General features: G+C 36.5%; 7 protein-coding genes, 1 long non-coding RNA gene and 1 pseudogene across 11 annotated transcripts; 3 read left to right on the top strand and 6 right to left on the bottom strand.

Annotated features, from left to right (window-relative positions):
* Positions 1-1,135: 1,135 nt before the first annotated feature.
* Positions 1,136-2,579, bottom strand: LOC105281525. The gene is made up of 2 exons (XM_026972890.1): positions 1,976-2,579; positions 1,136-1,889 (listed from the first exon to the last, which is right to left on the bottom strand). The coding sequence occupies exons 1-2, from the start codon at positions 2,115-2,117 to the stop codon at positions 1,642-1,644; spliced, it is 390 nt and encodes a 129-aa protein (XP_026828691.1). The 5' UTR covers positions 2,118-2,579; the 3' UTR covers positions 1,136-1,641.
* Positions 2,580-5,181: 2,602 nt separating this feature from the next.
* Positions 5,182-8,336, bottom strand: LOC105281526. Of its 2 annotated transcripts, none has more exons than XM_020032347.2 (3): positions 8,132-8,336; positions 7,813-8,046; positions 5,182-7,743 (listed from the first exon to the last, which is right to left on the bottom strand). In XM_020032347.2, exons 1-3 carry the CDS (start codon positions 8,301-8,303, stop codon positions 7,727-7,729), a joined length of 423 nt encoding a protein of 140 aa, XP_019887906.1. In that variant the 5' UTR covers positions 8,304-8,336; the 3' UTR covers positions 5,182-7,726. The 2 variants fall into 2 exon arrangements, with proteins under 2 accessions (XP_019887906.1, XP_019887905.1); XM_020032346.2 differs by having other exon boundaries at positions 5,182-7,094.
* Positions 8,337-12,516: 4,180 nt separating this feature from the next.
* On the bottom strand, positions 12,517-14,076 carry LOC109610641. Its single transcript, XM_020032348.2, has 3 exons — positions 13,585-14,076; positions 13,014-13,185; positions 12,517-12,951 (listed from the first exon to the last, which is right to left on the bottom strand). Exons 1-3 carry the CDS (start codon positions 13,726-13,728, stop codon positions 12,635-12,637), a joined length of 633 nt encoding a protein of 210 aa, XP_019887907.1. The 5' UTR covers positions 13,729-14,076; the 3' UTR covers positions 12,517-12,634.
* A 1,234-nt stretch (positions 14,077-15,310) lies between these two features.
* On the top strand, positions 15,311-18,383 carry LOC113562775 (leucine-rich repeat extensin-like protein 3). The gene is made up of 2 exons (XM_026973180.1): positions 15,311-17,254; positions 18,131-18,383. The coding sequence occupies exons 1-2, from the start codon at positions 17,084-17,086 to the stop codon at positions 18,317-18,319; spliced, it is 360 nt and encodes a 119-aa protein (XP_026828981.1). The 5' UTR covers positions 15,311-17,083; the 3' UTR covers positions 18,320-18,383.
* A 5,457-nt stretch (positions 18,384-23,840) lies between these two features.
* Positions 23,841-25,376, top strand: LOC105284299 (40S ribosomal protein S17). 2 transcript variants are annotated; one of them, XM_011347693.1, is made up of 3 exons: positions 23,841-23,912; positions 24,262-24,413; positions 24,812-25,376. In XM_011347693.1, exons 1-3 carry the CDS (start codon positions 23,856-23,858, stop codon positions 25,047-25,049), a joined length of 447 nt encoding a protein of 148 aa, XP_011345995.1. In that variant the 5' UTR covers positions 23,841-23,855; the 3' UTR covers positions 25,050-25,376. The 2 variants fall into 2 exon arrangements, with proteins under 2 accessions (XP_011345995.1, XP_011345996.1); XM_011347694.3 differs by having other exon boundaries at positions 23,871-23,974.
* A 20,203-nt stretch (positions 25,377-45,579) lies between these two features.
* On the top strand, positions 45,580-107,892 carry LOC105284976 (protein Skeletor, isoforms B/C). Of its 2 annotated transcripts, XM_026972903.1 has the most exons (12): positions 45,580-45,905; positions 49,309-49,494; positions 75,518-75,743; positions 77,450-77,561; positions 100,711-100,949; positions 102,050-102,230; positions 102,703-102,723; positions 102,804-103,164; positions 104,086-104,409; positions 105,270-105,393; positions 105,539-105,833; positions 105,968-107,892. In XM_026972903.1, exons 2-12 carry the CDS (start codon positions 49,428-49,430, stop codon positions 106,115-106,117), a joined length of 2,100 nt encoding a protein of 699 aa, XP_026828704.1. In that variant the 5' UTR covers positions 45,580-45,905; positions 49,309-49,427; the 3' UTR covers positions 106,118-107,892. The 2 variants fall into 2 exon arrangements, with proteins under 2 accessions (XP_026828704.1, XP_026828705.1); XM_026972904.1 differs by lacking the exons at positions 45,580-45,905; positions 102,703-102,723 and having other exon boundaries at positions 48,522-49,494.
* On the bottom strand, positions 81,075-89,453 carry LOC105284300. Its single transcript, XR_894850.3, has 2 exons — positions 86,093-89,453; positions 81,075-84,541 (listed from the first exon to the last, which is right to left on the bottom strand). It is a non-coding gene; the product is annotated as an uncharacterized LOC105284300 (long non-coding RNA).
* Positions 107,893-113,716: 5,824 nt separating the features above from the next.
* Positions 113,717-117,218, bottom strand: LOC105284975 (nuclear pore complex protein Nup107). The gene is made up of 7 exons (XM_011348870.3): positions 116,838-117,218; positions 116,242-116,726; positions 115,890-116,097; positions 114,938-115,791; positions 114,511-114,828; positions 114,153-114,404; positions 113,717-114,039 (listed from the first exon to the last, which is right to left on the bottom strand). Exons 1-7 carry the CDS (start codon positions 117,058-117,060, stop codon positions 113,938-113,940), a joined length of 2,442 nt encoding a protein of 813 aa, XP_011347172.1. The 5' UTR covers positions 117,061-117,218; the 3' UTR covers positions 113,717-113,937.
* A 1,255-nt stretch (positions 117,219-118,473) lies between these two features.
* Positions 118,474-119,865, bottom strand: LOC113562774 (annotated as a pseudogene).
* Between the last annotated feature and the right edge of the window lie 3,409 nt (positions 119,866-123,274).

The following is a 123,274-nucleotide window of genomic DNA, read 5'->3' as shown; positions in this document are numbered from 1 at the left end:
CTTCAAGTTTTGCGCCACAGTTCTTGTTTCGTGAACACTATCATAATAGGACTTTGTCCAACTTCTTGGTTAAAAGAAACTAGTGTACACGAGTCAATTTATAGTTCCAAAAACTTGATTCTACGACTTTGTCCAATTTCTTGCATCGTGTATACAAGGCTTTGACGCGAACAAACCTTATATAATAAGAGAAGCGTAATCGTTACCCCCTCCATGCTTCCCATGGTCGCCATGTTGGGCCCGCAGCTGTCTATTTGTATACAACATAGCTTATGTATCTGGTCCACTTGGTTATTCTCAATAGAAATAGTACAGGTTATGAGCTCCGGGAAGTTAGCCGGGCAACTTTTACTTTTTTATTCAAATGTATTTAATCGCGGACACTGGCCAATGTCTGATGGACGGACGAATTTTTCATACATTAACTGCATGCCAACAATTTTGTTAGATTCAATGCAGAAATTTTACTTTTTTAATTTTTTTACGAATCGTTTGTTGGTTGTTTGTCAGTTATTGTTGGCCTAATTAAAATTTTTGTTGGCTAATACTTTTTTTTTAAAGAAAATTTTGTGGGAAGTTAGCCGGACGAAAATTAATTTTTTATCATTTTCGGCTCAATCGATGCGCAATCGTTTGTTGGTTTATTTGTCTTGAAAAAAATTGTATGCACTCCGTGAAACGGTGGAGTAGTGCAAGGTCCGTAGATGAACAGAAGACAATAGAGAAGGTCTTCGCATGGGCGCCATTTTGGATCCACGAAGTGAGACAAATATATATTGTTTGTCACTCTAATTTACTGCACCAATACATTTAAGTGCACCACTACATTTAATGCAAACAACATCTGTACGATAGTGGCCGCCATTTTGGGATCAATGTTGTTAAGTGAGTGGGAAGACCTTCTCCATCGCCTTCTTCATCTACGGACCTTGGAGTAGTGTTCCTCATCTGCGCAGATCAGATGCGCAGCCGTATGTAACACCATAGATAATAGAGATATGGACTGCGCCATCCATAGCTGTATCGTATGGTCAGGAAAAATGAGAAGGAGAGGACGTAAAGACGGCCAATCTCTCTCTCTTTCTAAGCGTTGAATAGAAAGAGAGAGAGATTGGTCGTCTTCATGTCCTCTCTTTCTTTTTTCACGACCACTTTTACATATGGATGGCGCAGTCCATGGTGGAAGGAAAAGGAGGTGTGCTCTTGCGTATCTTTCCTTAATAACCAATGAGCATGTAGGGCCAAACGGGAGACATCTTGATTTATTTATCATTAAAACTTAATTTAATAACAAAATAAATTCTTCAAAATTGCTCTTTTTCTATTAGCCAATAGAATTAAATCGCAATTTTTATCAATTTAATTTCCAGAAGGTTTAATAATATTGTGGATATAAGATAGGTTTATTTAAACACAATGTCAATAAATATCGCAATAAATATTTTATTTGAATAACGTAATATTCAGTATGAAAGTGAATATTTAATAACACAATAGACTTATCATACAATATGAATAACTTGTACAAGACATATCTCTGCTTCATTTTCCATTGAAATGTCCATCAAACTGGTTTTGGATTCTCTGAAGCTATTTGTTAAAAAATAAAGTAGTACTGGTAAATATAACTTATTGCAATCTTCACATAAGAAAATGCTTTACATAATATAATACATACCTGTTCTGTGTGTTTTCACTAATATTTATTATATTTTCTTGATTTGGCATTTCCTTTAGCATTTCTTTTTCTTTAGGTTCCAAATTTTCAGTTGGAAGTGCATGATCATATAATTTGCGTACTTTCTGTGGCGAGTAATTTTCACAGTTTGCTAAATAAGCTGGCTTTGATTTGTAACAGCTCGGTGTAAAATGAACAGAGCATATGCGACCTAAAATAATTTTTTTAGTAAAGTACAAAATGCCTTTATATTAGATTAAAATGTATATATATTTATATATATTGAAAATGACGTACCGTTTTTGGGGTCAACTTTTTCTTTACACACTTGCATCCATTTTATTGCAGTTTCCTCATCTTTCGGGAATGAGAACAATTTAATATTTGTGCCTTTTGCATTTTCGCTTCTATTTTTGCAACTACGACCCAGATAGCACATGGTATTCTGAGAATATTCTGAGAATATTCTAAAAATGTCACGTCCTATATACGTAGGATATACTCCATATATATTATAATATGCTCAGAATATACTCAGAATATTCCCATGTCCGCAGGAACATTGTTCTCAAGATATCCTCAGAATATCGTCAATGATATTTTTAGAATATTCTCTGAATATTTTGTGCTGTATGGGTATATAAAAAAATTAATTTTTACCTATTTATCAATTAATATATTCTTACTATATTTACTCCTGATCTTTGCTATTTGATATATATGTATACTATATACATTTTGTTAATTAAAATTTCCACTTCACACGGGATTTGAACCTGCGTCGTTGAGCTCCACAGTCCTCGTTCTAGTCCACTACGCTATTGAGTATATTTAATAAGCGCGTTTTAAATTCTGCTCTTAATATGTTAAAGAACACTTATGTACGAACTTAAAAATTCAAAAATATACATACAAATAAAATATTCTTAAACTTCATTCTATGTCTAATAAAATATTTAGAAAAGAACTAAAGATTACCTCTAAATTCGTCGATAATTCTTAGAGAACCAACCAAAAACCATGCGGTATTAGGCGACAGTCAAGAAAACCGGTACCGGCAATATCGGAAATGACGTAAAATGCTCTACTATCTGCATAAATCGAAAGTATATTCTGAGAATATACGAGAATATACGAAAAATAATATACTGTAAAAGATATTAGTATATTGTGAGAATATACAAAAAATAATATACTATAAGAGATATTGTAGGGATGTTCTCAGTATATTATGTTCAGTACGGACATTCACAGTATGTGTATAGAATATTCGAATTATATCATGTGCTATCTGGGGGACACTGCATATAGGCATTGTAAACGAATATTTGCAAACACACAATAGTGTCTAATCTCTATGGGTGCGTTCGTTTACGCAGTGGCTGCCGCAGATGTTCGTTTACTCTGCCTGCGAAAGCAACTGCAGCGCAGTTTGTCATTCGTTTGTGCAGAGATATATCCCATCTGCGCAGCTACTTCAGAGGTACTGCTCTGGATGCTCTGCTTGCAGTGTTGCATAAACAAACGTAAAACTGCTTCCATTTAGGCTGGTATATAAGATCCGACTATGAATACCGGCCTTAAAACGCTTCCATATTGAACTTGGGCTGTGTTCCGATTTTCAGTACTGGTAGTGAATAGAAACCTCATAATCTCACAACATTTCGTATATTAATTAAACAACATTAATTAACCAACATTAATTATGATTTTTTCAAGATGTTTGGAAATTGTTTACAGTATTTCTTAAATGATTTAGAAGTGAAAATTATTAATTGAATAATATAATTGAATTATTCTGACATAATATTTGAGACGTGTTTCACTATTGCGTTATTGATGCTGTATTAAGAGCTCTCCATGTTATAGAGATGTTTATTATTTGTTTATGAACAGACCGTTTACGAAATGTTGTGAGATTATGAGGGTCTCTAGCAGTGAATAATGGAACGCAGCCTTGGTTCTATATGAATGGGATCTGCCTTGAAAATGAGTTATTTTATAAAAATAAAGAACGAGAAAGGTGAAGAACAAGCTCTGCAAATTGATCCTACAAAATTATAATTAAAATTAAATTAAATAGACTAATATATATAATATACAAAAAGTTAAAGGTAGAACATTTCATTTACCACTTCCTTTACAACAGACTTTAAATAAATTATGTTCTAAACTGATCCAATAAACCTAAATCACGAATTTATTTTACTTCGAAATGTTCCAACTAAATCAAAAATTATTTGGAAAATCAGAACGCAGCCCAAGTTCAATATGGAAGCGTTTTAAAATTATAATTAAATTATTTACTATCTGACCATAAATCAGAATCTAAGCTACTATCACTGTCGATCAGTTCCATTACCGTATGATATGAATAATTATTCAATATCACGTCCATTATTATTCTAAAAATTAAATTTTTAAATTAAATGTGCTTCAGATATTTAAAAAACAAGTAATAACTAACCTTTAAACAAAAGGGTAAATATCTTAAAAATTACTGCTGCAAAATTGCTAAAATTTACTTAACGATATGTACCGAGCCGCTTTACCGAAACGCAACCGAAAGTCCCATTTGAAGCGCTCCAAAACACTCCGCACCAATCCGCACACGCGCAGCCGTTCACGCAGGAGTGCGTTCGGCAAATTATGTCACGTGATCAGCAGATGAGATACGCAGTGGATGCACTAACTACTGCGTAAACGAATGCAGCCTATGTCTATGTGTAACACATCGGTTGCGGTCCGAAATACGCTTACAGTGCTGAAAAGCTATAGTTTATGTCACGTATACTATAGCTTTTCAGCACTGTGAGCGCATTTCGGACAAGGTCCGTAGATGAATGGTGGACGGTATAGAGAAGGTCTTCGCACTTACTTATTAGCATTGGCCCCAAAATGGCGGCCACTACCTTGCAGCTGTTTCTTTGCCGGAGCTATCAGTTTAAGAAGAGGTTAAGAGTAGATAAGAATTGTTCATGAAAGTTAATATGAGTGAAATAAGATGGAAAAATAATAAAATAACAGTGTTTGGAAAATAAGATGAATATAATGAATTATTTATAAACGTTATTATAATTTATTACAATGGTTTAAAACAACGTAACTGTTAAAATTCACAAAGTATTATAATTTATCACATAATATTATCACATAGTTGTATTACAATTATGTATAATGTATCATATTATATTATATTATGTATTATAAAAATAAACAAAACATAAAATATAAGTAAGTATTAACTAAAATTGTTTTCAAACATACAATACATATTATTAAGTGATATAATAATTATATAATTATTATATAACTTAATGTTATATAATAATTATATTATATAATAAGTTATATAATAATAACTTAAAAAATAAATACGTTAAACAAGTTCAATAAGTTATTATCATAATTCTTGACAATATTCGCATTGAGAATTAATATAATGCTTGTCTAAATGCACTTTTTGAACCAAAAGATTTATATTTTGATTGTTTAATTATTTTTTTATGGTTATTAACGTGAATAATTTGACGAATATGGATATAACGACAGACAATATTATGAAATGCATTACAAGATTTACAAGATGGTATGGTGGAATGTACCCAAGTATTAATCATACATAATAAGTGCTTAAATAATTGAGGATGTAGCATACACCGATGCAAATGCTCTTAAAGATGTGCTTCAACTGCAGTTATGTATTTGAAAAGTGGAGTAGACGGATTTTCTAAAAATCCAAAGGACAGAGTTCTAGTATAAATCGAAAATCGATTGCTATCATTTGCAGTAAGTGTCATTGCACATGATCGACAAACATATTGTTTGCGGAGGACATAACCCAATAAGCAAATTGTTAACAATATGTCAGCAGATCGGAAACAAATTTATTCAGAATGATACCGCAGATACGGTGCCATCTGTGTCCGCATTAAGCTTTTGTTTTGTTGCCAAATCCTGCTGACATAATAAAACAGCAGATTGGCGGCAGAAATAGTGCAAATGTGCGCTGCAGATTGGTTATGCCTACAGATTTTGTTATGTTTCTGTTGCTATGTTGCTAACAGTATAGAAAAGACAAAACCTGCGTCAAATCTGTAGCGTTTCTACTAACAAAATCTGTAGCAGACTCTGATGATATTTGTTTTCGACAGAGTTGGCTATTGAGGAAGATATGGCACTTCCAATAACATTATTCATGACATTACATTCAATTGCATTATCTATTGGTGTAACATTAGTATAATCTTGTTCATATTCAAATTGTGAATTCATACATATGTCAGGTGAAATACTTATATCTTCATCTTTTTTAGTAGGTGTTTTTAGAGTACTGAAAAAATCAACGTAATGTTCATCATTATCAGAATTATAGTTTTTTTTCGTTTTAGAAGTATCAATAAATTGACAAGTAATAATGAGACGAAGACATCTTTTCACTTGTAAAGCTGTTGGGTTAACATTTCCATGTCTTCGCAATGTAGAAAATAAGTTTTCCAAGGCATCTTGATTTAAGCGAGAAGTAAAAAAGTAATAATAATTATCTTTAAAAAGTTTATCTATAAGCCACATTGAATTTAAAGCTGATATCTTGATACCAGTTTGAACTGGCTTCTATGCTCCTCCAATTACACTATGCTCCATTAGATACAAGAAATTATCAATAATTGCTATTTTCTTGTGTTTATTTCCTTGCGTGATTGCGTCAGTTTGATATCTACTATTCATAACATTAAACCAAGATCTGACTGTTCTTAAAAACCAAGCTGTAGTTAAAGCATCTTGTTCTATAAATTGTAGTTGCACTAAAGTCTCTAAAGCGGCTGCTGTTCTCTCAGAAAATATATGAGCTGCAACTGCAACATTCATTTTATTGAAATTTGAAGGTTTCAAGACATTTGCAGTGATATTTGGCGCAAGTTTTAATTGATAACGTCTTTGAATCTCCTCCAATTGTTCGAGATAGCGATATCGAACTTCATTACAAGGTAATCCTTCAGACTGTACAAACATTGAAGCTACTTCTATAATCAAATTATTCATTAGAGCTGATCGTAAATTTTTTAGCAAGCGAGGAACATCTGGAAATAGATATAAAGATTCATCCGATCGTATGGGGTGAGTTATAAAGGGTGTGTTATTATCTTTACCTACGTTGAAACCTAATTTTCGCCAAACAGCTTGGTTTTTGGATCCCATATCTGAGACAAAACCATGTACTTTGTAACCTATGTTTTCTACATTACTGATTATTTCTAAAATTAAATTATACATCTCTTCTGCATCTGAAGTTTTCGTTGTCAAATTCCATGCAATAGTTTGTTTCCAATTTTCATTTAGTCCTCTCAGCATAAACACAACACACATGAACTTAATGTATTTTTATCTTTACATGTTGTTTGACCGATGAAAGATCCTAAAACCACGTATGTCAAAAAATATCAAAATTCATATCAAACATAGGCGAAAATGCAATGAAATAGAAACATTTAGAAATGTAATTGAATAGCAGAAAGAAAAGAATTTTTTGGATTGGTAGTGCGGAAAATGGTTTGGAAGCATAAGTATTTATTACAATTACAAAAGATAGTATTAATGATAATATGTATTAAAATAAGAAGGTGCCTTTTTGATATTACTATCTCAATTAACGATACAATAAATTAGTGCATTCCATTGCTGTAAAGACAAATTAACTTGCTGCAATATTTATTTCATTTTATTAATCACAGTCGATCTTTCTCATATTCCACCGAGATTGGTCAATTTCATAAAGCTAAAATGGAATGCACTTATTTATTGTATCGTTAATTGAGATAGTAATATCAAAAAGGCACCTTCTTATTTTAATACACATTATCATTAATACTATCTTTTGTAATTGTAATAAATACTAAAACTATTAATTATTTTATTCATTTTGTACATGAAAATTATTTTCAGGAATTGCATACTTCCTTATCATGTTGTTATCATACTGCAGAGGTTCCAAAAAATTCTAGTATTATATATTGACTGTATAGAAACAGTCAAATCACCATAATCATGTTACAGATCATCGATTACTATGACAATCAGTTTTATTAGCGTATTTAATTACAACAATTTATTTCTATTTTAATGCTTTGTATTACCTGTGCTGACATCATACTCCAATGTTTTTTGAATATCCATCTCATCCATTAAAAGTACACAATCCGATTGATGCGAAGACTTATGAGTTTTTCTTTTTTTTTCCATTAAGGAAATTATGTTTGTTAGCATGCCAGGGCTAAAATCTAAATGATTTATATGTCTACATACTGTCGCATAGGATGGCAATGGTAATCTTAAGTCTTTCTTTAAATATAAATATGCTTTCCACCCAACTGTAAATAACAAAATATAAGAGTCATTCATTATTTGATGTCATTATTTATGAATTAACAATTACTCATGAACTATTCCAATTACCAGCAAATCTTATTTGTGTAGCCAATTTTAAACATTCTGGGGACCATTTTGATCGTGGGTGGATTAACCCTGATATAAATTTGTTGGTAATAGGTATAAGTTTAGTGAAAACGAAACTAGGATGTTTGGGCATGCGCAGTGAGTATGAGAATGCATCTTCGCGCGCTTGCATGTTTTTTGTTTAACCGTTCGCTCGCTGCCTGCGTAATGCGTGCGTCTGAGAAGTTCAGTTGTAATAAGCGTTTCTATAATAAAGTCTTATATATATTCACTTATATTCAGCAGTTTCCATTAGGTTATGGGCCCAGCGCGTGTGCAAATATAAGTGCAATATTAAAAATCGAGCTGAGCGGAAAAGTGTGCGGAAAAGCCGACGAGTTAACCTCAAACAAAGGATCGCGCAATCGACATGGAGACCGCGAACGCGAATTATCACATGGAAAAGCTTGTGGGTCGCGAAAACTATGCATCATGGAAATTTGCGATGCAGGCTTATCTCGAGAGTGAAGATCTCTGGGGTTGTGTGACAGGCGCACAAACGCACGTAACGGATGTCAAGAAAATGACGAAGGCGAGGGCGAAAATCATATTAAGCGTGGAAAAACAGAATTACAGCCATCTGCAGGACACGGCCACCCCCAAGGAAGCATGGGATAAACTGAGAAGCGTGTTCGAAGATACAGGCCTAACCAGAAAAGTAGGCTTATTCAAAAAACTCACGTCAGTCAAGCTTGCCGATTGTACCACAGTAGAAGAATACGTAAATCAGAACGTTACCACAGCACACAAATTGAGAGAACTACAATTTGACGTCAAGGACGAAATGATCGCAGCTCTGTTGCTCTCCAGTTTACCGGAGGAGTACAAACCGATGATCATGGGTTTAGAGAGCTCGGGTGTAGCACCCACAGCAGATGCAGTTAAAGTGAAAATTTTGCAAGAAGTACAAGTTGCAAACGAAGCCGGAAGTTCTAATCAAGAAGCGGCTTTTTATTTAAAAACCTGTAAAGGACACAATAAAGACACTAAGACAAAGAAATGTTACATTTGTAAGAAGCCGGGACACTTCGCAGCAAAATGTCGATACAGAGACAAGAAAAAGGAAGCTGACAAAGAAGAAGCTGCATTCATGGTGACGAAGCAAGGACCCAAAAGCACAGATTGGTACTTGGATTCCTGTGCGTCTTCGCATATGACGCATGATCTAGGCGCATTAAAGGAAAAGCGAAAAATGGAATCCACGGTGCTTACGGCCAGCAGCGGAATATTGCAGGTACAGTCCGAGGGTGACATACAAATTAACCTGCAAATAAACAACCAGCGGCGGAAAATAAGCGTCAAGGACGTCTTATACGTACCTGAATTGGCGGTGAACTTGTTATCCATCAGCAAGATCGTTGAGCGAGGCTACAAGGTCGTATTTAACAAAAACAAGTGCGAGGTGAAAGATTCGAATGGTCGTACAACAGCCCAAGCAGACTTATAAGGAGGTGTTTATCGGCTACGGACAGCGCAGGAGCAGGCGTGTGTGGTGCAAGAGGCAGACAAAGCAGACCTTTGGCACCGGAGACTCGGCCATCTCAACCGACACGGAATGAACTTGTTAAAAGAGAAGCTAGCTACGGATATCGAAGATTGTATAATATGTAAGGACAAATGCGAGACTTGTATACTTGGTAAAAGTAGTAAGCTACCGTTCAAAGGAAAAGGTAAGCGAGTTGATGGTTTATTGCATTTAGTCCATTCCGATTTGTGTGGCCCGATGCCAGTAAACTCTATAGGAGGCGCGTGATATATTTTAACGTTTATAGACGACTACAGTAGAAAGAAATTCGTGTATTTTTTTAAAACGAAAAGCGAAACTGTGCGAGTGTTTGAAAAGTTTAAAGCGCGTGTAGAAAACGAGTTAGAATGTAAGATTAAAGTTTTAAGAACAGATAATGGAAAAGAGTATGTCAATCAGCAATTTTGACAGGTTTTGGAGAGATGCGGCGTGATACACCAGACTACCGCACCCTATACTGTCGAACAGAACGGGGTAGCAGAAAGGGCTAACCGAACAATCGTCGAAATGGCGAGAACGATGCTTTTGGACGCAGGACTTTCAAAGCGATATTGGGCGGAGGCAGCATCAACTGCGACGTATATATTAAATAGATGCCCCACGACACCATTGACGGACAAAACGCCAGAAGAATTGTGGACGGGCAAAAGGCCTGACTTGAGGCATTGCGTGTTTTTGGATGCAAAGCCTTAGTTCATATTCCCAAGGAACACAAGGACAAATGGGATCCCAAAGCGAGGAATCTGCTCTTCATGGGATATGACGAACACAGAAGAAATTATCGTTTAATAGATCCGAAAACGTTTAAAACGACAACGAGCCGGAATGTGGTTTCTTTGAAAGTGCAGAACAAAAAGTCAAGACGAAAAATGCGATCCACTACGCCCCTTTAGACGAAACAGACGAGAGGGACTTAAAGCATAATGAAGATACGCCCGCAGTACAGAAGATTACAGAAGACCCTGATTCTGATGAGTTCGAATCAGCGGAGTCTGACGATACTATAGAACCGGGAACAGACAAGAATCCCGAGGAACGGGGAACAGAGAAACACACAGACTCGAAATCCCAACCGCGCAGAACTCAAAGGACTCAAAAGCCAAAGAAGTGGGATGACTATGTTTCTTATTACACGATTCAAGATACAAATGAACCAGCCACAGTGGAAGAAGCTTTCCAAGGATCTGAAAAGGAACAATGGTCACAGGTAATAAAACGCGAATATGAAACCTTAAAAAAGAATGCTACTTGAATATACGTACCTGCACCTGAACACCAAAACATATTGACGACAAAATGGGTGCTTAAAAGAAAAACAGGCCTCAATGGCGAACTTCAACATAAAGCTAGGTTAGTGGTGAGAGGTTGTACACAACGCGAAGGTATAGACTACCAAGAAACTTACTCACCAGTTGTAAAGTATTCAAGTATTCGATATTTACTCTCGTTAGCCGCGAAGGAGAAATTATATATTACATACATGGATGTCACAACAGCCTATTTACACAGTGACTTAGAAGATGAGATATATGTGGAACCACCTAAGGAAATCCCAGAAAGTCATCAACGAGGAGGCGAATGGAAACTCCAAAAAGCTATGTACGGCTTAAAGAGTGGTCGCGTTTGGAACGAGAAGCTGGATTTTACGTTAAAACAACACGGATTGGAAAGGTCTAAAGCAGATCCATGTATTTACTTTCGGAATAAAGGAGGTAAAATATTAGTAGTAGCCATTTATGTGGACGACTTATTGATATTGACGAATGATAAGTCGGAAGAACGAAGCTTGAAGAAAACACTTAAGAAGAATTTTGAGATGAAAGATTTGGGAAGACCAAAACAGTTTTTGGGTATGACTGTTGAGCAAAATTCAGATTACGGTGTAGTTCGAATTAATCAGACGGAGTACATTGAACGAATGCTTCATAAATTCCACATGGAGGACTGTAATCCTGTCAGCACTCCGGCGAACCCAAACTCGAGGTTAGTTTCGAGGAACCCGGACGAGAATCTGGAAGAAGAAGGAACGGATGCAGAAGACCCCCGTATAAGGAGGCGGTCGGTAGTCTGCTGTATGTGAGCCAGATCTCTCGCCCTGATATAACATTTGCTGTTAACCAAGTAAGTCGTTTTTGCGATAATCCCGGTGTACAGCATTGGAATGCGGTGAAGCGTATATTTAGGTACCTTCGTAGTACGATTGAGTATAAGTTACAATATTCATCGCGTGGTAACTCTGAAATAATCGGATATAGTGACGCTGATTGAACGAATAATCCGGAAAATAGAAAGTCTATTACAGGTTCAATGTTCCTTATGAACGGAGGAGCGATTTCGTGGAGCAGCAAAAGACAAGCGATAGTAGCTCTTTCGACCGTAGAAGCGGAGTATATAGCATTAGCTACAACAAGCCAAGAAGCATTATGGTTACAAAAGCTCGTACACGAAATCGAGCCTAAAAGATACAAAAGGTTATTAAAATATTTTGCAATAATAATGGAGCGATTAATTTAAGCAAAAATGCATGTGTGAGTCAGCGATCGAAACATATTGATACGCGATATTATTTTTTGAAAGAAAATGTAGAGAATAAGAAGATTGTAGTTGAACATGTGTGTACCGATGACATGACAGCTGATTTATTTACTAAGGCGCTCCATAAACCAAAGTTTGTGTATCATACGAAAGCGTTGGGTTTAATTTAAAAGAGTTTTGTTTTCAAGGAGGCGTGTTGGTAATAGGTATAAATTTAGTAAAAACGAAACTAGGATGTTTGGACATGCGCAGTAAGTATGAGAATGCGTCTTCGCGCGCTTGCATGTTTTTTGTTTAACCGTTCGCTCGCTGCCTGCGTAATGCGTGCGTCTGAGAAGTTCAGTTGTAATAAGCGTTTCTATAATAAAGTCTTATATATATTCACTTATATCCAGCAGTTTCCATCAAAATTGTTTAAACAGTGGTATTTTTTCTAATTTATTTGACAATGTTGCATGTTCCGTTTTCAATGTTTTGTACGCTTTCATGTATTTCTTAGCTTTTACTCTGAACAGCTTTTCTTTTTCCAGTTTTGATATAAGTATATTATTTTGTTGTGCATGAGCTAATTCTTTCCTTAAGTATTTAATTTCATTGGCTTGTCTGATTGTTCCATTTTCATCAGAATAGTATGCAGTTTGTATTGCGACACTATTTTCCTCACATTGAATGCCTGTTTCTATAGAAACAGGCTCACAATAATTATGCTGAACATTTGTCTCTACAAAACAGATTATGATTAAGATGTTTGACATAAATGATAAGATAATATTTACCACTTACCATCAATTAGATTTTCTTCACGCAAAAGAATTGAAGAAGATTCAATTTCATCTTGTAAATTTAATTCAATAACACTTTCCTCACTTGTAAAAATAGTAGGAATAGCATTCGGTTTTAATTTGCGCCATTTATCCTGTCGTCCTTTTTCAAATTCTGAGTCGTCAAAATGATACTACAAAAATATATTTATTGCCTACTTATTCTATTTGCCACTGCAAATATTTAACTACAATTTTAAAACCTAGTACACCAACATACTAAGCCTTGATACTTATTATATCTTAATTAGTTCAGCTACAGGGATAATTCGTCGATACACCTGGCCAGTTTTATTGAAATTAAGGTATCAATCGCTTCGACTATAGATTATGGTCCTTCTGAAGTGAATAGAAAGAATATTATACAGATCTTACAAAATATTCAAAGATGATGGCACTTTTGTTGGCATAAGCTCCGAATATTTTGTAAGAACCATCTAATATTCTTTCTATTCACTTGAAAAGGACCAAATTTATGGTCGAAACGTTATAATATCTTAATTTAATTATAATTTATATCAGATTATAAATACCTCACATAATCTTGCATTCTCTTTTGGCTGTAGACCACATTGTTTAGTCCAAATGTTCTTACGTTGTATATCTTTCGGAAATCTAAAAAGGCGGAATCCCTGTTCTGAACGATTTTTACACTTCTTTGCACAACAACTTGGCATATTTAATATCTGTTTGCACTAACTGTAGTGCACACTACATTACAGTCAATTAAAGTGAGAAACAAAATATATCTGTCTCACTCCGTGGACCCAAAATGGCGGTCGTGCGAAGACCTTCCCTACCGTGCGTCGTCTGCTCATCTACGGACCTTGCATTTCGGACCGCAGCCATCTTTATACGTCTATGGAATTTTCGCCTTGCTTTTAATTGATTCCTTTGACTATAGAAAATTTCTATAGTCTATAAAGATTAATTCATAGGCCGACCGCCGTATAGTTAGCAGACAAATATGATAAATCTTTTTTTTTTATTGCAATAATTTGGGAATCGTTTGGGAAAGTTTAGGAAACTACTTTTAGAGTTTAGGAAATAATAGTTTTTTTAATAATTAATGAAAATTAGTTGAGCGTATAGTTAGCAGACATCATTCCAAATGTCGTTTTGTTCCTTTTCGCTTCTTTCAACGCCAAATCATTTGGGAAATACGCCTGTAATGTTTTTAGAGTTTGGGAAATAATTGCATCTCAAAATAAAGTTTCATGTCATCAACCAGACGTGAAGCCAAAAATCTAAGGATTTTTTGGCCATAACCTATATAATGGAAAATGTTCATAATCTTCGATATATCTCATTGTTTTCTAATGTTTTCTATTGCAATCATTTGGGAATCGTTTGGGCAAGTTGGGAAGGCACTTTCACAGTTTGGGAAGCAATAATTTTTATAATTAAGGGCAAGCTGGAGTGACCAGGGAATTTCTTCGCGATGGTGCTGCCATTTGCACAAATATTTGCTTTTTATAAAAATTTGGCAAGTTGTACGCACAAAATTTCACCCGTCCACCCTCGGGATAAAATAAAGGAATATAATGAAGCTTTTCGAAGTGACTTTAGAAGCGTAATAAAAAAGATATATTGATAATAGATCAAACTTTGATCTATTATCAATATATCTTTTTTATAAAGGCCCAGACACAATGAGAGGAATAAGGAACACAGAATAGAACATAAGGAATAAACAAAATTTCGACCAATAGAAAACCATGCATGCATCACCAGTTCATGCATGCATGGCTTTTCATTGGTCGAAATTTTGTTTATTCCTTATGTTCTATTCTGTGTTCCTTATTCCTCTCATTGTGTCTGGGGCTTTACGCTTCTAAAGTCACTTCACAAAGTTTCATTATATTCCTTTATTTTATCCCGAGCATGGATAACCGCAATTTTCTGCGTACAACTTGTCAAATTTTTATATTAAGCATTTTTTGTGCAAATGGCAGCACCATCGCGAAGAAGTTCACTATAGCGATGGTAATTGCAGTTTTGAAAATTCTCTTTATTGCTTGTGCAGAATAAAAAATCCTTTTCCACAAATGAAGTATAGATAGAAAGAAAGCCCGCTCTACAGGACTTTATATTCAAAATGGAAAAAAGTTAAAAACTTGCATTTGTCTTTTCTAACTTTTTTCCATTTTGAATATAAAGTCCTGTAGAGCGGACTTTCTTTCTATCTATACTTCATTTGTGGAAAAGGATTTTTTATTCTGCACAAGCAATAAAGAGAATTTTCGAAACTGCAATTACCATCGCTATAGTGAAAAAATAGTTCACTAGCAACTCCAGCATCCCCTTAAGGGGATGCTGGAGCTGCTAGTGAACTTTTTCGTGAAAGTGCTGCCACTTCGATGGAACTAAAATATCAGTGGCTGACAGAATTGATATTACCGACATGTCGGGAAGACGTGAATGCTTCAAAACTCTGAAGCATTTGGAACGTCAACTGGACTGTAAGAAGTCTTTCAATATTTAGGGTGCGTTCCGAGTCGCGCATATGCGCGCATTTATCTATAATAATGTATTATATATCACAACAAACTTACTTTTTTACAATATATATCAAATATGCATATGAACATTCCAATAAGAGTTTTTTCATACAATCATTATATTTTGTAGCTTCTCGTATATGAAACTTTTATAGGATATCTATAAAACAAAAAATCAAATTCACCAAAACATCGCTACTATTTGTATCAAAATCTAGAGCCAGATTACTTATAAGTTAATAAAATGATGTGAAATGATTGTGAATGTGTCAAAATACTTTGAATTATTTTTAATAACGCAGAATCTTCGTCGATTTTGAATAAATGTGATGGGAGTATATAAAAATATAAACTAAATAAATCTGAAAATGACACTAATTAGTATTTATTAAAATTAAATATAGTCTGGAAAATAATACATGTTGCAATCAAGCTTGCTACATAACATTCAACAAGCATAATGATGTATTTTTAAATAATTATGTATTATTTAATCAACACTGATGCAACTGGTCTTGTAACTGAGCATACCGCATTTGTAACGAGCGTTCTCCTTCTGTTTGTCTGTCACGTCTTCCATGAGTGCATTTATTCGTCTTCGAATCGCCACCTCTTCCTGTATTTGCAACAATTTAAATGTTGACAAATCCAAATACTTGCTCTATGTGTTCTCCAAGTTCATGCAGCTGTTTTGTGAGAACTTGTGTTATGTATAATATATAAAATATCTAAAATATTTTTAAATAAGAGTAAGAAAGAAGGCAATGTTTTTATTACATATTAGAAGAAAAAAGAAACATTCTGAACTAGTATAGCAATGGAACACCGTTCTCTTGAGTAGGTTTAGCAGCGCCAAGTATTTCGAATAAGTTACTTACTAATAACATCCTTCAGTGACATTAAATATTTAGAAAATTTAAAATATTTATAAAAATTTAGAAATAGAATGGGCCTCTCCAACGCCCATTCCCGTGAGAACGCAACCAATTTATTTTTTCGTCTCTCCGATTGATCATAGGAGGCATGTGAGCAATAACGCATTTGTTGCAAGAAGCGTTCGCGCGAATAACGCACGCATCGAGCAACAATGTTTTACTCAACATTTATGACATCATTGATTATGAGGTCATTGCCACGTATGTGATGCCTTTGAAAATGTGATGTGTAAACATTTTTAGGTCGGGAAAAGCGTCAGTTCCTTACTTTGTAAAATAGTAAGAAAATGACGTCTCATGCGCTTCGCGTCATTGCAATATTTTTCCTCGCATGAATCTTTTCCCAACGCTATAGCAGTAGCAAAGGCGGCAGCATAAATACCACAACTCGTATAATCCGGTTGTGTTTGCACCTTTTCAAAAATTATATCGCTCACGTTTATTTGTGGGAAACGTTTGCGAATATAATACCACCGCCACCACCATCGCAACTACCACCGCTGACGGAGCAACAAACAACGACGACGGCGATAGTACCACCGCCACCACCATCGCAACCACCACCGCCGACGGGGCAACAAACAACGACGACGGCGATGGTACCATCGCCACCACCGTCGCAATCACCACCGCCAACGGGGCAACAAACAACGACGACGACGGTGACGATACCACCGCCGACGGGGCAACAAACAACGGATCATCCACCGTCACGGGATGCAGGAAAAGGAAGAGGAAGAGGAAGAGGGGCGCCCGTATCGCATAAAGTAAGTACTTTTTCTATAATTATATTTGGTTAGGTTCGGTTTTGTTCGTTCGCGCACGCATGTTTCTTCATTCATTCGCTTGCTCGCTCGTTCGTTCGCTTTCTCTCTCTCTCTTGCTTCTTTGCTCGTTGACATATTCGCTCGCTCGCTCATTCCTTCGTTCACTCATTCCTTACTTTTTTCTGTTACACGCAAATCGCTTACGTTACGCATCACACGCATGCACACGCGCGCGCACACATACGCATGCACGCATGCACGCACGCAATTTTTCGCCAGTAATAATTAACTGTAAACAAATTATATTAATCGACCAACTGGCTATATGTTATTTTTATTCAAATAAACACAACGTTTCGATCGTGATTCCGATCCTTTTCAAGCGCTAATCAAGTCAGAAATATGAAATTGTTGTATGTCAGATTGTACAAACCATGGAGTAGTCAAATTAAATTTAAAATGTATAAAAACATAAAAAGTAGTCAGTTATAAATAAAATGTATGTTAACTGTCAGACTTGTCAAAAGAATGAAAACGAATGAAAAGAAAGGAAACGTGGAAACAAAATAAGTACTTTTTTTGTTTACACGTTTTCTTTCCATTCTTTTGACAAGTCTTACAGTTAACATACATTTCAATTATAATTGACTACTTTTTATGTTTTTATACATTTTAAATTTAATTTGAGTACTTCATGGTTTGTACAATCTAACATACAACAATTTCATATTTCTGACTGAACTAGCGCTTGAAAAGTTTCGGAATCACGATCAAAACGTTGTGTTTATTAATAAATTCACATTTGAATAAAAATTACATACAGCGAGTTGGTCGATTAATATAATTTGTTTACAGTTAAAAAATGTATTTTTTCAGCAAGTGAAAAATATCATTCGTCGGGTGCTGCAAGTGGAGAGGAGGAGAATGGGGTATACACTACCCCCACCACCGCCGCCTCCCACACCGTATGCACCGTACGCGCCACCGCCGCCCACACCGTATGCACCGTACGCACCGCCGCCGCCCACACCGTATGCACCGTACCCATATCCATATAGATATTAAAAATTGTCTTTAAAAATATGCCTTCTCCATTCCATTCTATATAATAAATATCATATAAAAAATATATTGATGTATTTAATTTTTTATTACATGTGCACAATTTCCCAATAAATTCCCAGACATCCTTTTACCTGTATTAGATTGCTTAGAAAAAAATAATCAAAAACGTACAATATTGAAAAGTTACCTCATATTTGATTGCTCGTTCTGGTTCCTTCGCTCGTCTCTCTCTCTCTCTCTCTCCCCTCTCCCTCCCTCCCTCCCTCCCTCCCTCCCTCCCTCCCTCCTCACGCAGTCATTCAGTTTCTTTCTAATCAGTCGTTTACTATATTGTTGTTTCATGCCTTTGACATGTTTGATTTCCTCATGTTCGCGCTTCTCTGTTTTGACACTGATTATCCGAATATTCTTTCATGTTCCTTTTACTTTTTACGTCGTTTACATTTTCGCAAACGTAAGAAGAACTGTATATTATATATATATATAATTTTTATTCATTGATTATTCACAGATATAATGCCCAATCACTTCTATATATTTTATTTCTTTGCCGTATAAGTTACGTATGAATCCACAAAATAAATGTAATGAATATTATAAAATCTATATCACACACACACACACACACACACACGCGCGCGCGCGCGCGCACACACACACACACACACACACACACACATGTATATGTATACATTTTATTTTATAATATACATGAAGTATTATTGTTGTGTCCGGGGTGGCTCTGTGTTTTGGAACCACCCGGTGTTACGAGCTGATCGCAATCAGCTTCGCGCTCCGAAGACGCCCCGGACGCAACATTCTATACGTATAAGTTATTTTATATTAATAAATATGCCTATGATAATGTAACATAAAATAATAATATAATATAACATATATTCTTTACATGTATACAATAAACATAATTTTTTAACAATTAGTTGTAAAAAAACATACATATATTCATATAATACATATACATATATTTAAATTATGTTTATGTAGTACATGTTAAGAACATTTAGTACATGTAAAGAATACATATTATATTATGTTATTATATTATTATATTATTATATTATAGTTATATTTATTAATATAAAAGAAAACTATAACTTATATTTTTAATACTTTATATCTACTATAAAATAAAAATGTGTATATGTATATATACATATAATATATTCATATTATATACATTTATTTAATACATTCATAAGTAAGTTATATGGCAAAGAAATAAAATAAATAGGCGTGAATGGACATTATCTACGAGCAACCAATGCATAAAAATTTTATATAAACATACAATATACATTTATTTCTATGTTTGCAAAAATGCAAAGAATGTAAAGAATACAAGCAGTATGAAAGAAAGAATATCATAACGGGTAATCATAAATATAGTGAAGGAGAGGAGCGAGAACGTGAAATGAAATATTCCAAAAGCATAAAACAACGATCGACTGATTAGAAAGAAACTGAATGACTGCGTGAGTGAATGAGAGACAGAAAGAGCGAGCGATGAAATGCAAGTAAGCACCAAAACTCTTGTAGAGGTTTACTCTCAAGATTTGGAAGAACAATCCCGGTAAAAAATTTTTTATAGATCATCATATAAAACTATACGTAATTATGTATCAAATATGTCCATATATGTCCATACATACTTCCTTTCTCTTGTATAATTTCTGATCACATATATGTAGAACAAGTAATAAGAAAAATAATTGAAAAATAAGTAGAAAAGTAATTTGCGCATTGTCTTTTTGTAAAATTGTGATTTTGTATAATTGTGAGATAATATTTTATACATCATCATATATAATCGTATATAACATGTTTCTATATACAGGGTGGCCCATTTTAATTTATACAGTCAATTTTTTAAAAAACTTAAAGAGATACGAAAAAATGTTTCAGACAGACATGTCACGATTTCGAGGGGGACATAAGATGATACCATTGGTTTGACCTTGAATAGTCGTTTGAAGGTCACGCGAAGATCACCTTCAATTTCTTAAATTGAAACCCCAACTTTTTATTGCAGATTCTTATTCTCCATCGAAAAGTAAGTAACTTTTGTCTGAAACATTTTTCCGAAATATAAATCGTATATAACATGTTTCTATATATAGAAACATGTTATATACGATTATATATGATGATGTATAAAATATTATCTATATATACAAAAGATATTTATTGTTCGACAATTCTGGCAAGTGTAATACAAAAGCACGACATTTCGACCCCAATTCGGGCCCTTCTCAAATGCAAATATAAATAAATCCGTAAAATATATATATAAATATGTTATATACGATTATATATGATGATGATAAAATATTATCTCACAATTATACAAAATAACAATTTTACAAAAAGACAATGCGCAAATTACTTTTCTACTTATTTTTCAATTATTTTTCTTATTATTTGTTCTACATATATGATAAATTATACAAGAGAAAGGAAGTATGTATGGATAAATTTGATACATAATTTTATATGTTTCTATATAATTACGTACAGTTTTATATGATGATATATAAAAAATTTTTTACCGGGTATTGATTTATGAATTGCAACAATTCATAATTCGGGCCCCTAAAAATCATAATCCGGCCCTGGCGAGGCGCGAAGAAGCCAAAACGAGCAATCGAGCGAACATGCGATCAAGTGAAAGTAGACACATATGTGTGGCGACATGTATGTATAATACTTTTACACACATGACAGACGAAGATAATGCTGCCGTGCTAACAGATTGTGGCGCCATCTCTCGTAAGATCCGGCACCTACTTTTGTACGAATTACTGTTCTTTTTTATCATCTCCATCTGTATTTGAGGTTATAAAATTTACATTACTAATATCTTTTTTTCTAGGCTTTTAATCTTAGTTCTAATTACATAATATTTGTCTTAAATGTTGTCCCTAGAGGACGACAGTCTTATTTGGCATATATATTTGTAGATTTTCTTGTATTCAGTCAATATTGTTGTCAGGTGACAGTTCTACATGTCAAGACAAATGCTATTTTTACTTTTTTTCGTTTTTCCTATAAAGTTGAGTGTCGCCCTCGTCATTTTTCTGCGTACTTTAATCGTGTGGAAGAATTTTGCAATTTTGTAAAGCAAATTCAAAGATGTTCGTAATATAAAATATCGGTTAATATAAAATGTCCCTAGCCACTCCAGCATCCCCTTAAGGGGATGCTGGAGTGGCTAGGGAACTGCTTCGTGATGGTAATTGCAGTTTCGAAAATTCTCTTTATTGCTTGTGCAGGGGCGTATCCCGTTTGCACACGGAACGATTGCACACCGCACAATTACACACGCAATATTGCACACGTTGTATTGCACACTGTTCTATTGGACACAGCACGATTGTACACCGCACGATTGGCCACCGTACGATTGCGCACGCAAATTGCACGATTGGATACCACACTATTGGACACCGCATGGATAAACTTCCGAAAAGCTCCCACACCCGATTTACATATCCTTTGGTGAAAATGCTTGAAATGACTCAAAATGAATACCCTTAAATGGATTTTTACCGACAAGAAGAATAAAGACTTAAAAAGTTGAAACTAATATTACTCCTTTGCAAGACGAAGCAACCCAACCCTGTTTTTTATTTTGCAAAGTACATGCGTGGATACAGTGTGCCCGATATGTCTTTATTTTCCGTACCGTACAAGAAACATCCGAGATACACAATAAACACATTAGAAGTTCATGTAGAAATATATAATGATGCATAGAAAACTGTACATCTACAGAAATCCAGCTGAAAATATTCAATCATTACATATTACTTTATTTGAACTTTTTATGCCTTTATCCTTTTTGTCGGTAAAAATCCATTTAAGGGTATTCATTTTGAGTTATTTCAAGCATTTTCACCAAAGGATATGTAAAACGGGTGTGGGAGCTTTTCGGAAGTTTATTCGTGCAGTGTCCAATCGTGCGGTGTCCAATCGTGCAATGTGCGTGCGCAATCGTGCGGTGGCCAATCGTGCGGTGTACAATCGTGTTGTGTCCAAAGGTCTGTTCTTTTCAGCTGCACTGCTGAACTAGTGCAATACGTTAAAGTGAGACAAGTATATTTTTTCTCACTCTAACTTATTGCACCAGTTCAGCAGTGCAACTGAAAAGAACAAACCTCAATAGAACAGTGGTGCAATACAACGTGTGCAATCGTGCGGTGTGCAATCGTTCCGTGTGCAAACGGGATACGCCCGCTGTGTGGAAAGAATGTGAAGAAGCTGAAAAAAGTGCAAATGTAAGACAATTTTTATATTATTAAAAGATACAGTACCCTAATAGTTTTATTATCTGTATTAGCGGTTGTATAAGTCTATTTCATCTTTAATCGCTTGCGCAGAGCACCTTGCGCACAACATCTAAAGTAACTTTAATGTCTCACTTCCATCCACAGATGTCTATACTAAACTAAATTGCTAATTCAGGCTTCGGACTTGCGTCGCATGAGCTTTCCGGTTGTATGAGAGAAAATGGCGGCGGTGATGTGTGTGTGAAGCGTATCAGTGGTGTGTGAGTCTTACAGCGCGGTATGTGAGTCAGCGCGGTGTGTATCGATGCGACCATAAAATTGTATTTAAAGTGTAAAATAAAAAATGCCAGCATCTTGTTGCATCAAACAGTGTCGCAACAAAAAAAGATGGTGTTAGTCTATTTAGGTAAGTTTCATATTTATAATAAATATATAAATGTCATGAAAAATAAATAATAATATTTATAGCATCAAATTTTCCTAGCTTAAAATTTGGGTCTTTAATGTTTTGAAGCCATTTCTTCAAATGGTCTTCTCTGTTGAGTGGAAATCTGAAAAATTAAAAATCACATTTTTATCATAATCTATAAAATTGCATTAATCGCTATTTATTTTTCATGACATATTTATATATTTATTATAAATATGAAACTTATCTAAACAGACTAACACCATCTTTTTCTTGTTGCGACATAAACATTATTTTCGTAATTTACGCAATTTGTTACATTGAAACACAATAATTACTACAAAACTTTGTTGAATATCGCAGTAACAATTGTAAATATGGTGGCGGCAGCGGCCATTTTGTCTCATACACCGGAAACTCTACCTGACGCAAGATATCCTTTCCAATATTGGAATGTTAGCAATCTAGTTTAGTATAGACATCTGTGTTTCCATCGGAGACGTTTTCTCTCACTTCCACTTACAGGGACTGGCCATAATAGTCCTGTTACGGAGATAATTGTGCATTCTTTACTTTGAACGGGATTGGTGCGCCCAAAAACATGGCCGCTCGGGATGCGCAAGCAAATCTGCGTGGCTAAATCGAAAACGGGTGCTTGTCCCTACTTAGTATCCCTAGAATACAGAGTCTGGACATCTCACCCAAAACCCCTCAAAATGGCGTACATTTGTGTGGATACGTGAAGCAGTGTGGACGTGAAGCAGCAGTGTGACGTAAAAAAAGACACTTTGATTGGCTCCACCATTGTGAGGGTCAACCAATGGAAAGATGTCCACGAGATGTCCAGACTCTGTATTCCAGGGATACTATCTCTATTGTATGTCAGTATACTGTGCTTCCGGTATATGCATAAAATATATGAGTATATGAGTAAATATGGTGTGTATATATATGGATATATTTTCATTTTAATTCACAAAAATTGTAATAATTCGTGATAATTCGTCAAAAATTAAAGTGCACTCGCTTTACAAAATGTTTTCTAACCTCAGCAGTGTATAGTAATTGATGAAAAATCACTTATAATGTGATTTTTTATTTAGGTTATGTCCACCTTTAGCAATACAATCCATAAATATTTTTAACACAAACTGCGATTGTATATTAGTCTGTGTTGTATATTAGAATAGTTAATACTATTAATATTATCCTTTCACGATTTACAGAGTCGTGTTAGAACGAAGACGGTCAAAAAGGCCGCGAAGCTTATTATCGAGAAATATTATCCACGTCTCACGTTAGATTTTCATACAAACAAGAGAATATGCGAAGAAATCGCTATCATCCCCAGTAAATCTTTGCGCAATAAAATTGCTGGGTAAGCATGTCAAAATATGCAACATATTTTCAATTTTCTTCGCTTGTGTTACTATATTTTTCCAATTATTCGATAATAAAATTTATTATTTATTATCCTTATTTCATAACTAAAATAAATCTTAAACCTTATAATTACTTTAGCTGTAATTACTCTTAGTTTTAAGTGCATTACTTTTATAATAAGTTAAATAAAATATATTATAATTATGTAATATTTGTTTTTTTTTGCATAGTTTTGTATGATATATGTATAATACTGAAAACTTGCTATGTTATGCTATGTATGTTGGTGAACTTGTATTAAGTTTTATTTTTAAAGTTTTATATGTGCTTTATCTTTAAAACTTAGTTAAACTTAATAATAATAAGAGAATTTTATTGTAATTTTGTTATTAGATTTATCACTCACTTGATGAAGAGACTTAGACATAGTCAGGTACGTGGAATCTCCATTAAGTTGCAAGAAGAAGAGAGGGAACGCAGGGACAACTATGTTCCTGAAGTCTCTGCACTGGAGCATGATATTATCGAAGTTGATCCAGAGACTAAGGAGATGTTAAAAATGCTAGAGTTCCACAATATCAATGGATTGCAACTTACGCAGCCTGTTCCACAATTTAACAGGCGTTCTTAAAAATTATGTAAATAACAAAACAAATGTGTGAAATGCAATCTGTTATACATTGTGCACTTTGATTATATATATGATTATATGTATAGCAGCGCGCAAATCACGATAGATGTGTTCTGTTGGATGGCGCACAATAAAAGCCTTAATAATATTAGATAGAATGTATTGGCAAGCCAATCCTCATTGCCGTAATGCGAGTTGTAGGCATAACATTCCTTTTCATTTGTTGCACAAAACGCATTATTAGAGAATCCAATCATGCCAGCGAATCCTCCAATACAAACTGATGGATCTCGTACTTTTGAAATAAAATTACAGATTTACACATAATAGTTGTATGCTTTTTTCTATTCTAGCATTAATAATTAATTTTTTCAGGATATTTGCACATCATTAAAGAAGTGTTTTTTAATTTATACATGTAGAATTGAATTGTATTTGTTTTTTTCTTATTTTTTGGTTTTATTGATTTGATATATTTTAAAGAAATTGAGCCTCATTTACTTTTCTCTCTCTATCTCTCTCTTTCTTTTTCGAGAGGGAATTCGTCAGCTATAGAGGCGAAAGATGGAGAAAACTGTTACAAAAATTATGGCGAATATTTCGAAAAGTGACATGTCTATTATTTTTTTATAATAAACTTCTTCAAGATAGCACCGAATTAATTTGCATATCTAATATCAATAGACGCAGAAAAGTATTAGACAATATTATAAAGTATTAGAAAATTGTAGCGAATATTTCGAAAATCGTCATGTGTATTATTTTTATAATAAATGCTCAATCTCTTCCAAAAAGTACCGAATTTATTTACACATCTAATGTCAAGTACGCAAATTAATTAGTGCTTTTTTAAAGAAATGAGCATTTGTTTACTTTTTATTTTTTGAGAAGGGACTCGTCAGCTGCCGAATAGATGGAGAAAAGTATTAGAAAATAATGGCGAATATTAAAATTATAAAAATTGCCATGTTTATTATTTTCTTTTGTAATAAATGCTCAATTTCTTGAAAAAAGCACTGAATTCGCATATTTAATAAATAATTATCGACGTACAGTCGTGATTCTATGATTTATAGATCTGTGCCGTACAAATCAAATTGATACAACGATCTCGTCGCACGCATGCACGACATCGAATCATTACTATTGCCTTTAGTAGCCTCGTGTCAACTTATGGCGCCGAGTTTCATTTCTGTTTGCCATTCCTCGGGACGCTCCAGCAAAATTTAAATTTCCGCGATAGAGTCAATCGCGTGCAGCGGAGCGTGGCCGCCGGCCGCGCCGTTGTCGCCGCTGCAACACCAAAATTCGATTAAAGTTCTCGCGCATGGGCCGAAGGAAATGCCGTTTTCTCGAATTTCCCGGAGTCTGTCAGGTGGCACCACGACACACGAGAGAGAGGAGCCAGTGCTCTTTGTAGGTTATCGAAAGCACGTCACAGGCCTAGACACTTGCCCCGTTGAACGTAGACAGCAACAATTGACCGACACTGACCAACCACCAATCGGCAGTCCTTTTTGCCCGTGCTCTCCCGTGACGTTTAGTGAGTGCTTTGAGCTGTGGCAGGCGGTGAGATGGCTGTCTCTCTCTCTTTCTTACTCTGTTCTTTCTTCTCCCGCCCTTCTCTTTACTTTCTCTCAGTTTTCTGTTCCTCTGGTGTTTCGTTCGACAAGTTCAACGGATCGGGAGCGTCGTCACCCGGGAGCGAACGTGCCTCGTTTCCCCGATGCCGCGACGAAGGGCGCGAAAAGGGCCGCTTTCGCGCGACATCGGCGATGAATCGTACTACGCGAACGGGACGACGTTTCGCGATCGCGGAGCTGATTTCCTTCTAGATGTTCGGCTGAAATAGATGTTTTCGACTGTCACACTCTCGAACAACACACGTCGTCTGGATCCGCGTGCGATGCGCACATAATTCGCCGCGGTTCCATATTCCAAAGTAACACGTACACACACACAGTACACATGCAACTGCAACACTCACACATGCGACTGCTTCTGGTTGATGGCTGTATTCGATGTTCCTTAGCGCTGTTCCATATAGCGTAGCTGTCTCACCTGCCTTGGACTGTCTAACGTTCTCGTTTCCTGCTTCCATCGGGAACGCTCGCTACCCGCGAGGCGTTTGTCGACGGGTTCCCAAACACTTGGATTCCCCGATCTGTGCGACAAGTTCAGGGGAAAATTATCCTCTTTGTTGCCACGCTCTTCCGTTGTGATGTTTATAGGTAGTAACTTTACGTGCCGTTTACGCGCCAAGCATTGTCACATACCGCATATCACACGTTTCACACATGTCACACGTTTCACACATGTCACACGTTCCGTTTGGAGCATCCTAGTTTCATTCAATTCTAGGATCACTTTCGACACACTGAAAGATCATATCAGAGTTTGTCGGATATAAGATACAGCTTTTATAAATTACATTTCAAGTATCCTTGCGATGGCTTTAAATCAAGAATCTGATGATGACATTATCTTAAGAAGAGCTTCCGATAATCCGTTTTTAGCGATTCTTGTCAGTTCATCTGTTCTCGGTGGTAAATGTATTTATCTTTGCGCCATCGCGCGATGCTATTATAGACTTCGAAGAGCTCGATATAATAACGGTTTGATTGTTCGAGGAAATGAATTTACGATAAATATTGTATAAACAATTTCCCAAAGTAAATCTCGACTCCTAACGACGAACACAAATGTGTCAAAGTTATTATCCAAGTAGCAAAGTGACGTCAGAAGATGACATAATTGTGACGTCATTATCTCGTCATCTTCCGATGTCACTTTACTACTTGGGTAAGAAAGCTGCGCTGACGCGAGATAAAGAAAGAGGAAATAATTACCAACGCGCGAGAAATGAGCCGACGTTTATTTCTATCAGTGTCGGACGTGGATAAGGCTCCATCAATTCCCGCGGATCTGGGGGTTGCGTTTAGGACAGTTCTGAGAGCAATTTATAACGATTACCCCTTTAACGGCGCTTTGCGCATTCTCGGATATGCCGTTCGAAACCGCGCTACTCCGTACATATCATCGCGCAGTTGAAATCGTTACGTGCACATCATAAACGGTTCCAGTAGCGACATTAAAAGTCGACATAATGACATCATTATATTTGGTAGGTGCAAAAGTGTCTGAACTTGACATTACAAATTATTGCGCTCCATCGGTCTTTTGCCTACGGAACACAATAAAAAATAATTACACATTAAATGATTAAAGAGATTTAAGATGAGAAATATCATTTTGTCTAATACGTTTGAGAATTAATTAATACTGACATTAAAGCTAATACAATATCGTATCAGCTATCGATTAAAAATAAATAAATAAATAATTTATTATAAAAATTACTAAATTTAGTTTTAACTTTTGGGAAATTTGTGCGCCACGTTAAATCTAAAAATATATAATTGAAATAAGCTACATGCCATCTTTTTATATTATAAGTACGGAGAACTTTTTTTTTAGCTACATTAAAACTTTACTGCGCGTAATAAAAGCATGATCGAAGAGCGAGTCGCGAGTCTCCGCGCCCGCGCAAATTGGCCATATGGTTATTTCAATTTTAATGTGATATCGCGGGAATCGCTATTATTGGCAATTAAGCGAGCGTCGATGGTGTCGCTATACCACGTCAGTTTTTCCGTTCATACGCGAAATGCTTTTTTCGGTCACTAGGGGTACCGAACCTACGCTACGAACGAAATTAAGCCATATGGCTACATCGTAGGGGCGTGCTGAAGCCGATGCGCCGCGCAACTGGTTGATTTATCGGTGCTTTCGCGTAGCGAAAACTAGCGAGAGGGACGAATTGGATTACGGCGCGTGCACAAATTGCTTTATTCAAATGCAATTTAAGGTCGCGCGTCTTCCGCAGACTGCAAAGAAGGCTAGCTACGTAAACGAGGGCGGCGTGTTTTATTCCTCTTCGTTCATTTCTTTTTTCTTCGCGCGAGATCGTTCGCGCGTATAACGCGGTCGGATGTAGGGACCAGCAATTTTGTACGAGCGAGTTACGAATAATCGTCTAACGATATTCTTTATGCAAATTTTCTTGCGATAATGCGTAAAACGAAGCTGTTTTAACTTGCTACAGTTCTAATGAAAGCAATTCTTTTGATCTCATTGCAATAAAAGTGTTTTAATATCTATAAAGATATAAAAAAGTATTCAAATTGTTTCGAGAAGTTTGAAATTATAGTATAGTAATATCCACGATCCATAAGTGATTTTCTTTAACTTCTCTCAAGTTATTTTTAAAGAGCTGCTTTTGGGTTATTTTATTATATCGGGTGGTTTGCAACATACAAATTTGATTATACATATCTATAGGGTATCCCCAGGTACCCGTTAATGATAGATTCCTAAGTTCATTTGGAGACAAACATCCTAATATCAAAATGTCAAGGCTGCTAGTTGTTACCATTGCATGCTAGTTGTTAAATGGGAAAGATATAAAGTTCACCAATCAGCTTGTCAAAATTTCGCGCGCTCGGGAACATCACCTTTTAAAAGGGCCCTTCCACAATACCTTACTCAATTCGATAGAAACAATAACACTCGAAATTATTATTCACTTTACTTCTCACTATTCGCAAAACCGACGAGTATCGGGATGATAATAGTTTCTAAATTATCATACGGAAATGCGATGCGCGTCAAACAATCAAAGCATTCGTGCAATCGAAGCGTGCAATGAATAAATGACGTTTCTCATATGATGAGAGAAAATCAATACAATCGGTACGAAATATGATTTTCTGCATGAAACATCGATAAAGAAAAAATCAATAAGAAAAGAAAATATTAATATATTTGAAAACTATCATCATCCTGATATTTGTCGATCTTGCGAACAGTGTATAAAAAATAAAGTAAATAATAACTTCGAGTGTTATTATTTCTATCAAATTGAGTGAAGTATTATAGAGCGCTCCTTTTGATATGCGATGTTCCTCAGCGCGCAAAATTTTGACAAAAGCTGAGATAGGTGACTTTAAACTTTTCCCATTTAAAAACTATAGCAGCCTCGACATTTTGATATTAGAATGTTTGTCTCTAAATGAACTTAGAAATCTATCATTAATGGGTTATATAGTAAATCGATTCCCAGAGACAGCACAAAAATTCAAAAGACATCGCAAAGACGTCCTTTAGACATCAATGACATCTTTGCGATGTCTTTTGGATTTTTGTGCTGTCTGGGAACTGACTTACCGTGTAACTCATTAATGATAGATTTCTAAGTTCATTTAGAGACAAACATTCTAATATCAAAATGTCGAGGCTGCTATAGTTCAAAAGTTTCAAAAAGTAAATTAAGGAATCCATTATATTATTTATAATGGATTTATTATTATAATATATATTTATAATAGTAAATCTACCGATTAGCGAACCCACCTCCTATCACCTTGTCCTTGACATATATTATAGAGGTCACTCTCTTGAGTGACCTTCAAAAGGTTTTAGCCATCGGTCGTTGTTTACTAAAAAGTTATTAACAAAAGAAGTTTAATGATTTTGCACGAATTTTCAGCCGTCCACAACAAGCAAAAGGTTATATTTTCCGAAACTGGAGCCCCGGACACATACGCTCGGTTTCAGCCCACTTCGCGGGAGGGCGAGGGGCAGGGGCTTCGCCCCCCGCCCCCCGCCAGAACCAGTGTAACAGATTTTACCGTACAGATTTTGATCACCTGGTACACGGCACGGATTCCAGCGGGGGGGGGGGGGCGAAGCCCCCCGCCCTCCCGCGAAGCCGGCTGAAAACGAGCTGTCCGAGACTACAGTTTCGGAAAATATAACCTAACCAGGTTAGGTTAGGTTAGTTTAGGTTAGGTTAAAGCAGAAAATACTTTGTATTTAACTGTTTATGCTTTTGGTTAAAGTGAAGAATACTTTGTACTTATATTAAAAGAAACTATTCTATATATTAACGATTCACTGCTTTAAATGACTTTCCTTCCTTCGTTCATATACATATTCGTCTTTCATATCTTTCAATATTCAAAATAACTACTATATTTGCAAAATTTCTTTTGTTAATAACTTATTCATAAACAACGATCAACGACTAAAACCTAGTACGGGTTATTCGGGAAGGTGACCTTTGTAATATATGTCAATATTATGTTCTTGGTTCGCGTAGACAGCTGAAAATTCGTGCAAAATTATTAAACTTCTTTTGTTAATAACTTTTTAGTAAACAACGACCGACGGTTAAAACTTGCACAATGTTACTCAGGAGGGTGACCTCTATAATATATGTCAAGGACAAGGTGATAGGAGGTGGGTTCGCTAATCGGTAGATTTACCCTGCTTTTTGCCGGACTTTTAGTATGAGACGTAGCATCCAATTTCCTAACTCTGGTTACGAGCTTCGAAAATAAAAATTATAATTATTTAATGCATATAATATAAATATATAATATTATATAAATATATAATATAAATATATTATATATTTATATTATATGCATTAAATAATTATAATTTTTATTTTCGAAGCTCGTAACCAGAGTTAGGAAATTGGATGCTACGTCTCATACTAAAAGTCCGGCAAAAAGCAGATTTTTTGCAATTCAAACAGTTAATTAAGGAAATTATTATAAATACAATATATATATTTATATATATACAATATATTTTTTATTAGTTTCTGCAGCAATATTATAAATATTGCTAAGATATAAATATATTAGAAATTCTATTCACAGATTAAGTTGCACCTGGAGCAATGTTGCTAAATGTCTGGATCCACAATTGACCGCGTTGTGATTTCACGCTTTCTAATTGGCTTCTTCTTCTTTGCGATTTTCATGTCCAGAATCCAATAAAACTTTACGCAGAGAGAGCATAATGAATGAACCATACTTATGGTCAAAATGCATAGCGGCGGCTCGCCAGTAGTTAACGTCGTAGTTAGCTTCAAATGTCAGTCTGCCTCTATCACGAGGTCGAGTAATATACAAAGACAAAAACCGGAAGACCAGCGACATTGCTACAAGCCATATTATATTGCTACATAAGGAGGAAAGTGAAGTTTATATGCGCAGCAAAACAATTTTTAGATTCAACACATTTCACATGTCCTAAATGGTCCATTAAAATTTTTGTGTTAATTTAATATAATCCGAATGTGTTGAACAATAACATCAATATTATGTAGATATATAAAATGTAGATTACATAAAATTAGTAGAAAAATGACAATATTTGAAAGCAAAACTTTTCGGAAAAATGTACATATTTATAATGTTAAATTTTACTTAAAGAAAATTATTTGTACCATTCGCACAATCTTGCACTGTGCATTATCGTAGCGTTAATATTTGAGAAAGATGGATTTAACATATGGTGAATGTAAAGTAAAATTCTTATTACATATATAATATATATTATTTTAACATTTGGATTGATTATAATAAATTATATAAATTTGACATATAAAATTCAAGTAATGACAATTTGTTAAATTTACAAATGTATATGTTGCAGTTTTAACATAAAAATTTTAACGAGGAGCGTTCTTAACAGAAATGCAAAATGTTTTTTGCTGTATGCAGGTGACTTTAAAATACACAAAAAACTTCTTATGAATCTTCTCTTGATCTAGAAAGGATTTTTTTTAAATATCGTACACGTCATCTACTACAGACTTCTAAATCTTAACACACATGGTAAATATTTCCACATGGTCACGATTTAGTGAAACTTCGATTTAACTCTCACATACGGAGAACAAGAGAATAATAATTTCACTTTGCTACGACTCTTACTCGCGGGCTTCAATTAAAAATAACAAATCTTTTCTATCATAAATCACAAAACAATGATGCTGCATTGCATTGATGTTCTATATAATAGTACGTATCGAGAACATCGACACGCATTTCGCGACATTGCGTGACTCCGGAAGAAAACGGAGCGAGAGACAATTCGCTTTGGAACCCAACTACAGATTAATTCACGACACGTACATTTCGGTTCATTCGTATTCCGCGGTCGCCGAATCCACATTTCGGTATCGATATAGCCCATAGGGGGAAAGGTAGAGGGAAATGATTTCTAAACCGCGACTCGAGGCATCGCACATGGCGAGGGCGATATTTCATAACTGCACTCTTGAATCACACAGTATCGCACAGTCGCGTGGTTACGGGTAAACAATAAATTCATTTCGATCAGCGTTGACATCAGCTTCATTCGGGTTTACGACGAGGCTGTGCAACGGCAGCGGATGAAATGGATAGGAGAACGAAACCCGGGGATTTATTGCACTCGCGAACTCTTCTTTATCTCGTTTCTAAAGCTTCCGCGTACCGGATTGGGAATATCGTGTTACTCCTTACATCGTAACATCCTTGGGATCCGCTCTCCTGCCGTCTCGTGATATTCTTCCCTCTCACATTTTTCCCTCTCCCTCTCGACATTTTCTTTGTTTTATCTAGAAAACGGCGGCTTCCTGAAACCATTTATTGTTCTAAATCGTCGTTATACAGGGTGTCCCAGAATTGTGTATGAAGCGCTCGTGAGCGGGTAGAACGCATCGAACTGAGAAGAAAAGTCCTTTACCGTTTTGAAATTTTCGCAATAGTTAACGAGTTATTAATTATTAAAAATCGCTATATTAGTCCGGCCTACCGCCGAATGCAAGCGCGCGGCGAGATGCGACCGCCTAGAGATCGAGGTTGCTAGGCGAGCGGAAAATTGTTTATTACAAGTGGCAATGGCTAGGCAAGAGCGACTTGTAATAAACAATTCTCCGCTCGCCTAGCAACCTCGATCTCTAGGCGGTCGCATCTCACCGCGCGCTTGCATTCGGCGGGAGGCCGGACTAATATAGCGATTTTTAATAATTAATAACTCGTTAACTATTGTGAAAATTTCAAAACGGCAAAGGACTTTTCTTCTCAGTTCGATGCGTTCTACCCGCTCACGAGAGTTTCATACACAATTCTGGGACACCCTGTATATATAGTATATGTCTCTCCAAAGACGGTATTATGGCGTTTTTCTTTGAACAATGGTGCTCCAACGAATTCTTCAATCCGATTTTTATCTCTACTCTGCTTCTAATTATTTCTTCTTCAGCTGTTAAATATAACGAGATGATTTGTTGATGTAAATTTTGTACTGTGTTGCTTCATTTCGTATGCTGTTTATAGTAACAGTTATAGCCGCGTGATATTTAATTCTATCAATGCGCGAGGTATTCTCAGATCGATGAGGAGTAGGAGAAAAAGATGCAGTCTTCGCAATGGTACGGCGTGTATTGAGTCAATGGAAATTGATTCGCGAAATCGAACTTATGGTGCCTTCGTCGTTATTGGATTTACCGTGGTGGAAATGGTTAATAAAACTGTACTCTAAGTGGAACGAAGGATCTAATAACTAGCTCGCGAAGCAGAATAGACTGCACGGTGAATGGAAGAAAGGCATCATATTACGTCAAGGTAGCGACCGGGAAGTCTCCCTTATAATGTCGGATTGTTATGCGAGGCAGGCTTAAGCTATATGTATAACGCCTGTGATCGATGTAATAATAGAGCTATTAAATTTGCTGCTTGAATATCATTCAGGTATAAGATATTTAAGATCTGTCGTTAATCGGTTCCTTTTTCTTTTTTTTCTAGATACATGTCATACGTACATCACTTGTCGAACATGTTTCAAACTGTTAGTGTCCCGTTTCTCCAAATTACTCATATTCTGTCGAAGTTCCAAGTATATGCAAAAGATTTCATCTTTTTTCAGCGCTCTAATATTATTATTTAAACTTTGAATAAATTCCCGCTTTTAAAAATTTTTCAAGAATCGTCATCAAAGTTTATAAAACGTCATGTGTCATGATTGAATACGAATTAACGATAAACATAATAACTTTGAAAAACAATAGTGAACGCGATGCAAAGCTATATATAAATATATGCTTTCCGTATTCAGCAAAACATTTTGAACTTGGGCTGGAAAGTTTTTTCTTACGCGGCGTATTCACAACTTGGTACCTTCGCATTACCAGTTGTTCCAATCCATACAGTACTTTTTAATTGGATAGTACTCTCGAGATATGAAATATGAGATGAGATATGAAAAAGCGTTTTTGCAAAGGCATTTTTAAAATTTGAATTTTAAAATTCAAAATTTAGAGATGATAGAAAATCGTGAAAAATAAGAGTAAATATATTGATGACTAAAGTGTATTTCATATATTATGCATCTAAAAAGCGAAAACGTGCTAAAAATGATTAAAATGTTTGCATATACCTAATATTTCTTATTCATGTATTCATGTATTCAGAATTCGTGCTATATCTGATGTTTTTGTTATACGTAACGTGCGTCGTCGATAAAACATCGATACTACTAATTTCGTTATCATTTCGAATCGAAATGTAAGGCGAGAGCCTTCGAAAGTTGCGTCCTACTTCTAATGTTACGGAGGGATGGAGAGGGAGAGTTGGGTGGGTATCTAACAGAAAGTAACGGGCAAGATAAGGACCGGGCGAGGTGGAAAAGGAAAGGGCGGCTGGAGGGAGGAGGGAGGAAAAAACTCCACCGCGGAGAAAACCGAATCAATAAACCTACGATCTTCTCTCCAGCCGCCTACCTTGCACCTAGTTATGTAACACAAACTACATTAACGAGCCGCTCGTATCTCGCGAGTCGCGATCATTAATTAATTGGGTGGCATCTTCGAGGGAGCGTTTGCGAGTTTTAGGTGTACGATCCATGGCTGTGGAAAACATGCTTTGTGTGTCCTTATACGAGTTATATTATATGTTTACGCGAGTTCGAATATTATTATTATATATTAAATCTTATTATTATTTTTATTATCTGTTGTCCCCCTTTTCATATTCTCTTTTCATATTCTCAATTTGAAGGGTTTATTAATAATAAATGAATGGATGTATACATGTCTCGTAAATAATAATTTATACGCATTTCGAAAAAATTTTTTCATATACCTTGATGCTTGATACCTCGAAATTTTGTAATATTTTGATCAGAATGTCGTTTGCAACGTATCACGAAATTTCGATTTTCGTGGATCGCTCGAATCCTTAGAGACATCGGCGTTCTGTTATCTCTACTTACGGATCTTGTTAACTTTATATATACATATATATAGCTTTTGCTCTGGGGCAAAGTAATTATTTCGAAGTATTCGCGAAGTTGTTTTCTCAGATAAATCTGCAAAGAAGAATTGCGCAAGGCAATTTAACATCGACGCTTTAATTAATATTTGCAGAGACTTTCCCAACCAAAAAGGTATTATTGGAAACATGCTTCGCTTTCAAAGTATACTGGTCTTTCTACTGACTTCTAATGTGCAGCCTGAGAAACAGTCTTCCTATACACAAATTACAAAGAATCAATCTTCTTTTCAAGAGAGCGAAGTTAATTATACTATTAAGAATACTTATTATGAATCTGAATGAAAACTCTCTTAAAATGATTCAATTCGTAGATTTACAGCCAATATAAAATATTACGTATACATGCAATATTTTACGGCTGCATTTCGCGATAATTGTCTACGAATCTCGAGTCTTGATTCCGAAATAATTATTATCGATACCGATAAATCCCGAGTTCGTTTGCAATGTCTTAATGGCGGAGAACTGCGCTCATTTATGGTAAAATCGAAGGAAGGGATCCAAGCATAAGAATGAAAAGCACAATGGTGTCTGCCTTGATCGATCAGGACGTTCATTGTTTTTTATCTCTTAATTATCTTTCTAATACAGCTTACGTATACAGGGTGTCCCAGAATTGTGTATGAAGTTCTCGTGAGCGGGTAGAATGCATCGAACTGAGAAGAAAAGTCCTTTGCCGTTTTGAAATTTTCGCAATAGTTAACGAGTTATTAATTACTAAAAATCGCTATATTAGTCCAGCCTACCGCCGAATGCAAGCGCGCGGCGAGATGCGACCGCCTAGAGATCGAGGTTGCTAGGCGAGCGGAGAATTGTTTATTACAAGTCGCTCTTGCCTAGCCATTGTCACTTGTAATAAACAATTTTCCGCTCGCCTAGCAACCTCGATCTCTAGGCGGTCGCATCTCGCCGCGCGCTTGCATTCGGCGGTAGGCTGGACTAATATAGCGATTTTTAGTAATTAATAACTCGTTAACTATTGCGAAAATTTCAAAACGGTAAAGAACTTTTCTTCTCAGTTCGATGCGTTCTACCCGCTCACGAACGCTTCATACACAATTCTGGGACACTCTGTATATACATATAGATACGTACATGTCGTATGTTTATTTGCCTCCATTTGCGTATACATATACCAACATTATTCTCGAGTAGATTGTAACGAAAGATAATTAACGATAGTGGCGTGCATTTATGTTTAGAATGGTGTCAACTAGTTTCCATCTCATATTTATTTACATCGCAATACGAAGTTTAAGCGAAAACTTGGATAATGTAAAACAAAACAATTATTTATTATTTATAAAAAAAGAAAACGTTGTGTGTGTGTGTGTGTGTGTGTGTGTGCGCGCGCGCGCGCTGTACTTCGATGATATGATATAATATAATGGCTGTATAATATAATGTTAATTTTCATGAAATATTTAGTGTTGGTTTAATACGCTGAATATATTGGGTTAACCGAAAAGTTTGTGCCGATGTTTTTAGCAAAATTTAAGTATTTAATTTAAATTTTTAAGTAATACAATTTAAGTATTTAAGTAAGTTAAATCTTTGTGTTAAGAATTAATAGTATTAAAATATTAATACTATATTAGAGATTTATTATTTGTATAAATTTAAATTTAAAAATATTAATTTTTTTCGGATCAACCCAATATGTAGCAAGTTTCTCGCTCATTTTTTATAATTATTGCAAAATTGGTCATTTCAAAGAGTTTTTATCGACAAATATTTTAAGAGTTTCTTATATTACGCAAGTATAAATTAAAATTTAAGAGTTTCTTTTATTACGTAAGTAATTTCTCTCTAAATTCGGATTTATAAACACGGCCAATGTGGATTTTCCTTTCAAGTTATGTACTGGCTTAAATTTCGCCTGCTTTTTACTCGAGATAGGCTGTTCGGCTGTTAGCGCTACGTCATCAATAGTCAGAGTCTATTGTATAAATCCAGTGGTCACGTGCCAGCGACTAGCTCAAAAGAACTCCCCTGGGAAGATATTAAACTTCCGATATAATGCTCCTTCCCAGGGTAGCAGGGACGAAGCTTGTTAAACAAGAACACGGGAATTACATTTAAGTATTCTGTTTTATTATTGTGATTAATGCAAAATGTATCGAGTTGTAACATATTCGTTATTAAAAAGACTAAAAAAAACGGGACGAATATACATGTTACAATCCAATATTTTGCGTTAATTACAATAATAAAATAAAATACTTATGACATTGTGCATGTTTCTTAAATTCATAAAATCACGCTTACGTTCACCCTTCATTTCGTAATAACATGCTGCTGACGATTGACAGTTCAATGGCGATAGCCCCGAACATGACGGACACGAAGGGGACGTTGTATGGACCATTATTATGGTACTTTAACCGTGACTTTTTGTAGTATAATGATTTTCTTTATACCTGTTCTTTTCTCTCATTGTCAGTGAAATTTCATGTATGATGTGCATCATGATACTGAAAATTTACATTTCCAATAATTTTTTTCTTTGTGACTTTATTCTAAATTGAATTTAGCTAATTAATTATGACTTGTAATTGCCTAATAATGTTTCTGTTAAAGAAAAGTCGATTTGATACTATTTCGAAAGCTATCTTAATTCCAGGTAACTTTTAATTCGCGAATGATGGATATATAGACAAACAACGTGTGCACGCAAATATTTTTCTGTTCAAATATTATTCCCTTTAAATCCTAGAGGGACGATTTTGAACATATTTCGCTTCGCGCCGAGATCAACGCTCACACATATCGCATGCACAAGCCAAAAAAACCGAGAAATAGAGAAAGAGAGAGAGAGAGAGAGAGAGAGGGGGGAAGAAATACTCGAAATTCATCGTGAGAGCATGAAGGGTGTCTCATTTCCCTTGCAAAATATCATTTTAGAGATCCGGCATCATCGCGTATGTCACGCGCGTTGCAAAAAAATCAGTAACAGGCGAAATTGAGATACGACTGTAGCATGACACACAGAAGAGGATCTCCTCGCTGCAGAGGTCGAGGATAAATAAGACAAAGGACTCGAGGGGATTTTTTCGAGGAAGCTCGCGTGTACAGGCCGAGCGCGCACAAAGCCACGACTCGAGCTTTTTTAATTGTGTCTTACCGCACCTGCTCCTACCGTGAAACCTTCCCTTCGTTCCCTTCTCTCCATCGCATTCTCGATCTGCGATCCGTGACCCCATTATTTTCGTCCTTTGCGAACTTTTGCTACTCTCGTACCTTCGGTAGGACACTCAACATTTTGTTTTCAGAAAAATTTTGAGATAATCATGATTAGCGTGTACAAAAATCATAAAAAATACCTGATATTGTACTGATAATTGTATACTTGTAACTGAATATTGTACTGATCTTTCTTAAAATACTATGATTAGACATACAATGAATTTTAAAGCATTATTGTTCTCGTGAGGAATTATATAGTTTAAGATAGATATGTTAGGTTTTGATTAATCAAATGCAATAAAATGAGAACTCTTCAAATATCGCGGCTATTATAATATAATATTAAGTGCGCCGATTAACTGTTTTGAAGAAATTGAGTCTTTATTAGAAAACAAATAATAAACATGTCAGCCTTTAAAATGTTCGCCGTCATTTTCCTAATTCGATTTTATTTTCTAACAAATTCCCTCTCAAAAAAAAGAAAGTAAATAAGTAAATAAATCTCAATTTCTTCAAAAAAGGCACCGAATTAATTGCCACAATAGTGTATTAAATAATTGAAAAAACGGTATATTTAAATCTTACTTTATTTCATGTTTAACACACAATAAAGCGCGAGCTGATGAGAAAGAAAGGAGGGTGATCTTTAAGAGTATCGTGTATTAGAGTGGAGGGTGGAAATGAAGAACGGGCTTCTTGAAACACCCTGTGTACGCGATACACAGATCAGTATAGAATCGCCGAAAGAATCGCAGTCGGAGTGGAATCGACTAATTTGAAATTCAGTCCGGTATCTCCGGTGCTCGTCGCACGAACGAGCTTGACGCCTATTGTCGAGCGGAAGCGGACGACGGCGGAGAAAGGGGGGAGGAGGCGCGTTAAAACGCGGAAACGCAGATTCGCCAGGGGTGGGTACATTATTACCTTTTTTCGGTGCGGAACCAGTAACGACTCGAGCGAGATGACGATACGATATATTTCTCGTCGTGGAAACGAGTTTACGGAGAAACGGAGCCACAAGCAAAACGCGTGGAGAAGGTGCCGCGAATTTATCGACGTACACGCGCGTTCGTGCGTACAGCTCCGTTCCGAGGACGCGCGGGGAAATCCGGGACAGGGTGGACTTTCAAAGCTCCCGAGCTGCGAAGAAACCCGATACGACTTAATACGATTCTGTAACTCTCGCGCGCGAACATTCGCGCGGATATTTATTAACAGCGCGTCGTTACAGTCGGCGGAGATTTCCCCCTTTGGAGAATCGGTTACGAGTCTCGTTCAACCAAAGTTATCGGAAACGCACGAACAATAATGCGCGTTACGTGCGGAATATTATCTCATGAGAAATTGTCTTCTGATAAAATCCTGCAGTTCTTCAAATGCACGCAGCTTGCAGATTTGCTTTATTGGCCGACAAGTGACGAAGTGACGAAGTATTCGGATGGAATGTAGAAGAAGAAAACTAATCATTTTCTATTTTTTATAAGATTTTTTTATATTTAGGATTATTTACTTTTTTATAAGTATGCAAATTAATTGCGCTCCTTTTTTGAAGAAATTGAGCTTTTATTTACTTTCTTCTTTTCGAAAGGGGATTCGTCAGCTGCCCGATAGATGGAGAAAAGTATTAGAAAATGATGGCGAATATTTCGAAGATTGACATGTGTATTATTTTTTGTAATAAAAGCTCAATTTCTTCAAAAAAAGCACCGAATTAATTTGCGCACCTAATAAATTGTTGATTCATACTTATTATCTTGATGAATCGAAGAATTAAATCGGGATTTTTCATATGTAATGAGAAACTCATATTCAATTTGCACGAAATTATTACGTAGTTTTTATAAGACTAAAAAGGAGATCACCAAGGGGAAAGGGTATTATGACATTACCCATACAGCACAAAAGTTTGCAGCAACATTGCTGCAATATTGCAATATTGCACATTGCAGTGCAATGTTACAGAAATATTGTATAGTCATGAATTTGCAATATAGTTTAAACACGTTACAGCAACATTGTAAAATATTGTGAAAATAACATGTACTTTTATTGTGTGTTTGTGTGTCACTTACAATTAGAGTAAGTATTCAAAAATGTTTATTATTATAATAATTTTAATACACATAGGATTGAAAGCATTTTTATATTAATTATATATATATATATATAAATTTTTCTATTACCTCCAAACCCTAAGATTAAAATAAAATAAACTTATGCGTTATTATACATACAGGTTGGCATGTTAATCTTAATACATTAAGTGGTTTTTAAACTTTTCATAAAAGATCCATGTGTTCTAGAATGGTTTTACTTCGTGTTAAAGCTATTATGCCAACTTGTGTATAATCTAAAATAACGTAAAATAATGTGTGTATTTATATTAATGTTAGTCATGATTATTATAACAATCAAGTAAATGTGCCAATATATCGTTGGACTGGATCTTTTGTGCCTAATAATATTTTTTACATGAATTTATGTACAGTCTTCGCTTAGACTTCGCTTAAACTACGATTCAACTTGAGACTGCGTTTTAAGACCGTTTACTATCGGTCTTGAAACGCAGTCTCAAGTTGAAGCTAGAAGAAATCACTTAATTAAATTTAATTACGTGATTGCATAGTTTGTTAAGCGAAAAATATACATACATTAACGCGAAATATATTATTAGGCACAAAAGATCCAGCTCAACCATATATTGGCACATTTCCACAGTAGTTTGCATGTATATTTTACTGCAATATTGCTACAACGTTTTGTAGCAATATTTCTGAAAGCGGACATTTTACCGTTGCTGCAATCTTACAGTACTCTTGCAACAACATTTCGCAATGGTTCTGCAATGTTGCAATCTTGCCGAAAAATGTTGCTGCAATATTGCGGCAATCTTACCGTGCTGTATGGGTAGTAATATAAACCTTTGCACAGTGTGCTGATATATCTCGCTGGTATAATAATAATATCGAGGAAAAAAATTGCTCATACAGCTTAATATTGATTGATTGAGGTCGCTCTGATCGTGAGCGCAAATTCCGAAACAATTTGCTAGTTATGAGGTAAAAATTCGAACAAAACGCCAATGAAGAGACATGAAAATACAAAGGGAAGGAGATACCAGGGAAAGGATGGAGAGATGAACGAGGATTGAGAGAGAGAAAACCTTCAAAGCTTCCCTCGTACGAATCGGTGAGGCGAAGCAGCAAAACGGAAATATATACGTTACCCAAAGTATTACGGAGCAAGAAGTTCATTTCTCATTGAAATACCGTCATATTTCCAGCCCTGGTCGCGTAACGTGCGCGCGCGCGCGCAGCTCGCCGAATCCACGATTCGATGCCATTTCGCTGTCGCTAAAAAGCGAATGTGAAAAATGGCACATTTTTAAGAAAGATGAGTCCGATGCCTGCGTAGATCATGCTTCGGAAGAGCATTTACCCCCCGAATCGCGTCTCACGCGAGAAATATCGTTCTTAAAAATTAGCATCTCGATGAGACAATAATTATTAACTTAAGTTTGACATCAGTGGAGCGTTTCCTTAGGTTGACGTAATTAAAGCCTCCTAGATGTTTCGATCGTAATTAAATATCTAATTAAACGCGCATCCCCCTGTCAGGCGTCTGAAAAGCAATCGCGCATGCACGGACGCTTGCGTATGGACATATTCTCCTCTGCTACTGCATCTGTATATCCGTCTTGCCTATCGCTCTGGGGTGTAATGAAATGTTTAATTAAATTGTACAATAACGGCCAGCGCGATACGCTATATCTGATATTAGCAAACCTGCCAATGTGCGATTGTTTAACGCGGCTGCGAAAAGTCCGACAGATATCTAGATACTGTTTCCCTTTCTCCCTGTCTCTATCTCTCTCTATCAGTATATCATTAAATTTATGAAGACCTACTTTCGTGACACCAAATATCTTTTCAGTTTCGCGCTTTTATCTTAAGGAGACTAGTCCTTTCATTTAGGATTGAACAGAACTTTCAGAGTGATACCTTTGATTTGTTAAAAAGCGAATATAACTGATTTTATGTTTCTCGATTATTGAAAAAGAAGTTCTTGTACGGTTTTGATTTTAATTTATGATTATCAAAGTCAAGTTTGCCCATCGACATGAGCTTTATTCACAATAGTTGCATGACTCTCTCGGTAGGAAATCTTTCAAATATTTTCCGAAAAGTATTATTTTTTTATGTCGTCGCGAGTGCAACGTTCATCGCTCGAGAGCAATCGCGCGCGAGAACAGTCATCAACAAATCATCCCTTGGCGCTTGTAGTGCTTTTTGGGCACGCCATACGTACCAGAAGTGACAAACTGCCGTCTGCCTTTTCGCGAAAGTTTTTCTATTTTGATTTCTTCTCTCTCATATTTATGATCCATTTGTGGCACTAACTCGTTTGTCTTTTCGAAGCTGACGTTTATATACATATATAAATCATACTAACAGTGACATGCATGCCAGGCATCATGCTTCCTGTGAGCCTTTGAGTACAACATTCACGAGTGCTGTTTGATCCGTCGAAAGCAATAATTTCATCCGTTCACATGCAACGGCCGAATGCACTTAAAAACGCGTAAACATGGGCGATCGAAAAAGCTGTCGCTGGCCACTTGGAATGTGCTAGCATTTTGTACGTATATTCTCATCGAAAGGCTCGAGCGTATCCCTGTTTTTGCAAACTGTAATGCAAATTAGAAATATTTTACAGCATGATATTCATTATTTTCTCCATAAAATTCCTCGAGTGCATATAAGGCATATATTCGATGTAGACATGTATTCGGGAGTAAAATGCCGGAACTAAATTTTTGCGGACAGATTAAAAATATCTGTCATTCGAAACTCGGGAAAGCTTATTATTTCTCTACCGTTCTATGGTTCTACATGTTGTGTTGAAAACCTAGAGCACATTCTACTCACTCTTTTGAATTGTTCCGAACACAATGATATATCCGAATTCCTATCATTAAGCATATGCGTGTGAATGCGTAGTTATTAGAGCTTATTAGATTCAAATCTTGCAGTTTTACCCGGTAAATGCAAATTTTGCAGTTTTTATCCGGTAAAAGGAAAAAGTTTTTGCGCCCGTTTTCGCATGGATAGATATTTTCCTGTTCTCTTATCCGAGATACGCTAGCTATTCAGCGTAAGCTCATGTGGAAGCTTGACAGAAACGCCAGGTAAATAAAGCAAGATATATATACAAAGAAAGATAAAGTAGCGGGAAGATATCGCGTTGAGTTCCCGAAGGAGACGCGACTTACTGCAGATTTCGTCTTTGAATCACGCTGTTGTCTGAGTTCCAGTTCACGTTCCGTACGCTGCGCGTCGAAAGGACTATGCGAAAGAAGCGGTAGAACGTCTACTTTGTGCAAGAAAGCTAGGGAAACTCGTCTGTTTAGACGCGCAGATTCCTCTCTACAAACGCGGTCGCGAATCTCGAAATTCAGTCCGGCAGGGGGATGCACTCACGCCACGCACTAAACGTAAAAAAAGGGGGCGGAAGGAAGAGTAAGAGCGCTCGATCGGCGGTAACACAAGAAAACGCAAGCTGCAAGCATATCTGCAAAGGGTACCCTTTGGCCTCCGCGCGTGTCCCTCGCACACGGGGGGGGGAAGCTCCTTTCGTCTCCCTGGGCTTGCGGTCCGCTGCTGCTAGTCCGAATTTCGCCGGTGCCCTGTATCGCATTAGGTGGGAGCCCTGTCGGCCAGCGAAGTTAGAGAGGGCGGAATGAGAGGAGGGAACGGCGAGGGGCAACGGGGGTGGGCGAAAGCTCGCGAGGGTTGCTGTTGGATGGTAACGGCGACGGTAATGACGCCGACGAGCGATGGCGAGAGAGAAGCACAGGGGCGGAAGGAGTGGAAGCGAGGGGGGAGAAGGGAAGAGGTGAATGGAGGACACGGGAAGCGAGGAGAGCGCACCACAAGCTCGAAAGTTGGGAAAAAGCCAAGGAAGGGTTGTGCTTGGTGCGCGGGCCAGTCGGAGGGCGCAAGCTCCGGGTCTTCCCTCCCACTCGGCCGCGCGATAGGTGGAGCTTTCCTACCCGCCAATACATGTCCCGGGAAATGCGAGAGACTCGCTCTCGAGCGGCGTGAGTAGAGCCGAGCCGCCGTTACCGCCGCCACCGCCACCGCCGCCACCGCCGCCGCACCGTCAGTCCTTCCACATCCACACGAAAACGCGCGTCCCACGGTGGTGGGCTCCGTGGTGTGTGGTGGCACCTCGGCGCCGGCTCCGCTGCTGCTGCTGCTGCCTGCTACCGCACCGTGCGTGGCTGATCAGATCAGGAGGGTTGTTGGGGCCTCGCTGTTGAGAGGATCACGCGCGCGCGATAAGGGGCCGCGGACACCACTCGCGGAGGCGCGAGCGCGAGAGCGTGGGCCCGCGGTGGTGCAAGGTGCCGCGCGCGACAAGGCCGAAGGGTGTTTTCGGATCCACCAAGTGCCGGGATACGTAAGGATGTACCGAGGGGGTCACGAATTTCCAGGTGAATGAGAATCGACGCTCTCTTTCTCAATGAGAGCGGGTGTTCACGTTCGTGTGCTATGTGCGTGCAAGGAGATGTCTGTGGATGCGTGCAAAAATGGTTTCGCTAATGTGGACCAATGTGCACGGGAAGGTCGGTTACATGGCGACACGAAGGGGTTGAGTCCCCGTTACGCGGATCTAGTACGCAAGTTCTGGTACATCACGGTTCGTGATGAAATCATCAGCGATGATTTCTTAAGGATTGTCACGGCGAACAATATAATATTACATATATTTAGTTGACGATAAAGAGAAATTCCGCGTAATGGTATCTTTTCTGAAAAAGATAGGTTGATCAAAATGGACGTTCTTGCTGTAATTTCTTAAGGAGAATTATTTTGATAATATCGAGGAGTGATCGCGGATATGGTATTTCAAATGATAAAATAAAGTATATGTTAATTTGCAGTTTTGTTTGGTAGCATGTCTAAAGTTGCGCAATTTCGCTTGAGTTTGCAAAAGCTTTGCATCTAAAAATTACGCATCTCGTAATCTCATAAAACTCATGCATTACATTGAAGAATTATAATTCCCTGCAATTTAATCTTATTATTTTCTTTAATCTTTTCTTTATTAATAGTACATATTACCTTTAAAGTATGATTAATGTTATATACACGAACAAATAAATATCATAATATCAATTATTATTTAAATAAATTAGAAGATCATTGCGAGAGGGGGAAAGAGGGGGGAGAGAGAGAGAGAGAATCTAGATAATCGAAAATTTTTTTCTTTGTAGAGGAAAGCCCTTTGCTGATCGATGAAGATACGAATTCTCAGCAATGAATTATTGATCTGTGTATGTATGTACTCTCACTTAATTATTCAATCATAATTATATGTTGAAACACATAGACAGATGCATTAATTAATGCGTACAGTTTCTCGAAGCATCCGAGTAAGCTGCTTAAATGTGCGGAATTCTGTAGGAATGTGTGGTTTTATCGATTATGGTGTACCTCCAAATTTCTTGAGTTTATTGATTGCTCGATATTTCATATTCACATGACTATAAGAAAAGTAACATCGTAATAGTTATATGGATAGTTGAGTGACTTTATATGTGCTTATATATTTCACAATTCTATTAATTACATCATACACGAAATTATTTAAAATCGACTAAAATAGAAGGAAACAATATTTTCAAACTTTGAAAAAATATTCAAATTGAGCTTATTAATAATGCAATAGTGTCACGTTATTTCTAAATATAAAGAATATATTTCTCACACACACACACACACACACACACACACACACCACACACACACACACACACACAACACACACACACACACACACACACACACACACACACACACACACATATTGTAATATATGTTAATAAAATTCTTCAAAAGCGGTTACACAGAATAACATTACGATTTATTTTAATAATAATCTCGTTCATAATTGGTTTCATTTATAATTGTTCCAAATAGACTCAGCTCCGATTTATCGAGATAAAATTTTGTTTATTGTATATAATAGACAGAAATTACATTCGTGATAAGCTCTGCCAAAATATCGAGCAGATATATAGACCCGATATGCGTGTGCTTTCAAGCGAAAAGAGATTATGCCCATAACGATACATAGCAGAAGCTGTATGATACGATACGCGCCGGTATTCATTTTCTCTCGATAGAAACACGACGCGCAATACACGTGAAAATATCTGGACAAACTCAATAAAGAGAAAACAGAAAAAAAAGATAGATTAAGTTTGATTAAAATATTGCAACTTATGACAGAACATGAAATTGCGATGATAAAAAAATGTGTTCACGAAGAATAACGGTTTGTAAAGTTTGATAAATAATTTATTATAATTCGAGTAAGTGTATTATCGAGTAAGTCGAAAATTTTGCGGGTTTCACTTTATGTGTAACTATTTCTATATGACTTCTATATTATGAATTTTATACGACAGTATCACATTTACATTTTCAATTATTTATTGATGTGAATGAATCTAGTATCGTTATGCACTTGTAGATGCAGCCTTCTTGATTTCTACTTCATGCAACAATTTATTGCAATGTTTATTCCATAGGAACGTCTAACGTTTTCATGAATTATATTCAGCGCGCTTTCACTTTATTAAAATTCGAAAGATTATTGTTGTGAGGCAATGCAGAAGGCACTCCGTGCATAAATTACGCTTGGATGGCGCCAATTGCATCTTAATCGTTGTATGATTACGTTACGCTTAACTCTCTCTTCTACAATTTTAGTACCCAACGTATACTGTTCTAGACAAGTAAATTTAGGTAATGAGACTTTCCAAACACTTGAGCGCGAGTTCTTGTTGGCTAGATGCATTAATATATAAATTCTTGTTTGCTGAAGCATACAGTAATGTACAAAATACGTTATGCGATTGACTTTAACGGAAAACGGTGCTTTTTATTGCACTTAAAAATATCTTACGAACATTGACTAATTTGTCCTACGCATATTATATCTTTAACAATAAATTATCCGTGAATAAGTTTCTTTCTCTCTCACTTTCTATCTCTTTCTCTTTCTTTATTTTATAAAATTTTATTTTATTAAATTTCTTCAATTTAATAAATGAAGAAAAACAAATAAATGTTCATTTTATTATTATTATTAAATTACATTAGCTTATTTATTAACTCTGTTGATATATTAAATTCCCAAGATATCAATATGTAAATAAACAGTGAAAATCTTCTTTTATCAGAAGCTGAATTCTCGTATAAGATTTTCCGACTTGTGCGTCAGAAGCTTGATCTTTGGATAACGGTAGCTTGTGTGGCTTCTGAGCCGCGCGAAAGGAGTGCCGCACCATCGATGTCGAGTTCTCACTCACGATCGTGACGGTCGTCAGTCGGCTTTCAACTGGTCAATCGTTATCATCAAGTTTATCCGATCTCTCGTCAATCGCTCCTCGTGCGTATTGTATCGTCACTGAAAATTCCGTACTGCTTCATTACAGGCAACATTTTTTTTTCTTCGAGTACCTTAAACATTTCTGCCGTATTAATTATTCGATAATACAAATAGGCATTTTTTTCAGCGTTGTATTGCAACAAGTCAAACCATTCTCTTGCTCAGTTTTCACCATCGACCTATTTTGTCAAGTTCTTTCGGGAGATTCAATTGCACGGTAAATTTTTCCAAATTACTCCAACTCTACAAATCAAAGTTTTCAGTTAGGCCCGTCCTCCCTGCACATTTATCACTAGTAAATGTAAAATCTCGATTGTATTGTCCATAATACAATCTCGTAACCACGAGAAGTTAAAAATCGCCAGGCTGTGAATGAAGGGGCTCTGCCGGTGAGGAAAATCGACGGGAGACTTCACAGTGTTCTTTTCGAATTGCAGATCGAATATAAGTGCGCGCATGTGGTTCGTGTGTGTGTACATGTGCCATCGTCGCCGCCGTCCGCAGCAGTAACGGAAAAGGAGAAGACTTGACCTGCAACGGCCGGAATCACCGAAAAATGGACGTGACGCCGCAGCGAGTCATCTCCGGCTTGTTTTTGTTCACCCTTGCCACATTACACCTCGGTAAGTGGCCTTGATTATTAATAGCCGACGATCAAACACAACATGATCATGTCCGGTCGTGGCACACGTGTTACGCAACTTTGGAGAAATCATTTCGCGTTCTGAATGAGACCAGAGGAGAAAATGGCACGTGGTATTACTTCGATCGTCTCTGTGTAGCGTTTTATTGAGTTTTTTATTGAACGTATCTGCAAGAGAAAAAGGAAAAAGCAATAATTATTCATCAGCTTTTCACGGGCTAGTTTTTTCAGTAGCATCATTATTGGGAGCACCAGAATTTGAGGAAATTCATTTTGAGAAATGATTCAATACTCTATTATTATTATTATTATTATTATTATTATTAAATTTATTAAATTAGATTATAATATATATTTGTTATTAAAAACACTAAATAAATGGGATATGTTACATAAAATATATGTTAATATGTGTTAATACATGTTAATATAAAATATATGTTACAATCCAACATTTTATACATATTTATTTGGACATTATTATGATTATATTACATTATGTTATATTACATGTACTTATCTTGATAACATGTCTAACGTTATTTAACATTATTATGTTATAACACAGCAAGTATTCGCAATGCGTGCGCGATTACGCATTGAAACTTGTCTCCCGCATGCACATAAAAACTTACGTATTTATCCAGCTTATATGATAATAGGCGGGCATTGTGTACTCTGAGCTGTATTACGTTAATGTAAAATGTGTACAAATTCCGGACGAGCCGAGACTCGCATGCACTAAGTACATCGCGTTACAGAGAAGCGATGTAGAGAAGCGATGCGAGCAGTTATCTGCAGTTATTGTTATTACGCCGCGCCCATTATTTTGCTGCAACATTCGCATTTCGCGTCCCGTTATTACACAAAGTGATACAAATTACGTGGCCTTCCGCTTTATGGTGCAATTCTACGGCGGGACACACCTTGTAAAATTGTTCTCCGAGTTTGCGACCTCTTAAGAATATGCACATAGCAATTACGCACGTTTCGCAAAATGTATTTATGCGATTGTTTTTAATCCTCGCGCAGATACGTCATTCCGCAATCATCATTTGGCCATGAACTAAGTATTCATTATCGTATAATAACTATTACTGTTTATAAATTATTAAAGATTTTCAATTATTACTGCATGAAAAGTCTGGTAAAATTAGCTACGTAATTTAATACCCTGTGATATTTTTAATTTTTATCAATAGTTTTTCTAAAATTAAATGACTCGAACGTACGATAGCACGATATTTTACAGGTTTCATAGGAAATCTGCAAAAGTTCACTTTCCAGATATGAAACGTTGAAATAAAATTCAACTTTCAGAAAATTCGATAAGACAAGTTGAATTTTCGGGAAATAACAATATGGTAACGCCAACTGACAAGGTTTATCTCCGAATCCTGTCAACTGGCGAAGGCCACCGCGTCACAATGAATTCCTTCTACGTACTTCTACATCGTCCCCCCCCGGGTTTTAGAGAACGTAAAGTATTTTTGCGGATATTCCCATCTAATTTCTTCTTTTCTCACACTTGTCCGCCGCGTTCTCCTTAAGACATTATACGTAAAGATCTGATTAAAAACGTGAGAACATACATTTTCAGATCTCTATTATACATACATGCGCGAATCGTATTATCCGCGCATTTTATTTCAGATCCTCGAGTATCGGTGAGAGAAGGAGCGTTTCTCCTTTCAAATGAAACGCTACGCATGAAGAGGTGAGAACGATTTTATTTCTCACATTTCTCGGCGTTCGATCGCGATGACTCCTCGCTAATCGGCGGAAACAATGTTGCGATGTCGTCGGCAACATTTGTCGCAGCCGCGGATGTAATTCGAAAAGTTTCAGTAATTTGGAACGTAAATTACGAGGGAGAAACGAGGACGCGGCTCTGTCCGATGTGATGCGACGCGCGAGTAGAGTACGGCGGCAAACGTGTCGCCGTAGTTGCATAATGGTCTACGGTGTGCTCGCACCAAGATACGAAGCCCTGGCCTGGTTTTTGCTAGGGGACTTTTACTCGGCATCACTGTCTTTCTCTTTCTGCGGCTGTCTCTTTCTATTGATGCTGGGTCACTTTCCGTCTCGCTACCCGCTGCTTGCTCGTTTCCTCTCAAACGCCGGTCTCATCGACCGAATTCGCCTTCAAACCGGCTCGCCAACATCGACCGAACCGAAGGGTCTCGCCGAAACTGTTGGATAATCCATTTCGGTGATTTCACGACAGGCAGAAAAGTATGAATAAGTCGGCGTTATCATATTGTTACTTCCGGAAACTCAATTTGTCTTAGCGACTCCGAAGGTTGAGTTTTATTTGGACGTTTCATACTTGGAAAGTGAAATCTGCAAGACAAAATCTCTTATTTAATTCTGTTTTATTGTTTTAAATCTTACCTCTTTAATCCCTCTTTAAATTTTATAATTTTATGTGGATATCTTTTAAAAATGGCGATATTTTTTTTATGTATAATTTTAAATGTAATTCTTTGTAAAAATGTTTTTCACGAGTTAAACTGTACATAGCTGTTAATCTTAAATGTCGATTTTTTTATATTAATTAATGTTTGATATAAAATTAATAATTTATATTTTCTTTTTACACTTATTTTACACTACTGACAAGTGTGGTAATTGTTATTTTATGAGTGACAATGACAGAATGTTGCAGCATTGCAATTATATTTTTATTTACTGCTTATATATTGAATATTGTCTGATGAACAATTAATCGATTACGATGCAAATAGACTCCTCACGCTAAATCTAAATTACATTTAAGAGAAATCTTCCTCGCAGTGAATCACTTTCTAATCAAGTTCTATGAGTCTCTCCCACCTCTTGGCCTTGTATCTCATTTTATCTTTATTTGCGGAACATTCTTTAATGTACACGTGTAATGTAACATCAAACAACAAATTCTTTCGTATTACATTTACAATTACTTTCCCGTTCTAAAACTGTCGCCAACTCTATGTTCTGGAAATGTTTTAAAGATAATATATTTTGAGATAATGTACTTTTTATATAGAAACTTTTCTTAATTTCAGTGCCGCATTTTTCCTCACATTTCTATATATCAGCTTATGACATATATTCGTCCCGTTTTTTAGTGTTTTTAATAATATGGGTTGTAATGTATTCGTTTGTTTAGTGTTTTTAATAATGAATATATTAGCTGTACAAATTACTTCGGTGCCTTTATTTTTAATCAATTATAATTCCGCTTTAAATTGAAATGTCTTTCCGCTTTTAGTGAGGTCGAAACCCACTAAAGGCAGATAACCAGTTTTAAATGTGCAAAAAATAGTAAATTGTAAAATTGTATTATTTTTCTAAAAAACGAAACATTTTACTCTTCTGCTTAAACAAATCCAAAATCTCAAACGATGAAAAGAATATAATTGTACCTACCTATCACGACTGACTCGTAATTCCTATTTGGCCCGGATTCCGTACCACGAAGTCTCACTCGTCATTATATGGCAAGGAGTTAAGAAGAAATCAGATCATTTCTAGTTATCTCAGCGATTCTGGCGCTGTTTTTGGCGAATTAATTGCCTACATCGAGCTCTTTGTTCAATGTAAAAACTAACGGAAGTACTGGGATGCTGCCGATTTGGGTAAGTGATAGCTGAACGCCACTCTCCTGTAATTGTATCGAGTATTAGGAAAATATCGGTAAGATTGTAATCTGTTATTGTCCCGACAGATGACACGAAATAATTCTGTTCTCTAGGAGATCGTTCTAGATAACTGAATTTGCGACCGCGTGTCATAACTCTTCTTTAATCGGAACGATCAGATCATAGAAATTTCAGAGCAACGTGCTTTTTATCGATGAATACGATGGTAATGGCATCACCGATGCAAATAATATCTGATCCGAACTGATTTTACCTCCCCAGACTTTTTTCTGTGAGGACTTTTTTCTTTGAGATTTCAAAGATGTCTCCATCCGCGTACGAGCGCGGACACACACACACAAAACAAACAAAACAAAGATATAAATCCGTACGACCTCCACGCGATACACCCTTGGGTAACGCTAATGTCGGCGAAATTGTAAACTTCAAGCTTTATAACTCGAAAAGTACTTACCGAAAAAATACTGAATTATATATTGGTAAGCTTTCGAGGTAAGCTACAAGAATGTAATGAAAAATGAGGGTTGTTATTTAAGAAATTAAAGATGACCTTCACGTGATCTTTAAATGACCATCCAAGTTTAAATTAATGACACTATTGTATGTTCCCCTCAAAGCCATAAAACGTTTATACGAAACATTTTCTTCTAAAATCTTGTGATTTATTTGCCTAATTCTAATTAAAATGGGACACTCTGTACACACCCGCGCACATATACACGCACATAGAGAGGGAAAGAGAGAGGGGGGGGGGAGAGGGAGCGCTTGCCAAAGCTGATAACCATAGACATAATAAGAATAGACCGAGCGTGAAGTACAAAGATCAGGTAGAAAGAGATAGAAAGTAGTAGTGCCGTGTATCTCTCTTTCTGTAATACTCTTGTTTTGTTAGAAAAGGAAAGCTACACAACACCTGCTTTCTATCCTTTTCTACGTGATTTTCACTATCAAGTAGAGAATACGTTCGGTCTATTCTTACTATATTTATGCTGACAACATAATCTTATACAACACAATGGTGTCGGACAAGCAGCATATTAGACATTGCATTCTGTTTGCTTTTCAATTGAAAACGAATGTTGCCGAGGCTGCAAATATGATTTGCTCAGCTTTAGGAAAACTGATATAAAACATGAAACTTTAAAATGTGGTACCTATAAAAGTGGAATGCGGCAAGTATCTTGTAGCATGATAACTCTCGGCCACACATTGCAAAAAGGACGAAGGATATTTATTCTTACATTTACATACTTCCATTTATTCGTTCGACTGAGAAATTTTCCCTCATGCGACTTATTCACCGAATCTAGCCTCTTCGGATTATCATCTATTCTGATCACTACAATACCAAGTCGCTGATATACAGCGTATTTTAAACGCATAGAAGAAGTCCGAAAATGCATTAATGACTTCATCCAGTCAAAGGCTATCTTCTTTTCAAGAAGGGATTTCGTCAGTTGGACTCGAAAGATAGACGAAAGTTATCGAAAATGATGGCGAATATTTCGAAGAGTAAAATATATTTTTTTCTAATTGACGTTTAATTTCTTTAAAAAAGGATCGAATTTATTTGTATACCTAATATGATACAAGCCATATTATTATTAGATGCTTGCAAAAGTTTGTAAGATCACAAATATATATAGGAGAACGACGAATTGAAAGCATTACTCAACGAAAATTTGTTCGCAACATTCACAAACAGTTTATAGGCAGTTTGGAGTTAATGAATCAATTAACATTCCGCCATTTGAAAACAATAGGAAAAATTCAGAAGGAAGGAAGATGACTTCAATATTATATGAACTTTTGCACCTAAAAAACAAGATGAATATGTTACTACCTAATATTTCATATTTTTATATTTTATATTGATCAAAAACAGAGAGAAGAATCTCTCAGACAAAAAACAAAGTACGATCAATACACAGAACGTTTACTATACACGATGGCAACGTACAGGTTGCCATTGTAACAGAGAGACAAAGTCACGTACAAAATAGTTCTTCTGAGAGTCTTTGCGTAGGAAGACAATTTTGATATTAAGCGTCGCGTTCAGAGCACTCGCGAGATGAGCGAAGTGCTCGATGATAAAAATTCTTGCTGACGATCGGCTGCGTTTACTTCAAAGGCACTACGCCGGGTCCCGGATGTCGAGTCGGCGTACACTGACATCGGCGAGTTTCGGAGAGGCGGGCGCGTGTAACCGCCTCCAATAAAGGCCGGGTTAGAGCCGCTCGATCGCCGCACTCGACAAATCTCGAATCGGACAATACCCTCGTGGTGCAAGTACGGCGAATCCATGTCTAATCTATGCTCCCGTTCATCCGGAAAACCTACGAGGTCTCTCGGGTATAAGCACACGCCCGCATGGTGCTGGTCGGACGATGTGGTAATATCGCGAATACCCAGTTGTATTTGTCGATTATACTCGTCTGAGTATCATCCGAATGCTGGCTAGGGGGTGGCTGGAAAGGGAAAGTGGAAGGCGGGAGATACACATCTCTTCCCCCTTTTTACTTTCCTTTATCTTCTTTTCCGGAGATTACTTTCGGGTCAGCGAGTCGGTCCCGATCGCGTTCGTTCCGCGCTCTTACAGATTACGGGGTACTTGTTGGTGCGTGACGCGGGGCGCATCCCAGCTCTGTGAAGTTGGCACCCCGAAATGAGAATTTTAAAACACTTGAAATGGCATTCGATTGTCCACCATTTGTCCACATTTGTCTATATACATAATCGTGTTTTGTCCACCTTGCAAAAAAGTAAGAATAAAAAAAAGAATTGAAGAAATTTTATCACGTGCACTCTCCTAAGTGCGTTGTTTTTTTAAATTATATGTATATAGATTCCGATTGTCCACCATTTTCCGATTGTCCACATTTGTTCATAAATAATTATTTATTACCGGCCTTTAAAAGGAATGATTAACAAACAAAGAAAAATCCAGCACATTTTGTCACACGTCTCTAAGTGCATTAACAAAAAAATTATATTCGATTGTCTACACTTTCTTATTATTAGTAACCGATATTTTTTCTTACTTTTTTTGCAAGGTGGACAAATGGTGGACAATCGGAATCTATATATAATTTTAAAAAACAACGCACTTAGGAGAGTGCACGTGAAATTTCTTTAATTTTTTTATTCTTCCTGTTGTTAGCAAGGTGGATAAAACACGATTACGTATGGACAAATGTAGACAATCGAATGCCATATCAAATGTTTTAAAATTCTCATTTTGGGGTGCTAACTTCACAGAGCTGCGCATCCCGAGGGCGAGCACGACTCTACTTCCGCTAAACTGCGAATCTCCCGAGCACCATGCCGTGCATGTTGCCCGTCTCTCGGATCTCCGCAATCAACGACGAGACGGGGGGAAGAGGACATTGCGAATCGCGATGCCAACAATATTTCACGAGAGATCGACCGTTTATCTCTCGACACATCGGCTAGCATTTCACGGATACTCGTTCTGCCGTTTTCGTCGTGCCGTTCCAGGATGTGTCAGAAGCCACGGTTTTCAGAGCAAAATCATAGACAATTGGAGAACGATTCTTACTTGATCCGTAGTTTTCACGTCTCGATTGTGTTGAGCGAAAGCTGCTTTGATGATTATACAGTGTGACTTCTTGTAAATGTCTAATATCTGTAACAATAGCAGGAAATGTATTTCATGAAAAATATATTTCATGAGAGGAAAATGCAGAATTCAGTTAATGTCCTAGGATTACAACTTAAATTTTCATTATAACTCGATTTTTATTTTGTTTTATGATTCATTCATACAAAATATCTTCGTGTTTTACTTAAGTACAAACATATTTCGTATGAAACTTGTAACTTAAGTATGTTCGATGTATCGAGTTGTACATACTCAAGAAGCTATTAGATTGATCGGAAAGTCTGTACTGATTTTTGTTTCGCGAAATTTAAACATAAAATTGATTAACAATTAAAAGTAGCTCACGTACAGTATAATTATGTATATGTCTAGTTTATAGATTACACACATTAGGAGAAGATAAAAATAAAACGAAGTCCATGCCGGTTGTTTTAATAATTTAATTTAATAAAATCTTTTTGCATTAATATACGTTTTTTTAAATTCAAATTTTGCTAAATGAATTGCCATGGATTTTCGGAGTTAACCCAATATAAAGCTTCGTATTAATACATTGTCCTGCTATGTATGTGTCAGCTTACAGTCTAATCTCTAAAGCAAGCAAAAAGCTTGCATCCTGAAAAGATTCGTTAAAAGCTCACGCGAGCGCGACATTAATTTCTGATGTTATCATTATTGGAAATTAATTTGCTGATGAGGGACACTTTTTGGGGCGCTCTTGGCCGCAACGCGCGATTCATGCGCGGCAAAGCAGATTGCGAGATTGCGAACGGCCATTGCGCACGTGAGTAATCGAACTATTCTCTTTTATTTTACTCTCCGTTATTTTACAGTCTTATGGGATTATCGTGCTTCAACTTACGCTCCGCGGTGTTCAGTACGTCCGACGCGTCACGGTGTTAGTATTCATAGTAGTAACATCCGTAGTAAAACGCGTAATGGTACACGCGAGGGGTTGCGCAAGCGCGCGGACATCCGCGCGGGTGTACTGGCTGCTGCCGGGGATTGAAGGTGTGCACACATCGACGTAATTGTCTGCGCTTTTTTCCGCGATGCAAGTTTTAATGACTGGCTGCTAATGAGAATGGGGTCCAACGAATAACGGAGTACATCCATCCATTACGAAAAATCATTGCACTCCATCTAGTCATTGATTCCCAGTACGGTGTTGCTTCTTCGTTCTCTACATTTCTTCACTTGCAACTTCTGTTCGCATCGATGTATGATGAATGGTGTGTTATGTAAACTATTGTATTAGGTGCGCAAATTAATTCGGTGCTCTTTTTGAGAAAATTTAGTTTTTATTTATTTTTTTTTTTGAAAGCAGATTTGTTAGTTGCATAATGGAGATAGATGGAGAAAATTATGGCGAATATATTCTAATATTAAAAAATGATGGATATTTCAAAGATTGATATTATTTTTTTGTCGCAATTTTTTCTAAAAAGCACTGAATTACTTTGCGTATCTAACAGTATCTGAATACAATCGACGATTATCGATAACTTTTGTTATTCGTTGATTGTTCGTTGGTATTCGGTGGCTATCATAGACATAATAAGAATAAACCGAGCGTGTTTTCTACTTGGCAATGAATATCAGATAGAAAGCAAGTGTAGTGTAACTTTCTCTCTGTAATAAAAAAAAGAGTGGGTGTAAGAAAGAGTGGAGAGTGAGCACTCTTATATTTATGGTAATAATTACATAAGTATTCATATCATAAAATGTTAAATGTTGATTGTCTTAAAATATCAGATATATTCTAATATTGAATTAACCGGAATTAATACAAAGTTTTACATTATCGGAAAGTCCGTACGGATCTTTTTGGCAGGGTTCAGGTGCAAAACTTTGTATTAATCCTTAATGCAGAATTTTGCGTTTGAATTTTACTAAGGGGGACTTATATTGTATAGATTATATCTGGTCAACTCCATTACATAATTATTATTTCATACATAGATTCTTATAAATTTATTCTTATAAAGAATGCTCTTTTTGATATGCCGCAAACATTATTAATATTCTAACTTATTGCAATATTCAAGTTTGAATGAATAGTATAAAGTAAGGATATACAGGGTGTCCCGGGTTTTAACCGACAAACTGCGGGAGCATATTCTACTAGTGGAAATAAGAAAAAATTCTTATATCGAGTTTGCGGAACATAGTGTAGAATTTGGAAGGTCGAAGATGTTTATGTTATGTGTATTCACATGTATTCATGTTCACTATGTTGAAACGATTCAGTATGATTGTTACTTTCACAACAGTAGCTGTTAGATTTCAATCGTCGTGTCAACTAGCAATTACTATCAGAATGCCAAAAGTGTTTTCAAATGAGGAATACACTGATATTGATTTCGTGTACGGATTCTGTGACGGAAATGCACGAGCTGCCGTACGAGAGTATCAACGTAGATTTCCTAACAGGAGAGTACCAGATAGATTTAAAGCAACGAATTACTAATTCAGTTACTGAGATGCAACAAAATTTTCAGGAATGTCGTACTGTAACAAATTCTGTACTACGTCGATGTCTAGCTTGTATCGATGTGCAAGGACAACATTTTGAAATGCGTCACTAAATCATTGCGTAGATAATTTTTATTTTTGTGAAAAAATCCGTTGTTACTTATCTCATATTTCTTTTCAATATTGGTTTATAACTTTGTAATAAAGCATTTCTAAGCAAACTCGATATAAGAATTTTTTCTTATTTCCACTAGTAGAATATGCTCCCGCAGTTTGTCGGTTAAAACCCGGGACACCCTGTATATATATAATATACACTACTCAACAAAAAATAGGGAACACTTTCTAAACCCTAAAAATTAAGCTATTTTCAAACCACTGAAACTCGGCGAAAAATTATCGTAGGAAAAAAATTAAAAAAGCGTTTTAAAGTTTGAAGTTTCAACTTTAACGCGCTTTCGGTAGATTTTCAAAATTTATTTATCTTTCTTGGTCTATGCTTTAAAAGGAACACACTGCTTTGTTCCTTAAAATTACGTATTTTTAACAACTTAAAACTCAATACAATAAATTTCTTTCGAAAAATGCACCTCACGTTCCATAAACTACAACATTTCGCCTACAAAACGCTTTTTTAAAAACCTTCCTACGATTTTTTTGACCGATTTACATGATTTTGAAGTTAACCCTTTTTTTCTTGAAAAGTGACGTTTACCGCCGACATTAGCATTACCCAATGCGCACCACGTGGAGGTTGCCGGTCGGATTTTGCACATTGTGTGTGTGTGTCACAGCAGAGATAAGGACCCCACAGTTCGTCACTCCTACAGTATTTAAAGACTCCAAACCTTCTCGGTTGTGTGTGTGTGTGCGTGCGCGCGCGCGTGCAGGCGTGACTTTAATATCGTGTGTTACCTCTTCTTTGATTAATTACCGCTTGTAAGCGCTCTCGAATGTTTATGCACCTATCGCTCGTGCTTTGTGGAATTTCGTGCCAAATTTTTGCGCTTCTTCCAATTGCTTTAAAGTATTCGGCTGTTCCTCGGGACGTCTTAATCGCCGTTCGATTTCGTTCCAAATGTGTTCAATGGGATTTAAATCTGGACTATTGACGGGATGTGGTAGTAATGGAATATCGTGTCGTTCGAAAAAACGCCGAGTTACGTTGGCCGTGTGAGGACGAGCGTCCAGATTTAAATCCTATTGAACACATTTGGGACGAAATGGAACGCCGATTAAGACGTCCCGAGGAACAGCCAAATACTTTAAAGCAATTGGAAGAAGCGCAAAAATTTGGCACGAAATTCCACAAAGCACGAGCGATAGGTGCATAAACATTCGAGAGCGCTTACAAGCGGTAATTAATCAAAGAAGAGGTAACACACGATATTAAAGTCACGCCTGCACGCGCGCGCGCACGCACACACACACACAACCGAGAAGGTTTGGAGTCTTTAAATACTGTAGGAGTGACGAACTGTGGGGTCCTTACCTCTGCTGTGACACACACACACACACACACACACACACACACACACACAATGTGCAAAATCCGACCGGCAACCTCCACGTGGTACACATTGGGTAACGCTAATGTCGGCGGTAAACGTCACTATTCAAGAAAAAAAGGGTTAACTTCAAAATCGTGTAAATCGGTCAAAAAAAATCGTAGGAAAATTTTTAAAAAAGTGTTTTGTAGGCAAAATGGTGTAGTTTATGGAACGTGAGTTGAATTTTTCGAAAGAAATTTTTTTATCAAACTGCAGAGTGTCAAAAATATGTAATTTTAAGGAACAAATCAACATTTTTAGTTTTAGCACCAAACAAGGAAGATAGAAAAATTTTTTATAATCACCAATAGCGCGTTAAAACTGACACTTCAAGCTTTAAAACGATTTTTTATTTTTTTGTCTACGATGATTTTTCACCGACTTACGACATTATTTCTAAAACATATAGGGTTAATTTCAAAATCGTGTAACTCGGTCAAACAAAATCGTAGGAAAGTTTTTAAAAAAGCGTTTTGTAGGCGAACTGTTGTAGTTTATGGAACGTGAGTTGAATTTTTCGAAAGAAATTTATTTTATTGAGGTTTAAGTTGTCAAAAATACGTAATTTTAAGGAACAAAGCAATGTGTTCCTTTTTAAAGCATAGACCAAGAAAGATAAATAAATTTTGAAAATCTACCGGAAGCGCGTTAAAGTTGAAACTTCAAACTTTAAAACGCTTTTTTAATTTTTTTCCTACGATAATTTTTCGCCGAGTTTCAGTGGTTTGAAAATAGCTTAATTTTTAGGATTTAGAAAGTGTTCCCTATTTTTTGTTGAGTAGTGTATATAATAGATATATAGATTATAGAGACTGGTATTATGTTGTCATATTTTCCGATTCATGATTACAAGCAAGAAGATAATTAATGCGTTATAATTCGCGTAAAAAAAATTAATAAAGCTTACGGGAGACTACAAATCTTTAGACTTGGTAGTAGTTTGTGAGCTATTTATAAGACATTTTGTAATTAGACGGTTTCTTTTCCCTATAAGATTCTTAAGATTTCCAGTAGATTAGTACACGTACGTTACACGCTGTAATTTCTAAATTAATTTTTTAAAAATAGTTAAGATGTTATAACGCTCCGATCGAACAGCACCGAACGAATCTTCCAGTATAGAGAGTAAGATTGTTAACTCATCTACTTTTCATTCTTATTCTAGAGTAATTGCCGTCTATGATGTCAACCTTGCATTCACTACACCTTGACACTAATAGTACACATTTTTACCTAACCGCAATGGTCAAGTGGTCACCTGGAAATTATGTACCACTACATGATGTCATCCTTACGCCCGTGATCCAGATTACTCCTAAAACTGTTACATTTCTTCAAGAAACGAGATGAATTATTATGATAAATATAATAAAACAATTATGGCTTGACACGCATAGAAAACAAATGTTAATTTGGTACGTTTCAATATAAAGCATTCCTCTCTGTTTTGAAACGTCGCGGAACGACAGTCTCGTTGTTTCAGCGTGGAATCCATTAATATAAAAATTGCAAAACTTCTTTCGTTACATGTCCCACGTGCATGCAAACGATGGGATGCACTCTATGTAATTGGAGTCGGTAAGCGGGATACATTTAATGCGTGTACTTGTTGCTCGATCGCCAGATGTGCGATTCCCAGCGTGGCGTTTATGTGGACGTTGGAAGTGACGAGCATACGGCGTCGACCATCCCCAAACTCTGCGGCCCACGCTTAATCGATGTAAACGGCCGACGCGAGGGAGGGTGAGAGTTGGAGGTTTTCCTTCAATCGTTCGCGTTTCTACCATTAATCGTCGCAATCCATCGTAATTTACCACCTGTGAACGATCGTATTACGGGAACTGCGTCGTTCTTTGATCCGGCTTAAACCCTCAGCTAAATCGCAAAATTTGCAATCCGCGCACTTTTCTTACCGGATTTCCGCATCGGAATGCTGATCGTGTCCGTTCGATGATTCTGCGGTGTGTATAATTCGCACGTTTACCCGAGGCCAGGCGAAAGTCAAGCAATTTGGAGAAGCGGATTGTGGTTGTTCTTGCATTCTCACTTTCCTCTGTCTTCCTTGAAGAACTCTTGATTATCACGTGGTTCTTACGTCGGAAATTTCAAAATATCTGTGAGCGTATCTTCTCGTCAATATGAGCTCCAGTCTTTTATTATCTACTAACAATAAGTTGGTTTTTATAAGTTAGCTTATGAGCTGATACTTTTTTCTGTTTTTTTATTTTTTTTATTTATACCTAAAAAAGTAATTTTTATTTTTTGCTGCACACTGTGTTTGTAGACACATATACACATAGACACATAGAAAATGAATGAGACGATAAGTAAGAAAATATATTTGTCGTTTAACATCATGATTGAAGAGTTAATTTAAGATTCGTTTCTATTTAGCGAACGCTATTTACCGAAAAATGGTCCTGCTAAGAATACTTTTTGTGTCTTCAGAGAAGCGCCAAGATTAATTTCTTTGTTTTAAACGACTACAAAGCGAATTGTGTTGTAAGAAGGATAATCCAAAGATGTTATTTGCTTGCCACAAGTATCTGACGATGTTTTCGCGTGATCCCTGTTCTGTGCAAAAAGCATACTACCCCAAATATAAACGCGATTTGGTTCGGATCGCGAGAAATCCCTATTCTTCGGAGGTATCGCTTCACACCCAACGGCTTTTTGTAATCTCAGACTTTCAGTCCCGACTTACAGGAGGTATTCTCCTCTTGAATGTTTCTGTCGTACCCTCTTGCCAATGCTGTAAATTAATCGATCCGTTATGTTGACATTCGAGCCTCGTGCCGGCGCGTATGAATGGTTATATCACCTCCTTTCCACGATTTCCCTTTGCCCCCTTGCGCTTTATTTCTTTTATCATATCCGTCCGTTCGCCTTTGCAGCGTGATACCCCGGCAATTGTATCACGTCTACTCATTACCAAAACGAGTCGAATTCGCGGGATGAAGTCGAGGGGTAGTGTCGAGAGAAACAATTTAACTAATGGAACGCGCACTGTCGCCTAAGAGAGCTCGCGATTGCGTCGATTCTCGCTTCTTCACCCCATCAATTCGCGTTACAGTGAAAGGGTATTTTCTTACGCGCAATAATTAACGTCCCGATACAGATAATGCTGGTCCATAACCATCGCAAGCGCACGGAATAAGCTTAAATACAACGTTTGTACTGCCAACGCGAATACTCCGGATTTTCTATATAGCGTGTTCTTCTACTTCCACTTTCCATACGCGTGACGTTCGATGGCTGTAGTTGTTGATACGCGATTCGAATTCCTATGGATACCGATCGATGTAGAGCGCTACCAGCATTCACTCGAGTCACAACGATAGGAATGCAGGATGGGGATTTGATATAAGAGGTCGAAATAAATAGAGAAGTTATCATACAGGAAACTAGAAGATATTAAAAGCACGATTTTGTGAAGAGCTACATTTCTATTTCTGCAAATATTTGTTTTCGTCATTCTTCCTTTTTCTTACGTATTTTCTCAATTTTAAAGTTTAAGGGGTTACATCACTGTAACCCCCGAAAAAGCAGGTAATTTTCGAATGCGGATTATAGAAAATTAAACATCCGATTAAGTTGCGGTTTTGCACTTAATTTTATCATGTTGTAAACTAATAAAAACAATAATAAAGATTAAAAAAAGGATGATTCATAAACGTCATCAGAGGCCGCTGAGCTGATGGTGTTTTTTTACAGAAGGTCAAATGGTATACCTCATAACTCGATTTTGGATTATCTGAGACTAAAAAACAAAATTTTTTCATTAATTATACTGCAATGCCTAAGCATTAACGGAGCCATTTTTTAATTATTTGAAAATTCACTGAATAACAAAGTTTTGAAAAAAGATGTCGATTTTCGCGAAAAATTTTTTCACTAATTTGTTTATAAATTCTACAAAACAATTTTTTTGCAAAATCGTTCGTTAATGCTTAGAGAATATAATAACAAAGATATCTGCAAAATTTTATTGCAATCGCATCAATACAGATTGAGAAATCATAAAAAACGCATGTAAAGTTTAGAAACGGATTTTTTCTGTGTTATCGAGCATTATTTCCTCTTATTGCTAATCTACCATGCCTGCTTCATACATTGAATGCTTCTGCTTCAAATGCAGCCTTTTCGAAGTTTTGATAACTTTACAGTGATGTAACCCCTTAATATAAATAGACATTTTATAATTTTAATTGAGATGTTGCAAGATATAATTACTTTTTTAATAGTCGATAATTTTCTTATAATTTAACAATGTATTGTTTTTATTTTCTTTGTTTCTTGTATATTATACGTCTTTGCGTTATGAATAATCAATATAGCTTGAAATTCACTTTGTTGATGTATTTACATGAATATCTCTGATGAGCAATTGGCATAATTATCACGTACGTCATTTGGCTAAATTATTCGGCCCGCAGCTTACAGCAACAAGTTAGCAATGACTGACTTTCCCTTGTCGATTGTACCGCCGACAACTGCCATTTCACGCGTCTTCAGGGTGCATAATGCGTTATTAGACGGGTGGGAGACACATGCTCCATCATGAGATCGTTATCAACCAACCATCCTCCCTACTTGTTTTCCGCAAATGCCTGCTTATTATATAATCGAATACTATGGACTGGAAAAAAATAATGAAGAATACTATGAATTAGAAAAAAATCTTAATAATTTGCGAAAAAATCATATTGACGATATACAATAAGAAACACGATTAACCCTTTCGGCGGCATTGACGCCATATGGCGCGAAAAATGTATGTGTCCATGTCGGCATTGACGCCATATGGCATCCTTGATTTTTTTCGATTGATTGGGACGATCTTCATAAAACTTAGTACCCAAAAGCTTTTTGGGTCGCTGAATACGAATCCATAGTCAAAATTTCAAAATTCAAAATGACAGATCCAATATGGCGATCAAATATGATCATAAAATCAAAATTTGTTCGAAATGTTATTAAATCTGATATCTAAGGGTTTTTGGATCTGATGAATACGAATCTCAGATCACAATTCCAAAATTCAAAATGGCGGACCCAATATTGCGGTCAAAAAAACAAAATCTATCTGAGTGTTATGAAAACTGGTATCCAAGAATTTTTTCAGTCGCTGAATTTGAGGTACAAAATTGCAAAATTCAAAATGTCGAACCCAATGAAGTGGCACAAAATAAATAAAAACTTTTTTCACTGACTAAGTTTTTGGATATATCTTTCCAAAGATAGTTTGGGTTCCCAATTCTAAGATACAAATACTTGTCAGTTTTTCAATTGTTCTTAGATAGATTTGGTGTTTTGACCACCATATTGGATCCGCCATTATGAATTATGAAATTTTGTATCTCAAATTCGTATTCAGCGGCTCAAAAACCCTTTAGATACCAGTTTTTATAACAAATAGATAGATTTTGGTTTTTTGACCGCCATATTGGATCGGCCATTTTGAATTATGAAATTTTGTACCTCAAATTCATATTTCGCGAGCCAAAAAATCCCTAAATACAAGGTGTCTTTAAAATCCGATTACTTTTTTTTGGGTGCCACCAGGGGCACAAACAGTGATATTCTGTTTGCCGCTGAAGGGGTTAATAATGATTTATTAATGATTTTATTAAAATATTTCTCTTACACATTTTTACACAGTTTACAAACGAAAAAGATTTTGTATTATAATTAATACGATTCTCTCTCTCTCTTTCTCCCCCCCTCTCTCTCCCCCCTCTCTCTTGTGAAATAAGAAAAATGCTTGGAAATATTTTTCACTCTTTCAAACAAATGAATCAATAAGTTTTCTTTTGTTAAATAAAAATAGATATTTAAAAAATAGTGTTTTTTAATATTACACAGTAGGTTTGTGATACAAGATTGTGCAATCTCCAAATTTCTATCTCCACATTTAAATTCAATATGACAGTTGCGATTTGCCATTGACAAAACTAGATTTCGTCAAAATTAATGCTTTATCTTTGTCACAGCCGACTTCCAGCTGTAAAAGTAATATCGCCTAAAGCCTAAAAGTAGTATCGCCCGGAGTAAATCAGCCATTTAGCGGGCGCGACTTGCTGACTTCCGGTAGTCGCTCGCACGCTACGCCACGCGTCGTCGACGTGCGTAATGCGTTGTGCATGCGGGCGCATGACAAATGTCCCAGCACGATATCATTATCGCTCAGACTCGCACCGATCCTCCTCGTCGACAACGAGAGCTTCGCTAGGGGCGATGGCGACTAACCACCACCTCTGGACCCACCCCGACTCGCGCACCCCCTCGTTTCAACGATTTCGCTTCCCACGGAGCACTACTGTTACGTGAACCTGCTTCTAACGGGACGTAAATACGTGTACGTCGTTCAATCGATATGCGACGGCATCCGTACACCTATATGCGTGTACACGCATGTATATCTATGTCTGTGGGGAGACATTCATATCGCGGTGAAACTCAAACGCAAACCGAAGAGACGGAGTAATATCGCCACTTCCGCCTACGGCTCGCGTTGTACGTGCTATCGATGCCAAAGCGTGCGTGTGCATCGATCTTTGTCGTGATTTGGTCGGAAACTTTCATTCGGATCATGTATTGTGATCTGTTAGATATGCAAATTAATTCGGCGCTTTTATTGAACAAATTGAACGTTTATTACAAAAATATAATAAACATGTCAATCTTCGAAATATTCGCCATCATTTTCTAATTACCCACCCAGTTTCTCTAAACCATAGTATCACTACACATTTTCAGAATATGTAATGGAGAGGAAGGAGCTCATATGTAATATTTATAATATAAAATATTTCCATTTCACATCCATTTCATGTGGAGCGATATTGCTAAAATTGAAAAAAAAAATAAAAAGAATTTCTTAGTACTTTCTCCATCTATCAAGCAGCTGATAAAATTTCCTCTCGAAAAAAGTAAATAAAGCCTCAATTTCTTCAAAAAAAAGCACTGAATTAATTTGTACACCTAATAAGTTGACTAATTGAGCAAGAGTGGTAATCATCGCGTGTGAATTAGTCGTGGTTTGCGGAATTATTTGCCATCTATTACATCGCAAGATGGAATAATTTAACGTGTTCAGTAAATAATGTTCAAATAATAATGTATATAGGAAGTATCAGGAAGTAATTTAAATGTGAGTAAATTATTGCGATGAGTTATCGAAATGTAGTATATATAAATTCATTGTAATAGTTCGAATAATAATAATATCTTTCATGCACATCTTTCATACTCAGAATGATGGAGCTCGTGAAATTAGTACGTTTAATAAATTACAAACGTAAATAAATACATTTTTTTGTATATTTCCTAAACAAATGGATATTTCGAATATTAATATTAGAAGAGTATTAGAATATTAATATTAGAAAATATTATTCTCTCTCTAAACACATTTCGCTCATTAGCATCTCTCCGTTCTTATTTACGCCGACAGTATTCTAACACTAACCGTTAAGGAGTGCAAGGGGGCACGATTCGTTTTCAAGAGGAAGCAAAGCGAGAAAAAGGGGAAGAAGTCGTTAATCAATGAAAATAAACTTTCGAATTGCGTGACGACAGTTATGGCGTCCTAAGCCGGTTGGTTCTCCCTTATTTCAGCATATCGGAAATGATCACTGAATCGACTTGAGCCATCGGGTCCGTCTTCGTGGCACGCGTTCTATTTCCTTGAGATTCCATTTCTTCTTCGCGACATCCTCCCGCTGCTATCGGGTCGAATGCCAACCAACCGACCGAGAGGGGTTTCGCGCGCGTGATGTTTCCAGCGCTCGAGAGTCTCGCGAGTGCTTATATCGGATGGCAAACGCGACCACCCCTGACGCAAAGTGCCACCACCGCCACCGATACAGATCTTCTCGTTGCACTCGCGTCCAACGAAATGCGAGAAGAATACAGCGTGGCCGTGTTGCGCTCGCAGCGAGTCATACGGTTCAGTTCAGTCAGTTCGATATTGCGAGGGACGATGGTCTTAATGCATTTGGCGAGGTAGCTATGGCACGCATCACCAGGCACCCTTTCTGCAAGCTCAGCACTCCCCTCACCCTCCCTCCCTCCCTCTCGGTCTCTCGGTTTCTCCTCTTCTTCTCCTTTTTGTCCCTCTTTCTCTGTATCCCCGTGTGTCTCTCCTCATCCCCTGTCGAGAGAGTATAATGGTCCTAAAACGAAGCGGGTGAAGTCCTTGGCTTTAATCTCTTAACGGGCAAACGACAAAAAATATCAGTCGTACTCTTCTTGCGAGACGGACGGTGGCAGCGTGTTCGATTAAGAGATTACCTCATCCGCGTAGAAATCATCAGCAGGTGCCAATTAATAATAACACACGTTATTTATTAAGCGACACATAGTCGGCGCGATATGATTAATGCTTTACTTAAATATCTTCTGATTGCAGCTAAATAGATGAAGAAAGTACATTGCAAGGGACGAAACAACATGAGATCTTTCAATTTCATATCCCATTATACTGAGATTTAAATGCGTACTTTACATTTACCGTTCATTCAATTTCATGATAAGAACATAGGAGAGCAAGCTTAATTTATGATATTTGGTGTGTACAGCTATGAGTTAGCCGTAATACGCTAGTGGTACCATTTTACGGAAATGTCAAGAGGATTCGTCCTACGGTCTGCAAGCTGCTTGAATTACGTGCAGGAATTACGTAGGTGTATTTGAGAACGTAGCGACTGCCCTACTAAATGCGCTTTGGAGTTGCAATATATTAACGTCCGCGAATAAACTTTCCTTATTTGTATACTATAGAAGCTGAACGCTATCCCCCGAACATTTTTATCGAAACCTGCAAGTAGGTCACAGCGGCATTACTTTCGAACGATTTCGATAAACTATCGCGAGAAAAGGCACAATCAATATCGACAATATTTTTTCTCGATCCTGCTTTTCTTCTTAGTTTTGTCCCGAGAATTAATGAAGTATAATAATACCAAATATATGTGTACACAACACACACACACATATTGCAGATGTATGCAAAAGTTTTCATTTTCTTTTCAGCGCTCTGATATCATTATTTAAATTTCAAATAAATTCTCACTTTTTTACGTTTTTCAAGAGCTGGCATCGAAATTTGTAAAACGTCATATGTCATTTTTAACGATTTAACGATAAATGTAACTTCGAAAAACAATAGTATAGAACGCAATGAGTAATGGAAAGCTATACATATATGCTCTTTGTATTCAGCAAAGCATTTTGAAACTTGGGCTGGAAAATTTTTCCGCACGTAGCGCATTCATCTAACTTGGCACCTTCGGATTACCACTTATTCCAATCGATGTAGTATTTTAACTAAATACTTCTTTCGAGATGTAGCTGAGATACGAAGAAACTGTTTTTGCATAGGAATTTGCAATTTACCCGAAAGATGAAAGGAAAGCGTAAAAAACGAGGACAAATATTTTGATTGAATTGTATTGCACATATTATACACCTAAAGCGAAAACGTGCAAAAAAATGACTATAACTTTTGCATACACCTAATTCAATAGATTATTTGATGAATCGTGAAGTCAATCGGAGACCCAGCGTATAGTATAAATTATTATTTAACATGAAGTTTATATAATATATTACAATGCGAGCTATTGCATATTCCACGAGTGGTGCATTAGAGCAAACACTACTGGTACTTTTTAGAAAAAGTAACGGTTAGCAATCAAGCGGATAAATAAAAAAACGATGCGCGCCCGTACAAGTTACTCCCCCGTTTTGTTGCTTTCAAATTCATTCTGGTATTGCGACGACGGTTCTGGTCGGTCGGGAGCACTTAGAAAATCGATAAGCCCTGACTCGCTTGATCCGCCGTTGGCTGCTGCCAGGCCATATCTTGATTAAAATCAGTGCCGCCGCCCGGCGCTCTCCTTTTCGGCATTTCCCCGCCGGTCGCCCCGCGATGAATCCGGTTAGTCTCGTTAACGTCCTAAGTCACCGGTGTCTTCCACCGCCCCCGTTACTTTCTCTTCTATGGTCGAGATGACGGCAGGTTGTCTGGAAATACTGTGCTGGTGCTGCTTGATCGCGACGCGATAGCGGGCAACCGATCGCCAGAGTCGACCGCGTTGCATGAAAGTGAAAGCGCACGTATGCTATCTCCAGCACACCAACCGGTCTCTCATTCTGACCTGGTCAGGAATATTTCTAGCCGGCACTTATTCCGTCTATAGTAGGTATATGCAACTGTTTTAGACATTTTTTACATTTTTTCGTGCATTTTTAGATGTATAATATATACAATTCAGTCATCAAAATATTTGCCCTCGTTTTTACGATTTTCTGTCATCTTTCAGGTAAATTTTGAATTCCTTTGCGAAAAAAGTTTTTTCATGTCTTGTCAGCCGCATCTCGAAAGTACTGTCCAGTTAAAAAGTACTGCATCGATTGGAATAAGTGGTGATCCGAAGGCGTCGAGTTGGGTGAATACGCTGCGTGCGAAAAAACTTTTCAGTTTTTAACTTAAGTCTAAAATTTGTTAAATACGAAAAGTATTTTAAAAGTATTATATGGTCTTTCATTGCTCATCGCATTCATTATTGTTTTTCGAATTACATTTATCATTAAATCATGACATATGACGTTTTACAAACTTTGATGCCAGGTCTAAAAACATAAAAAAGCGAGAATTTATTTCAAGTTCAAATAATAACACCAGAGCGCTGAAAAAAAGACTAAAAGTTTTGCATACACCAACTGTAGAATGTCTCTCTTTCCGACTCAGGGAAAAGAATCGGAGATCGGTATGCGCGTGCAACGTCGATGCGGATGAAACCCATGAAAGAGAGATTGAGACCGACGCATAATGATTCCGTGGTTCGGATTTCCATATCGTAGATGCACGATGTGTACCGGTCTTCTACGGGAGATTCTAGACAATGGAAGTGTGCGTTCTCTGCGTGACGCTATAGTACGGCGCTATTGAGTGCATGCTTCTAATCGATTGCCTAATCTCTCCTCGCTATGCATTACTGCATTAAATATATATCCTCGCGTGCATTACGTCGCGCAAATGTCCTTTGTCGAAAAGTGAATCAGTCCGGTCGATCCTTCGTTGAGCACGTGACACAAAAGATCCATCGGATCCGATCGAGGTGCCGAAGACCATCGTATGATACATCGCACGTTAACGAACCTTACACTAGCGGCGGGACGTCACGCGTATATTTGTGGCGCACGCAATATGCTTCGTGCCGAGGATGCCCCAGGCCAAGGTATTCCCTCGTGATGGTCCCTAAGACGACCCTAAGATCAATGTATGTCGGGGGACTATTCGAAGGACCTATGCGCAATCCGGAAGCTGATCGACAGAGTAACGGAGAGAGGGAAATAGAGAGAGAGAGAGAGAGAGAGACATAGATGAGAGAGGGGTATCGACAAGTGGGTGCTGTTTACCGTGCTCAAATGTTGACCGAACTCCCTCGACCGTTCTAGCACCATATCCTGCTTTCAGACGAATCTCGCGGAGTACGTAGCAAGCTTTGATTCATGCGAGTAGGCCAGCCAAATGAGGCGAGTCTCGTCGCATCGACAAAGAAAACGCTCAGATTAATTCCATATTTTTTCTCCACAGAAGACGTTCAGGCAAACGTCATATTGCGGATGTGACCGAATCTGATGGCAATCCAACTTAAACTTAAGACAAAAATGATACGATTTGTTTTCCGGAATTCTTTGGCTTGAGAGAGCCTCCGGTCGTTTCTGTTTACAAAATTGAGAGTCAATCTCGTTGCTTCTACAATATGAATTTTCCTCTTTTTTTAGCAACTATCACATGCTATCACTATGATGCTATATTTTTTAGCTATCACATGCATGAATACAATTGATGCATGTATGTAACTTGGAAGCAAATAGCACTAAGCAAATATTGTTCGGCGTATTTACAGAAGATTCGATTCGAACACAATTCGAAAGAAATAATAAAATGATAGAGCTGTTAAAATTTCTTTTGTATTTTGATCACGAGTCGGAATATGAGTAAAACTGATCAAGTCGTTCAAAACTGACGATTTTATTGATAAAGAAGAAACTGAGTTTCCCGCACATGAATGTGATTCTTCATTTAATAGCTCACTATATCATCGAGCTCGTCCGAAGCCGATATTCAGCTCGAACATTGAGCGAGTTCAAAACTCCAATACAGCACACGAGCCTTTGAGTCATCTGGGAAATGACTCAATAGGCAGCAGATTTAAATTAGTCTGAAAATCATTGTTACAATCAAGTCGAAAATTCATATATTTTTCGATGAAAAAATTCACACACGCGATTTTGTAAGATATATTTAAGTTACGTTTGCAGATAGAGAGAGATATTTATTATTCTTATTATTTATTAGATTAAACATAGTAGATTGTTGCATAATTTCTGTCGTGTTTCACTTATTTTCGATGCGCAATAAATTATTATTAGATTTGTTTTTGAATTGCGCTGCTAGGTTGGTTACATACTATCTTTGTATATGCAACCAAGCATATGCATTACTTAGCAACGCAGTTAAAAACAAATCTAGTAATAATTTATTGCGCGTCGAAGCGTACGAAATACGACTGATATTATGCAAGACTCTAATATTACTTATTAGAAATATTATGAAATTACCTTAAATAATATAATATAATATTTGGTAAATCAAGGTAAGGCCGATAACAGATCTTAGCTATGCTGCATCCCGTTGACGGTTCTGCGGAAGTAGGTTGATCAAGACGTCGTTGACGTTCGTCTTTAGATGACGCGCACGCTGAGAGCTTTTATCCCTTCCTCTCTTTCTCTCTTGTCCACCCTGTTCAGACTTTCTCGCAGACATTGACGCGGACGGGGTCCTCGCGAGCGTTTCTTCGTCCAGTACCCTTCGATAGTACGGCAGTACCCTTTCGCCCACCCTCTCGGTATAGCAGCAGGATATTACCGTGATGCGACAATGAACGCAACGATCACTATCTGCTACGTGGGGGTGTCGAGTCACCCTTCCCTCATAGACGCGTGCGCGTGTCTGTGTATACGCTCCCGTGCACACGGACGAATGGGCGCGCGCGTGTGTGGACGCGACTGTGCGCCACCGACTAAACTACCCCCGACTGGTGCCTAAACCAGTTCCTCCCCTTTTATTATGGGCCGCGACGGTTATTGGATTGTACCGTGCTATTTGTTGGCTGCCACGCTAATGGATCCATAATCACCGGGACGAATTAACGCGCTACAACGACGCTAACGGGCCGCTACTTTAAATACAGAAACGCCCGCACGCCACTTATTCCACATGAGCACAACGTGGCCGCTTAAACGATAGCCGTTTGGGGAATTTTCAAATCATGATGCAAGTTTTAGTTTTATTAAGCTCGAATAGTTTCTGTAAGGATATTGAACTTTAAAGTGTATATAATAATATAGAGCATTATATTTGTCAAAATTTGTTACGAGCAAAGTAAAATCTATTAATATTGGCATTGTATTAAGAAGATTATGAATATTGAAAATACTGAAAATACTGAAAATTTGTTTCCAACTATTTTTGTATTTTATTATTATATTTTAAAATGTAATTTTAGCGAGAATATCTCGATTTTGATAGCTCTTTAATTTTCTGTCTCGTCTGTGATATTCTAAAATTATGCAATTATTACGTTAAATATTGTGAGTAATATTACGAGATCGCGTAGATATTCTCTGTCTGATGTAATAGCTGCGCTTGTGACTCCAGATACATCGTATTATTACAAATGAAGTATTCAATAAGTCCTATTATTCCTTTATTCTGTATTTCTCGGAATTACTCGAGTTAATATTGTTCATATTCAATATACCGAATTAAGGGAGTCGTTAGCGACGAGAGGAGTTTCGGTCTGTGCGAGTTCTACGGCCGGTTCCCCAAGGATTAAGGGCTAAATCCTAATCCGCTAATTTCATTCCACCTTTCCGTACCGAATCTCTACGCTATTACCCTTCGGACGTACTCAGCTAAGTATCCAAGAGCTCCGCGCTTCGGCTTTTAAACTTTCTCCTCCCCGACGCGCGCAAAACGATCGTCGTCCGGGGATGGCTCTTGAAATCCAGTCGTATAAACGCCCTCTGATCTTTACTAGCACGCGCGGTGCTGGATCTTCCGATACATATATATTTGCAGCGCTCCGGCTTTACGGACCTGTCGAGCAAATGAAATGAAATTCATGCAAATCGCGGAACCGCGCCGCGCCGCATCGGCTTCCCTTTGCGTTGTCGAGGCGGCATCGCATCGGTTTTGTATCGGGGCGGCGATGCGTCCAACCTACATTACGAGGGTGAAACGTACTTCCCTCTCAGTGTCCCGATCCGCTGTTCGTTTAGTTAAAATTCGCAAACCGACGTAGCTGTCTGCTAAGAAACATGATGCCAAGTCGAACGAGATCGCGTCGAATGATTGAGAAATATGCAATATATGTGTATCAAAAATTTATAAAACGAGATATGAATGATGGAATCTGTTGGCTATTTGAGCAGTATTTGATTATTTCTTTTAATTATCCACTTATATCAACTATTTCTATATATAATAATTATTTTCTGTAACATGAAATAACATACATTTATTAGCTTTCTTTATAAAAAGCTTTTTAATAGTTAATAATTATTTAGTATATCTTTCTAAGATAAATTGTAAGAAACAAATCTTAATAAATATAATATCTTTTTTGTTTCCAGGTTATGCCAGAAACGGACCTAATTACTATGGCAAATTAATCGGGCCTTTACAGGAATACGCGCATGGCATTAAAGGTAAAGCATATGCCGTTGATGATGCAACGATATTTATAAAGGGATTCTACTACGACGGTACCGGCCCAGATGCTTACTTTTGGGTGGGAAACAGCAGTATGCCCAGTCCAGACGGTTATATTGTACCTTATCCCGAGACTGATAAGGACAGGTAATTAGAGAGAATTCCTTATATAATATATTATAATATATATTAATATTTTTACATTTTTTATGCATCATGCACACAAATGTTATCTCACCGATTATAATTTAATCTATTGCATTCACCAGATTATTAAAGAGTTCAGCGTTTATTCAATTTGATTTTGAGATTGATTTTTAGTTAAGAATTTATTTATGCTATCGGGTAGACAAAAAATCAAAATTAAAAAAACTAAAAATTTAAAGAAACGAAGAAACAAAACAAATACGAAAATATTCATAAGTAATCCAATAAGCAGCACATGCATACGGCTCTTCTTTTGCTCTTTTCATTAACGATTGAACAATTTTATGTTGGACTGACAGTGAGAATCAGTAGATGGTAACGTTTAACGCGAAATACGGGATATATGGATATACGATGTTTTATATATACTAAACGATACTCATTGCGCGCGATTTTTCGAACGTGTGCTAAAGCGGGTAGGAAGCAACCGAGTAGAAACGTAATAAAGTGCTCGCGCAGATGAAATCCGAACGAGATTGGCGTATAATTCCCGTTTTATTAACTGCACTCTCCCGCGACTCATTCGTTCGGCCTTCCTTCTGTTTTCATCCCTGCCGCCGCTACCGCCGTCGCCATCGCCACCCTCTTTTCCGCATATACGCCGTGCGCGTTTCCCTCCGCCACGCTCACAACGGGCTCTTTGAATTTCATTTCATCCCTCGGTTACGGGTTGCCGCGCGTTCGCCTAGCATCCACTCTCTCACCACCTTCTATCATACCCTTCTTTTCGGTCTTCTGCATCCCTGACCGCACAACTTGCCTTCGTCCGCTCTCCCTCGGATCTGCCGCTTGATCGTTCGCACGAAATGCAGATTCACCAATGGTACCGTGAGGCGTGAAATCAATTGAATTCATTACAGTAAACTCTACAAGTCTATAATTTACAGAAACTTAAATATTAAGCTTATGCAAATGTTTTAGTGATGTTTCGCATGCTTTCGCTTTCTAGGTACATAATATTATAATTGTATGTAATACAATTTAGTTATCAAAATATTTGCCCTCGTGTTTTACAATATTTTGTTATCCCTAAATTTCGGGTAAATTTCGAATTCCTTTGAGAAAACAGTTTTTTCGTAAACTTTTCAGCCCAAGTCCAAAATGGTTTGCTGAACGAATAGCATACATACAAAATACGGAAAGCATATATAGCGCTTTTCATTACTTTTCATGTTTATTATTGTTTTTCAAAGTTATGTGTAAATTTAAATTATGACATATGATGTTTCAGAAATTCCGACGCCAACTCTTTAAAAACGTAAAAAACCCTAAAAAAAACCGAGAATTTATTTGAAGTTTAAATAATAATGCCGGAGCGCTGAAAAAAGACTAAAACTTTCGCATCTAATAAATAATTAATAATAAAATATGCTATAAATACATATATTTATTTATAGTTCCATAAAAATATTATAAATCGTGCCAAAACGAGTTCCATAAATTATAACGTGAATATGATAACGTGGAGTTGTGTTTAAGTTATTACATTTAAAAAATAGAAATAAAACAAAACTTTCTTTTTTATAATTTATTGCATGAGAATTGTAACTCAATTATATGCGCACATAGCTTTGAGAATTATTATTAGTAATATTTAAACTTATATACGTTACTACTTTCATTTCTGATCTTCTTCTGTTTAACAGTGACCCACAAGTATTGCAGGCGTACAACAATACTGACATTATTCTGAGGCTACCCGGAGGGAAACGTATACGAGACATCAAATGGTTGAGCGTTTGGTGCAGGAGATTTACGGTGAGTGAGATTGCAGTAGATCAGTGAGATCTTGATGTTATGAGTGTGTCGACACTGTCGAGTCTTTCCCATCTACGGATTTTCTCTTCAAGAGGAATTTGAGATTCCAATTAATTCGCCTATAAAATTTTATTTGATAAAATACCATGCGCTGCCATATCGAAAATCGTTCTTCGTGATGGTAAGATGTTCGCCGCTTCACTTTTCGATGTATCGCGCGCGCGACACGACATTTCATTCCAAACGCTACGATGCGCGGAGAATAGAGATAACTTGATTTTTGAGGAGGTCCAGGGAAGCTCTATCGGACGTACATTCGAGGTCAATGGTGCGTATGAGATGGATACGGAAGCCGCCGAATTCGAGGGTCCACGTGTGTATGTGTATGTGTATGTGTATGTGTGCGTGCACGTGCGTACACGCGAGTCGGTGGTAAGCTTCTCTTTTCTCGGCTTTCCCTTTTCGCTTCTCCATTCGGGTGCACACCGGTTTAAACGCGCGTGCGATTCAGCATCTCTTTATCTCACTTGTATGTTTCTCGCGCGTGCGAGCGAGTAAACACGAGGTATATTATATGAGGTATATTATATGAACAATTCATATCATATTCTAATAAGTTCAAAGAAATACTAAACTGTATATTTATATGTTAAAACAGTTAGTTTCACTTTGGAGAACTTAAAAACAATGATGCGACATGTGTGTACGATTATTTGTGAAGCTAATGGCTTCAGTGTGTGTCTTTATTTTTCCAGTATAAGATTTTCCAATTTCTAAGTGGTTTTATACACTCCTTTTCCTTCTTTCTTATATTTTATACCATGTATATGGTATGAAATATAAAAAAGACGACGGAATGCAATGGTTTCTCTTGCTTTTCATCTTACGCTGTACCTTTACTTTCCAGTTAATCCAGTTTAGCTCTTGCATCTCCTCTCGTCAGGAAGTACACAAATTAAAAGATATATCCGCAGATATATCCTCTTAAACAGATTTCACCTTCTCGCTTGAGTCGACGCTTGAAAATCTCGGTGCAGGCACGGGTCCACAGTTTAAACCGGGACTACCCCTCTGCAGGTCTCCCTTTCCCTTCCTTTTATCGGGCATACACATATGAATATAACGACACACAAGCGGGATATCGCGCTGCCTCTAGGAAAGGGAAAAGGTTTGAGGCGAGCATATCGACGGTAGAGAGCAGAGCTTTTGCTCTTATATTAGGAGGGCTTTAATATCGAAGTCTGAGGGGTGCTCCCGCACCGTGACAACCCTCCATCAGACACGCTCTGTCACCGCAAAACGCGCTGTCCGCCGCCTACGATCTATTCTACCGGGTGTCCCATTACGATCGCCGCGAGTCATCGTCCGGGTTTTAGCATGAATCGCTCTCGTTTACGGCCGCCCCACCGATCGACGAGCGTAAACCTCCGATTTTGCCCGAAGGGTAGATTTCATATGACGGTACGTCGGCTACATTTGTATCATCTTGTAAAAAGTACGAAGAAGAAAGTACTACGAGAGTAATGAGCATTCTTGTTATAAGAGAATTATTGATGATGCTTAATTCACTGACAGTGCATTGATTAAAGCGTCGAGTAACACAAAAGATGAAGCGTTGAAATACAATTATCTCAAGAGTAAATGCAGAGACTTTACGTAACCTTTCGACCACGTTACATTTCTCTGTTACGATACCAAACAATGTAATGAATTTAATCTTTCACGCGGTCGTCACTTACGGTGTTTGTGTCCGAGTTGTTTTCCCGAATAACCGTACCATCCAGACAAGTAGAAACGATTTTCGATTAAACGAGATATTTCTTGATTACGGTCACAAAAGGAAATCTTATAACGCGCATCATTGAAACGTTTCCCAGAGTTTGTTACCTCCACACGTACACACATGCTTCTCTCTCTCCTTCTGATTCGCCGAAGAACCAAATCTCTCCATAGGATGACTGATACTACACGGTGTGTAAGAGGGAGGTGTAGATTTTGCTTGGATATTTGGTAGACAGGAGCTGTCTGTCAGTCAGCACTCCCTCGCGTTACCCCCGAAGAGAGGATGTATTGTCAGGGTAAGCCCTCTTCTCGCTCTTTCCTTCTTCCATTCCTCCTCCTCTCTTCCCTCTACTGCTCACCCTCTCCCATCCTTTTCTTTATTTCTCGGAGTTCTCCTTCCGTTTCCTCTCAAAGACCCTCTCCCCAACCCCTCAACTCGGTATCCTTCTTCCTTCAAATCCAGCCAGGCTCCCTTTCAAAGGAACAGAGATATCCTTCGACGATATCAAACCGTCGTTCAATGGACTACTGATTCAGGTGGGATTTAGTAATTTTTTTCTCCGTCTATCCTGTCTTCTGTCCGTCGTCCGAAGCGGGCAGTCATGCCACTTTTCACGTGTATATCGCACGACGCAGGGACGGCACGAGAAGGTGGAAGCACAACCACCCGTTATTCAGTCGCGATCTTATCCAACCTCGGTGGTGCTCGGCTCTCGCAAGGGAATTGGAACCGTTAAAGCTGTTGATCGGCTCTTGCCCTCTCTCCTTCCGCCTCCTTCGTTTTCCTTCTCTTACACTTCTCGATATTTCATTCTCTCTTGATGTCTCTCTCAGCCGCTATTAATCGCGTCCTTACGTCTCGCGCTGTAAATGCATGAGCGGAAGAATGCCATTGAACGAATCGGAGGTTCAGACCAAGTCCCACTTCTTTTGCTTATAAATGCCACTTAGGAAAAATCTTGGATATCCGGTGTATAATAATTTAAGATTTAATGCGCTGCGCGTCGGGAATGTAAATCAAGCGACGTGGGATATACCGCGCTTAATTTCCGGGTTCGGATTTTATATTTTGCACATAATAATGAGCAATACTATCTGGAAAATTATATAAAGTTTACCTGCATTTCGAATAGATTTTAACATTATTTTTACTAAAAGAGTATTCTTCATAACTGCAAACATCCATACATGATAATGTATATGTACCATACCTTATTTATACACGATCATATCACATATTATTACAAAAACTTTTTAAACCAATAAAGTAATATGATAAATCACGTGTAGTTCCGTTAATATTGGGCGACTTCCGCAAGAGTGATACATCGATCGATTACAGCATTTTTCACTTTCGGGCTGACCTATGCGTGACGTGAACTGCTATACTACTCGCGTGATTATCCGATCGCGTCTCTTGCAGCGTGACTCAGTCGTGCATCCGATTATATCAGCACACGAATCATGTAAAAATAGATTTCATCATCTTTTAGATAAATAATCTTTTATCTTATAGAAAAATAGATTACGCTATCTACGGCGTTCACGCGCTCACACGTGTTACATCATCAGTTTTGAGAAATACAATGATGTTAGCAATTCGAGACTTTTGCGAGACTTTTGTACACAACAGTATTTGCTTCTTGTCACCTTTTTTGTTATCTTCTTGTTATAATATTCTAGTCGTTCTTGAGTTCAGCTTCTTCCACCTATCTTTGTTTATTTTTTTGTTCGTTTTTAACATTCTACCGCTTAATATATTATACTTTTTTTATCCATCTTTCGAATCTCTTCAACTCTACGTCTTGCACTATTTTCCTGCATTTTATTTCTATATGTTTATTACGATTTAAATTGAGCAAATATTTCAGATATTCAGTATCATATCCTGATCCTTGTCAGTTTTTATGCATTCTGTCTATTTTTCCTTTTATGAGATATTTGCATGTTGTTGTTGAATATCTTTAATATATGTATATTTTATATAGAAAATACTTGGTTGCATCAAGTAATATCACGTTTAAAAAAATAATGTTACTCTTTTTAGAAAACAAGACCATTCCATTCCAAAGAAAAAATCGTTTTCACCTTTTTCACCTCTTTCTGCGTTTTTTGTACACGGGTTTTCTTTTCGTGTTGAGAAACGGTAATATTTCCGGATGAAATTTAGCTCACGCGAACGTACAGAAGTCAGTGACCGTCCTGGTAGCCGAGTTCCATTCGGAAAAAGAAATGGTCGTCCCGTAGTTGCGTCATAGGGTATTTGCATCTGAATTCTCCAGTCTCTTTTCTGTGTGGCACCCTGGGGTTAATTAAACGCCTCATAGTTTTCGGGGTGGGATGACGAAGTACGGTTGCTTCTGGCACCAAGTGGACGATTCGACCCTGCCCAAGAGCGTCAATTAATAACCGCTTAGAATGGATTTCTGGAGACCCACAAGAGTGCACACGTATACGCAAGTGGAGAATCGGTCCTGGCCAAGCATATGATAATCTTGTGTTTATTAAAGTTTTAATAATTATTTAAGCTGCAATTATCACAGATTATTAAAGTTGAAGTGAATGTGTGTTATACCATTGTGTCTGCAATGTTTTTTATTTACTATTACTTACTTATTTTATTGTAAACTTTTTACGTGCCTTTACTTATTCTAGCTTGATAGTGTTTTAACACGACTTGACAAAATTGGGATGAAATATTCGCTAATGGAGCCAACAAAAACAGCAATAATAGTAATAATAAAAAATGCGACGCATATTTTTCGCGTTACGCTTGCACAATTTATTATGTATAAAGTGCATTATTAATACATTAATACATCGTATTATTTTATAGCTCTCCGTTTTTTTATCGCATATCGGGATAAATACTTGCAAATGTTATCCATGTCAGAATCATTTCCAGTTGAAAGTCTACGGTCCCGTCAGTCGTTTCGATGAAATAATAAAATTTCGTGACGTGCAAGCGATTTCGCAATGCCGTCAACAATATCAAACATAAAAGCGACATTGATAAGTTCATGGTGGCGTACGTAAAAGCTTTGAAACGTTTTTTCTATATATTGACATCATTCATTGTATTGGCGTGGCGAAAGCTTTCCAAGCACGTCGTATAACTTCGGAAATCGTTCCATGCCGTTAGGTCCTTGGTCTTTCGCTGAAGTCAACGTTAATAATCGATTTCATATCGGACTTCGTGATATGCCTTCTCGTAGAGTACTTGGAAAAGATTACGGGAGATTTTCATTCGAATGTAACGCTCTCTCTCTTGAAATATTTTGTTTGTTTGCGTTGTCTTTTCATATGATGCCGTGTAATTATTTCCATCTTATAGGTATTATAATTCGCGACATCTCTGTATAAATAAATGTCAATTATTCATGGAACAATTCAGGATACAATGTTCTTGAAATCATGTCAATCTAATAAGAATTAGTTTTCCTTCAATAATATTTAGATGTAGATAATTATACATATTCAATATTCGTACATTTTTGAAAAGAAAATGCTTTTTAAACAAATCTAAATATTGCAAATTTCTATTTTGTCTCATAGTTTTATTTTCACGTACGTTCTTGCTAAATTACAATCTTTTCATATCGCATATTTGCATATTATTATTTTTGCTTTGGCTAAACATTTTCGTACGTGGACCAATCTTACTAAAGCAACAGTAATTCGCACGATGAGTGTAGTTGAAATCTACTCATTGATATGAGCATTAATAGTCTTGATAAATCGACGAAACACGTGTCAGCGGATGATGCAGTAGCGATCGGCATGCATTTCCATGTACGATGTACAAATCGGTGATATCCATTAATGGTTCGCGAACTTCATCCATAAGTTATGAAATTATTATGTGATCATTAAATTCAAAGTTCTAACCAAAAATGTAGGAATTAGTCTTATTAATCTTATTAATTTTTCCACGTAATAGCACGCAGAGGATAGCAAAATTATAATCTATATAATAACTGACAAATTACAGATTTTGTTTAAAAATACATTATATTATTCGGTCATTAACTAAGTAATCGCGATCGCGTTTAGATGGCAATGAATCAAACTAAACACATATTTATAACAGTACACATACTTATAACAGTAATATAGTCATACATTAGTTTTATACCAGAATAAACAACCTTTAAAAAACAAAATTCTTCAAAATATCGCTACATCGTTGCCTTCTACGTGACGCGTCGCTAAAGTACAATTGCGATAGGTTAACTTTCCTTATTAACAGCGAGTTACAGCGATGCCTTATTGGTAGTAGCGCAACAGCTAGCATGCTGGATATTGCTCCCAGGAAACAATCGTTTCCCCGATAACGTGTTTCGAGTGTTCAGAGCTTCATCGATCACGCAGAAAATGACTATCCGCGAACGGCAGAAATCTCGACGTCGCGTCGATCGATTCGGCGTCGCGCGATCACCCGGCACGTAATGCCTCGTATTCGCGGGTAAACGCGGGGCGAGCGCGCTGATACCTGCGCGCGCGAACGCACGCATGCATACCCATATATACACACGCACGCATACACAGAGAGAGAGAGAGAGAGAGAATCACAACCACACACGCAGCTGTGAGCGTGGACGGAGGACATGGAAAACGGACGATCAGGAATTGAGGCAAGGTTGATAGTCCTGGATAACAGTGGCGCAGGCGCATACGCGACAATACCCGGTCGATGTTGGCCGGGGCTGGCTGACTGGCTGGCTGGTAGCCGAGGATGTTCTCTTGCTCTCTCTCTCGCTCTTCCATTCGCTTTCTCTGTGTCCTCCCTTGCCACCCCGCAGACATCATCCACTTTCGGTCCCTCTCTTTCGTCACACAACCCTTTTCCCTGCGCATTTCTGCGTTTCCTCCCTCTGCGTCCGTTCCGTCATTCTGCGACTTTGAGTCCTCGTTATATCATGCGTTGCCATTCTGTCCATCCACCGGTCCATTTCTGGAAAATGACGTGGCAGTTTTGCATTTTTCTGTCCTTTCCTCTCCTTCCGTTCTTGTTGCTTTCGCTTTTTCGGTCGGTTCTGTCCTCCCTCTTGCTCTTCACACAGGTGTTGTCTCACTTCCTCCGGTTGTATCCGTGTCGCGATACCCCGAGTCTCGTGTGCCGCCATTTTGAACGGAATCATCCCCATGAGCCTGGTAACTAGTAGCGAGGCGTCGAGACCAAAGGTTAAGAATGTTATCTGTGAAGGTCGGAATTTTGTATAAAGAAAACAACGTTTGCTCGAAAGGAAGTGTAACGGTTGTGATAGAATTTTTTATTAGAACATATTATTCTTGTATTAGAAGAGATACACGAAAGCATTTTTTAAGCATACCAGATTTCTGCATCTTCAATATACCTATATTTAAACTTCACTTTAACCGCTTGCACGTTAGAAGAAAATAGACGTTGTCTGAATTAATTCAAAGTGTTAATGAAAATGTTTGCCTTTAATTTTTATTTTCTTATGTTTAATATTCATGCTCGAAAACTATAATAATAGATATGCAAATTGAGCATTTCTATGCGCACGCGCGTGTATGTGTGATAGAGTTTCGTTGCAATACACATACTCGAAACCATACATGAAACCATGTACCAAAATATGCATTGTATCAAAACCATTGTATTGTATCTAATTTCTCAAATTCCCTGCACATTAATATTGCTTTGTTATCATTTTTGTTATTATTTCCCTCGTTCATACAATATATCCCACATTTATTTCCGCAATTTTAGTAACGGTTGCTTCACACACGCGTAAATGTCTCGCGAAGATCATTTATTTCACCTGCTAAGGTCTTAAACGTGTAATGAAACGTATCTCGTCCAACCAGACCTAATTCTGGCAAACTTGAAAGTCAAGTACGGAGGATACACGTGTAATTTCGATGGTAGGTCCAGGGACGTCGAGCGCCATTTTGACATCACGTATGCATCGACTCGTCGTCGTGGGTGTAGATTCTGACTGATGTGCGTCGATGTATCGGATCACATCGAACACATAGAGATGCACCGATGTATACATGTCTCGTGCAACATTCGGGGTTCAATGGTAGCTCGATCGAAAACGGATAAATCGATGTAGCTGACGGAAACTAGTTCCCAAACTGATTTAGAAGTTCTCAAATCGTAATGATTGCGCCTAACCTGATGCACGGCCTCCCGCAGCTGATGTATTCATCCCTCGTGGTGCAAAGCACATACAACCGTGCACATATAAATATATCATATATAACTTCACTGCGCAAATAGCGCAAATAGCTTCTAATAACGAATGAAAAAGAGTAGGTTGTCCTTATTTTTTAATCTGTGTAAACAGCGTTGTTGCGTTCTCCATTGTATCGTCGCGATATATCCCGGTGCCTTTATTCGATGGGAGGACGTGCTTTTCTCTGACAATTAGTATGCGTAAAAATGATTACCGCGGCTTTGTCTAGATAAACAGAAAAATTGCTCTTTTGTTTTCAACGCAAAATAGCGAAATACCAAACGCACTGATATTTCCTTCGTGATGTAGAAAATTCGATTTTCACTTTAGAGTCGGTTCATTTACACTGAATAAATACTGATAAAAAAAGAAGTACCATTAGTTGACAATGGTTTCACACTTTTTATTTCAAGGAAACAAAATTTCGGGAGATTATCAGACTTTTTAAATAGATATCGACTGCGCACGGTGGAAAATGATCGTTCCATGCAATATTGAGTGAAATATGAAGGAATCGGGCAAACTGCGGGTAAGACGTACGTAAGAATAGCTGAAGGATAATGTAGAAAAACGGAATACGCTGGAAAGTAAAACGAAGTTGGTGTCGCGTGCGTCTAACCGCAACTGCGTATTTCAACAAAAGTTATTATTTTTACCCGACGGAAAGGCTCTCTGTTTCCCCTCTCTTCGCCGGCCGTGCTGTAGCCAGTGTATCCTCTCTCTCTCTCTCTCTCTCTCTCTCTCTCTCTCTCTCTCTCTCTATCTATCTATCTATCTCTCTCGCCTTCCAACACGCCGATTGGACGGGAGCTTGCGAAAGTTCCAGGTATCCCGGAGGACCGCCCACCGGTCCTTCTGTCGCCGGGAAAGTTTCGTCATTCGTACTACAGCAAGATGGGCAACTGCTACTAATATCGTCGTAATGGCAATGGTGTATACCTGAAAGAGAAAAAGAAAAAGGCCAGCCTAGTTCACTTACAGAGTCACAATGGAGGGGTATTGTTGTAAAACAGAGGAAAGAATTCATTTCTGCAACGTGCGCATTAGCCTAAAAGAAAAGGAAAAACTGGAACTGGAAACCGATTTCAATACTGATACATGAATGTAGGACGCACGTGTAATGATAAAATATTTTTACGTGATTCATACGTGATGATAAAAGAACTTTAGTTGTCCATCGCGCACAATGAAATTCTTCGCGAAAGCATTTTTCAGAGTAATTTTAAGTAAAATAAAAGAAGATGCAATTGTTTGATATCTCTCTTTTTGAGTTTGATAGGAAGTTGAAAACTTTTAGCTTAACAGACTAACAATAAAATTATCATCTACTTCTCAAACATTACCATTCATTCTTCAACTCTTCTCTGAGTTGTCTGAAGAGCAAGAAATTGTCTCGACTTAGCGTAGGTTAAACTGCTCGAACAAACACAACTTTTGATGTTCTGAATGACTATCATGACGCGTGGAATACAATTATTGGCACTTTGTGGACACTTAAGTGCCATTGCTGAGTTAACAGTTGTGGTTCCGACGTTCGCTTTTCGTTGCAGTTTGCGTCTCACGAGCGCTTTTAGGTAGCCCTAAGCGAAATCTCCGTGTCGATTAATCCGTTATACTGCCTCTGGTATTTCGCTGTTGAAGCCAGATTTTTAAGTGATGCTCGAAATTCACGTAATTAGACTGGCCCAGTGAAACATAGTTAACAAGAGCTTATCCGGGGTAGTAAAAGTTTCGGTTAAAAAAAACTCCATTAAAATCTCGCGGCCAAGATATAGGAGGTATTAGGACGAGGCGGAGGGGACGTAGGAGACTCGTTTAATTTATCACCTACTTAAAGTCTGACGATCTCGCGAATGGAAGGCCTTTTTAGCTCGGGTTTCAATCCGCTATCTCTTTTGCGCTGTCAATCCCTCTCTTGATCCTGCTCTCATGCCAATGGCTTGTCCTTCGACTTTGAATCGGGATTTTATGGGAGCGCTTATAAAAGGATACGTCTTGATCTTGTTAAAGTAAAGTGATATCGATATATATTTAGATTGCACTTTCAATACAAATTTCATTTCCATCGAACAATCTTGTATCTCATAACAATCTAGGTTTTTGTTAATTTGATATCTTCAGTCTCAGAAAAAAATTAAGAAAATTATAATGCAAGTATTGAAATTGTAAGAAAATATTAATAAAACACTTGGCATTACAAGAAGACGAAAATGCAAACCGTGGAATCTGCGCTTTCAGTACGAATTTTATTTTCATCGAATAATCTTGTATGTATTTTGTAACAATCTGATTGTTTGTAATTTTATACTTTCAATATCAAAAAGAATCAGTAAGAATTAAAATCATAATACAATAATGTTGATAAAGTCAAAGTTCGTAACAAAGTATTAATAAAGCACTTGGCTATTATAAGAAGACACGAAAATGCAAACTGTCGAATTTTAGAAGGCCAGTTTTATGAATATCATAAACATCAAATATACTTAGAAATCTTGTCTATAGTAATATTCTTTAGTCAGTTCATTAACGGTATTGCTAACTTGAAATAAAAAAGAAGCATAAATAATATACACAATTCCATATAAACATAAAATAATAATCTATTAGGCTGTGTAAATTATGTAAATTTTGTAAATCATGTAATTTATATCCTATATAGATAAGTTTAAGAAAGTGTAAATGTGTAAATGTGTAACTGTTTAAAGGTAGTAGGATGAAATTATATAAGTTAAGTAAAAAGAAAGAACAGGAATATTTAATATTTAGTATTTAGTATGTAAACCAAGTCCGTTCTTGACGAAAGTTGAAATAAATTGAATTGAAATAATCTATTAGGCAAATTAATTCGGTCTTTTAAAATGAAGAAATTGAGCCTTTATTTAGTTTCTTTTTTACGAGGGGAAATTTATCAGCTGTCCGATATACAGACGAAAAAAGGTATTAGAAAATGGTGGCGAATATTTCGAAGATTAACATGTTTATTATTTTTTTGTAATAAAAGCTCCGAATTAATTTGCACACTTAGGTACTTAACACGATAAAAATGTGTCACGCTTCTACATAAAGTATAAAGTATAAAGTAAAAGAAAATGCAATAGCATCATTCCTTGTTTTATCGACTTCGCTCCAAGATACGTACACATCGTTTAAGATCTACCATGTTACAGCATTACTCATGCTTTTAATAGACCCAGAAGAATAATGCGTGCATCGCATCGCGGAAACGATAAACCGCCTCTCGTCACGCGGTTTCGATGCGCTCGTACGACCGGCGAAATGCTCACAAGGGATGATGCTATTGCGCGCGCGCCTAACGAGTGTCGATGTCTCAATTTCCAAAACGACGTGCGTCTCCTGACAGGGGGTGATTGTGTCGTAGGGGACGGATGGCACCACGTGCGCCGACGAGGGGTGATACGGACCTGATAAGGCGCTAAAATAATATACAGTCTCAGCTCGGGACCGGGATCTCCGCGATATGTAACGCTCTTGCGCCACGTCTCTCATTCGTTCCCTTTTCCTTCTTTCCCCACCTCTTTCTTTCTCTATTTTCCTCCCTCGTTTTGCCCCTTTGTCTCTCTCTGTCCCTCTCGCTTACCGATTTGCACTGCCGCTTTATTCCCCTCCTTCTCTCGAATTGTTTCTCGATGCTATCCGTGACTCTCCAGTTTGTTAGGGGGATTTATTTGATTGAATATCGACTGCTCGAGTAGGAGAGACAGAGAAAGAGAGACCCACCCACGGGTTATAACGGGTGTATCAGTAGCGCACAGATCCTAGTTGCGTAGGAGGGGCGAAAAGACAGCCCCCGTAATACGTAAGCAAGAGAAGAAAGGAAGACGCGTTATGTATTTATTACTTCTTTCGGCAAAGACGGATATTATTATGACGTTATATATAGACGTTATTATTATTAGATTATTTAAATACTAAGAGAATTTTTTATTCGGTTTAGCAGCGCCAAGTAGTTTCAAAAAACACATTTGTATTGACATATTTATATATGTATATGTATTAAAATATTTATTCGTATCAATTCAAATATCTTATGAATGTACTTAAGATGGTCTTAAATAAGAATCAACAATGAATATCGGCCAAAGAGTAATAATAAAAAGTAATAGATTTTCTGGTTTGCATAAATACCCATTGTACCTAGTTGGCGCAATTTGTTGATATCATTAGTTTTGTAGAGTTGTTTTTTGAAAGAACTTCGGGTGTGTAGAATTCTTTTTTGAAAGAACTTCGGGCGCGTATACTTGGCGCTTTTTTGTACCTTTTTTAAAAAGGTAATTTTGTTGTGATTTCACACATTTTGTAGTGTGAAGTATTCTTTTTTATACTATATGAGGATTTGCATAACACGAAACATTATCTGTATTTTGTAAACCATGTAAACCCCAAGCAATATTTTGCCGTGATATTTTATTTTGACAATTCTCTTGAAGCAATTACTTTTGACAATGCCCATGGAACATCTTTCACTTTGCGATAGCGTTCTTTTGTAACAATAATTTACAATGAGATTTTGAGGCATAAAACTTAAAATTTAGGCTCGATTGCACCTTTGTGTTTTTATAAAGGGCACATAAAAAAGAGACGAAGAGTGAATTAAGAGTGAATATTCTCAATTATAAGCTTTATAATAAATATTTTAAATATTTTACTATTTTAATTTTTTAATTATATCGATATCTCTTAACAAATGGCAAAGTTAGCTATTTTTTATTTAAACAAATGGTAATAACTTTTAAAAGGGCAACTACAAACGAAACAACTAGAAACGATTCTGAAAATGATAGCGCAAGCGGATTCGCGATATATTAACAAATGGCAAAAGTAGCTATTTTTCATTTAAACAAATTAATTAAAATGTTAATTAATACCTTTTGAACAGTTCAACTACAAACAAAACGAAACTACAAACGATTGTCAAAAATTCAGCACAATAAGATTCGCGATATCTCAATCCGTATATCCGTGTGACTTACACATGACGGTCGGGTCGATAAGTTAGAGTTTTCTAATGTAGAGCCTCTACATACATATGATCGTTATGTGTGAGTCACACGTAAACGGAGCTGCTGCCATCTCGACGAAAAAGAACGAACTGTACAAACGACTACGACGTTTCTTAAATGAAATTTTCCAATTTCATCCAATTTCAGACTTTGCATCGCCATATCTCCGCTCTTAAGGCACGTACAAGAAAAATGAAAACACTTTTATTATATAATTCGACCCCAAGCTATCCATTGAGCCTACTTAGAAGTTGATCCGTTCAGCGGTTATTGAGATCTAATAATCTGAGTGTCTGCGAAAGCGTCGCTTCGCGTAAAGAGTCACGGTGCGGTCTCGCTGCGCGTATACTTGGCGCGAGACACTACCGTGTCTCTTGATGACGTTTCGCTATTCTTGGTAATATCGATTGTATCGAATATTAGCTGATAACATCTCAAAGGACTTACTGAGATTTAATTATATCAAATATAGTTTAGAACTTTTTATAAATATTATCTTTGCTTTATGTCCTTTCAGAAAAACTGCTTAATTGTTTTTCAGATTTAGATACCCATAGTTTTGCAATTGTTCAAAATTGACTTACACTGTGTGTACTTGTTATACTTATTGTACCGAAAGCACAATATTTGTTGCAGACGAGATCACGAACAGTGAATTGACGTTAATCCAGTATAGAGCTTTAACCAAGAGCATGCTCAAGACAATCGTACGAATCTCTCGCGATCAAATTTGTGCGCAGCCTCGAGCATTTTATCGGTTTTGGAAGGCAGGACAAACACCTTTCGTTGGACCGTCAAAGATAACTGTTTACGAGCGATTGTTGTGCACCCGCTTGAACACGTTCGTATCGATGTAGTTGGTATACTTGGCGCGAGACACTACCGTGTCTCTTGAAAAGTCCCAAACTTCTATACAAGACTGATAGCAAGAAAACAAGAATAACACGAAGTCGTTACGATAAACATATATATCTATGTGTTTGTTACGCCATTAACTAAGTATAATTAATTAAGTAATTCGGATCGCGTTTAGATGACAATACGACTCAATGTAGTAATGTTTTGGAGAATTTTTTGTGTTTTTTGTTTTTTAAAACTTGCTATTCTGATATAAAATTAATATACGACAAACTATGTTGTATATTACCATAAGTGTGTGTTTAGTTTGATTCATCGCCACCTTGATCAGACCCAGATTATTTTATTAATGACTTAATATTAGATGCGCAAATTCGGTGCCTTTTTTGAAGAAATTGAGCCTTTATTATAAAAAGATAATAAACATGTCAATCTTCGAAATATTTTTTATCATTTTCTAACATTGTTTCTTTATCTATGGGCAGTTAACGAATTCCCTCTCGAAAAAAGAGAAAATAAATAAAAACTCAATTTCTGTAAAAAAAGCATCAAATTAATTGTTATATTTTGCACACTCAATGAAAAGTCAGCAAAATTGCCGATTTAGTTCTATAATTTCGATAAATTTCACGTGAGATCCTGATAAGTAAATTTCCATTCTCGATGCTGTATTCTCGATATTCCATGGCTTCTTCCAATATTACAAGAAAAAGAAGCAAGAGGCAAGTACAAGGAGAGATCTCTACTTGCGGGCTTCAGTGCATCGCTTATTCTTGCCATACGAGACCTACGCTCCTGGCTGGCGCATACGCACACGCGTACGGAAACTTGCATAATAGACCCTGATCCGAATCTAAATCTGAGCTTACGAGATAAACAGTCTATTAGGGAGGAGGCGGCGTTGCAGCTACCCTGCACGAAACCTCGGGAAGCAGGGGGTGTAACAGCTACATCAAAGGTATCGGATTGACGAGGAACCCTTGCGTATCCCGGTTTATAAACCGGGAGATACGCATCCTCCTCCCTCTCTCTCTGCCCTTTCTCTCTCCTTCTCGTTCTCTGTCTCTTTTTCTCGTAATAGTCGCCAATCGCGTCGGATCGAAATGAGCGCAAAGCTAGCACTTTCTTAGAAAATTATCGCGGAAAAATTAGACCGATAGAGATTCGCGTAAGTTTGAACGATTTCGAGGGGCTGTTTGTTAAGTTCTCCAAAAATACCGTTCAGCCCTATTGATTTACAAGTATTTCTTGCGGTCTGAATTGCAACCAGGTTACTCTTGCAATTGAAATTGCAGTATGTAGTAATTATATGGCACGATATTCTGTGACCGTTATGATGTGCAAATTATAATCTGTATTGATATTTGCGCAGATTGTTTTAGGATACACTCGACTTGAGTGCCACTCACTTAATTATTGGCGATATTTTGTTATCGAGTGAAACCATGTATGCCGATATCTACACAATTGAATCGGTTGCAAGTGGTTTTAAAATTCTGGTAATGGTCGAATATTTGATAATCCAGTTGTAATATAATCGCCTTGTCACTTTCTGAAAGTGAAAGAAAGGACCACGAAAAACTATAGATTAAATATTATATATAGTTTTCCCATTAAACTTCTCATTATTTTATCCAAATTTATTGCGATTTATGAACATGCACTTAAAAATAGCCTGTGAATGCTAACCGATCGCTTTTATATGAAGAGATATATTCCCCCCCCCCTCTTCATATTTTTTACCATGTTTTTGGTACCATATTTTATGAGTATTAATCAATTTTTAATTCAGTTAAAGTTCATTGTTTAGTTTATACTCCATATCTCCGTACTTACAATTAGCTTTAATAATAATTTGCCATTGATATATTGGATCAGTTCGATTTGAGTTTTGCATCATATTTTACTTTATTGCATTCAGTAGAAACAAATTATTCATCAACTAAGCAATTGATCGTTGTCTATGATATAAACATTATCAATATTGTTTCCTGTATTACATGTAAATTGATTTGAAAAAGTGAAACTCGAACCAACTTTTCGACCGATCCAATATTATTCCACGCTCGTTAGATTGTTTGACGTAAATAAAACAATGTCAAACAAACGCAAAGCAGTCGTGGGATCGTTAAACGGAATTAAACGTGGAAATATTGCGTTTTTCCTATATACATATTTGTGTCTCACTTCCAACGCCGCGAGTCTTCCGAAACGTACTGTCACGTGTATTAACGCTCGCGGAACTATATTTCATATTTCACAGCGAATTACATTCTGCCTATCGTAAGTTGTGACGTGGGTCGCGAATCAACACGTCGGCATGTGGGCGTTCATTTTGACGAATGAAAAATACGCATATTTGCCATATCGTCGTTTAATATCAGTAAAGCTGTCTATAATTAAGCTATCTATAATACAGCTGCTTGCGCAGGTGGTATTAAATTTCTCGTATATACATATATATCAACGTGGGAAGCTAATGTCGACGAACCGAGTAATTTCTTGTTTTAGAAAAGGACTACATACAGTGGGTGGAAAAAGTATTCGTACATTAAGAAATTTTACAGAAAATAATGTATTTTTATGTAATAATAAGTAATAGAGAAATAATTATTTTATATTATAAAATCTCTCTTTCTTAATAATATTTCAGAAACACAACTTATAAATTATAATATTTTATACTTCAAAATAATAAGATAACAATATTTTCTCTAAAATTTCTTAGTGTACGAATACTTTTCCACCCACTGTATGTCTTCCGCGTCAGTTAAATTACGGAAATTCAGTTTGAAATTTGTGATGCTTTGAGTTATGATTATATATGTACATATATATAAATTATTGGAAACTATGTTGCGATATAAACAATTTGTAATAAAGATGTTAATGTGTCGTATAAAATATTTCGAGATATAAGATATGTACGAAATAATTGTTTTCAATCAGAAAATGTAAGAAATGTTAAATTGGTAGCGTAATATATCTGTTATGTAATAAATTGCAACAGTATTGCAATATTAATATTTTTTAAATATATTATTGATTTTGCTTATCAATATACATACACAATTTTTTTATTAAAAATTTTGATTCAAATTTTTTTATTTGTTTTTTTCACGAAGCGATATAAAAAATGTTATATTTAATTTCTAGGAGAGATTTTAAATTTGGTTGATAAATATTTTTGATTTCTTAAGATGGAAAATATTGGATAACTGTAGCTCTTCTTGACAATAGTAAGATAATAAGACAGCGTGATTGTAAGTATGCTCCATTCAAAATGCCATTAAGCCATCTCGCGACTCATTCGTAGAGAACATTTCTGGGCTCAGCGTACACCGAGCCATCAGTTAGTCGAGGGCGGCATGATTGACGAGCCCTTAAACGAAATGGGATTAATGTGCATGCAAATTTCGGAGACTCGAGGGAATCCGACCCAACACGTCAATAATAATTATTATTAATGATGAAATTATCGTGTGAGACCGTTGACTTCGACTCAAAACGATCCGTGAGAAATCCAGAAATTAGTATCCCTCACATGCAAATTGCTTCTGCAAAAGTAACATAAAATCCACACTGATTTGACTGTAAACAGATTAGCAGTTAATGACTCGCGTACGGTACAATTATGTGCATGTCTAGTTTGCAAATTATATATATTAAGAAAAAATTATGAAAAGGAATAAAACGGGATTTTCAATTGCGTTTTATAAATTGAATTACAATACATTATTTATAAATAAACGTTAAAACGTATTTATAACGTACATAGAGTAAGTATGGGATAGATAACTATAACTTTTTTAATTGCTGAAAACATACCTCATTCTTCAATTAAAAAGTTTTAAAAAATAAGCTATTACAGTATTATTTTAATGTTTTCTGTCATGAAACAATGGTTTTAGAAAAAACATTGGGACAGCTCGTGCCAATTGCTTTAGCAAAATTCATATAGTAATTCTTAATACAAAGTTTTGCGTTTGAATTTTGTTAAAAACATCTGCACGAATCCTCCGGTAACGCGAAACTTTGTATTAAGAATTAATACAAAGGTTTGCATTTAAACTTTGTTAAAAAGATCGGCACAGACTTTCCGGTCAATTCAGTATAATCTTCACAAAAATTATTTTAAAAATACAAAGACTTTAGCCATCTCTCCTATAAGTCCGGGATAGACGATCATAGAGTCCAAAGTTGCTTGGGCAGCCCTAAAATTAATGTAAAAGTAAAGAAAAGAGAGGAAAGGAATTCTAGACTAGTTAGGTTTAGACTAATTAAGCACATTCTTATAGTTTTAGAAAAACAAGTTTTGATAAAAATGCTTAATAGCATCTTTTAGATTCTTTTTTTTTCTACTTTCCACAGGTACTCGCTTTAGGTATATATTTGTTGTGAAAAGAAGAGGGAAATTGTGTAAAAATTATAATAATAACAATAATTCCACGAGTTACCAACTATTTCAGAGCTTTATGGCCATTTCATTTGATTGTCCGAGAGATGACCATAGCATCACATAAAATATAGCGAGCACAAAGTGAAACTGTACGATGTCAACTACACGCGAGAGTATTAACTATATAATTTAAACTTAAACTTACTTATTAGGGGTGTAATTTAGTTTTCAGGGTTTTGCAAGAGATGACTTTTTGTCAGTATTTTCGAAGACATTCTAATGACAGTTGTTGATTCTTAAAGTTCTAGCATGAATCCATGACATTTAGTCATTTACTAGCAATAAAAGTCATGTTTGTACCATCATAAAAATGGAGGTTTCAAAAGAGCATTTTCGACATTCGTTGCTTTTGTTTTTTAATCAGAAAGAAAACTGCGGCTGAGAATTATAAGGTAAATAGTAAACTTAAACTTATAAACTTTGTGTGAAAACTTATGGTGATGTTGCCCCATCAATTAAGACGTGAATACTGGTTTAGACGATTCAAAAGTGGTAATTTCGATATAAGTGATAAAGAACGCTCGAGACAATTAAAAAAGCTTGAAAATGTAGATTTGCAAGCATTATTGGACGAAAATTCAACACAATCCACTTCAGAACTTGCCAGAGCAGTAAATGTTGATCATACAATGGTTACCAAACATGATATGGGAAAGAAAACTCAAGAAGAAAACCTTCAAAACTAAATTACATCCCTAATAGTTCTCTCTTAGTTACTCTCAGTTTAAGTTAGATATTTTCGATACTTATACGGAAATAGAAATATACGAACAAATTTTCAGTAGCTGATAAAATAAGAAATGGAAATATTTTCCTAATTATGACGTTTTTCTGCAGAATGTTAAATTTCCTGTTACAAACACAATTAAAGTTTACCACAGACTGAATGATACATAATTCTGTAGCCAGGAGCGAAACTAGAGCGATTGATCATTTCTTCCGTGTGGTCATCTATATTCTGGAATTACGTAAATAAAATTAAATTCCTATTTACCTTATCAGAATTGCAAATTATGCTACTATCATAAAATGTATTAAAGATATATTATAATAGGTGATGTTTATATTCTTATAATTACCCGTATTCACACACACAAAGTATCTTTTGTAATGGCATAACTTGAGTTTTGTCAACGGGAAAACAATAGAAGCTGTAGGCTGTCATTTATTTAATTTATATATCGCCACATTTTTGATAATTTGTTATAAAAGACAATCGGAGACATTAATTATAGAGTTGGAGAGTTCTTCTAAACTTTAAAAGATGCGAGCAAAATATTCCTCGAGAATGGAAATGCAAATTACGGCGCGAGTAACAGTAAATGCAAATGTTAAATTTTCCAGCCAGTTGTGCTTGTTAGAGATGAAATTAGCGCACGACTGTATATCACATAAAGGAACTTCTGCAAAACCGAAGAAACTCCTACCGTTGATTTGTGTACCACAACCACGCGCAGAATTCTGTATAACACATAGGTACTTCCTAACTTCCAGTGCATATTCCTCAGCATAAGAAGGCTTCACGAAAAACTCGTAGCTTTATTATGATTTCAAAGACTTGATTAACGAATTATTTGCCAACTGAGACTTCTATTTTCTCCAAATATCAAACTTGAGAATTTTACCTAGGGTTACAGCCACCTCAATGTGAGAAGCTAGAGTTAAGAATGGCACAATTTAAGAATAAGTTATCGGGTGCAGGTGCAAATTCGAAGCTGATGCTCAACAAATTATTTAGTTTACTCAACTTTCTACTATCAGTATTCAATTTTGCTATGGATCGTTTATCGTTTCTCTATAGTGAACCATTAACAGGCAGCAACGTTAAGAAATTGTTGCTTTGTCACTCAAAGTGACGCATTGATTAACTTGCAAGAAGCCAACCGTGTTCATGGACATTTCTCAAATTCAAAGAACGTCTTTTCTGGCAACGAAGAAACTTGGCTATAGAATGACTTAACTGAACAGAATTTTCCTTTAAATACACAAAGTTGTCAAATCTATTCAATATTAATGACAAAAGTTTCTTTAAATTCGTGTTACATAAAGATTAACTCTTAATGTTTAAATTCAAATTAAAGAAAATTTTCCTCATTTCGAGAGACAAAGAAAAAGTTTGTGAAAGTAGTTGATGTGAATTACTTTGTTGTAGTTTTCACGATTACTTTAAAGATCTCAAAGTTTTTCTACTCTTTTTAAATAATCATAAATAATATAATGAATAAATCAACATTTACTCGTGTATTAATGTATACGTGTATTGTTCATGAATATAGTAAAATCTTAGACCATATAAGTATGGACCGCCAGTAGGCTGTATATCCTATAGCAAAATGAAGCGAAAAGTGTTGCCAAGTATAACGGTTTTTAGTTACTTACAATCCACGTGAAAATCAATTTGCTATCTTTACAAAATTCTATCGTTATTTTATATTTTGTTATCTTTTATTCTTAATTTGTATTTATAATTAATTAATTAAAAATGCATTTTATAATTGTTTTATATTAATTTAGGAAGATAATGTGAATTTAAAAATATATATACCACGCAAATATACAGGGTGTCCCGGGTTTTAACCGACAAACTGCGGGAGCATATTCTACTAGTGGAAATAAGAAAAAATTCTTATATCGAGTTTGCTTAGAAATGCTTTATTACAAAGTTATAAACCAATATTGAAAAGAAATATGAGATAAGTAACAACGGAACATAGTGTAGAATTTGGAAGGTCGAAGATGTTTATGTTATGTGTATTCACATGTATTCATGTTCACTATGTTGAAACGATTCAGTATGATTGTTACTTTCACAACAGTAGCTGTTAGATTTCAATCGTCGTGTCAACTAGCAATTACTATCAGAATGCCAAAAGTGTTTTCAAATGAGGAATACACTGATATTGATTTCGTGTACGGATTCTGTGACGGAAATGCACGAGTTGCCGTACGAGAGTATCAACGTAGATTTCCTAACAGGAGAGTACCAGATAGATTTAAAGCAACGAATTACTAATTCAGTTACTGAGATGCAACAAAATTTTCAGGAATGTCGTACTGTAACAAATTCTGTACTACGTCGATGTCTAGCTTGTATCGATGTGCAAGGACAACATTTTGAAATGCGTCACTAAATCATTGCGTAGATAATTTTTATTTTTGTGAAAAAATCCGTTGTTACTTATCTCATATTTCTTTTCAATATTGGTTTATAACTTTGTAATAAAGCATTTCTAAGCAAACTCGATATAAGAATTTTTTCTTATTTCCACTAGTAGAATATGCTCCCGCAGTTTGTCGGTTAAAATCCGGGACACCCTGTATGTAAATTTATATATATATATTAAAATTATTAATTTATATGTTTTATAAAACAATAACTCGGCATGGTTTAAGGTTTTTAATAATAATAAATAATACACACATGTTTATTTCACTTGATACGTTTGTACGATTTTCTGCTAGTTTACGGTATAAACTATAGCAAATTCTGTTAGTCCTTGGTTAGTGATATCGCTCTTTTTGACAACCAACCTGAACATAGCCATTAATGGTCCATATACTTATACTAGCGTCCCCCGTCACGCGGGCTTCGCCCGCGATATTATGTGTAGAATTAAATAAAAACACATTTTACCCCTTCTCACCCGTTAGGGGTGGAATTTCGGAAAACCCACCCTTAGTGAGCACCTACGTAATAGTAGGAATATACCCTTAAAATTTCAAGTCGATAGATGCAGTGGTTCGGGCTGCACGTTGATGAGTCAGTGAGTGGTATTTGGCTTATATATATATAGAAGATGGTCTAAGAGTAAAATATATCTAACTTTATAAATATATCTAACTTTAGAGATTTAAGGTAACAGTGAACTCATCTACGAAAGCTTTTAAAAGAGGATTTTGTTTTAGCTCGAAACTCGATTATATTGTTTTCCTCTCTCACACACACACACACGCACGCACGCACGCACACGCACACACACACACACAACGAGGAAAATCCACCCGATGAAGGCTAGCATAATATAAATCCGCTATTTTGCCATTCACGAATAGATTTGTTCAGGGTTTCGGAATGAGTTGAGAAATCGTCGCGAACGTTGAATTTTCTCCCATAAAATGCTCCCTGGAGAAAGAGGAGCCCGTTCGCTATACGGAGGGTGGAATCCATTTCTCGAATTTTATGAACCTTCGACCGATAACTTGCTTCTTCACTTTCTGTCTCTTTCCCTCTCTCCTCTCGACTTCCTTCTCACGCGTTGAAACGTTTGACGGAACTTGGAATATAAAAGAGCCGAAACCCCTCATCTCTTTCCTCTCTCGGTCAGTCAATTCGAACGGTGGGTAGGGAATGATAGATCGGCTCCTTGAATGACACCGCATGTAAATGCACGTAAAGGATGTAAATGCATGTCTCTAAAAGAATAAATTAGCGCTGTGACGATTTTGGTGAAGTTGCTCCAATTCCACGAAGATCAAGAATACAACATATGATCGATATAATAAAATTATAAAATATATTATACAATTATCGATCATATATGTTGTATTCTTTAATCTTAAATATTTCATGTTACACATATACACATACACACACAAGAGTTATCATTCACACACAGTAATGTTGGATAACAATAAAAAAAGCATTTTTATACAATTAAAATATAGTATTGATAAAATATTTAGAGAGGAGAGTGTAGAGATTTATAATTAATAATATAAATTATATAATTGTAGAAATAATTGAGATTATAAAGAGCCAATGAGTTTTGCATAAAACAAAAATATAAAATATATTACATATATTATTTTATATGTTACAGGTGGATTTTGGTGACGTTTTCATACCGTCTGATCTGAAAGTACCGAAATTACAAGTACTTCCCGAATTTTCGAGATTGGCGCACGGTCTTCGCAGTGGTAATATCAGTATTCTAGACAGCAAAACCATTTACATACCGAATTTGCATTACGATGGTGGCGGTCCAGATGCTTACTTTTGGGTAGGCAATGGTACAGAACCCAGCCATTTTGGTATCAAGGTTCCCAATGAAGTAGGCAGGTCAGTTGAGAAACACAACCAGTAAAACGATCCATAAATTACTTGACATGAAAATTGTTATTATTGATCACTACTTAATACATGTATATTTAAGATTTGACCAACAGTTTAAATTGTTAATTTGCTATGGTATAATTTTCTTTAAAATTAAGCAGCAAGTATACATTTTATTCTATTTATTTAATATATAATAACCCAGCAAACACAGTCATATAACAATGATATTGCCATAATATAACAGAATGTAACACGCAATATAACATGTTCGTTACATATAACGTATATGTTAGTTGTAATTTCCCACTCAAACGAAATTGCAGTAATATAACAATAATATAACGTGTTACTAAAATGTTATTTAAATGTTATATAGATGGAATATATATTATTTATTCTTTCTTCCTCTCTCTACAACTACGGGTGCATGTTTAATTTATTTTCCTAAACGTTATGTACAAGTTCGTACTTTCCTCTTATTTATTATTCGTTCAAAAATGTACCACTTCATCGTAGAAATGGACTTACGATACAAGTTGTGCCCTGCCGTGATCACCGTTCCTATATATATTTTGTATTATATTTTGCATGCGAGAAACGAAGCCATTTACCGGACAACTCTTCATCTGAATGTTAAAATTGATATATAACATAGACATAATATGCAAATATTACAGTTATATAATATCGCATATTTCAGTTATATTACTGTTATATTATTATAACCAATGTATAACAGTTTTATAACGCAGTTATATTGCAGTTACAAAGTAAATTATGCAACCTCAACATTAATAACATATAACAGTTGTTATATTACGTGTTACTTCTGTGTTATATAATAGTTATATTTTGTGTTTGCTGGGAAGGCTTATATGTATAATTATTTTGAATGTATAATTATCTTTTCTATGTTTATAAATCTTACTTTGAGAAAGTGTGTAAGTTGTTTTATTACCTTCTATAAATATAAACTCTCTGTTATTGGGAAATAATCTTTAATTCTTAGAAAGAACTTGTGCAAAAGAAAATATATTATGTATTTTTATTAGATTTTATCTGCTCAACTTAACGAGATGATTATTAATTTTATCCTTCGACAGTTCGGCACCATTAAGAGGATATCAAGGAGAGGATATCGAGATTGTGCTACCGGGGAATCTGACAGTATACGACATCAATTGGCTTGCGGTGTGGTGTGTCGAATACAGACACAATTTCGGGCACGTTCTAATTCCAAAGGACCTCGATGTTCCACCGGCTCTCGGCCAGACGAAAATTACGGTAAACCAAAATGAGTTCGTCAATCCACCGACCTGATATGCCCCAAACTTTCATGCCTTACGAACCCTCATTAACGTTCACTATGAAATGATAATATACAAGACTTCGCTCTTTGATATGCATGAAAGGCCTTAATGTATTGAATGCACTGTGAAGAGGGACATTCGCGTCTTTCTATGGTAAACTACACGCGCGTAATCCCATCCAACCTTGCTGACATTCTAGGTTTAATAAACCCGCACTGGCAAGAGAGTCTCGTTTTTAATCATCTTTTAAACTGTCGTAACTATAATTTTCTTGATGAAATAAGACTAAGACTAAATAAATCTTCTTAGTATTTAGTTTTAGTGCTTTTCTGATAATATAACGATTGTCAAGAGTTTGCCGTTAAAATTCGATTGCTCTACGTTTCCTTGTCACAACGTAATTTTCTCCCTATAATAATGTCAATCTTGATTTTTAAATGGAACAGCCACCGTGGTGGTACAATCCAGTAAGTACAATACGATCGATGCACGGGCGATAATCCGCCGTGTTGAAGTTACAGTTCGCACTTTTGCTTCTTTTTTCCAGACGAGCAGCACACCGCCTAACAAGCAGGCGAACAACTGCAAAGAAATGCTGCAAGGCCGCGTTCAAGTGCAGTGGCAACTAATGGGAGAGGATGTGCAGATTCGGGTCTCGGGACGTATCAGGGAAGACCAATACGTAGCATTTGGGCTGTCAGGTAAAGAGGGCAAGGCTGAAATGCTCGGTGGCGATGTCGTCGTGATCGGATACGACAATAGAACCGGCAAGTTCATCGCCGAGGATTACTACATGTCGGACTTTGCCCAGTGTGATGGCAAGAGGGGCGTGTGCCCCGATAAGAGGGTCGGTGGAAGAAACGATGCGGTATTCGTGCACGGAGAACGAAAAAACGGCATAACAACAGGTATATTTCTCCGTACGTCGAAAATACGTTAGAAATTAAATAACTACGTTAGGAATACGGAGTAAATGATAACTAACTAATTACCGCACATTTGACTATTACGTGTGCAAATTAATTAATTAATTAATTTTCTTTTTTTTCGAAAAGAGATTTGTCAACTGCTCGATAGATGAAGAAAAATATTAGAAAATGATGGCAAATATTTCGAAGATTGACATGTTAATTATTTTTTTCGGATAAACTTCCGCAAAGCACCCACACCCGATTTACGTGAAATCCATTTTTCCAAATGAAAATTCGGAAAAATCTATTTTAGGATATTTATTTTGAGTCATTTCGAACATTTTCACCAAAAAACACGTAAATCGGGTGTGGGTGCCTTTCGGAAGTTCAGCCTTTTTTTAAATAAAGGTTTAATTTCTTAAAAAAAAACTGAATTAATTTGTATACCTAATATAATTGTCATGACACATCATATACCTTTTTTCTATCATTTTAAAGATCAAAAACGAGTAAAACGATAATGATAATGATTATACGTTAAATTAAATTTAATATATATATATATATATATATATATATATATATTCCTGTACGTCGGTATGTGTTGTGTGTGTGTGTGCGCGCGCGCATGATTTAAAAATTGCAAGCAATTTACCTACTTTACAATAAAAAGAACTTGACGTTTAATTAAATTTAATTTAACGTATAATCATTATCATTATCGTTTTACTCGTTTTTGATCTTTAAAATGATAGAAAAAAGGTATATGATGTGTCATGACAATTATATTAGGTGTACAAATTAATTCAGTTTTTTTTAAATATATATATATATATATATACACAAAGTAAGCTAAGATATGAAATAAAGTTAATAATTGATTATTGTATAGCTGTCAATTATGTTAATTGTCTATAGTTACATACACGCGCCCACTGAGGACCAACGAGCCAGTGAAAGACAAGATGATACCGGAAAGGGAAACGACCGTGATCGCTGCCATCGGCCCTCTGAATTCACAGGGTGAAGCCAATGCTCATGAGAGATTGGATAAGACCACCGAGGACATTCGTATCGATTTTACGTCGCCCAGGAATGTCCACGACTGTACTAATTCTCTGTACGATATTCCGGACGAGTCCGAGCTCGAGCCCTGGACACCGGCCGTTATCACTGATGCGGATACTTTCACTGCAAGAATCGGACCGACTGGTGCGAAAAGAGGATACTCGCGAATAACAGGTATTAATTGCGATGCATTTTTGTCGATGTCGTTACATATGTGTAATACCTTCCTAATTCCTTTTTATAACACGAAATTATTTTGACAGATCAGATACAATTTTATTAAATTGTGATTAACAAAAAATATTTATCTCATCAATTTGCCGACGTATTTTATTCAGTCTATACAAAAGTTCTTACGTTAGTCTTGTTTCAGTGCTCTTGATGCTCGTGATATTATTATCGAAATTTGAAATAAATTCTTGCTTCTTTTACATTTTTGAAGAAGTTTGGCATCAAAGTTTATAAAATATATGTCATATGTCATGATTTCGTGATAAACATAACTTTGAAAAACAATAATGAACACGATGAGCAATGAAAGGCTATGTATGCTTTTCGTATTTAGCAAACCGTATTTTGTATTTAGTACTTGGCCAGAAAGTTAGTAATTTTTAACTTTTGAGATGTGGCTGAGATATGAAAAAACTTCTTTTTGCAAAGAAATTCGAAATTTATGCGGCAGATGGTAAAAAAATCGTAAAAAACAGGGGCAAATATTATTTTAGTGACTGAATTGTATTGCATATATTATGCACCTAACAAGCGAGAACGTGCAAAAAGTAACTAAAAGTGTTGCATACATTGTCCTAATACGTACCTAATATATTGTCTTACTATTAAGTTTTGAATATTTTAGCATATTAACTATATATGGCTGTATACATATTAATGTAACTTTTAGAATTCCGTTCTCTTTTCTAATTTATGTTGCAAAATGGATAACAATACTAATTAAAATGACTTAAACACAAAACTTACTCTACGCGTATTTGAAGAGTATTGATCAATAAATGGATTTTCTTATCGCGATTTAGGTACACCCTCTTGGGGCATTGCGTGGTATATCAATGACTTGCTAATCCCGGAGATCACCGTTGAGAGAGGTCAAACTTATACCTTCATCGTAGAGGGTGGAAATGATTCTTCCAATTCTGCTAGGTAAGTCATACTTACTTTTATTCGCGATGACATCCTTCAAGATGCACAGCACACACATACATGCGAGATTACATCGGTATCGCTACAATATCTCTGCCACGTCATTATGAGAACTTGACGCGAAACGTTCTTACGCTGTCGTCAGATATCATCCATTCTACATAACTGACAGTTCGGAAGGTGGTTTCGGACAGAAGAGCGAAAGCGAGCAGATGGAGCAAACGGTATTCGCCGGTGTAAACTATGATTCCAAGGGATTTCCTTATCCGACCGCAGCCGGTCGTTACTGCGAATGGATCCGCAACACAGTGGATAACGCGGATAATTACGAGACGTTCAAGAGCTTCTTTCAAACACTCGAATTGAAATGTGATAAGGGTGACCCCGCCAAACTCGAATGGACGGTACAAGAGGACATACCGGACTTGGTATACTACCAGGTATGGATTTATGGAGAAACTGGAATTTAATCGTTTATTTATAAGCGTACATGTTATTGTACGCTTCAAGATTAAAATTTTACATTATTTTCCATATTAAGCACTTTTACTTACTTTAATTTCTTCTCATTCAGTGTTACACGCATAATCATTTGGGCTGGAAGATTCATGTCGTCGACGCAGGGTACAGCTCGCAAAGGAACGTTAACGGCGTCGATCGAATATTACCTGCATTTACGATCTTCATAACGTTTATCATCACACTTCTTTTATTCTCGAGATGAATTGCCGGATTTCCCTCTTTAAACGCGGAACAAATAGTAGAAGACGAAGTTGGCGACGAAAACTGCTCGATTTAAGATGATCGCAGAAACGATGACAATATAAACACACACGATTGCTAAATCGGCGAAACACGATACAAGGTTGTAAGAAAGTATTTAGCGCGTAAGGTCTACTTGTAAGGTAAAGTAAAAGATTAGCAAAATATTTTTAAGATCTATCACAGATTCAATATTTCACATATTATATGATATATATATATATATATTATATACATAATATATATATACATATATATATACATAAAAAAAATATATATACACATATGAACATGTACACAGGGACGTGAAATTTCAGTATTCTTTAACTTTTAACTTAGAAAGACAATAATGATGATCAGAGTCGGGTAAACCAATGAAATTTTGACAATAATTATGATGAGATGTAAAACTTGGGTAAGACCAATGAAATTCTGACAATAATGAATGAACGTTCATTATCAGGGGCAAAGGATATCTGAATATCCGGTATCCGGAGATGTGCTGAGATTAATTATACACTTAAAATCGATGTGCGAGGAAACGAAGATGCATCGCGCGCGATGTACATGTACAATGTAAATTTTGCACAAAGTTATAGTTGATCTTAATGTAATTTTTTCTTTTTTTAAATCGGTAAATAAGTACGTAAGAAATACATTTATAAATGCTGTCGACTTGACAATAATACGTAGAATAGTCAACGAAAGAGAGAGAGAGAGAGAGAGAGAGAGGGGGGGAGAGGGGGGGAGAGGGGGGGAGAGAGAGAGAGAGAGAGTCGTTAACGAAATGTGAATTATGTACAAGAAAGTAAAGAAGAAGAACAACAAGTAATACTTAAGGGAGATGCAAGTTACAAACAGCTATCCCCTGTACGTGTAACAATGCTATAATATGTATATACTATAGAGTGGACCTTCCTAAAACAGTATGAAAGTATAAAATGTGCCTTGGGTACAGATAATAAATGTCTTTAATTACAAGGATTAGGACCCACTCAACAAGGGACACCGTGCAGTACTTTAGAACTGGTCTCTTATGCGTGACGCGTATCGTATGTGAGTAAAGCTAAGAAAAGAAAGAAAATGTCAGAGAGAAAAGATTGCATCGAGAAGTTTTTTCAAATATTTCAGACCATTTTAATTATGTCCTCCATGCTAACATAATTGAATTAAATAGTCAAATTATTAGACAATATTCGTTTGTACGCACGTTTCACGCGATTGGTAAGGATAATTCTGCGCAAGGTAAAGAAGAAAAGCAGAGCATCGAAATATCGAAAAAAAAAACAGCATATGGTGATTACTCGTGTAGATGTTTATTCTACACCGGAAAAACGGTGCAAGAGATAAGGCGTACAGCCAAGAGAAATCAGCGGAATACATAATCAACTAGGCTAGCGGATGTAGCATTAATGTTTCTCATGTTCAAGTCAGAGTCAAGTTTTAAATCCGTGTCCAGCTCCTAAGTGCCCGTGTGTCCACATCAAAATTTACCGCGCAAGAAATCCTTTGTGATTCTTTCAATCGCTTATCGCACGAAAAGACCAGTTTGTATTTAATTACATGCGCATTATATACACAGGCGAGTATCATACATAAACATATGCAAAACAAAACTCTGAAACTTACATTATCTAGCTTTACGAAGAGAGCGAGATGTAATAACGTAAGATCGTTAAGTAGAATCTCGTATTAATTACTAACGTGTAAGTTACAATAAATGACAATAAGAACACATTTAATCGATGTTTGTGTCGCTGAATTTCGATATGACAATACTTGTGAGCAATCCCGATCAATAAAGAGATTATTGCTCGAGATGTAGGCTATCGCTATATTTTTCATTCGTTTGTTTTTTCTAAAGACATTGTTCGAAAGTATAACAGATTCTATACCGCATTCACGAAGAGAACGACCACGCAGAGCTTTCGGCAAAGTGGGAAAACTCGAACGCGCTACTATAGTTAGTGCCGCGTGCGTTATCATACAATCTTGGACGCCCTTCTTTGTAAATAAAATAGATGAAATAATTTGAACATCGCGCTATTATTATATCGTAATTTACCATGTGCGTACACGACGCGACTATCACGGACACGATGTGACTTATGTACGTCACGAGACTATCCTCACTACATACTTAACATACTACATGCTATCGCATGCTACCAAGCTCAATTTCTGGCATCACTGGTTAGGGCCTCTATAGCGTACATGATGGCTACAGCTAGTCTGGCTTGCAAGACCGGTTTGGCGACGTGGCAAAATAGGTGTCTCATCGAGCAGGATCTGACCGAACCGGACGAAAAGCATGGTTGTTCTCTCCGTGAACGCGGTATAGTTTGTAAGCGGATAAAACTCCTACTTCTGTGAATGACAATAATAAATTATCAACTTGCAGGAATAATAGAAGCAGGCTGCTCCCAGAAAAAGCTCTTTTAAATTATCATAAATCGAAGCGAATTGCATGACAAGTTACACGTGTACGGATCAATCATTCGTGCATGTAAATGTACAAGATAAATTAAATCGCATAATTCTGCAATAAAGCATAACTCGTAAGTTGCGTAGATAAAGTGTTCCATTCGCATGATATATATACAGAGATAATACACATAGACAATAACATATATAAAGAAATATATCCGCGTCTAGTGGTACAAATAGAATTTTACTATCATTTTAAGAATTAATAGTTAAGCCGAAACGTTTAATAAGTTTCCGCTTTACCTGAAATTATCACAGGCGATAATAATACAGACAGTCGCATCTCTTTTTCTTATAAACTTTTTAAAACTCATTATTTATCCGGAATGTAAATTTTATAGAATTATGTTAAATCTTCGTGAAAAAGAAGTCTTACATTTGTGTTTTTATTAATTAATAATTTTCACGACCTCTTTGAGAAAGCCATTCGCTCGCTTGAATCATATAAATATTTAGCCACGATGATTTACTTAACGCAATTTTTTCAGTTTTTCGCGATTTAATTGATGTACATTTCCATTTTTCTAGGAGCAGCCCGACGATGTCCCAAGTTGTTAGTTCATAAGAGACAAATAATAGCATAGGTCGTAAGAAAAATTTTCGGCTATATTACTGTACATCAATACGTATAAAGGGACGATATGTTAGACGCACAAATTAATGCGATGCTTTCTTTTTTAAGAAATTGAGCTTTTATTTATTTTCTTCTTTTTGAAAGGGAATTTCTTTAGCTGCCCAAATAGATCGAGAAAAGTATTAGAAAATTATGAGTGAAAATTGACATGTTTAATATCTTTTTGCAGTAAAGGCTAAGTTTCTTGAAAAAAACATCAAATTAATTTGTACACCTAATAAAAGAAACGTGGTTTTTGCGGAAGCGCCCTAGAGACTAAAGTTAACATATTGGTCATTCAGTACACTGCATGCGAGCAGCCGTCAATGTTGTACAGTTTCAAACATGATTTCGAATTGTTAGCGATATTTAGAGCGTAACATTTACAACTCTAGATTCTATCTTTAAATTCACTAATAACGTACTATAGGGGAAGGGAGAGAAGTCTACTTATAAGCTTCCATCCATGCACGATTACGATGTAAGGCACATGAACAAAAGTGCGGCAGGACAGAATGAAACTTTTATCGCGCTCTCATGTATGGACTGTACGTTTATGCAATTTCGATGATAATTAGCTATAATATAATCATATTAACGATAAGTGTTACAGAAAATTTTGGAAGGACGTCTTTAGCACAATCTTTCGTTGCGTTTTGACTGTATGCGCCTTTCTAGATTTCGTACATTTTTAAAACATCTATTTATATGTGTGGAAACATTGTCAACGCAGTATCACAAGAGTTATATACAGGGTGTCTCAGAAAGAATGGGACAATGCTCGTGTGCAGATAGAGCGGACTGAACTGAGTCGAAAAGTCTTGTACCATTTTACAATTTTAGCAATAGTTAACGAGTTATTAATTATTAAAAATTACTGTATTATTCCGGCCTACCACCGAATGCAAGTGCGCGGCGAGATGCGACCGCCTAGCGATCAAGGTTGCTAGGCGCGCGGGGTGTTGTTTATTACAAGTGGCCTGCCTAGCCATTGCCACTGCGATCGCTAGGCACTCGAAAATTGCGAAAATTGTAAAATATATGGTACAAGACTTTTCGACTCAGTTCAGTCCGCTCTATCTGCACACGAGCATTGTCCCATTCTTTCTGAGACACCCTGCATATTGCAACAGTTATGTTATAATAGTATCACTTTATCACAAACACTTCGATTAACAATCACCAGGAAGTTTTTGCAGTACCATATTGCGTTATATATATAACTATGTATACGTTTTATAGCAAACGTTAAAGTTCTGTGATCAATTTGAACTAATTGTGTAAATTGATATCGATCGGTGTCAAACACACACATACACACGCGCGCGCGCACCTTGCATTTATATCGCCATTCTTACATTGTAACTTCAGCGTTTAACGTATGCAATAAGATAACGTGAGATACAAATAATAAACAAATGTTCTTCGACCACCACTGGCTAAAAATATATTTATAACGCACAACGTTTCGGCTTAATTTAAAGCCCTTCTCAAGTGCAAACAAATTAACATCATTTTTGTTAGAAAATGATATATAATGTTAAAAAAAATGATATATAATGTTACCCTGTTACCTTAACATTATATATAATTTTTTTAAACATTATATATCATTTTCTAACATCATTTTTTTAACATTATATATCATTTTCTAACAAAAATGATGTTAATTGGTTTGCACTTGAGAAGGGCTTCAAATTAAGCCGAAACGTTGTGCATTATAAATATATTTTTAGCCAGTGGTGGTCGAAGAACATTTGTTTATTATTTGTATTCATTATTTCCTGGCGGTTATAAATACTTAGTTATTGATAACGTGAGATATTGCAAAAATTTCTTATTGATTCTTTCTGTTTCACTGCTTTGCGCGGTTATATACGTTTCGAAATTAAACAAAACTAGCTTTCTATATCGCGCAGCTAATATTTTAGATAATATACTGTAAAAGTACGAACGATCTTGTAACTTCTCAATAAGCGAAATAGAGGTAGTTATAAGAGCTCGAGATCATTATTTTAAATTTGTATTAAGCAAGAAATGAAGTATTGTTAATACGTATTGAACGACGAAGTCGAATCATATTGCGCTCAAATTATTGCAAATGTATTGTATTCCACAAAAAACGCTCCTTTTGTGGCGTACGGAATGGCGATATTTCAGGACAGTTGCAACAACATCAGCGCTAATTATTTTCTTTCTTCATTAATGACAAATATAGAGTTATCCAAGGAAATATCAGATATTATTAATCTGCGTTAGTTAATTCTAATATAATAATGGAGAACTAAAAAAGAGATTGAGAAATTAAATTTTATTATCATAATTGGCTCAAAAATTACAATCTTCTAATTTTTCAGTAATTAATTTCATGTAACTTTATTGTAATTAGTTTGATAACTCCAAATTTTCATGATAACGTTTAAAATATATATGATTTAAAACATTCTTTTATAATTTTGAAAGATTAGTTATTGAATCTAGCAAGAGATTAATACATTTCGATACTTTTGGATTATTCTTTTTTCACATTGTCAATTAAGCTTGTCAATATAAATTAAGCTATATGGCTATATTAAGTCATATAAACTGTATTTGGTAGTCTGATCTTAGTTTTGCATAATTTTTATTGTCATATTTTCAATGAAAATATCATTAATAATAGGTGAGGAAACATAAAAAGAAGCTGGAAGTTTAAAAATGTTAATGTTGATGCATCCAGTCCTTAAAAACGGTTTTCGCGAGAACAACGGATTCTATTGGAATAGTCTGACAGAAATGGAACGCTTGTCTTTAAGCACTTTTTAAATACGTTTCAATCGTTCTGCACACAAAAAGCGTATCCGTACTAGCGATTAGGACACCTCTCGTAGAGAATAAAGAGTTTAGTTGACGAACGAAATTGATCGATGGCGACCATCGCGCCTGTCGAATCGTATGCGAAGATTATACTCGAATTTTCAACCCTTTCATTTCTCTTCGACGTTTATGTGTTTAGGATAGCTTAACTAGCAATTAACTCCACTAATCGTCTAATCGTTATCGCAGAATTTATCTGAGGAACAAGGCATCTCCCGTCACCTCCTGTAAATCCGAGTAAGTACGTGCGATCCGTTATGGACACTTGTGCGGATTCATTCGCGAGGGGAATGCCGATCTTTTGAATGCGCATAAAATTGTATACGAGATTCAGCAACATGCAGAGAGAATTGCCGAGAGGCGCGTTTCCGGCGTTGCGCGTGAGTCTATTTTCACTTGGTGAGATACATCACGCTGGGTAGCACGAAAGACGGAAAGACGAACACTCGTTAATCTATCTCCGTTTAATCTCAACTGTGCAAACAATACAAATGACTAAAAACTGTCTAAAGTAGTCTTTTTCGACTAAGTCAAGCTTAACGCTTGAAAGCTATTTGGATGTTCTTCAATCTTTAGTGTTATTTCTGATACAGAAAATATTGAAATTTATTTAAGATCTTGTTATCTTTTAGCATGAATGGAAGATACAAATATTTCTTTTGTGTCTTTGGACTAGGGCTGTCCAAAGTTTGAACAGTTAAACAGCTCCATATTGTGAAGAAATTCATGATGCAATTCACGTTTCTTTCGCATTAGAGAAATTGAGAAAACTTTTAGAACACGTTCTTTTTTTGTTCTAAATGATCTTCATATCTCTTTATCTTGGAGTACCTTTATCTGGCATTAATATATCAGTGCGCAGTTACCTCAACAGTCACGTAACGGGCAACCACGTAAAACATTTAATGAGAAGTCAATCCTTACCATTTAATTTGACATATTTCTTACAGTAAAGAAAAAGAAAATCGGCCGATATTGGTCGGAACACGCGAGCGTCGTAAAAATATTCCGATTGTTTAGGTAGACGACACTTTGTGCGTGTCAAATGTTAATTTTCTTTATATAGTCTATACGCGCGAGTAATGTATCGTGTAAATGTCTCACTTGTAGCATTAATTAGGCAGCGCACGTGTCGGAGTCTCAAAAATCACGCTATGTTTGAAGGAAGGTAAAATTTGGTGAATAGAAGACTGCTCTCGTCGACAAGAAACATCATTCCCTCTTTGACAATAGTGACTAGAATATGACAAGACAATGAACCATATCACTAACAAGTTTTTAATGTACGTTAAAACGACGTTCGTTTAGATCCGTATGGAATCCGCATGGAATTGCTTTAATTTCGATGTTACTCTTGCATTCCAGGCATATATCGATTTACAGTCATATCCGATATTATGCAATCCAATCAGGATACGAGATTGTAGAAATATCTATCATCTGTCATCTAATATCTCTCTAATGTCGTCGAGTTCTAAGTGTCGCCTGCAAAATGTATCTCAGGATGTTCTGCTCTTTTATGCGTTTCATCACATTCCACATATTAATCTTAATGGCTTTGATAGCGCTACATTAATTAACAATTGGGTAAAAAGAGCATCTAAGTAAACAGGTATTATATGATATATTATGATTATGAATTATTGAACATTGTATGAAATTTTATATTCACTTCTTGTGGTTGACAATAAACTGGTTTTATAAAAAAAGACATGACATAAATAGCATTTCACTGTAATTTCACGAAAAGACTTGTACAGTAATATGTAGTAATATTACTGTATATACTGTACACACACACACACATACAATGAGGTATTTAAACTTCATTTTGAATATCCCCAAGCGTCTTTCTTTTGATCCATCAAGATAAGAGACGATTCGCAAATTTTTTTGAATACTTCGCGTAATCTTCCCTTTGGGAATACCTGTATGAAGACATCGAGACGTTAATACACGTTTTCGTAAAAAGCAAATTCATACTTAGAAATACGATTAGAAAAATGAGTCGACAATCAACCAACGTGTTATTTATACGTACTTTGTATAGTTGATATTGCTCAGAGGCAAGTACGTCAGCCAGCTGAATGCATCCGGCATGCTCGTTCATTTCGGACATAACGGAATGCAATAGAAGTGTGACTTTAGGAATGCAAAGCTCGCGCAATTTCTCCATCTGATGATCCCTGAGCTCGTTCTCAGGTGTGCATGGTTCGTCATTACTACTCCTTGAATCGACGAGCCAACCACCGTCCGGGAATAATAGCACATTAAATAATAACTGTTTCACAGCCTGAAAACATATATTCTCTCTCAGTTTGATTATTATTATTCGATATATATATGATTATTTTATATAATAGATATAGAAAAGATTTATTATTATTATAATATAAAACCTTTGTGTGATGTTGCATCGTACTTTTCCATCTATCCAATTCAACGTTGTACTGTGCCTTTCTGTGATCGTACGCGACCTTCTCCGTGAACGTGGCATACGTTGACAATTCTTCCAGCGGCGTAGGTTTGCCATGATGATAATGCGAGAACCATTCGCCGAACCCTTCTTGAGCGTCGAGGTACGTTTTGTAACAAAGGTATTCTCTTATCGAGGCAGCCGCCTTTTTCGATAAATTATTAGTTATCGTAAGATTCGTAATTGTACATTCCATACTTGGATATTCAGCCATCACTGATTCGATCGAATCTGATGGGATCTATAAAAAGTATAAGAAAATAATCTACATCAGAATTAATTTTAAATTATTAATGATAAATTATATTAGAATCTTCAAACACATCGATATAAGTAGTAATTACTTATACCTTGTTAAATGCTTTTCGCGCCGCATCAATCTTCTCGTTAGTTAGAAAATATCGAATCAGGGCGTTCGTTTGCCACAAAGCTTCCTCTCTCTGACTTTGATAAAAGATCAACCAATCCAATGCATTGATCTTCTCCATATCCGAGTGAGTGATAGTTCCCTTTAGATCCGTCGAATCGACTTCCACATCTTTCTTACGTATATTTTCCACAACTAATTTTGTGATTGCTTCCACGTTCAAGTTTGCATCTTCCGCTGCGCGTAAACATTTCTTGCGTTGTTCATATTCCTTAACGTCCTCCAAATAAGAGGCATAATTGGTTACTTGTTCCTCCTGAGGTAACGTAGCTGTGTAGAATGCGATTAAAGTCGGATCGCCCATCTCAATGAGAACACGAACGTACGCCAGCAGTACTTTGTTCTCAACTTTGCTCTTCGTACATTTTCCGATCTGTCTAAAAAACAGTATCAGATGTGCGAGGAACCTGAGAAACTGCGAATCGCAGACGCCGACATCCAACATACTCTCGATCTCTGTCATCAGCTTCGGTATCTGATCCAGTATTATGTACTTTTGAATTAAATGATCGGGTTTGTTAGATTGACCGCGTATCATTGGATTCTTTGATGCGTGCAGCTCTTTGAACGCGTCTTCCAACGTGATCTCATTTTTCCAATATTCCTCTGGCATGATCGTATAAATCTTTGCCATCGTTGCTCTCAGTTCTGACTCAACTTTGATATCGAGAAGAGTTTTCATGTATGCCCATAGCGCATCTTGCCAAGATGAGGCTATCTGTAGTAGTAACTGAACATTACCACAGAGACTCGCATATATGGCACGATAGAATACACCTGCACAAATGCATACACAAATGTATCATAAAAAAAGTATTAGTTACAAACTATAATGAAGATATTTTGTAGCTTGTAATATCTGATAAGATCTTTACCTACACGTTTATCTTGAGACAGTTCCCAAGCGCAAACTTTCCAAAGACTCCTGTTAGGATTTCCCTCAATTGGTAATTTAGTGTCTGTCAATGGATTAATGTAATTTGGATCGTGATTAGGGATCCATCCTAATAAACATGCGGCTCTCCAAGGTTGACCACAATGCATGGCTAATGCTTGTGCTTTTTGAAGACGTCCACAACGAACCTGATGATAGAAATTTTCTTAAAATATGGAGCAAGTATTGTATTTTATTTCTCCTTTTATATTACTTTTGTAATTTGTCGAAAAATTTATAAAAATAACATATAATGAAAAACAAACACATAATTAATGCATATATATAGGTACCTCTATAAACATTCTCTTCTCGAGTCTGGCATCATCTTCTCTGTCCAGATCGTGCAGTGGTTTACCTTCTCGTATTGGTGCGTCAGGATCAAGAGATGATACTAACGGTCTAGATGAGCTGAATGCAATCCCTAAACTTCGATTTTGCAATTGATGAATCGTGTTTTCCCAAGCTACCGTTTTATCAGTGAAAAGCTCTATAGTTGAATGTCTATCCGCCTGATCCAGAGCATTCTTCTCTAACCAATCAATGATCAGTTGATATTCTCTAATATAACTCTCAGTTTTGTATAAATTCTCTATAACATCTTTTTCAGAGATATAATTGTTACTCGTCTGATTATCGTGTTCCATTCGAGTAGATAAGTTAGCACTGCTTATGCGATTCTGGTAAAGGCAATATATCAGTCTCCATGTGTTTCGTTCACTTTCTAAAGAAATTTCTTCTTCTGCTATTTCGGTGCTCTCAACTTTCGACTGCATACCTATCGAAAAGAATGTTTCAATAAAACTTAAGAAACATCAACATTTGTTGCAATAACGTAATAAGATAATATCACACTCTAAATGTTAAAACTCCATTATGACATTAATACCTCTCATTATTTCTAATGTATCGGTACAATTCTGTATAAAATCTGCAATAGTATCAAAGATTTGCGCTTCCGAGAGATGGGCCTGCGTGCTGTGCAAGAAATCGTAATAGAGCTTCGCTTTGGCTTCTCGCCATGGCTCGTTCGCTTTCAAAATTGCTCCGGTTGCTGTACTGTCTTTCATCATTTCCCTGATGGTGATATCGTTCTTCTCGGAGCGTAACATTATGTCGCGAATTACGTGAAATACAATCAGATAATCAAATTTCTACTGTAAAGAGTAAACGTGATAATCAACAAATATACGCACGCTTCGACGCAATACCAAAGCTACATTCCGTTTGATTCCGTTTGGTTCCGTTTCACGTATAATGCGCATAGACTGCACAGAACATAGTTCCGTTTCAATACACGCATCGATAGCGCAGAGAATTCCCTAGATCCCCTCCACTTCTCGCGCATCAACCACAGACATCTATACTATAACTAGACCGCTAACTTGCGTCAAATACATGGCCGCAAAATCTATGTACTACATACTTGCGCATGTGCAACGCAAGGTCCGTAGATGGAGGAACTGGCGAAGTAAGGTCCTCGCATGAATTCGTATACACTTGACCGGAATTGAACGTAATTTTAAGGAACTGCTATATGCAATCGTTTGTATTTCGTTTGAAGAGTAATGAAGTGTGATTAAAAAGGTTTGTGAGTCCCTCAGTTAATTGTAATTAAATGTTTATTACTCGGTAGTTAGTCGGAATATAGATTTCAGTTCCTCATGTTAAAAGAAAAAGGAGCCACTGTTCCCTGAAATTCTATTGACAGTTTCCCTTCTATGATGTTGAATGATTTAAGCCATTATATACTTACCATGCATACTAAAAAAAGCAAAAATATATATAAATTAAACACTTCTTTCCCGTGTACATCAAACTGTAAGATGTTAATTAAGATATTTAATGATAATAAACGCCATGACGCTTGCATTATTTCTTTGTTTTATTCTTATCATAGTTATATATATGTATATAGTTATATTATTATATATAATACTATTTATTAATTCTGCGTTTATATATATATTCCTACATCGTATTCGTCCCACGTTTTAATGAAGAGCAATACAGCATTGTATTATGTAAACTTAAAGCTATCGGCAACAGAGCCTAAATTTTAATTACCATTTATAAATATTTTAATTGTTTCTAAATCTAGATAATAAAACAAACTCGGTTAAAGAAATAAAAAAACAATGTATTTTTACACATTACAGATTTGAACAATTTGTATGTTCAATATTAAACTAACAAATTTATATCATTATTGAAATTTGTTCTTTAATAATCTCGCATGCACGCACACGTATACGTGAAATGCTGTTAAAATGATCGAGTGTTTTATTGTCCGTTTTTTAATACATATTTATATTACAAATAGCTGTATACATATTTTTAATTAATAATTTGGAAAAATGCAAAGAAATATATTTACACTAAAGCCCGTTTTAGACTATGCAATATATTATAATATATTGCGCTAGATTTGACGCAATTTCTTGAGCAAATTTTTGCTGCAAGAATTGCTTGCCGTTGATTGCATAGTCTAAAACGGGCTTAAGATATTAAAAACGTATCACTTATTTTCACAATTGAACGTGATGTATGAGAAATGATAAATAACGATAAATAAAGTAACCGCAATGGCAATGATACGCGTGTAACAATATTTGAATATTTTGAATTAAATAGATCGTCGGAAGGCGCACCACACATACAGTTAAAGGCTAGTTATTGGAACATCCTGATCTTCGTGATGATGATCCAATCTGGTCATTGATATGCGGTCCCCGGCATGTCCCTAGCAATCGACGGTTCTCCTGTAACAAAATTATATCATTAATAAAACAATCTAATATGGTTCATCTCCTGTTAAATTTCCGTGGGACAAAGTTATTCAATGCAATGTCTGTTTATTATGTTTACTATTGTTTGGGATTAGATAATGTTTAGGAGAAATTAGAATAGAATTTACATTGTCGATCACATGTTCTACTTGCTAAATTAATATTATTCTTATAATAAAAGTTTCTCAAACACAGTTTGTGAATAACCTGTGGCTTTTTCATCATGATTTTGTATATCATGATTCTTATTATATTACGTTACATACGAACCTCGAATTAAATAACACATCAGCTCGGTTATTAATAAACCACACCAATATGATTAAGGTGCCGGCAACCAGACTACCCAAGATCATGCTGAAACGTTCTGTCCCTGCTGATGGTTTAAGAAACATTCTGACGCTCAACGTTTGCCATATGGACTCTGTCTACATAGAGTACACACCAGACTTCATATTATATCCTACAAATGAGAAACCATTATTCAAGAGAATCTTTCAGAAAACATGCGATGCACAAGTAGTTTACGCATAATTTACCGTCGATGATAAATGCCGGACTCACAGCTGTACTATAATTGACGGTTGAGTTTATGCATATTTCTGTAAAATTGTATCCACCCATTCATGCGAGGCGGTTTTTGTGACAAGTCCTTTCATTCATGTCGCTGAGTTTCTCGCCAGTCAGCAAGGCTAGAAGCTGTCCAGTTAACGTCGTCGCGGCATTGGGCGCTTGGTGCACACCGATGTACAGTGGCAAAATCTGATTGATCAATTTAGCACCGGATGTCGAGGCTGCATGAAACCGAGTGCATTTAGCACTTTGGATGCAGCAATATAACATTTCTGCGACGAGATCTTCCAGCGGTATCGGCAGATCGGCAGACTGCGGCGCTGACTCGCCCGTCACTATCATTTCTAAAACATGATACACGAAAATCTCAATAATGAAAAATGCATAAAACGTATGTCGAAATCGAACAGATTATGTACCTATTAAAACCAAGATTTTCCCCGTCGTCCAAGATATTGTTGTATCAATTTTTAAATTTTTTTCTACGATTGGTTATAACAACAGTCGTTAGACTGGGCCTCGCCTCCAGAAAACTTTGCACAGATGTAGGTGGTACAAGCAACGGCATAAATGCCTTCCTTCGGTTATGAGTAACGGTCGGTAACGGCAGATGGCACGACTGTGATGTGGACGGAGGCGGCGCGGCGCACACAGGCGAATTCTTACAAATTCAAAACCTAAAATATAAAATTAAGGTGTTTTCGAAATCTAGTTTAATAAATAATGTATTGACTATCAAAGAATCATTTGCAGTTATGAACAAAAATTAACCATTGTTTTTAAAAAATGCCATTTTTAATCTGACGAGTTCATATTTTTGCAAAAATTAAAAACTAAGTTATTGTTTGTATTTTAATAACATTAAGAACTTATCGATTAAAATGATAAGAATGTGCTAATAACATAAGCATCGCCAGCGTAAACATAGTATGTATACATACTAATATATTTTTATGTATATATACTATATATTGTTAAAGCTAAATAATAAATAATAATAATATAAAATTTATTAAGAATATTTTTCAATATATCTATTTAATATATATAAGATATATATATATATATATATTTAATATGTGATATATGGAAAGTTATTCAAGAAATATGTTTGAGACTGTTTCGACGTTATTAAATCTTTGGTGGCCCTGAAAAGGACCGATTTTTGGCCCTGAAAAATAATATATATTACTGCAGATAATGCGAGTTAGTCGCATACAGTGATGACAGCCTCATTGTTTGCGAGTAAAGGTCGTTCTACATTAGACGCAAGCAAGCAATCGCATGAACGTAAGCTGCACTATTTCCGATCGTAAACTGCTCGCAAGCAGCAGTCGCAAAGTTTGGTCAAATTTGACATTTGCGTCTCTGCGATTTGCAATAACCTGAGCATCGAGCTTTGTTATCATGGCAACTATATGATATATTCCCAGCAAACACAAAGTAACTGGAAATATACATGTTAATTATAATTTCCCACTCAACAATGTAATTGTTACATAACACGTATGTTATGTTGTATTTATATTAATGAGTGGGAAATTATAACTAACATGTATATTACCTGTTACTTTGTGTTTGCTGGGATAAGACTCGTGCGACTTGCGATTAATGTGCATGTGGTCAATCGCTTGCGACTAATGTAGAACAACCTTTACGCAGCCTCGAATAGAAGCAATAAGCAGGGAGAGTTCCGTCTTCTCTCGACGAAGACGTTTTGTTTACAACATCACTGGACTCGGGCATCGTTTATATACCCAACGGGGTGTGTCGATGCGAACCAATGAAATGCATATAACAAATTCTTCAATTCCTATTGGCGATTAATTAGCGAGTCCAATGTTACGATTTCACGGAAAAACAATGCACAATCTGAAAATGAGCCGCAGCGCTTCCCACAAATCGTATAAATACAACTCGCGAGAGACGATGCGTTTTATCTTGTGACTTATTGCAGGTGCGCGTTAAGTCATGTTTAAAAATTTGTGCCCCGAGGTGAGAGGTCGCATAGTGGGACAATGGCAAGCTGGAAGATCAGTAGCAGATATTACTGCTGATATTCCATGCTCCACAAAGACAGTACGCACGTGGATACAGCGGTATGCTGAAAGGCGGTGATCATGCATTGCATGATCATCGCAAGCATAATCGCCGACCACAACGGACGACACGGGACGAAGACGAAAATCTCGTCGCTTCAATGCAACAACGGCCTTTTGGCACAGTTACAGAAGCCATCCAGACTGCGGACGTCGACATATCGGACAGGACTGCAAGACGACGACTAAACGAAGCCGGACTTCACTGCTATCGTCCAGCTCACAAAATTCCGTTGACTCCTGAACATCGGGAACAACGTGTCGCGTTTGCTTTGGACAGTTTGGCGACAAGCCGTGAGAAATGGGAGGCCACGATCTGGACCGATGAAAAGGTCTTTGTATCGTGTACCGACCGTCAACCTCACGTATGGCGATTACGTGATCAACGGTTGAATCCTAATCATGTTGTGCCTATCCACAGAAGTGGAAGGATTTCCTGTGCAATGTGGGGCTGGATTTCTGGTACTACAATCGGAGAGCTGGTGGACATTCCCACACGCATGAACTCTGCGCAGTACATTCGCATACTGGAAGAAGTATTTCTTCCGTCAATACGTGAAATCTACCCCGCAGAGGACATGCCAGTTATTCGATTAGTGCAGGATAATTCTAGTGTCCATTCATCACGGGAAACACAAGCATGGTTTCGGAATCATCCGGAGATTCATTTGATCCAATGGCCTGCTCGTTCGCCAGATCTAAATTTGATCGAAAATGTTTGGGCACAAATGGTTCAACGATGGGAATCAAGAAGGGAGAGGACTATAGCAGCGTTAGCCGCCCATGGAGAGAAGTCTGGGAAGAATTTCAGTTTCAAGTGAAACTTTCAACCCGACTTCCTCGCAAATTTGATTGATTCGATTCCTAATTAACTCAATCAAGTTATCGATCGTGACGGATACTGGACTGATTACTGACTGACGGACTATTCACTATCGACCTCTTTATCGTAAAAAATCGGTCCTTTTCAGGGCCACCAAAGATTTAATAACGTCGAAACAGTCTCAAACATATTTCTTGAATAACTTTCCATATATCACATATTAAATATATATATATATATCTTATATATATTAAATAGATATATTGAAAAATATTCTTAATAAATTTTATATTATTATTATTTATTATTTAGCTTTAACAATATATAGTATATATACATAAAAATATATTAGTATGTATACATACTATGTTTACGCTGGCGATGCTTATGTTATTAGCACATTCTTATCATTTTAATCGATAAGTTCTTAATGTTATTAAAATACAAACAATAACTTAGTTTTTAATTTTTGCAAAAATATGAACTCGTCAGATTAAAAATGGCATTTTTTAAAAACAATGGTTAATTTTTGTTCATAACTGCAAATGATTCTTTGATAGTCAATACATTATTTATTAAACTAGATTTCGAAAACACCTTAATTTTATATTTTAGGTTTTGAATTTGTAAGAATTCGCCTGTGTGCGCCGCGCCGCCTCCGTCCACATCACAGTCGTGCCATCTGCCGTTACCGACCGTTACTCATAACTGAAGGAAGGCATTTATGCCGTTGCTTGTACGCTATCATCTAGAATCGATGCATTCAACACTTTACTCAAACGATCTGTGGTATCATCTTTACTGCTGCTATGGAGAACTATTTTCCCTTTGCCCAGTTGGCCGAACTCGATTACATTCTTGATATCATCCAACTTCAGATTAATCCCACCGAGAGCGTTAAAATTGTTCTGCTTCATATTGTAAATCATACGACTTGATCCTATGTAATCAAATGCTTTTCCTTAAAAGGATAACTTTTTAAAACAGGCTATCGATAAACCATATGGATTACGTGTGCAACATCAATTCTCAATACCATAGA

This window comes from Ooceraea biroi, chromosome 10 (genome assembly GCF_003672135.1).
Source record: "Ooceraea biroi isolate clonal line C1 chromosome 10, Obir_v5.4, whole genome shotgun sequence".
In the NCBI taxonomy this organism is placed as follows: domain Eukaryota; kingdom Metazoa; phylum Arthropoda; class Insecta; order Hymenoptera; family Formicidae; genus Ooceraea; species Ooceraea biroi.
The sequence above is the reverse complement of the archived record's forward strand: the minus strand, read 5'-3'. Positions and strand labels throughout refer to the sequence as shown.

Bases quoted from the DNA above. Each gene is read 5' to 3' on its own strand.
- LOC105281525 (XM_026972890.1), bottom strand. From the start codon at position 2,117: ATGTGCTATCTGGGTCGTAGTTGCAAAAATAGAAGCGAAAATGCAAAA. The intron at 1,890-1,975 runs GTACGTCATTTT...AAATTATTTTAG, and splicing joins AAAAGTTGACCCCAAAAACG to GTCGCATATGCTCTGTTCAT.
- LOC105281526 (XM_020032346.2), bottom strand. From the start codon at position 8,303: ATGCAAGCGCGCGAAGATGCATTCTCATACTCACTGCGCATGCCCAAA. The intron at 8,047-8,131 runs GTAATTGGAATA...TGTTATTTACAG, and splicing joins TACACAAATAAGATTTGCTG to TTGGGTGGAAAGCATATTTA. The intron at 7,095-7,812 runs GTAATACAAAGC...ACGTGGTTTTAG, and splicing joins GGAGTATGATGTCAGCACAG to GATCTTTCATCGGTCAAACA.
- LOC109610641 (XM_020032348.2), bottom strand. From the start codon at position 13,728: ATGCCAAGTTGTTGTGCAAAGAAGTGTAAAAATCGTTCAGAACAGGGA. The intron at 13,186-13,584 runs GTATTTATAATC...ATATTTTTGTAG, and splicing joins AGAATGCAAGATTATGTGAG to TATCATTTTGACGACTCAGA. The intron at 12,952-13,013 runs GTAAGTGGTAAA...TCTGTTTTGTAG, and splicing joins TGAAGAAAATCTAATTGATG to AGACAAATGTTCAGCATAAT.
- LOC113562775 (XM_026973180.1), top strand. From the start codon at position 17,084: ATGGTACCATCGCCACCACCGTCGCAATCACCACCGCCAACGGGGCAA. The intron at 17,255-18,130 runs GTAAGTACTTTT...GTATTTTTTCAG, and splicing joins GGGCGCCCGTATCGCATAAA to CAAGTGAAAAATATCATTCG.
- LOC105284299 (XM_011347693.1), top strand. From the start codon at position 23,856: ATGGAAAGATGTCCACGAGATGTCCAGACTCTGTATTCCAGGGATACT. The intron at 23,913-24,261 runs GTATGTCAGTAT...CACGATTTACAG, and splicing joins CCAGGGATACTATCTCTATT to AGTCGTGTTAGAACGAAGAC. The intron at 24,414-24,811 runs GTAAGCATGTCA...TTTTGTTATTAG, and splicing joins TTGCGCAATAAAATTGCTGG to ATTTATCACTCACTTGATGA.
- LOC105284976 (XM_026972903.1), top strand. From the start codon at position 49,428: ATGGACGTGACGCCGCAGCGAGTCATCTCCGGCTTGTTTTTGTTCACC. The intron at 49,495-75,517 runs GTAAGTGGCCTT...TTTTGTTTCCAG, and splicing joins CCTTGCCACATTACACCTCG to GTTATGCCAGAAACGGACCT. The intron at 104,410-105,269 runs GTATTAATTGCG...ATCGCGATTTAG, and splicing joins AGGATACTCGCGAATAACAG to GTACACCCTCTTGGGGCATT.
- LOC105284975 (XM_011348870.3), bottom strand. From the start codon at position 117,060: ATGTTACGCTCCGAGAAGAACGATATCACCATCAGGGAAATGATGAAA. The intron at 116,727-116,837 runs GTATTAATGTCA...TCTTTTCGATAG, and splicing joins TACATTAGAAATAATGAGAG to GTATGCAGTCGAAAGTTGAG. The intron at 115,792-115,889 runs GTAAAGATCTTA...GCATTTGTGCAG, and splicing joins GTCTCAAGATAAACGTGTAG to GTGTATTCTATCGTGCCATA.